Source organism: Pyrus communis, chromosome 14 (assembly GCF_963583255.1).
Source record: "Pyrus communis chromosome 14, drPyrComm1.1, whole genome shotgun sequence".
NCBI classification, from domain to species: domain Eukaryota; kingdom Viridiplantae; phylum Streptophyta; class Magnoliopsida; order Rosales; family Rosaceae; genus Pyrus; species Pyrus communis.
Window position 1 is genome coordinate 17471734 of NC_084816.1, and position 140841 is coordinate 17612574.

General features: G+C 37.0%; 16 protein-coding genes across 18 annotated transcripts in view; 11 read left to right on the forward strand and 5 right to left on the reverse strand.

Moving 5' to 3' along the window:
• Positions 1 to 7615: 7615 nt before the first annotated feature.
• On the reverse strand, positions 7616 to 10384 carry LOC137716066 (uncharacterized). Its single transcript, XM_068455459.1, has 6 exons — positions 9922 to 10384; positions 9066 to 9177; positions 8796 to 8967; positions 8484 to 8674; positions 8196 to 8324; positions 7616 to 7943 (listed from the first exon to the last, which is right to left on the reverse strand). The coding sequence occupies exons 1-5, from the start codon at positions 10335 to 10337 to the stop codon at positions 8202 to 8204; spliced, it is 1014 nt and encodes a 337-aa protein (XP_068311560.1). The 5' UTR covers positions 10338 to 10384; the 3' UTR covers positions 7616 to 7943; positions 8196 to 8201.
• A 10332-nt stretch (positions 10385 to 20716) lies between these two features.
• On the forward strand, positions 20717 to 26901 carry LOC137715399 (fimbrin-1-like). Of its 2 annotated transcripts, none has more exons than XM_068454719.1 (15): positions 20717 to 20921; positions 21462 to 21628; positions 21752 to 21922; positions 22384 to 22622; positions 22717 to 22888; positions 22973 to 23011; positions 23144 to 23212; positions 23331 to 23447; positions 23892 to 24100; positions 24426 to 24581; positions 24798 to 24997; positions 25414 to 25571; positions 25673 to 25769; positions 25882 to 25973; positions 26275 to 26901. In XM_068454719.1, exons 2-15 carry the CDS (start codon positions 21542 to 21544, stop codon positions 26557 to 26559), a joined length of 2091 nt encoding a protein of 696 aa, XP_068310820.1. In that variant the 5' UTR covers positions 20717 to 20921; positions 21462 to 21541; the 3' UTR covers positions 26560 to 26901. The 2 variants fall into 2 exon arrangements, with proteins under 2 accessions (XP_068310820.1, XP_068310821.1); XM_068454720.1 differs by having other exon boundaries at positions 21477 to 21628.
• A 3169-nt stretch (positions 26902 to 30070) lies between these two features.
• Positions 30071 to 42344, forward strand: LOC137714948 (protein ENHANCED DOWNY MILDEW 2-like). The gene is made up of 19 exons (XM_068454113.1): positions 30071 to 30206; positions 30469 to 30909; positions 30992 to 31088; positions 31538 to 31591; positions 31714 to 31856; positions 31963 to 32059; positions 32183 to 32281; positions 33868 to 34115; positions 34228 to 34350; positions 34437 to 34976; positions 35730 to 35883; positions 35989 to 36090; positions 37719 to 37811; positions 38439 to 38480; positions 39789 to 39899; positions 40513 to 40584; positions 40680 to 40798; positions 40919 to 40982; positions 41069 to 42344. The coding sequence occupies exons 2-19, from the start codon at positions 30500 to 30502 to the stop codon at positions 42176 to 42178; spliced, it is 3678 nt and encodes a 1225-aa protein (XP_068310214.1). The 5' UTR covers positions 30071 to 30206; positions 30469 to 30499; the 3' UTR covers positions 42179 to 42344.
• Positions 42345 to 43032: 688 nt separating this feature from the next.
• On the forward strand, positions 43033 to 44145 carry LOC137714187 (long-chain-alcohol O-fatty-acyltransferase-like). The gene has a single exon (XM_068453465.1). It carries the CDS (start codon positions 43054 to 43056, stop codon positions 44104 to 44106), a length of 1053 nt encoding a protein of 350 aa, XP_068309566.1. The 5' UTR covers positions 43033 to 43053; the 3' UTR covers positions 44107 to 44145.
• A 2181-nt stretch (positions 44146 to 46326) lies between these two features.
• LOC137716500 (probable long-chain-alcohol O-fatty-acyltransferase 5) lies at positions 46327 to 47948 on the forward strand. Its single transcript, XM_068455958.1, has one exon. It carries the CDS (start codon positions 46665 to 46667, stop codon positions 47769 to 47771), a length of 1107 nt encoding a protein of 368 aa, XP_068312059.1. The 5' UTR covers positions 46327 to 46664; the 3' UTR covers positions 47772 to 47948.
• A 4969-nt stretch (positions 47949 to 52917) lies between these two features.
• On the reverse strand, positions 52918 to 53907 carry LOC137714878 (dormancy-associated protein 2-like). The gene is made up of 2 exons (XM_068454035.1): positions 53748 to 53907; positions 52918 to 53434 (listed from the first exon to the last, which is right to left on the reverse strand). The coding sequence occupies exons 1-2, from the start codon at positions 53854 to 53856 to the stop codon at positions 53085 to 53087; spliced, it is 459 nt and encodes a 152-aa protein (XP_068310136.1). The 5' UTR covers positions 53857 to 53907; the 3' UTR covers positions 52918 to 53084.
• Positions 53908 to 74127: 20220 nt separating this feature from the next.
• Positions 74128 to 76459, forward strand: LOC137715913 (V-type proton ATPase subunit e1). Its single transcript, XM_068455274.1, has 4 exons — positions 74128 to 74228; positions 74362 to 74508; positions 75296 to 75343; positions 76115 to 76459. Exons 2-4 carry the CDS (start codon positions 74411 to 74413, stop codon positions 76179 to 76181), a joined length of 213 nt encoding a protein of 70 aa, XP_068311375.1. The 5' UTR covers positions 74128 to 74228; positions 74362 to 74410; the 3' UTR covers positions 76182 to 76459.
• A 773-nt stretch (positions 76460 to 77232) lies between these two features.
• LOC137715822 (cell division protein FtsZ homolog 1, chloroplastic-like) lies at positions 77233 to 80378 on the forward strand. Its single transcript, XM_068455168.1, has 6 exons — positions 77233 to 77585; positions 77932 to 78031; positions 78245 to 78474; positions 79028 to 79195; positions 79452 to 79685; positions 80028 to 80378. Exons 1-6 carry the CDS (start codon positions 77325 to 77327, stop codon positions 80295 to 80297), a joined length of 1263 nt encoding a protein of 420 aa, XP_068311269.1. The 5' UTR covers positions 77233 to 77324; the 3' UTR covers positions 80298 to 80378.
• A 1638-nt stretch (positions 80379 to 82016) lies between these two features.
• LOC137716064 (transcription initiation factor TFIID subunit 6-like) lies at positions 82017 to 89385 on the reverse strand. Its single transcript, XM_068455457.1, has 13 exons — positions 89249 to 89385; positions 88829 to 89031; positions 88279 to 88365; positions 86683 to 86784; positions 86487 to 86595; positions 86088 to 86191; positions 85873 to 86007; positions 85693 to 85788; positions 85410 to 85534; positions 84743 to 84875; positions 84414 to 84539; positions 84217 to 84328; positions 82017 to 82869 (listed from the first exon to the last, which is right to left on the reverse strand). The coding sequence occupies exons 2-13, from the start codon at positions 88952 to 88954 to the stop codon at positions 82529 to 82531; spliced, it is 1596 nt and encodes a 531-aa protein (XP_068311558.1). The 5' UTR covers positions 88955 to 89031; positions 89249 to 89385; the 3' UTR covers positions 82017 to 82528.
• Positions 89386 to 90973: 1588 nt separating this feature from the next.
• LOC137715219 (syntaxin-52-like) lies at positions 90974 to 94837 on the reverse strand. 2 transcript variants are annotated; one of them, XM_068454466.1, is made up of 6 exons: positions 94604 to 94837; positions 93063 to 93281; positions 92547 to 92749; positions 92345 to 92445; positions 92180 to 92224; positions 90974 to 91289 (listed from the first exon to the last, which is right to left on the reverse strand). In XM_068454466.1, the coding sequence occupies exons 2-6, from the start codon at positions 93275 to 93277 to the stop codon at positions 91158 to 91160; spliced, it is 696 nt and encodes a 231-aa protein (XP_068310567.1). In that variant the 5' UTR covers positions 93278 to 93281; positions 94604 to 94837; the 3' UTR covers positions 90974 to 91157. The 2 variants fall into 2 exon arrangements, with proteins under 2 accessions (XP_068310567.1, XP_068310566.1); XM_068454465.1 differs by lacking the exon at positions 94604 to 94837 and adding an exon at positions 94434 to 94580.
• Positions 94838 to 95917: 1080 nt separating this feature from the next.
• LOC137715099 (NADH dehydrogenase [ubiquinone] 1 alpha subcomplex subunit 2) lies at positions 95918 to 98764 on the reverse strand. Its single transcript, XM_068454323.1, has 3 exons — positions 98619 to 98764; positions 98415 to 98521; positions 95918 to 96236 (listed from the first exon to the last, which is right to left on the reverse strand). The coding sequence occupies exons 1-3, from the start codon at positions 98702 to 98704 to the stop codon at positions 96133 to 96135; spliced, it is 297 nt and encodes a 98-aa protein (XP_068310424.1). The 5' UTR covers positions 98705 to 98764; the 3' UTR covers positions 95918 to 96132.
• A 183-nt stretch (positions 98765 to 98947) lies between these two features.
• On the forward strand, positions 98948 to 103403 carry LOC137715100 (serine/threonine-protein phosphatase PP-X isozyme 2-like). The gene is made up of 8 exons (XM_068454324.1): positions 98948 to 99284; positions 99821 to 99973; positions 100935 to 100997; positions 101076 to 101161; positions 101905 to 101980; positions 102078 to 102346; positions 102434 to 102512; positions 102933 to 103403. The coding sequence occupies exons 1-8, from the start codon at positions 99144 to 99146 to the stop codon at positions 102981 to 102983; spliced, it is 918 nt and encodes a 305-aa protein (XP_068310425.1). The 5' UTR covers positions 98948 to 99143; the 3' UTR covers positions 102984 to 103403.
• Positions 103404 to 104449: 1046 nt separating this feature from the next.
• On the forward strand, positions 104450 to 108530 carry LOC137715861 (putative BPI/LBP family protein At1g04970). Its single transcript, XM_068455212.1, has 6 exons — positions 104450 to 105249; positions 105978 to 106117; positions 106303 to 106654; positions 106901 to 107149; positions 107242 to 107367; positions 108084 to 108530. The coding sequence occupies exons 1-6, from the start codon at positions 104839 to 104841 to the stop codon at positions 108252 to 108254; spliced, it is 1449 nt and encodes a 482-aa protein (XP_068311313.1). The 5' UTR covers positions 104450 to 104838; the 3' UTR covers positions 108255 to 108530.
• Positions 108531 to 108654: 124 nt separating this feature from the next.
• LOC137715862 (F-box/kelch-repeat protein At3g06240-like) lies at positions 108655 to 112350 on the forward strand. Its single transcript, XM_068455213.1, has 2 exons — positions 108655 to 110068; positions 112324 to 112350. The coding sequence occupies exons 1-2, from the start codon at positions 108878 to 108880 to the stop codon at positions 112348 to 112350; spliced, it is 1218 nt and encodes a 405-aa protein (XP_068311314.1). The 5' UTR covers positions 108655 to 108877.
• An 18092-nt stretch (positions 112351 to 130442) lies between these two features.
• On the forward strand, positions 130443 to 132818 carry LOC137716609 (receptor-like protein 2). The gene has a single exon (XM_068456056.1). The coding sequence runs from the start codon at positions 130448 to 130450 to the stop codon at positions 132575 to 132577; it is 2130 nt and encodes a 709-aa protein (XP_068312157.1). The 5' UTR covers positions 130443 to 130447; the 3' UTR covers positions 132578 to 132818.
• Positions 132819 to 138071: 5253 nt separating this feature from the next.
• LOC137715498 (uncharacterized) overlaps positions 138072 to 140841 on the forward strand; it is a 6069-nt gene continuing 3299 nt past the window's right edge. The window contains exons 1-3 of the mRNA XM_068454843.1: positions 138072 to 138813; positions 139740 to 140133; positions 140261 to 140841. The exon at positions 140261 to 140841 is cut by the window's right edge and continues 1287 nt beyond it. Of these exons, the coding sequence (XP_068310944.1) occupies positions 138385 to 138813; positions 139740 to 140133; positions 140261 to 140841 (1404 nt within the window). The 5' untranslated portion in view covers positions 138072 to 138384. The remainder of the gene's footprint in view (positions 138814 to 139739; positions 140134 to 140260) is intronic.

Here is a 140841-nt window from a genome sequence, read left to right on the forward strand (position 1 = left end):
TAATTTCAACGATCTAACCGTCAAATTGTTTATATATGCTTTGAAATCGCATATGTCAAAAATCGCAAAAAACAAACATTCAAAGATCAAGTAACGGGACAAAACTTTTCAACGGTTATAAACGAAAAATTATGATTTAACGGTTATTTTAACTTCGATTTTGATGATTTTTTACAACTACACTCCTTGACCCTATATGAATACAATGAATGAATTCGATCTTCAATTTAAAATATTTATACTAGTGGATACCACAAAATCTTATGTTATACTTAATGAAAGAATAAATAAACTCTAAGTGTTAGTGAATCTATCGTTTTGATAGGATACGCATCCTACGAAACTAATTTCAACGACCCAACCGTCAAACTTGTTTATATATGCTTCGAGATTGCATACGCCAAAAATTGCAAAAAACAAACATTCAGAGATCAAGTAACAAGACAAAACTTTTCGACGGTTATAAACGAAAAATCACAATTTAACGGTTAATTTAACTTTGATTTTGTTGATTTTTTACAGCTACACTCCTTGATCCGAATACAATGAACTAATTTGATCATCAATTTAAAATATTTACAGAAGTGGATACCACAAAATCTTATGTCATGATGATTAATGAAATTTGAGGATTTTGTAAAAGGAATAACATGCAAGCTTTGAGTTCCATTGGTAAGGTTTAAACTTTTGAGAAAGGCTTCACAACCTTGAAAACAAAAACTCTTTCATTTTGCATATCCTTGCACATTTGACATTTTGTAATAGAGTAGTAATGTATGGATGTTTGTTTATTAGGCTCTTATTTTCGAGTGTAGATGTAGTACTTAAACGACAAATGTGTTTTAATGTTTTGAAGTAATATTTATGTGGCAATGTGTGGTATGTGCAAATTTAAAAAAAAAAAAAAATTCTTAACAGGTCATAATGGGTCGTCTGTTAAGGATCCATTAAGATAATGGGTGAGACACGACAAGACCTATTAAGATAACAGGTAGACACGACCCGTTTGCCAGGCCTAGTTGCGTGCCACCTCATAAACTCATTCTTAAGAAAGATGCAAGAGAGGAAGAAGAAAACACGAGGGATAACATATAAAGACCATCAATCTGTCGCTTACAACCGACACCAGGATTCAAAATATTAAAAAATAAAATCTATGTCGCTCAGAACCGACGCAAGCTTTAAAATATTTAAAAAAATAATTAGTGTCGGATAGAAACAACACCAGTACTTTATGTCGCTTAAAAACGACATTATTTTTTTTAAAGCGACACCATTATTTAAAAATTATTAAAATGTATGTCGGTTATAAGCGACATTAAATGTTTACACCGGTTAAAAGCAACATAGACAGTTTATGACGCTTACAAGCGACAGTAAACCCAACGTCATGTTCAGTAGTTGTCGCAAATGTTTTGTCCGCCACTATATTATATTAAAGCGACATCACCCAATGACACAATAAGTCCATTTTGTAGAAGTGGGCGTGCTAGGCTAGCTCGAGGGTGTCGTTAGGCTACTCTGTTATGTCGCCTAGGTTAGGTGTGAAGGTGCAATAGGAAGCCGTGAAGCCATCGTTGGGTCATCCTGTTGCGTTATGAAGACATGGTAGGGAGTCGTGGAGTTGGGGCCACGTTACACGCAGCAGGAGATGCTCAACTGCTGGTATTGGTCTACTTTAGAGTTGAATTATAGAGCAAGGCTCGGCTGGGGTCGTGTGACACGTAGCAAGAAGTGGTGTTCAATTGCTGGTACATGTTACTCCTATGTAGAATATTTTGGGGCGACTAGGACAAAACTTACTTCCGAGTGTATCCTATTAGTGTTCGTCTGCCCTTGGCACGCCTTTTGGGCTGAGTTGTTGCGTTCGCCAGAAAACTTTGCATCTGCCAGTGTCTACACCTTTATCGTCGCGCGTTTGGATTGGGCAGAATAGTACATCATGAGGATGACTACGTGCGTCTGAAGGTAAAACTTGAGCCTCCGGGTTGCAACAACTATCGCCAAAGTTAGCTTTTGAATTTCTGGTAGCATCAAGGAGGGCTTTTGAACTATGGAATACAGGTAGTCGGGCCCCCAACTCGTCTAATATGATGGTAGAGCTTATTGCTGCTTCAGATATCGTCAAACATACGAATAGGTTTTCTGCTACTTCTGGTTTGGATAATAAGGAGGTGATGTAAGGTTATTTTTCAAGTCCTTGCACCTTGATCGGCGAGCCTTGTCCCAAAGTGCATGTTTCTCTGTCAAAGCAAAAGAGTCTGCCAGAGTTAGATGATTAATTTTCCGAACAGCAGGTGGTCTGCTGGAAGTCCTTTTTGGAAGGCTTCTTTGCTTGTTTGATCTTGCTCGTGAAGGGTGACCTTCTTATGTTAGTCATGTTCGGTCGTAGTGCCTCGTTGGTGACCTCGTTGCGTTGGAAATCGCGCAATCGCTTAGTCAAGAATCTTTATACTTCTTCCTAAATTTGCCTTTGTTGGGGGTAGCGGAGCTCACGGCTACCCCAGTCGTGACTTGCTGGTCTAGGTTGTTTTTCTATGTATTCGACTCGTTTATGCCGCGACTGTTGTGCATGTGGTACATTCTTCGCAGACGAGCGAATCTCTCGTAGGTTACCGATTGAACTTGAGCCGAATTGAGTGACTGCTTCTCTTCATCCGTCATGTTGCCTGCTCCAATATGAGGTGGAAGATGCCTCTTGCGGGCTTCGCCTGGAAGGTTGGTCATGTTGAATATCAGAGTGTGACCCCAATCGTGAATGTATGCTCGTCCGTAGGCCTAGTCGAGAGTGCACATTCCTCCGTGTGCTAAGATGAGAGTATACGCTATCTCAAGGGCCCAATCGAGAGTGTACACTACCCGAAGGCTCGATTCATGGCTGGTCGAGTGGCTAAATCGAGAGTGTACACTACCCGAAGGCTCGATTCATGGCTGGTCGAGTGGCTATTTGCTGGAACATTGCTGGAGAGGTTCTTCATCTGCCATTGTCCTACTTCAGGACACCTCGTCTGGGGCACGTTGCATCTCGGTGCACTGCAAGAGCTGGTTCACCAAGGTCGTTTGCTGTGTGAAGGCGCTCATTAACTCTATGACTTGTCAAGACAAGTGTTGTTCTCAATTTAGGTTGGAAGAGCTTCGAAGAAATGTATCTCCTTGAGCAGTAGAAGTGTGGTAGACTCTGAGAGCGAGATTTGAGTTGGGAAATGTCAAATCCGTAGAAAAATGTGGTGAAAATGATCCTAGTTCGATCGTCGGTCAGAAAATTTAGAGCCAGGACCGTTAAACTAATCTTGGACCGATTTGGGTTGCTTGGAAGGCCACATGAATAGGCTGGGCCGTGAGAGTAGGATGCTTTGTGTGTGGCGCACGTGGGTGCGAGGCTAGAGCTTGGCTTGGCAACGCATTGGGTTTGCGTCGGGTTTGAGTGGCTCGAGCCGTCTCGCCTTGGGCTTAGGCCCTTGTGGGCTACGGCAAGCTTGGATGACACGACTTGGACTATGGTGGTGGCGCCATGGACCTTGCCATGGGTGGGTACCATGGTGGCCACCGCGGTGGTTGCCATGGTGGAGCCTTATGGTGGTAGTGTCGCTCTACTTATTGTCATTTTTAGCCTCGTGGATCGACGTGGTCCCATCTCTTGAACATTGGAATTTCATTCCTTAACGTTTCCAAATTTCTTGTCATTGAACTTTTCTTTTACGTTTTACCAAAGAATTTTTGCAAATAAAACAATTCTAAAAATAAGAACATATGAAAAATCTACAAATGGACAAGAAAATAGAAAACCATGGATGCGAGAATTTTCTACGAGTGTGGGACTCAACTCTCAATGAAAGTACTAATTTGTGGATGCAAATTTCTTCCTCCTTGCTCTTGGACAAAATTGCACCTACAAAACAAATAACACCTTAGGTCAAGGCCAAGAGCCTCACACACCCATGATGAATTGGGGCGCCGGGGGGGGACTTTGGCCGAAGAACCTCTGATGTCAAAGTTAGAATATTGAGGGAAAAGTGTTTGAAGAATTTAGAGAGTTTAGCAAGAGAATTGGAATTGAGTTTTGGAGAGAATGAGAAGGCTTATATAGGGCTGTGGCCAGCCACCTTGGGAGGAGATGGACCAGCCACTTGGATGGTTTTATGGGTTAGGTTCTTGATTTGTGGTTAATTAGCTAATTAATGGAATAATTATTTAATTAATTAGCTAATTATTATAATAAAAGAGGAAGGATTTGGGAGTTACCTTGTGGAGAAGATATGATGAGGATAGATGAAATAGGTTGTAAATAAATACCTATTTGGACACTTTTGACTTGATTGAGTGATGATTGTCCATTACTCGCACGTATAAATTCTGGTGTGCTTCAAAGATAATTTTATCCTTTTATTACCCAAAAAAAAGGGACAAAATTATATTGGGGATATTTAATTTGCATTTGGAAGATTGGTAAGTTCGGTGCCCGCCTAATCATTTCCATTGTCTAAAGTGTTTCTTTTTTCCCTTATTTTTTTCAAACAGGGATGCGTAACTGGAACAATAATCTGGCTTGTGAGCAAAGGAAAGAGTTCTCACATCCTGCGATTTAATGAAGAGTTGTTCTTTATATATCTTCTCCCACCTATAATATTCAATGCTGGGTAATTCAGCTTCCGTATCGATTATAATAATCCTGTTTTAATTAATTTGCTTGCCGGATTCGTAGAAACTCAGGAGACGAATTCACTTACCTAGTTAATTTTACAACCAACGCAGATTTCAGGTCAAGAAGAAACTAATGAATTTTGAATGTCTATATTTTGTATTATATGAAACCAAGTACAAGGAAAGCTCATATAAATGAGCGGAAGAAAGGAAAAGAAACAGAAGCCGAAAACAAGGAAAAGCAAAGCAGAAAGAAAGGAAAAGCAAAACAGAAAACATGGAAAAGTAAAGCAGAAAACATGAAAAAGCACTTCCTTGATTTATGTTTTACCTACAACTAAAGGTGAGGACAATCAACAATTGTCACCACTATGACAACTATGACAGTCAATGTACCATACATACACCCATGCTTGCCGACTAGGATTTAGACTAACCCTAGAACTTCCCTAGAACTTCTTCCAATAGAAACAGGTTTTCAACAACTTCTTAACCATCATGATGTGTTTTCATTTCAGTATTCATCATAACAGTTGGTAACACTTTAATCAGTTGTTCTTTACGTATTTTATACTAGTTTTATTTCGATTCCTTATTTCTTTTCCATCGTTTGATTTTGCATTGTGCTAGCTGTTACAGAATTCTGTAGAACTGAAAATGTCTGCATGTTACTTTTTTGGCTTAGGCACCTGGTGGCTGTTCCCGAAGTTGGGATTTGGTGGCCTGAATGTACGAGCCTATCTCGGTTAGAACCGAGAACCTTTTCGACGAAACCATTAGCTATTTGTATCAAACGAACTGCCACTTTTATGCTATGTAACAGTATAATCGTGTTGATAACTTTTGGTTTGCATCAATCTTTTGTTTTGAAACAGCTGTGGGAACAATTTTTTCGTCAACTGATACAGTGTGTACGCTGCAGGTTTGTCGTGTTTTAAGTTTTCTTTTTCATTTAATTTGCGCAAGCCGCTCCTGTATTTGGATTTTCTGAGATATTATATCCACTTTATGTAGATTCTTCATCAAGATGTAACTCCTTTGCTGTACAGCCTAGTCTTTGGGGAAGGAGCAGTGAATGATGCAACATCAGTTGTTCTGTTCAATGCAGTTCAAAGGATTGACGTTAGTAAGCTTAAGGGCGCGACTGGACTTCGTGTCATTGGAGATTTCCTATACTTATTCTTTGCAAGCACTGCTCTCGGAATTGCAGTAAGTTTATCGTTGGACATCGCTTAAGTATTATTCAGAATACTAAGCTCACTTATCTGCGATCTCAAATTGGTTTCGTCTTTTATTTTCAGTTTGGACTTGTGGCAGCATATGCCCTTACTTATGTGGAGAAATGTAGCATGTAAATGACAAGGTAGCTGGAAATGTAAATGACAGAGGAAAGTAAATGACTGATATTGTAGATTGATTGTGAACTAAATGACTAGAAATGAGTTGTACATAAACTACAAAGGAGATCGATACCACCGAGTGAGTAGCATAGCTAATAACCTAGACAAAAGATAGTTTTTCTAAGGAATCTATTTCTAAAAAAGACTGAATCTGGGCTGATTATAACTTTTGGATGCAAATTTAGCTTGAGAGCAGAGTTTGTATGTTTGTTTGTTTGATTGGTTGAGTGTCTATAATCCTTGTGCCTCTGCTTCTTTATATAGAGATCTAAGAGAGCCTTTTGCTCAGAACATTGAGTTTGCTCGAAAGACTTTTCTCTTATAGCTTGCATGTGAAATGATATTAAGAGCAACTTGTATTTCCACCACTTGTTTTCACCACATGTCTCCACTATTTGCAATAAACTAATAATTAAAAGAAGCAAGTTGGCTTCTTTCATAAGATGTCCAAATGTCCGTGTGCCTTCCAATCCACTTGAAAGCATACAATTGTTTTGATTAAAGAAAGCTCTTGGTACATCTCCACCACCGAAACAAAAGGGAGAAGCAATATTGTAACGTTAAATTATCCCACTTGCAGTCAAATATCTTTCCAAGTTAGCTTTCTTGCACAATGATCCTTCAAATACCATATTTAGCCCAAATAGCCCAAATGAGTAAAATTGGGTACATTTTAGATGCAAACAGATAGGATGAGATATCAGCGTCAATTTCATTCAAGAACCAGGTTAGTATATATGCTAGTAATCTTTTTATTCATCTATTAGGAAAGGATTTAAACTTGATATTGATGCATATGGTTGTATCTGTCATTGTGCGACACTTGGACTGCTTTTCACTTGTGAAGTTCACATATTCTGGTGTCACATTGGATCCCGTCAATGCTACGATGATTACTAACACCGTAAAATGTGAATTCGAGGGGTTCGATTTTACTTTCATTACGGGGAGGGATTCGATGTTACTTTTGTTACAGGGCGGAATGAATCATCGAGGCTGCGGAATAAATTCATGGACTGTGTTCATATTATTATGTGTATATTGAGGTAATAACCAAACAGGGATAACACAGGGTGATGTTGCAGAGGCAGGGTGAGTTGGCTTGGCGGACAACACTGCAACATTTCTTGGTTGGTGGTTTTGGTGATTTGGCGGTCACGGCCGGGTGGCACTCCTTCAGTTGGTTGGATTAATGTTGCATATGGAGACTGCCGTGGCTCCACCAACAAGTGCGATCAACAAAATCGCAGGTAGCCACGATGCTACGCCGTTTGTCCTTTCCATTGTATCTCTTCCTATCACTCGAAAGGAGCACATTTTGTTCTTGTATTTGGGAGTAGATTTATAGTGGAGATATGAGGATCGTGTATAATTTTGTGTCAAATTCTGGGTTTGTCATGTGAACAAGTTCGTAGGAACCAAGTCACGGGACGCCCAACCATTAATAAAGAATTGAAACTTTCAATTAATATTTTAAACGAACGATAAGATATTACACTAAATTTATCCAAGATAGATACGAAGAGAAAATTCAACTAAATAAATGGGTAAAACAGTAAAGGTAAACTCCGATATCGACTAAATAAATACATTCATTAACTGAAATGAGTTAAAGAACATGTGCTTACATTTGGTTCTGTTTTTTATAGTGTCTGCTATTTTACAGGCGTTAGAAACTCCAGAAGCTGCTCACTCTAAACCTAACAGGCCTAGTCAGACAAACCATGGCGCCATCGGCAAAATAAGACCTGCCATGAACCTTTGTACATTTTCATACCATCACTCTACCTACAAACATGACCTCAAGTAAAAATATGCTACATAACTGTTCGAATTACAAGGAAATACATCAATTTCTCATGAAGGTTTAGCGCACAAAGTTATTGCGCCTGTGCTCTGCAACTGCAATAAATGACCAACATTCCATCAAAACTTATGGACTGAGATTTAATACCTAACTAAAAGAAAAGAAGAATGGAAGCAATGATGTAGATGAACGGTCAAAATGAATCTAACGAGAACTACAACGGTTAGTACAATTAAGAGATAAAGAAGGAACATTACAACTAAACAGCAGAGTGATAAATTTAATATCCACGAACCTACTTGTAAACAAGAAAACAAAAACGGATTATGAAAACGAAGCCTACAAACCTATTATCATCTCCTGAATATGTGATGACGTTCCAAAATATCTGGTATTTCCAATGCATTGATGGTTTCACAACCAAAGATTTCTTGAAGCCTTGCATCACAATGTATAGCCATTTGATTTTGAGGATCCTGGAGATGTATTTAAACGTTAGTATAATTGGTTTCTGAAGTTCGATTTACATTTGTGCTAGAAAACTTCAATTTAACAGTCGCTGAATCAAAATAAATTTATAATTTTCTATTTATTTCTTTATTTATTTTGAGAATGTGGAGTCGGATTCAACCTACCTCCAGATGGTGGGCCTTTATGTACTCCCAGATACGCATTAAAACCTCTGATTGGATCATCTCCCTTACACCAGCACCAAAAAAATTTGCAAGTGCTTCAGATATTATCAGGGAAGGACTCGGTTCTGTACTTTTCGTTGCAGACTCCATGGCATTCTTAGGCACCTTGGGCTTCTTGGGAACTGCTGGTTCTGAGAGCACCAAAACATCTCCTTAGGCATGTATTATATTTTATACCCATACCACAAAACACACAGGAATATCGTGGCCCCATACACCCAGATAGAGGGAACTGTTACACCAAATACATACTTGATGGTTCGAGTGTAATAATATGTTTAGCAAGCAACTTGTTCATCTTAAACATGTCAGTACAGTCTGTCTCAAAAACCACTCGCAGCTCATCATTGCAAATAATTTTCCTCTTGTTACCGGGATCTTGGAGATTGTTCTTCCTTATGTAAGCCCACAGTTGTTTAACAATCTGAACTCAACATTAAATATAAAACAAAATAAAATAAAAACCCTCCCGGCAGATAATAAATCAACTTTTACGAATAGCACAAATGGATGAGCACGAACCTCAGTCCTTGGGAGAGTTGGGTGGCCAACAATGGCCTGAAGCTCAGGCGAAACACCACAAAGTTTGTTTAGACCTCCCGGGCCACCTTTTCTCTTAGCTTTAGGTTTAGCACTGCTTATAAATGATAAACGCACATAAATATAAGCCCAAACATCAAACTACCATTACGCACCCAACTTACTAGAACAACTACATCATGTAAGCAGTTTTCCCTATTAATTGCTTGCAAACCAAGAATTAAATAAATAAAACTTGATGCATGACATTCCAAATAGCTTCTGCAAACAAATACACCTTACATATACCCTGCCAACACCGATACAATTGGAAACAGCATTCTACAGTAAGCCTATATACCCCGAATGCTAAGGGATAGCGCGCGAGAGAGCAGTGGAACTTCTTTTTCTCTTCGCACTTCTCAAATTTTAGTTTCTCGATTTCCCATTCCCCAAATAACATAAAGCTAGGGAAATTCTCTAACTTCTACAAAGCATACTATCCATTTTCTTGCCATTGGTCAAATTTCATTCCCCAAATAACGGAAAATTTTGACTTCTGCAAAGCATACTATCCATTTTCTCGCTGTTGCTCAAATTTTATTGAAAGCCAAACAACGGCTCAAAAATATGAAGGAAAGTTGGCAAACTAAATGTGAATACCAATTTCCTTAAACCCTAATTTCCCCGAACACACAAATTGGCCAGGGGAATACCAATTTCGCGGTAAGCAAGCTGAGACATAGTAGAATTAACCAAACACAATACAACATGACAAGCCCTATTGCATTATTCCCATCCCTCAATTTTCTCGGAAACCAAACAGAAATTATTCAAAAACAAAAGAAAGGAAACGAACCTGTCCTTGGGCGTGTTAGAGCCTGAAACGGGCGCAGGAGCGTTGGTGCCGGGCTCTGGCTTCAGGAGTGGAGGCGGGGGCTGGGAGGAGAAGGTCTGGAAGGCGGAGGGGGCGGGGTGGTGGTAATTAGGGGGTTGGTGGAGGGCAAAATGGTCTTTGGCGTGCTGAGGCTGAGGAATTTGTTGGGGTTGGGGCTGGCGTTGAGGTTGGGGAGTGGGTGGGTGGGATCGGAAGAGGTAGTGGATCTGGGCCCGAATGAAGTCGGTCTTGTGGGAGAGGTCGAGGCCGAGCCTGGACTCGAGCTGCCGGACGACGTCGTTTAGGGTGGTGAAGGTCGGGGTGGTGGTGTTTGGGTTGGAAGTGGAGTCGTGGATTAGGGCTTGTAACTCTTGCGATATCTCTTGTTCTGTCACCATTCTGATTCTCTCTCCTCTCTCTCTCTCTCTCCTCTCTCTTTCTCTCTCTGCCGAGTGCTGTTGAGAGCTTATCTCTTTCTCTCTCTTGGGTTTTGGATTTCAAATGACCGAACTGCCCTCCTAGTGGTCAGGCAGTGACCTGTTTCAAATTCTACAATGCTGATGTGGTGTATCTCATCCATTCACAGTTCGCCATGTGTTTTTTCAAGTAAAAAAACTAGGAGAAGAGATCCTCTCCGAATCTCTCCCACCAAATTCTAGGGATCCGTAGATCCGGGCTGTTGAAATTTGATCTAACGGCTACAAACAAGATGCTCCTCTAAAAGTTATAATAATTGTAGCTGTTGAATCAAATTTTAAGGGTTCGGATCTATGAATCCCTAGGACTTGGTAGGAGAGATTCGGAGGGGATCTCTTCCCAAAAAGTAGTGTTGTTTTCACAACACTGCCTTATCTTCCTATCCATTTTTTAATGAAAGCTTTAATTACAAGTTTGTTTATTTGTAAAATGACCATTAAGACCTTAAAAGATATATAATAATACAAGCTTTTAAGGAGGGGATTCCCATTTTAGCCAACAAATAGGGATGATGCAGGCTGTCACCCAATTCCATTTAATGAGATCATGCTGATGATTGGCGGCAGCCACTCCCTACCTCCTTCCTAGCATCTCTCTCCCTTTTTAACCCTCAACCAACACATCCACGTCTGTTATTCCCTTCCCTTCCCTCTCTTCTGCGTCCCCCCTTACCCTTTCTTAGTTCTATTGGGCCTCATCTCCTTCCTCTGTAGTTTTTTCCCACCATTTTGTGAGCAGCTCGTCCATGGCTTTGTGCCTCTCCCATATCCGAGCCTTGCCCATTTCAAGGTCCTTTCATAATTTAGAGCTAGATATGTGGTCAAGAATGGTTTCATGGTTGTTGTGGTTGGTTTCACTTCCATCAGCTTGTTTCCATGGTAGTGATGTTTTCTCAATTGATTTGGTGGTTGCGCATTCTTACATGCTCAGATCCGGCGAACCTGCCATCTTGGGTGTTCAAATATGTTGGCATCGTTGGATCCGTATGAGTTAACTTCACCCTTGTGCAACCTGATCTACTTACGGATGCAGCAGAGCTCACTAGTGCAGTGAAATTGTGGTCTTGGTCCGTGTCCTGCTCACTAAAATGAGCTGATAAGTGGTCCCTTTATCAAAGTAGTGTTTAATTTTGTTGCCTAGCCCTATCAATGTTGTGGTCGCGTGTTTGCTGTAGTTGGATGTTGTCTTCGATTTAAGTGATGAGTTTGTGGTATCGTCTTTCAATGATGACTTTTGTGGTCTCGCCTATTGCGATGACTTTATGTGGCCTTGCATTTGTACGATGACCTATATGGTCACCAATATAGGTATGTTGCGTCTATTGGGTTTTTGTGACAGATTTGTATTGATGACATTTTGTAGGGTAGGCTAATACTTGTGGTAGTTGTAAAAGGGGTTTACTATTGTTTGTTTGATCGTGCAAATTTACTTCAGCTCAATTCTTGATCATTAGAGTTTTTGTACTCGATTGGCAACCTCTGTAATGTTTGTGAAGATCAATGAAATACCACTCTATTGTTTCTTATAAAAAACAAAAAAAGGCCAACTCTGGAATGGTTGAGTTTAGAGCAACTTCTACATTCATAATGAAGAGCCTGCATGATACCCACTGTTAATGCAATTAAAAAAAAATTTGCAAATGAAATATAATTTTGTAAGGCTGTGAGTTTGTGGAGACTTGCCAAGCAGATCCAGATCCAACAATAAGCACTCTTGTATCAGTCATAAACAATTCTCCTGATGTTCCCCCTTTCCCCTTTCCCATTTCCCATAAACATTAAGCACTCTTGTATTAGTCAACCAGCCTTGTTTTCCATATCATCATGGTGAGGTAAATATTAAAAAAAAAACATAAGAAACCTGCATGAATAATTCGATAACATGTTTCTGTGCCCATCATATACTTTTGAATTGACTGCCATGAAAATGAAGTAGTGCCACCTAAAAGAAAGGTGATTCGTGCCATGGGTTAGGCGCAAATATGCAAGTTCACAAATGGGCCCTATAATATTCAAGTGTCAAACCTTAATGAAATTATACTCAAACAATGGAATTTCATTAATTGGATGTCAAATATGGAATCAGGGCATCAAAATTTAGCTTAGGGTGGTTAAGGGGTGCCTCGACCCACGCGTCGCCGCACACGGCAGCCGGCCGTCCCGACTCACCTGAAAATTCAACTAAGTCCAAAAATTATAAAATTTTACATAATTGTATATCTCAATGAGTAAAGCAAGTTTCATACATGTGACTAAGTCCAATTTGGCAAGGAAATGTCCCAATTTCACTCAAGCTCATTGAAAACCCTAGAAATTGGTAGCTTCAATCCGCCACCTCCGGTGCTCCGCCGCCCCTATAATTGTTTGGGCTTTGTTCCAGACCCCATGAGGAGTAGTTTGATGGCAGTGGTCGGCTGTACTACCTTCAAAAAATGGAGGAATTTAGCCGTATACCCCACGAACCCGCGGGTGAGTTTATCACGAAATCAAACCAATTTAACTCAGTTTTTTTATGAAATTGGAAGAGGAAGGGGTGTTGGGTCAATTCCAAGTGGTGTGTGGCTTCTAATCACTGGAGAAATCGCCTGAAAAGACGTCGAAAACCATGGCTTTCGCCGGGTCGGGCCTTAGGTTAAGGGATGACCCAGTTTGGCTAGGTTGTTACCCCCCCTTAGGGTTCCTTCCCTCTCATTTCTCTCCTTTATCCTCCTTGTCATTGGTCCTTCCTTCTTCTCTTTCTCCTCGATTGGCCAGCCTCTCCTCTTCTTCCTTCTTCCCTTTTCTTTTTTTCCTTCCCGTTCATCTCCTTTTCTTTTTATTTTTTTTATTTTTATTTTTTCTAATTGGTCCCTTCCCAATTTAATGGGAACTCAAAAATATTAAATTTTTATTTTTTTTAAGAACTTCTAACGTCCTTAACTTTTCGTTTCTCGTTCCAATGGACGAACAGTTTTTGCCTACGCGCTCGCATGATCGTCCTCTATCTAAATATATCAAGAATATGATAAAATACGTCATCATATAATTACATTGAGCCAACTAGGGCATTTTCATCTTTTCACTTATCGAACAAATATCCGCTGTAAATATAAATACGTCGTAACCAATGAACGGGATTTCACATTTCCCCACTGAAATATTCTTAACCATTTAGTGATTCATTTCCCTACTTTGCCCACGTATTCATAAATATGAATATCAATTTCATATACTTAAATTTTTTTTTCTTCAAGATATTACATTGGCGCTTCTGGGTTAAGTTTCCTCCCTTAGATAAGCCTCTGTTCGGTGGACCTTGAGCCTGTGGTGGGGCTTGCCACCCTTTGCCATGGCCACAATGGGATCTCTATCGATTGTGGTTGCTAGAAGTTGTCGTGTGCGCTTCAGACGCAGCGTTCGAGCCAGTAGATTGAGCTCGATGATTCTTCATCAAAAGCTGGTTCTGCTTTTCAGCGAAAAATAGAATAGATATCAAATCCGAAAATTTGGTGAACTATTGTGCCCTATATTGTAGTTGCTGGACAATATTAATGGCATTGAAGGTCGAATAGGTCTTCTCCAAGAGATCATGTTCGGTTAAGTCCTTGTTATAGAACATAAGCAGTGACCAGATTCTACAAACTTCATAATTGTATTCATTCATAGACTTAAAGTCTTGGAAGCGTAAGTGTTACCAATCGTGTCTTGCTTCAGGCAAGAAGATGTTTTTCTGGTGATCGAAGCGAGCCGCCAGGGCGAGCCAAAGGGTACGGGGATCCTCCTCTGCGAAGTACTCGGTATGCAGTGCATCATGGATGTGTCTTTGAATGAAGATCATAGTAGTAGCTTTCTGAGCTTCGTCGACGGGTGCATCATTGGGTGGTTCCTCGATGGTAGTTGTAAGACTTTTTGCAATAAGGTGGAGCTTCACGTCTTGAACCCACTTCAGGTAGTTTCTTCCGGAGACTTCCAAGGCAGTGAAATCGAGCTTGTTTAAGTTTGACATGTCCCTATACAGAGGGTACAACAAAACGTGGTTAGTTATATGGAAAGCCATAGACATATATCGTAGAACATTCAGGTTCTATAGACATGTATTGGTTTAATTTATGCATGAAAGCTACAGGTTTCATGTGGTAAGTTTTGAATGAAAACTTCGGGTTTCAAGGGCACTAAATTTGAAACTATAGGTTCGATTTATTTATGAACATGTAGTTCATATATAAAGGTACATGCAAGAACACAAAATACAATATACAATGAAGTGTAGTGGACTTGTGGATTGCTTCAGGAACCCAAGTGTGAGTGCTTTGGGACTATGAAAGATAGTTAATGGTTCAAAGAGACGAAATAATTTATTGAATCATTAATGCCAAAAAGTGAGCTTCCGGCCAATAATTTTGGATTAATTGTCAAATTAGTGAACTGCTGGTTATTTTAATTAATTCAATAGATTGAGACCATTCGAGATCAATCGTAAAAGCAAAAATAATTATAACATGCGGGTTAAAATTATTTAAAATGCCAAAAAATAGCATTGGATTCGAAAAACCATAGCCCAAACACGGTGGGCATGGGTGCCGTGAGTAGGGCAAGGCCCTATAGGGTTTAATGGGCTTAGGTGGCTGTTAGGAGCAGCCCAAATCATGGCTGTGGGTCATGGACCGATTTGGGTAAGACCAACCGTAAAGGCTGGCATTTCATGGGTTGGGTCAGACGCACAGGGCAAGCCCAAAGGCGTGCGGGTATGCAAAGAAACCTCAGCCACAGCTGGGTTTCAAGTGTGGGCCGCAGGGACAAGCCCAACCTCATGGGCTAGCTGATGGTATTGCGGGCCGTGGCTGAGGCTAAGTCCAGCAGCAAAGCTACTAGCGTGGGCCGAGACTAAGAACCAGTCCAACAAGCCAAGAAGGCTGCTGCAGACGGACGGGGGCTTCATGACCGTGTCAGGGATAGGCCTAGCATGCTTCTAGCATACGAGTTGGGTCGGGTTTAGACTGGGGTTGCAGACCCTTATGGTAGCCAACCCATGGCAATGCCTTGTTGAGTTTCGATAGAAGCAGCAAGCCTAGAAGGCTGTGCGCAAGGTCCAAGGCGTCAGAGACGCCATCCCAAGGTCTGTCGCCACACAACTAGGCTTCAGGCTGCCACGATGGTGCTATGGCAATGTCGCAAAATCCCAGATTTTGGTTTTTTTTTTTTTTTTTTCAAATTTTAGAGTTAAAAACCCTAATTGCTTCTAAATTAATTTTGATTCTTTGACTCACAATTTCACATAGCATATATGCGTAATGCATGAACAATTATATATATTGACAAAATATATGAACATATATACAATATATATAATTAGAAGGAAAATATAAATATAAGGGGTTCATACATCATGGATAATGTTTTCATGCTTCAAGGTTTTTTCATATATCTTAATTTATTTTAGAAGAACCTAATTGGCATAAAACAATTGAAAACCTTTGAATTTGTAGAAGATAGCCTCCTCCTACGATCCTTCAGTTTCGTAGATTCTGACAAGAGTAGATTCTGACAAGAGTGTGCTGATAACATGTTGTAAGCCTATTTGACTGAACTGTATAAAGGACAAAGAGGAAGAGGGGCCGGCGGCAACAAGAGAGAAGAGAGAGATTTAATTTTGAGGTGTGTGTTGTATCACCCCCTTATGCCTTTATTTAAAGTAGTATGATAGGTAAAATCCTTACCTTTTATGATTACATCTCTTAATAGGTAATCAACTCCTAATAGGAATAAACTAGATACTCATATACATATACTTGGATTTACACAATCACATTCCTAATCCAATAAGATTGCAACAGTTATTAATTTTTTATTTTGTCAAACATAAACTTTATTAGAATAGATATTAGATTAGTTACTGACGAAATTTAAACTCATTCTTCTCCTTACTCTTTTATCTTTTTGGTATCATCATGTTTCATTTCAATCTAAGGAGTGAATTAACTCCAAGATTGCATTTAAAAAGAAAAACTGGGATGCCGTGGTGGCTTGCACATATGCAGGAATATGGGAATGATGCAGTGGTCGGTCGTGGGCGGTGGCTACTACTTAATTAAGGGGATGAATGAATGTCAGTGTAACCTGACCCACAAAAAAAAAAAAAAAAAAAACTTTTATTTTTAGAAGGAAAATAAAATTAAACAAAAATGTCTCTAGGGCATTCAGTACAACAAGTTATCAAACTGCGAGGCTTTTATTTTTGCACAACTAACAACAGAATTAAGCCAAATATAATATGAATAGGGAATTGTTATTAGCATTCTAAAAATCTCATTATACATTCCAAACGTTCTATATTAGGAAAGAAAAATAAATTTGTGAGGAGTGTAGAATGAAAATTTTAAAATGCCAATAACATTTTCCTATGAATACTAAGAGTGCCCTAAAGTTGTTAAACTGTCAACGACATAATTCGTTTCTCGAAAGACATGGAAGCAACTGATGGACTCAAAATTTTTATTGAGTATTATTTGTTTTTTTTTTTTTTCATGAGGGAGCAGAATCGCTACTGTTATTGAGTTTGAGAGATTGATTAATCAATATCATCTCTCATAGTTAAAATATTTCTCTTTAACTCACTGCATCTCATAATTAAACTCTCCTCCTTCGTCTTTACTATGAATTAATGTACAATTTCATATGCGTTATTGATCAACTTTAGTTTGTCTATTTTTAAATTAAACTGTTATCATAACGTGAAAAAATTGCTTTAGCAAATAAGTTTAAGGTGTATATATCTATTAATTAAAGAAATCCTCTTTGTCAACTAAAAGAGGGTGAAAAGACAATTTAGTATTCTATCACACAAAAAAATGATGGGCAATAATGTAATTTCATAGGTCTAAATTTTACTGTTTTTTATTGAAGTCTCACCTACAAGTGTTGTTAAAATATCTCTAATATTTAAAATAAAAAAATAAATAAAAAAAACCAAAAACAAAAACCTCTCACTCCCCTCACATTCTCTCTCTCTCTCTCTCTCTCTCTCTCTCTCTCTCTCTCTCTCTCTCTCTCACACATTTTCTAAAAAAAATATGTTCATACACACAAAGTACGTAGGCAAATGCTATTATTATATGAAGAGAACAACATGCATGAAATGTGCTTATAAATTAATGAAAAATGACAAATAAATATTTAGTGAATAGTATTAGGGAAAGGTAAAAATGTAGTTTTTCGTTAAAAATGAACAGTACCGGAAGTGTTTCGTTAAAACTCCCTAAATTAAAAGGGTGGACTCCATTTGCTACACCCGAAAATAAACAACCAAATTAGGTGAAATCAATTTTTTCTTTAGTTTGTTGGCTCACTTGATACTTGTTTACTGATTTAAATGTCCGCCCATATTTATCACACGAAACGAGAAATAAGAGAAAAACGTACATATTGTATTGTAGGTAAGTTCTCTCTTGTACAATTGGTGACCACAAAATAAAAAAGTTTGAAAAAGTACACTGTCTAAAGAGATTTTAAAAAGAATGTAATATTCATACACCCGTTTTTAGTTCTTACACATCTTTTATTAATTTTTGTCATTTGATATTCTTTAATTTATTCGTTCCGACAATTGAAAATTAAAAAAATACGTCATAAGTAAGAGAAAAAAAAAAGTGTGTATAACACATCCTTACCAACCAATCTCTTGAAGGGAAGAAAAGTTGTGGAGACCATGAACTTCCTATAAGAGTTTACTATTTTAATCACCAAAGGATCACTTTTCCTGGTCCATATTTTATGTTATATTTTCTCATTGGATTATAACTTACTTCAAAGGAGGAGCTGGGACACACCAAATATCTGTACAAAGTTGACATGCAAACATGGGGCCTTCAGTGAACCATTTTTATACTTATCAATCAATTCATGAAAAAGGGCAGGTAATACATTAATTTACAATTATACTATATAAAGCTTCAATTATTTACCACCTAGATCTACGTTTGGTCTACTTTTGATGTATCTATCTGCCTTGCCCAACCCTCTACCCATTAATTCTTTGTCACCAAGTAAGAATAACAATCAAGATTCATATCATGATTACTAATTCCTGGCACTGGTGAATCATAAAATAACGGTCGTGAGGAGGTTGAAATGTCTCTGTAAGTTTTCTCAGCCATCGAAATAATAGATTGTCATAGTGAAGTCACCAACTAGTTTTCTTTAGAATCATGATAACCAATACCATTGTGTTTTACCTGATTAATTACGGAAATTATTATTAGCACTTTAAATAAAATCATTGTTCACTCTTGGATTGTCACATCCCGGCTCGGGCCCTCACCACATCCTGGGCTAAACTCCACCATAACACGATATTGTCCGCTTTGGGCCCCGACCACGCTCTCACGGTTTTTGTTTCTGGGAACTCACACGAGAACTTCCCAGTGGGTCACCCATCATGAGAGTGCTCTCGCGCTTTACTCGTTTAACTTCGGAGTTCTTATGGAACTCGAAGCCAGTGAGCGCTCAAAAAGTCTCGTGTTAGGTAGAGATGAAAATATACATATAAGGCTTACAAGATTCACTCCCCTGGGCGATGTGGAATCTTACAATCCACCCCCCTTAGGGGCCTGACGTCCTTGTGGGCTTAACTCCATCGTAGCACGATATTGTCCGCTTTGAGCCCGACCACGCCCTCACGGTTTTTGTTTTTAGGAATTCACATGAGAACTTCCCAGTGGGTCACCCATCATGGGAGTGCTCTCGCGCGCTACTCGCTTAACTTTGGAATTCCCATGGAACCCGAAACTAGTGAGCTCCCAAAAAGCCTCATACTAGGTAGAGATGAGAATATACATATATGGCTTACAAGATTTACTCCATTGGACGATGTGGTATCTCACATGAATACACAAATACAAAGAGAAAAATACACAAAAAAATATTTCATACTAAAAATAAAAACTCTCTTCATTAGTACTTCGATCACCCAAAATTAATTTTTTGGTAACTCTAGAATTGTTTTCTTTTGAGACAAAATAGTCTCATAGATTAATTATTTTCTAGAAGCATATTCAGCTGACAAATTTTGCATGTTGTTATTGATAATTCTAGATCTCGCTTTGTATTTTCAATATGAATATTTAATTATAATTTTAATACGTAAACATAAAATCCTTAGCACCAAACTTTCAAGTCTTTTTTTTTCAAGAAAAAAAGGACAATTGGTGGCAAGCTACATTTATCCACCTCTTTCGGGTCCAGAGAGACCATGAAGAATTTCACATTGCCCGTAGCTACAGTCAAGCAGATCACCAGCTCGGAACATTAAACCTAAAACCTCCCACATTTTCTTATTTATTAAAAAGTCATAGTTCGCGCTCTTACCGCTAGACCACTTAACATGGTTCCGAACTCCCAAGTCTCAACACAAAGTTATAGTCATACCAATTACCAAAAGAAGTGCCAATTCAACTACCCATACAAAGCCCTTGATTCAATAGTTGCGCCAATTAATACAATAATAAATAAATGTCCTAACATTTCCCTCTCAATTTAAGTCCTTAATGTGAAACTTTTGTCACTACCAAAATTCTCTTATTCCGACGTTAACTCACAGAGTCACAGGTTTTGTTTGGATGCGTAGCCGTTGGCATATAAATCGACCTGTTATGAGTCTTATGACTGCTCAACATAATTTTTTCTACCTGACCTACAGTGAGTGCCAAAAAACACAAATATATGTTAACTTAAAACGTCATACATTAACGTCTAAATAAGAGATAAGTCATGCGTTCCGTGTATATTTTTCTAATCTATATCAATCCAACAACATGCCTAGAAAGATAGATTTGTAGTCAGAGGAAAGTTGAAATGTTTCTGTAAGTCTTTCCGACCCTCAAAAGAGATGAATAACCGTAACTTACCACCGATTGTCCTCTTTTAAAAAAAAAAAAAAGAAAAAAAAAAACAATAACAACAATAACAACAACAACATGCCTAGGATCCCTGCCCCAACCTGATCTTCAAAAGTAGCATGCTTTGGTTTTGAAGGACACATGTGTGTTATGTGTCACCAAAATTCTTTGATAAGAAAAAAAACAGAAAAGGATAAAAATGAAAAATAAATAAATAAAAATACAGAAATTAGAGAGAGTCCAAAAAATCTCCAAAAGTGGTTTAAGAAGAAACCAAACACGTGTACGCCCACGCGCTGCGTTGTAAAACAGAACGAGCGAGTCCACCAAACCAAAACGTACACGCGCGCGTACGCAAATCGCTGCGTGATTCGGGTCTCTCGGAGACAGTAAACTCTCGGCTGTCTTGGTATAGACTCTCAGCGGGTCCGTCCTTATTACCAGACACCTCTCTCTCTCTCTCGCACTTTGCTCCCCCACGAAGGAAAATCGATCCTGTCTCTCTCTCAAACTCATCTCTCTGTTTTCTGCATTATACGTGTTGGATGGTTCTCGGGCACCGATGTTCTGAGGGGAACTAAGTAATTGATCCATTTGGGCATTGGTTTAAGTGCATGTTCTTGATTTTCTGGAGGTATGGAATTCTGGGTTGCCGTAGATTTCACGTTTTCTTTATTGGGTTTTGATTCGTTTGCAAACTTTGTTCTTGAAAAAGCACTTTTAAGAACAGAAGCACTTCTGCGTTTGATATTTACTGATACTTGGACTTCTGGGTTTTGATCACTTCTGCGTTTTGTTTATTGGGTTTGATTCAAAATCCTGATCTTTCTTTGTTTTTGTTCATGATTAGCATGTCAGAGGATGAACAGACTCAGAATTGTACTCCACTGGATGTTTTAACATGTTGATGTTGTTTGTTTTACTGTTTTATTAGATTTGGTGCTTCAATGCAGAAAATATATTTCTGATTCGGATTTAGATTTCCGATTTGGCATTTTCATCGTTATTCCGTTGGTTCAGTAATTAAGTTTATGCCTTAATTTGGCATATTCATCATGATGGATTTGACAGAGTAGGATAGGTTGGTGATTTTATGGAGCACAATTTAGGCTGCCTTGCTTTGTGTTTCTGATTCTGGAGACTAATGAATTGTTGCTTGATATATTCATACTAGATTTTTCTCCAGCAGTGAAATCTGAGGAAGATTTCAAAAACTGAGAAATCGTTTTCTTCTCCACTTGGTGATTGGTGGAGATGTCAAGTTATGTGGGTGTTCACATTATGGATCAATCGCTTCAAAGCCAGTTCACGCAGGTTGAGCTTCGCAGTCTAGAATCCAAAGTATGTATAATTTGTTCCCTAGCCAGTTGATGTTTAAAGTGTAGGAGATCTGAATTTTGGTATCGTTTGGGATTTTTGGATGTTATGTGATGGTTTTTCTTTAATATGTGGCTTTCTTTTCAGTTTAATTCAGTGAAGAATCAGAATGGTAAAGTTTTGGCTGGAGATTTGCCACCTTTAATGATGAAATTAAAGGCATTTAGAGAAATGTATTCTGAGGAGGAGATCAGAGGTATCTTAAGCGGGTTGGAGTCTGACTTCAGCGAGGAGATTGATTTTGAATCCTTCCTTAAGGTGATTCATATTGTTTCTTTGTTTTCTTCTCCCCCCCCCCCCCCCTCTCTCTCTCTCTCTCTCTCTCTCACACACACACACACACACACACACACACGCACATTCACACACTCACTCCCCCATGCATGTTACTGAGTTAATCGTAGTGCTGAACAAAGTAGGTATAAGCATAACGATTGGAGGTCAAAACTTCAAATTGCAGAAACAGCTTGCTAGATGCAGGGGCAGGGCTGCATATGTGTGTTTCCCTCTCTAGATTCGAATAAGTGTGGCAGTGTGTTGTATCATAGTACTATACCACCCTTTTTAATCGAAAGAAGTCCCAGATCAGAAGAAATGTTTTTTTATGTTTTCATTCTGCTTATTGTGTAGTTAGGTGTGTAAGCCGTTGCATGTAATTTGCTACATTTACAAGGGAATTTATAGGATTTCACATATTAATTTTTGCACAAATTGCACAGGCATTCTTAATTTTGCAAGGGCAAACAACAGCAAAATCGGGTGGTTCAAAGAACTCTTCATCATTCTTGAAGGCCACTACAACCACCCTCCTTCACACAATCAGTGAATCAGAGAGAGCATCTTATGTGGCTCACATAAACAGCTATCTTGGGGATGACCCATTTCTAAAGCAGTTTCTCCCATTAGACCCAGCTACAAATGACCTATTCCACCTTGCAAAAGATGGAGTTCTCCTCTGGTATTTAAGCAGGGTTCAGTTTATTAATGTCTATGCAGTTATGTCAGTTAAAGCTGTTTTTTAATTCTTTATTCATGTTATTGATCAAATGCAGCAAGCTTATAAATGTTGCTGTGCCTGGGACAATAGATGAACGAGCAATTAACACCAAAAGGGTTCTCAACCCATGGGAGAGGAATGAGAACCATACTCTTTGCCTCAACTCTGCCAAGGCCATTGGCTGCACAGTGGTTAACATTGGCACACAGGACCTGGTTGAAGGAAGAGTACGTTTAAAATTTTGGTTCTGAAACTAGTTTGGTGTGTATTTTTGGGATACTAAATTTTTGTTTTGGTTATTTTATTTGCAGCCTCATCTGGTATTGGGGTTGATTTCGCAAATTATAAAGGTAGGTAGCTAAAGTTTATTTTTGACACTAAATCTAGCATAACCACAGAGAAATTAAGCAAGTTGGAGTACTGATTCATATGGTTGACTCTTCCCACTTTTTCCTTGCATGAAACCAATATGGAAACTTCAGATCCAACTGTTGGCAGATCTCAATCTTAAGAAGACACCTCAGCTTGTAGAATTGGTGGATGATAGCAAGGTTATCCAGTTTGGAATTTTTTCACGTAGTCTTATCTTCGAAAATTTTATAGTTAATAAATTCTTGGAAAAGAAGAATTTGTTAAGGACTTTCTTTTTCTTGTATTATTATGTCACAGGATGTTGAAGAGCTTTTGAGTTTACCCCCTGAGAAGGTCTTGTTGAAATGGATGAATTTTCACCTCCAGAAAGCAGGCTACAAGAAACCTGTTTCAAACTTTTCTTCTGACGTGAAGGTATTTTATCATTCCTCTTGTATATCTAGGAGCATCTAGCACAGTAGCAGTGCCATAATTATTCCTCTTGTGTTTTTTTTCTCTCTCTTTTTGCGGGTAGATGGTAAGGAATTTAGAATTCTTAATACAATCCGGTTATTTCTCCAACGCAAACTAACTTGAAAAGAAATGTTCTGATTGATTTATAGAACAGGTAATATAACGCAGAATATATTTGTCCTGGTATAGAAGAGAGTGTGAAGGACTAGTATTGTTAATGAGATTCTTTCCAGTTTAAATATTTGCAAGTGATATCCTCTTTCCTCACTTATCTCCTTCGTAATTCATTCAATCAGAACTTGCAGTTCACTGCTTACTACCACTGTATCATTATTGGTTTCTCACAATTTGAATTGACCTTTAAACCATCTGATTTTTTTTCCATGATTTGTAATCCAAGCACAGGATGGAGAAGCTTATGCTTACCTACTTAATGTTCTTGCTCCAGAACACTGCAATCCGGCTACATTGGATGCCAAACCCAATGAAAGGGCAAAGTTGGTTCTCGATCATGCTGAGAGAATGAACTGCAAAAGATACTTGACTCCAAAAGACATTCTCGAGGGTTCTTCAAACTTAAATCTGGCATTTGTGGCACAAATATTCCATGAAAGGTTGGAAATGAACTATCACTATCTTTTATAGTCAGAAAGTGACTTTGTATTATTTTCGTTTTGTTTTACGAAAGACATTATATGGGATGGAACTAATTAGGTAGAGAATTTTGAGGATAAGCATAGGCATACAATCTTTCATATGATATGTTGTCAAAAGAATTTGATGGAATCATGTCCTTCTAGTGGCCTAGATTTTGGTCTTGTCCCCTCCCTATCCCCTCCCTACCCTCCCTGCTCCGTGTCTCTGTGTCTTTGGGTGTGTGTGCGTGTGTGTACTTGATAATTTTGGTAATTCGTTTGAATATACTGTGTCTCTGTGCAGGAATGGCCTCTCTACAGACAGCAAGAAGATTTCTTTTGCAGAGATGATGACAGACGATGTGCAAACATCAAGAGAAGAGAGATGCTTCCGGCTGTGGATCAACAGTCTAGGCATTGGTAGTTATGTTAATAATGTGTTTGAGGATGTGAGAAATGGGTAAGAAAGAGTTATTAACTTGAAAAGTTTTCTATATTTCAAAAAGTTGTTGATTATGAGTCAAACATGCGAGAAGAGTTGCATGTCGCCAAAATTTATTTAGTTTATTTGACGGTTGACAGAGATAGTTACATTGCTTTTTCCTGATTAATTTATGATTTTCTCTTTCACAAGCCTCTTATATGTGGGATTTACTTTTATAACTCTTGTATGCAGATGGATACTATTAGAAGTACTCGATAAGGTTTCACCAGGTTCAGTTAACTGGAAGCAAGCATCAAAGCCTCCAATTAAAATGCCGTTTAGAAAAGTGGAGAATTGCAATCAAGTTGTAAGGATTGGAAAGCAACTGAAATTCTCGCTGGTGAATGTAGCTGGAAATGATATTGTGCAGGGAAACAAGAAACTCATACTTGGTAATTTTCACTCATCAATATGCACTTGTGTGCACCTTCCTAGTCCCTTTGCTTTTGAGCTTAGCAGCAACTGTATAAATACTACATCGAGTTTTATTCGTTACTGGCTCTAGTTATCTTCTTATTGATTTCACTGACTACCTCAGTTTTATTTGAGTTCTGCAATGGAGTTGCATGATGTAGTTTATTAATAAAGTACATGAATCTGTTTTCAGAGGGAGACAATCTGACTTTACGTTAAGCTTCTTCATTTTCTATTCTCAAGAATAAAATGCTGTCTAGTTGTTTGCTACTTGCAGTTAATAAATAAATAAATAAATAAAATTTCTCCTTTTCTTGAATTGGATTATTCGTCATCTCATTGTTTATTGAGAATTTGTTGTTAGATACTAGAGTTTGTTTTCCTTTTTTTTCAGCATTCCTATGGCAGTTGATGAGGTTTAATATGCTTCAACTTTTGAAAAATCTAAGATCTCACTCCCAAGGAAAGGAGATGACGGACACTGATATTTTAAAGTGGGCTAACAACAAAGTCAGAAGCACAGGCAGAACTTCTCAAATGGAGAGTTTTAAGGTTCAAACAGACTACACCTGTTTTCATTTTTAAGTTTAAGCGCAGTCATAATTCTAGAGATGTTTATATGTTGTATCCTGAAACCTGGGATTTTTTTCCAGGATAAGAGCCTGTCAAACGGGATTTTCTTTCTCGAGCTTCTCAGTGCTGTGGAGCCTAGAGTTGTCAATTGGAACCTTGTTACTAAGGGTGAAAGTGGTAAGCTTCTTTGCAACATCGTTTTCAGCTGAGCAAGAAATGGCCTTTGACCAATTGGCCAAGTTTGAGTAAAGTACTAATGAGAAAAGTGCTTTTTTGGTTGCCATGATAGCTGATGAAAAGAAGTTGAATGCTACATACATAGTCAGTGTTGCACGGAAGCTTGGCTGTTCCATATTCTTGTTGCCTGAGGACATCATGGAGGTAACGAATGACTCCAACTGCAATGTTTCTTTTGTTGATTTACCTCATTTAATACTTAGAGACTAAAGTAGTGACACCTTCTCATCATTTTGATGGCGTGCATGGTTTATGAGAATGATATTGTCACACCATTTTAATCGAGTGCGGTTTGTGGCCGAATATTTTTGAAGTTTTGCGTTTTAGAGAAAAAAATACCGACGTGCCCTTGAAATTTATAGACAAGCACAACTTTTGGGTTTCATTTAACTTCATAAACTGCAGTTTCAACTAACACCAAGTCATTATTGCGATGTTATTGCAGGTGAATCAGAAGATGCTTTTGACACTAACAGCCAGCATTATGTTTTGGAGTCTGCAACAACCAGTTGATGACACAGAAAGATTGCCATCCCCTGTTGACGTGTCACCGGCAACATCTATTAGCGGAGAGGATGAAAGCTGTTCTTCCCTTGGCGGTGAAATTTCAAACTTGAGCATCGACGACACTGCCTCAGACACTACACAGGTTGAGAATGATGGCAGCAACACTCCTCTGGGAGGCGGGATCGGGGTGGAAGGGGAAGGAGGGTGCATAGCTGTTAAGTAGGTCGAAGGAAAAGCGTAAATAGACTTAGAGAGCTCCATAAAAATATGTTTGGTTGTAAACAGAGTTAGAGTCACAGGTTGAAAGAAAATAAAAAAAAAGGACGACATTGTAAATTACTTCCACTATGTAGATAGTAACTTTCGTTTTTACAGTAATTACGTCATTCCAGAGACGATGTAATTCACAAGATATTTTTTTTGATTGGTGGGTGAGGTAAAAAATGGAAAGAAAATAAAAGAGAGTGAAGTGCAAGAGGTGAAATGAAATCTATAAGAAAAGAGCATATGTTGGAGAACTTTTTTGTTACTAATCTGGAAGAATGACAGTTGAATTTTGTTCTAAGTTTGGCTCTTTCGTATCGATAAAGTGCTTATATCAAACCCGTTTGCGTTAATGAGAACTTTAACCTCATTTGAGGGCGCTAACGACATGTTTACTTATCAAGAATGAGGAATCGAGGTAGTAGGAAACTTAGTTGATCAAGTTTTCATTCTTAGTTCCTTAGTCCCATAGTTGATCAAATTCCTGATTTGGAGGGCATGAGATTACTGATTTAAGGTGGCATGCACATTATGTTTATAACTTTTTTTTAATAAAAAATGGTCCATAAAATTGACACATCTTAGATGTTGAAGACCAATCAATGTCGTTTTTAAAATTTGCAATATACATCTTACTTAGATTTTATTTACTTTAAACAATAAAGTTGAATGTGGTCACTTAGTACTACGGTCTAGTGCTATTCACCTTTATTTATAAGCCTAAAACATCCTACAAATCGTTGTAGGTTCAATTGTCTAAAGTTTTCAGGTAGCTTTCAAAACAACAACCATTTGCTACCTCTGTTTTGCTACTTTTAGTGCAAAGTTTGACTGTTCTTGTATGACGTCAAGCGTTCTCCGAATGATCTGGCGGATCACACACCTTTAATAAAGGATTCTATTAAACGGAACGGTGCCTTAGCGAGGTGCAAGGTATGTTTAGCATCTTCCATTATCATTTTTAGTTGTAACATGTAATTAGTCATTGTTTTAGCATTTCATATCATTACCTATCTTTTAGATAACTTAGGATATGTTATGAACTTTATTTATTTTACTGACAAATGAATGCTTGCTTGGTCATAGTAGTTATTGCCTAAATCATATTTGGGATGAAATTAAAAAATTTCCTAGTTTACTTTAGACTCCACCATCCAGCTAGTTGCCAACAACGTAGACCACCACAATAAAGATTAGCCTAATTTTTGTTGCTTAAAATAATTTGATTCAACTGGTTTTATCTTTGTTTTATTTTCACCTCGGATTTTATTCTCATTTTCTGATCCATTGGCTATTCTATTGAACCATATGTAACTTTTCAAAGCCGATATCACACCTTAAGCCTTCTGCAAGAAATATGTTGATGCATAAAATCGGGTCGATCTTGGACCAACGTAAATCCGATCGTGAATCACACAAACGCACAAGAACACAAAGATATATCGTGGTTCACCCCAAGATGGGGCTACGTCTGCACTAGTGTCGATTCAGTTTCACTATGTAATTGAGGGTTACAATGTACATGGAGATAGAGGCTAGGGTTTGCTCTCTTTGCTATTCTTTGCCCCCCTTAAAGTGAGGGTGAAAGATCTACGGCTGGGCAAACGGGTACAAAACCCGCGGGTATTGTTGATTCGGAGCGGGTTCGAGGAGCGGCGGGACGGTTCCATAAGTTTAGAACCCGAGTCCCCGAACCGACCCGTTCTATGCTTTACTCATTCAGTAACCTTCTCTTTCTCTGAATCTTAATCTTAGAGTCTGGGTTTGGCAGCGGTGTAACCAGTCAAGCTCATCCTTTTTCCCCATCCTTCTTGTTCATCCCAACTCGATGTCTCTATCTCCCGACTCCCGCTGTCGAAAATGGCATCGACGATGACACGAGGATCCAAATTGGGGATGCTCTAAGGCACTTAAGGGATATCAAAGATCGAAGGTGGACGATGATGATGCAATGACGATAGTTACAAGGAATGCAACTAAATCAAATTTAGACTTATAAGTAATTGAAATACTCTCTAGATTTGACAAATCATTTTATAATGGAACTTCAAATCCTTGGAGTCAAACTAAAATTTTAGGTTTTAAACTTACCTCAACTTGCTCCAACCCTTGGGCCAAATATAAGTTTTAACCCCAAACTCATTTGTTGGGGTAAATTTAACCCATAACTTTACCTTGGTTAGTGGGTTGGCCCACCATATATGTATATATATTTTTAAAATTTAAAATTTATATATTTATTGAATTCAACGGCTAAGATCCAGTATGATCAAATCTAATGGTAAATAAAAAGATTTAACGGTCCAAATTTAAATCCAACGGTTAAAATAATTAAAGAAAAGAATTCTTTCATGTGTTTCGTATTCTTTTATAGTGTTCCACGAGTTTCATAGTGTCGGTTTAGTGATTTTTTAATATTTATCGAAAATTTAAATATTTTTAGGTCAAAATGTTCATAAAATTAAATTTGGATTGCCTACATAATTTTTTTTTTAATAAGTTACTAATCCTAAATTCATTCTTTAATAATTTTGAATTAAGAATTTAACTTAAAAGGGTTGGAGTAGAAAACATATTTCTGGGTTAAAAATTTTAGGTTTTAAGGGTTAAACTTGGAGATGGTCTAAGAATTTAAAAAGATTGCAAAAAAAAAAAAGAAGAGAGCTACTAGATTCACACCATTGTCTTATTTTCTCACCCACGTTGTAATCCCACCCACATTAAAAAGTCAAAAATTTAAAATGCTATTTCGCCACCCACTATTATTCCCAAAATAACCTTTAATACATACATACTTATGAAATTATAAAATTGTCTCTTAAAAAAATATAACAAATAATATGTAAATGAAAACTAGTAAGATCTGCAAATTTAAATGGAAATGACAAAGGTATCCAAATTCAAAGAATTTGACATTGACAAATTCAAAAATACAATACACAAATTATTCTTCTACCTTTTCAATGGAAACATAATCTTCTACCTCTTCCGTAAAAGCATCATCTTCCATTTGTTCAATAAAAAAGTCATCTTCTAAGTCCATTGATATTTTTTTACTTTATATGAATGAAATGAGATAAAAATATGAGTTGGGGTTTAAGGTAGACAAATCGTCTCCTATGCCTAACTTTTTTTTTTTTTTTTTTTGTGTTAAATTAAGCAAAACAAGATAATTAATGTTCTTATTAGTCTTTTTGCAAATGGACAAATTTGTACTTAAAAATTCATTAAAAGGTGAGTGGAAAGATAAAATATTAAGATGAAAATAACATCACTAAAAAAGAAAATGATAATACAAATAAGTGGCAAAAATAACATTTTTAAAAGTACATATTTATTTTCATATATGCGTCATGAGTCGTGCGTTTAAAGACTACGTGCGTCATGAGTCGTGCGTTTAAAAGACTACGTGCGTCATCAGCCTCATCCCTCATCCTTTCTAAACGACATGTCGTTGCGCTAGACTGAGACCGGAGTAAACTGATTCGTTCATGATTTCCCATTCACAATTTTCCTCATCGCAAGCAAATTGGGGAAGCTGATTGAGGATTTGAGAGCGTTTGAGGAGGAAGTTAGGGTTTTCTTTCTTTCTGTCAATCCGATCAGGTTCACAATTCTTCAGTTCCCAGTTTCTTTTTTTCTAATTTTGCTTTTTAGGTTTCAAATTAAAAGCAATATTATCAAATCCGTTAATCCAATTTCGACTTTGGTTTCAAGAATTCCAGATAATTCTCCTAGCCCTAGAACCCAAATCCCAATTTGATTCTGTACCTTTTATCTCCCTCTACTGTATGTTGATTTTTGCACTGTGATTTGTCTCTGTTAGTGCTCTGCATTTTTAAAGTTCATTGTTTGATTACATGTTTAGGTGTAAATTGTAGTGTGAGTTGAATAGGGGCATGGAATCCTCAGACGATGAGGCAGAGGCGGTGCCACAATCCGTTTCGAATTACCATTTTGTAGATGACAAGGACGAACCCATCTCATTTCATGTTTTGCCAATTCAGTGGAGTGAGGGTGAGAGGCAAGATGGGAGGAAACTGGACATATTTGTGCGTGGCACTGCCGATAATGGGCTTCAGAAACTGTATAAGCATGTTATCGCATGGCGGTTTGATCTTTCCAATGTCGATCCTGAGATAGCGGTGCTCTCTAAGGAAAATAACTGGCTCAAGCTTCAGAAGCCGAGGAAGAGTTTCGAGGAAGTAATAAGGTCAATCTTGCTAACAGTGCAGTGCCTTCACTATGTGAGGAGAAATCCTGAGACATCCGGCAAATCTCTGTGGGATCACTTATCTAAAGTTTTCAGGTATCTTTCGATCTTTTAAACATCTCTTCTGTTTTCGCTCATTTTCTTACACCGAGGTTTGGCGGTTTCCCTCATTTTGCAGCTCGTATGAGGTCAGGCCTTCTCAGAATGACCTGGTGAATTATATTCCTCTAATTAGTGAAGCTGTTAAACGGGATGACGCATTAGCAAAGTGCAAGGTTCTGTTTAGCTTCTTTTCTTATCAATGTAACTGTATAATTTTTTATTCAGTTGTGCTATCTCAGTGGTTATGGTTGATATTCTTCAATATAGGTTTTCAATCTGAAATTTGGAGCAGGCAAACCACTACTGTTTCATCCTCCCCCTTTCTTGTTTTAAATGCAAAATTGAAACTTGTATTTGTGAAGCTTTGTGTGAACATGTTGAGCTGGACTACCTGCTTATTCATTAACTGAATGTGTGAACCTTAGACGGCGAAGCAAACTTTCTGCTATTTGAATTTTATTAAGATTCAAGCTTTCTCTGTACTTGCTCTTCTTTCACTTAATTTTGGCTTCATTGTGTTTTCACTTTATATTATTTCCTGTTCTTATTCTTCTGTACGAACTACAAACTGTCTTTATGTTTATGCATTGTTAATTAAAATTACAAACTGTGTTTTGAACAGTTTTTGGTCAACTTTCTTGAAGAGAAGCCCACCAAGAGGAAACTGCATGATGAGGTAATTTTCTAGCGTTTACTTGTTTTTGTCTTTCATTAGCACACTTTTATCTTTTAATTCTTTAAAGTTTCTTTTAGTTTCATGATATAGTGTTTGAGCCAGTGAACTCATTGGATTTTCAGGACATTCAAGCTACAACAAAACCTGGATTTATAGTTGATGACATGGAAGAAGATATGATTGATGCTGAAGACGAGTCCAGTGACGATGATAACCTGTTTGATTCTGTTTGTGCGTTTTGTGATAATGGTGGCGATCTTTTGTGGTATGCTTTGTTGGCTTTCTTATGACAATAGTCACGATATCGGCATATTTTAAATAACTTCATTTCCTAGAAGTTACTGCATAAATATATATTTTTTGATCTGTAGTTGTGAAGGGAGATGCCTAAGGTCATTTCACGCAACTGTAGAGGATGGTGAGGATTCTATGTGTGAAACCCTTGGCTTTACCCAGGATGAAGTAGACGTATGCTCTTCTTACTCACTTTTGTTGTGAATCCCCTTTTTTTTATTTTTTTATTTCCATTTGATTGTTTCTTTTTGTTACTGATATTATGATTATTTTTATTCTCTGTTTTGATCTTGGCAGGCGATTCAGAACTTCTTCTGCAAGAACTGTCAGTATAAACAGCATCAGTGCTATGCTTGTGGGAAGCTAGGCTCCTCTGATAAATCTTCAGGGGCTGAGGTATGAAATTTTTCTTCATAGCTGTGGACATGCTAGCTTGATTAGTTTAAGTATATAAATTCAGAACCAGGGACGTTTTAGTTTTTCTACACTGTTAGTAGCAAAGCAATACTGGTCTACAGTTTTCTTATTTTGTTTGTTCCTTTCATTTTGGGGAAGGGTGCTGCGGTTTTTTTTTCCTTTCCTTTGTATGTGTGGTACCATGATATATTGTTCTGCATTTAGCTGTTTGGGTTCATTTTCTAGTGTTAGGTATACTCGCTCAAAATATTCCGCTACACTCTGTTGATCTTTTTCTTTGGTCATACTTCCTTTTATGTCTTTTTGTTGTGCTTTTTATGATGCTATCTTAGGTTAGGACATTCATCTTGTGCTTGTAGTTCTTCATCTTTTGAGCATCATTTCTTGTTGGAATTTGTTTTAATTTTTTATATTATGCTTTCTTCCTTCTTGATTTTCATTCTACTCAGTGTAATCTTGCTACTAGGGTACCCTTTTGTTTTCCCAGCATTTTCCATCTTGCGCAGCGTTAATTAAGTGAATCTCCCTGGTGCTGATACCAATTTTTGTATGGTCGTTTTAGCAAGAGTTCTTTACCCATTTATTTTCCTGGTTAAATTTTTTTGTTCTTTGAAGCTTGGTTGTTGTTTTTGTAGTAAGAAATGTGTTTTAGTAATAGGAAAGTTGAGACACATAGAATGATAATTATCCTTACATCATCTGGATGAATAAAAATATGAATAATTATCCTTGTAGTTCTTCATCATAGAGAGAGTGGTACCACTTTAAACTCTTGGGAAGTGGAAACCTAAAGAGAAGCTAAAACATGTACTTTTATCTGAAGTACAGTTTCTTTGAAATACTTGGCTCTCCGCATCCGTGGTATGCTTATAATCACAATGCACATATGTACTATTTGGGCTCTTTTACTTTGACCAAACCTCATGAGTCAATTTCCAACAATGCAAAGCGATCAGGTGCAAACTCAACGCAAATTAATCATTTCAAATACCACCTTTGCATTCAAGAACCCACTGGTTAAACAGGGTTTAGTAAAGCAATTTGTTTTTTTGTGGGTCTGGCATTGTAACATTTCGTTGTTTATTTTATCTGGGAGGATTAGTCATATGTTAAATAAGCTTAATTGAGAGATACCTGTGTAGTGCCCACCCCGCATTATATTTCAATGATCCAAACTGTCTAAATTTTATGTCCTCAAAAAAACATCGTTGCAATGAAACACCCAAATTGGAAGTAGCTTAACCACTCATTTAAATGTCGTCATTTTATTGTTTTCTTGGAGCAGTCTTTGTCTTTTGTTTCAAGTATGATCTATGAAAGAAAAATACTCTGAATCATTAAGATATAATCCGGAGTGGGGGATTCGAGGTGTCCCTCTGATAAGATTATGCGAGTGATCCCTCAATAGAAGGGACTCATATACATACAGATATATATATCATCATTATCATCAGAGTATTATTCTGCCTTTCCTGCTTTTTGTATTGTCAGCATCGGTCATTGTCGTCATCAGAGTATTATTCTTATGTTTGGTATACGTAAATCATTTTTATCATTTCTGTTAGGTCTTCCCCTGTGTTTCTGCAACCTGTGGTCAATTTTACCATCCACGTTGCATTGCAAAACTCATTTATAAAGACAATGGAGTCTCTGCTGAAGAACTGGAGAAAAAAATTGCTATGAGTGAATCTTTTACATGTCCGATTCATAAATGCTGCATTTGTAAACAAGGAGAGAACAAGAAGAATCCTCAGTTGCGGTTTGCTGTGTGTCGGCGTTGTCCCAAATCCTACCACAAGAAATGCTTGCCGGAGTAATCTTCTTAATTGTTCTATTTTGTTTTTATTTTTAATATGCTTTTAGGAGACCATGCTTTGGTCTATTATCTGTGTATAGCTGGTTTATGCTTGAATTGCTTGTACCAGGGATATTGTATTTGAGAAAACAGAGAAAACAGAGGAAGATGAGGAGGAAGACGAAGAGGATGAAGGTACAACACCAAGGGCTTGGGAAGGACTATTACCAAACCGTGTACTAATATATTGCACGTAAGTATTATTTTTGTGAGCTGCTTTGTTAATTATTTTGTTTGTTTTAATTTTTCTGAATGCTTTTTTCTTTTTCCTTGGATTAGAAAACATGAGATAATTAAAGACATTGGAACGCCAATAAGGGACCATGTAACATTCCCTGATGTTGGAGAAAAGAGGACCAGTTTTGTTCGAAAGAAGACTGATTTTGTAGGGAAAAAGAAAAAACGGACATTAGAATCCCTTCAAGATAGAGAAAAATCTGTGAAAAATAAGAGAAGCCTTTCCGCTGAAGAATTCTGTAGGGGCCAAACTGCTCCTACGATATCTAAAGAGAAGCTGAAGTCATCTTCTGCTGCAAAAGTGGGTGGTAACAGAATTAGTAAAAAACTACCTTCTGGGTTAGATACATCAAGAAAGGTGAAAGCGAATAGTGCTTTGAAAAAGGAAGCTAAGATTTCTGTGGCTGAGGAACAAAAGACCTCATTGGGTGATCAGCTATATGCCTATATGAATAGGTCTAATCAAGTGAAGTCAGGTAAGCAGGGCAAACCTGATGGGGAGTGTGGTTTGGCAATAGGTAATCCTGCCTCAAAAACGTTGATCAGTGCACCACCATCTTTAGATGCAGCTACAGAGAGGAGGTAACTTCATTTAAATTATTTACCAATTCTGTTTTGTTTATACATTGTAACTTGTTACAGCAATTTTTTATAGCATTACATCTTTCATTTAATATGAGGGTGAGCCTTGGCACAAGGGAAAGGTTGCTCCTTTGTGACTGAAAGGTCAAGGGTTCGAGTCGTGGAAACAGCCTCTAGTACGGCTGCGTACGATAGATGTTCCACCCCATCCCCTGCGCGACCCCTGCAAAGCGGGGAGCCTTGTTGGCTCGAGCTCGCCCTTTTACCTCTTTCATTCAATATATAAGGGAGAATGCCTTGAAGTTGACAATTCAAAATACCAAAACTACCCCTATTCAACTTTCTAAAAGACTATTAAATATAATGGGGGTAATGTAGTAAATAACTAACAAGAATTTAAAAAGCCAAAGTAAGTTAAAATATTATGCATAAAAACCCATCTTGGTTGGGCTAGTGGTTACCCCAACATTAGTACCATCATCTCCATCTCATTAGTTTTTCTTCTAGTTTTTATAAAAATAACAAAAACCGTCAATTGGCTTATGCCAATATGTGTGACCGTGTTCTAAGGGGATAGTATATTTGAGAGTGTGTGTATTACTCCCTCTTTCTCCTCTCTATCCTCTCTACACATGCATGCACACACACACACACACGCATATTTGTTTGGATAGTTTACAAGGATTTACCACAGTTGCAGTCAATCTTAATTTAAAGTTTGTGTAGTTCTTTGATTTATTTCTTGCAATTCAGATTACTGGCTTTAATGAAAGATGCCGCATCTTCAATAACTCTGGAAGATGTTATAAGAAAGCGGCAGCGCACAGTTCCATCAACTCATCATTCCTCGTCCAAAAATGCTGTGGATAGGAACATTACACTGGGAAAGGTAGAAGGCTCAGTTGAGGTACATCCATGGGAAAATCTTAACTGTTATTTTGCACTGCACCAAGTGTGAACTTTTGATGATTTCTCTTATCATGCACTTGGTAATGTATCCACTGTATTTTAGGCTGTTCGAACAGCGTTACGGAAACTAGAGGAAGGATGCAGTACTGAAGATTCTGAGGCTGTTTGTGCTCCTGAGGTGGTTCACCAGATTTACAAGTGGAAGGTGGTTTCCTATTCCAGTCTCACTATCCTACAACTTATGATTAGGCAAAGATTATTCATCTTCATATTGTATTAAGTAATAGGTTTCCTGCTTTAATGATTGTTGTCTGTGTGCCTTGTATACTACACTTACACATCTCAGCTATTTGCCTTTTCTTTTAATTCGGATGGTTTGTGGCTCGGGTATAGGGTTGTAACCTAGCCAAGTTAAACTGAGTCTTGTAGTGCTCAAACGTAATTTGCTACGTTTTAGCTAAGCTTGACTAACTGGGCTCTAAGTAAGGTGTCGGATGTTGGTTCCAGGCACGGGGTTGGCTTGCATGAGTTTAAGCTGAACTTGAATTTGGCTCATATGCGGGACATGAGCTTAAAGTGTGACTTGACTTAATGACCCTAGGAAAATATAGATACATAAGTGAATAAAGAAATAAAGAATCATATAACAAATATAAATTTTAAATAGAGAAATTAAGGATACGGACCTCACACCTGTAGCACAAATACATGAGGCAACCTCAACTCAAAGAGAGTTGTCTTGTGATGAAATCTGAGTTAGACACTATCTTTTACTAGCTTGGCTTGTATTTTCTAGCAAGCTTTAGTATTTTATTTAAGTGGCTAGTTTCTTTACAAGCCAAGCTCAAACGAGCCAAGAACATTTAAGAACTTGAGCTGTATAGAGCTGACTGAACCTTACAAGGTTGGCGTAAGCTGTTATTCTTCATGCACATTATTCTAGGGTAGGCAAAGTGTTATAATTCTGACTCGGGTAGAGAAATCATGGCTTTTTTGATGAATAACTAGAAATATACAAGATTATAATAGTTTGGCAGAAATTTTGTCTACGTCAATTGTGATTTCTCTGGGTAGAGCAATCATGGCTTTTTTGAATTAATAATAGAGAAAAAATTACTCTTGTAAACCCTAGAACCAATCCCTCTATCTCTCTCGGCTGTCTCTCTGTTCTCTTGTGTTTTTGCCCCTTGCCGCACCCAGGCACCCTATAGGACTCCTACTCTAGTTGGGATAGGAAGAATACTTGCATTCCTACTCTGTTTCTGCTTCCAGAATTCCCAATCTAATTTTACAAGAAAGTTATTCTCTCCTAATCCTTGGAGTACAAGAATCTGTGTACCTTTAGCATTCCTAATACAATCCTACACAAAATAGGACTCTGACAAATGACAAACCAAATTCTAACAAAAAGTTGGTTTACTTTCAGTCCACACTTTGATAAGGAAGCCTATTTGGTCATTTGGTAATTGGTACATGACAAATGAATTCTATACATTGTAGCTAAGTTTGTGACATTTTACATTTTTAAATGTTAAGGAAACATCAAGTCTGTCCTTGTGTTCACTTGAAATGTAAAATGTGTAACGGTGAGCTTTTTGTAGCATCCCTTGTGCTCACACTCTATACTAAGTGCTATATTTGTAGCATCTCTCTCTCTCTCTCTCTCTCTCTCTCTCTCATCTTAATTTTTCTTTGTTACCTGTTTTCTCTTTCTCTTTGTGGTTGAGTTTGTTATGTGATTTTATATTCACGTAATATGTGTACTAAAGGTTCATCAGAAAACGGTTGTGTTGTACAGTTTCCCATTAGTTTGTTGATTTATTTTTGATGCAGAACAAGCTGAGAGTATATCTTGCACCTTTTTTGCACGGAATGCGCTACACGTCCTTTGGTCGTCATTTTACAAAGGTGGACAAATTAGAAGAGGTAATTTGGTTGTGTTCAGTTATTTCTATTTCAAAGTTGTAAAGCACTCTTGCTAACTTATTATTGCGTCCACTTTCTTCTCAGCTTGGGTTTTAATGAATTATTAAAACAGTGGAAACTTGCGTTTATGAACATGTCCACCCCACTCATGTTTGGTATGGTCGCTTATGCTTAAGATAATCTTGACATTGAAAAACTTGTGGTTTTGTTTTGGTTTCTCCAGTTTTAAAGATAATTAGATCCACATTGACATTTGGATTTCTTTCTTGAGTTTGTTTTCTGTTTAGAAGAAAGGTAAATTTTATCAGTAGACAAAGTCAAGAAGTTGCAAAATAATCTCCACTATTGGACAATAGGTCCACCAGTTAGACAAAAGAACAAGAATATCACCCACCAAAAAATTCAGTGCTGTGGATTTTGGTTTACTCATGCTTTCACAAATCATTTTGCGAATTAAACTCTGTTTGTATATACTATATGGTTGTTCATTTTTGCTTTACTCGTTCACATAGCTTTACCTTTTATCTCGTCTGCACACATTCACTTCATTAATCTTGAGCCGTTGAGCGTGTATTATGAGCTTCATGAATCCTTGAAGAATTCTAAAAGCTTGATTTTAATGTACAGATTGCTGATAGGCTGCATTGGTACGTAAAAGATGGAGATACGGTAAGGATCTATATGCTTATATCTGTGAGAATAATTTTAATACATAGTATATATGAGTGCATAGTATATCTTTTAACATGAAATATCTTTTGGATGTTTCTTTGAGTTATGCCCTTGATGATACTCTCGTTTGTCTTCGTGATATTTAATGATCTGAATTGAATCAATTAATTAAGCGCATCTGAATTGAATTCAAATGTTATTTGGTACTATATGCGTAATTGTTTATTTGCATGACTGGCTTTTTTTTCCTGGGTGTCTATTTTTTTCCTTAGAAGCTTCATAGCACCTGAATGCTTTATTTGACTGTTCACCTAGAGGTCAACTCAACTACAGATCATTATACTATATTCAGCATCTAAGTTTGTGATGACATGGATTATGATGATGATTGAAACTGTTGCAGGCTTGCAGCTTATTTTTATCAACAGAGTTTTTTCAGAAACTACTTCTAGGACCTGACATCTTTATGATAGCAGAAGCATGGAAATTTATTTTTGAAGAAGAAAAATTTAAGGAGATTAATGGTTTACTCCCCACTTTCTTTTCTTAGGTGATCTAGGACAATATTGCTTTGCTTCGAAATTGATGACAAGCCCTTTGTACAGTAATCACGATAAGGAACTATATAACAACGAAATTACTTAATTTAGGAAACTAAAGAACAGTGCTGCACTTCTTTTTTTTTTTTTTTTTTTTTTTTTTTTGGAAAAGGAGGATCTAGTGTACTTCAGAGGACTATTCCTTGGCTGGGCTGGAGATATTTCTATTCAGCCTTTTGCGTTTCTGTTAGTTAAAAGTTTCCACTTTGGCTGTTTTAGATGTATTTTATTTAGTGGGGCTACGCGGTCCAAGGTATTTTGTGCTGATTCTAGAATCAATAAAATTGTTTTTTTTCGTAGAAGAAATATTGAACCGTACTTTTTTTTTTTTTTTCCCCTGCAAGACTGCAACAGAAACATCTATTGCTGAAGAATTTATCACGATGATCTTTATGAACTTTTGTTTGACTTTACACAGTTGAACTTGTACTAAATATATTCACCACAGAAGTCATAAGCTAGTTGTTTGTTGGATGACTGTGTTCTTGTTCTCAAGTGCATATTATATGGTTAAGAAAGAGAATTGAGGTTGTTGTGATTCCTTATTAAAGGGGATATTAATGTTGGATCATAAGCTTAGGTTGTTAGGCAGGATTGGCCTTGGTTTCTTTATTATTACATATTTGTTTTTTCCAATGTTCCTTACCTCGCCTTCAAAATAATGTTGATTGGTTAGTACCTGATTACTTATGGTTCCAATGAACAGATAGTGGACTTCTGTTGTGGTGCCAATGATTTCAGCATCGTAATGAAGAAAAAGCTTGAAGAGACGGGGAAGAACTGCTTTTATAAAAACTATGACTTAATTCAACCGAAGGTAATAGTCATTCATATAAGTCCTTAATGTTGGTCAATCCCCACAAGTAATATTATCAATGACATGTGCATACATGGTTGCATTGTTCACCACATACCTTGTCAGTTAAGGGTCAATATATTTTATAATATATTTTTTGTAGTCGAGGGACTCATTATCCTTTTGTTAGAGGCTTTGATTCTGTGCAGCGGGGTCTATTGGGGATCGATTGAAGCTTATGAATAGTTCTGTTTTTCTATGTTCAACTGTAAGATTGTGATTAGTGAAAATTAAGAGTTTTGAAAAGGCTTGCTGTCTATGGGATAAATGCAAGTGCCAAACATATTTGTGCTTCCACTGTTAATGCCTACTGTATTTCAGACTTAGCTTTTATGAGGTTTGTAATTACTGCGGAATGCAATTCAAATCACCTGCACTGGGAGTTATATTGCTCATTCTTGCTTTTTTCATCCGCATTTTAAGTAAAAAAGATATTGTGATTAATTTTGTCTCTTGTATCGTGTCTATTTGTCATTCCCTATGCTGGGTTAAAGGCTGTTGTGCGTGCATTTTTACAGGCTTAAAACTTAAAAACTAGGAAACTGATTGTTTTATGTGGATTTTCATTTGGCAGAACGATTTCTGTTTTGAGAAGAGAGATTGGATGAAAGTACAACCAAAGGAGTTACCAAAAGGGTCACAATTGGTAGGAACTTGGTGCTTGTTTGTATTTGATCAAGACATTTGAATTTCTGAACCTTTATGTTAATTTCACTCTCCGCAACTTTGCTTCTTGAGCAGATCATGGGGTTGAACCCTCCTTTCGGAGTTAAAGCAGCTCTGGCAAACAAGTTTATCGACAAGGCTCTTGAGTTCGATCCAAAGCTCCTTATTCTTATTGTTCCACCAGAAACTCAAAGGTAGCTGCTAGCTGTTGTTCATCTCTCTCTCAAACACACAGAGGCATACATCAATGTGGCCATGCCTTTGAACTGGAATTCCATTTGTATATAGTTCCTTACATTTGTGTCTTTCATCAGGTTAAATGAAAAGAAATCGCCATATGATCTAATTTGGGAGGATAACCAGTTTCTGTCTGGAAAGGTATGTGTTTGTCCAAGAGGCTGTATCTTAATTATCTGAATAGAAATTTTACATTGGGAGTTAATTGGTGACTGGTCTCCTTTCAGTCTTTTTATCTCCCGGGATCTGTTGATGTGAATGACAAACAAATGGATCAATGGAATGTAACGCCGCCACCACTCTATCTCTGGAGTCGTCCTGATTGGTCTGCTGACATCAAGGCTATAGCTCAAGAGCATGGTCACATGTCTGCATCACAAGGGTATATGAAAGAGCATTCTGACTCTCTAAATCACGGTCGGTCAATAGGTAATAATGATCAGTATGGTGAAGCACCTATGCTGATTGATGATGATGGCATAAAAACCGATAGTCCCAAAGATGTTGAAGGTGGGGCTGTTGTGACTGAGGAACACAGAGAAAGCTCCTGTGAGAACAGTGGTGACATAGGTGGCAACGAGAGTCCTGGGGATGGTAACAACATTGATGAGACATGCAGGGAAATTCTGCCACGCATTGAGCCTGCTGAAAAAGGAGATCAGCACTCTGAGCCTAGCAATTCTGGTTCAAGCGTGAAGTACGGAACTACTTATGGTGGGACAAAGGTTAACATAGCTGATGACAGAGGTAGAAGAAGCTTATCCAGGAGCAGTGATGAGCCTTACTTGAGTCTGACTCATAGATGGTCCGCTGGTCCCAGTTCTGGTTATAGGGCTACAAACTTGGAGGAACCGTTTGTGGGGCACATGAGAGACAGATCGGATACCCTTGGATATAGACCATGCTTGAATGAGGTGGAAGATCCATTTAGGAGGGAGTCTGACGTACGTTCTCAGATTCGGCTTTATGGTCAGCAAGATTTTGGTCCTTTAAGAAGTAATTATCTAGTGGGTCAGGATTCTGTAAGTGCACAGATTGGATCGTATTCATCTCCTTACAGCCATAGTCATCTTGGTCTGACAGCCGAGTCATCTTACAGAATGAACACGTCCGCCATGCAGCGGTATGCACCTCGGTTGGATGAACTGAACCACACGAGGATGGGTGGCTTAGGATCTGAACCTGCTTTAGGATACGAACCGCACATGTTCAGCAGCAACGGCACTTTTGATCCCAGGGCACCCCGGCCTGGTCAACATGGTGGTTCCATCGGTTTTGCTCCCGGTCCTCACCAAAGCTATTCGAACCAAAATTCAGCAGGTTGGTTGAATGAGTAAAAGCATGTACCATTTGATCAGTGTGTTTTCCCTTTTGTGCTTAAGAGTAATAAATGTTGGTGTATATTATATACACGTGTTTTCGCAACTTTGTACTTCATGCCACTTCATTAGTTTTTTGTTCCTTGAACGGAAACGTATGATATTTTACTAGTTTGTTCTTCCATCCTATTTTCTTTCTTGTTTTGGCTGAATGAGTGAGTTTGCCTTGTTACCGAAGATATATTTGCATAACGTGATGTATCACGTGATACATGAGACGCTCACATGAGTTATATATCTCTAGTTACAATCAAGATTCTCCGCTGTTAGAGCATCTCCAACCAAAACCTTATTCTCTAATCTAATGTTGTTAAAGCAAAAGTAGTAATGCCAGGAGCTCTCAGGAGCCTTTGTTACTTTCTAATTTTAGGATTAGGAGCTCCTATAAGCGGGATCAGCGTGTGATTGGAGATGAATTTTCTTTTAATCCTCTTATTTAAGGTGTCCATTTGGATTAGACTTGTCCTATCTAGCTAATCCGGTCCAACAAGCATGGCTTAGAGACAACCCAAACAAAAGGATCCGCTTCTCTTCCCTTCCACTTTTCGTACACTTTCAGCCCTTCCTATTTTGTGCGGTTACGATTAAGTCATGTTAACATTTTATATTGATTTTTTATAAAGATAATAAGACAAAAAATCATAGTAACATAAAATGTTGACGTGGTTTAACCGTGACCGCACAAATAGAAGGAGATAAAAGTGGGAGGGCAGAGAAGCCAGTTCCCAAAAAAGAGCCAAGGAAAGAGGGGAGTAGAATTCTAGAAAGAAAAAGAGACCAGACCAGGGGAAGCTAGAGAGAGAGAATAGAATTTTAAAAAGGAGACTAGAGAAATGGAGAGTGAAACCAACAACTTCATCAAGGTATGGATCTTAACCAACATTTCTCTGTGTTATTGTTTCTACATATCATCTAGAATCCCAAAGGGCATCCTCAGGCTTATCTCTCTCCTCCCCATCTTCTATCTCTTCATCATCCTCCCCTTCAACCTCCACTCCTTCCACCTCGGTGGTCCCACCACCTTCTTCCTGGTTTGGTTTGGCATATTCAAGCTCCTCCTCTTCTCCTTTGACCTTGGTCCTCTCTGTGCACCCCCACCAACTCTCTTCCAGTTCATCTCCACGGCTATCCTCCCCATCAAAATCATACAAAACCCCACAAACTCTGAGAACCCAAATTACCCAGTTGGTAAAACTGTTGCAAACATGCCTAAAATGTCGGTTTTGTTTGCTGTAAAAGCCTTGCTTTTGGCTTTGGTCGTTAGGTCATACGACTACAGGCAACATTTACACCCCTATGTCATATTGGCCTTGTACTTCTGCCACATGTACTTGGGGCTAGAAATTGTAATGCCCCTGTGTGCGACCCCGGCTCGAGCTCTTTTCAAGTTTGAACTCGAGCCGCAGTCCAACAAGCCTTACCTTTCCACTTCCCTTCAAGACTTTTGGGGCCGTAGATGGAACCTCATGGTCACAAATATTCTACGGCCTACCACGTATGATCCAGTGCTCCGTATTTCGAAGCGTGTGGTCGGGCTTCGGTGGGCCCGATTTCTCGCTCTGATGTCTGCTTTTGCAGTCTCAGGTCTAATGCATGAGGTGATTTATTATTATCTCACACGTGTATCTCCTACATGGGAAGTGACGTGGTTCTTTGTGCTACATGGGTTGTGCGTGGCAATCGAGGTGGAGGTGAAGAAGGCGGTGGCCGAGAGATGGCGGTTTCACCCGTTGGTTTCGGGGCCGTTGACGTTGGGGTTCTTGGCTGTGACAGCCAATTGGCTGTTCTTCCCTCAGCTGCTGAGAAATGGCGTGGATGTCAAGGCTATAGATGAGTATCCAGTTATGGTAGATTTTGTCAAGGCACACATGCCCTTACTGTCATGAAAAAGACCTATTGCTCCAATTTGTGTGTTTTCTTATGAAACCTATTGCTCCAAGGCACGCATACACTTTTTTTTTTTTTTAATTGTTGTGTATGAGATTTAAATTCAGAAGCTTATTTAGAAAAATAATATTCTAGTGTCACTACAAGAAATGACAACGTAAATATTTTGGCATATACAACAACCGTTTCATATTTTGGTCCAAGCTCCTATTGGCAGACAAATTTTTTTATGTCTTTTTCGTTGTGAACCTTGTGATTAATTACAACCATGTCAATATGATGTTCGAACTAACGGCCCTTTGAAATTACAATTAGGGCGTAATTAGATGGAAATACCCATATGATCTTTCTTTTTTTTTGAACAAAAGTGTTAGCGAGTTAAATATGATTGTCGTTAATAAGAGATTGATATTTGGTTGTAATGTCATTGTTCTGTCCCAACGTTTATTGGGTTTCGGCTCATGCATAGTTCCTAAGTCTTACTGTAAATGGTAAATCAGAGTTTTTATGTTCCCTAAGTCTTATTCTTCATGGTCATACAAAAGATCTTCATAAAAATTGGACTGCCCACTTAGAGCCGTCATTGTTGGGATTCAAGAAGTACGAATTCACTATGTTTCGGGTTCAAATTCTTCCTAATCTTAGGACTTTGGCTCCCCAGTCTGATACAACTGCCACAGAAGGCTTGAACTACAAAATGGTCCTTAAAAAAGAACTCTTGTGCTAGTGATATAAATTCCTACTAATTTAACGGATGGAATGGAGTCACATTACTCTTGGGAGCTTATTCAGGGTGTTATTTGCGCAACTTCTTTTCAAAGTAAATGACATTACAAAATCTGTGAATGTTTTAGGATGGGTACTAGTTTAACTTAGAGGGGTGAATAGGTTTCAACTTAAAAATCCAATTCAAATTCAAATTCAATTTAATTTTCGCATGCACATCACATACCAAAATATCCTAAAAGATAAATAAAACGTGCACATGATATAGGATTTAGCGAGGCAAAATTCACCACTGAGAAAATTCTCGGGCTCCCAAGCCAGGATAACACTAAGAGAAATGAGCACATAAAGACTTACAAAACTCATCAACTAGACACACATGATAGTAGGCAGTTTTGTTTCCGCGCTTTGGTACTCGATCTTTTTTCAGCCTATGAGTGGAAGGGGTACGACACTAACGCGACAGTTAGTTACTTTCTCCTCAAGCTTTGCAAGATAGTAACACGATCACGAAGAATATATGGAGTGAAATGATTTTGACAATTAACCAACTGGACACATTTTCATAATTCATTTCGATTAAAGCCAAACAAAAATCACATGAAAATATGAATTTTCTCTTAGAACTGTTGGGGCTGAAATATTGGACTTGGGCCGAAGGTGGGTAATTGGTGTTAAGGTTTAATTCTTGGCACATAGATAATCCTTCGGGCTAGATGATATCAAGATATCCAGCCCATAATGGGCTTCAGCCGAGTGCTACTGGATGTCCACCCGATTAATCTATTTTTCTCATTAATTTTTTTTTTTGGAGAACATTTTTCTCATTAATTTGTCACTTATATATTCTTCTAGTTCGGTTACGCATCTCAAGATTCCGTGTTGGCGAGTTGCAATATGCTAACATTGTATTCCTTGCACTAATGAAAGTAATCAAGATTTAAAATCTAGCACTCACAATTGACCGTGCAAAGCAAATAGTATTCCACAAAGGTGGCTTCGAAGTTTGATTAATATTCGGTATTGAACCGAATGACTTTTCTTTAACGCTTATTTTCAGCTACCCCTCTTATTCTTCATAAAATCTCGATTTACTTCATACATTTTATTTTGTCTCACTTCACTTCATACACTGTTCTTTTGTGTTTCCCTTTACCAATTTCGCCAATTGAGTTAAGAAAATCATTAGTTTCGCTAATGTGTAATGGACCCTTTGGTCATTTCAACAATAAATATAGGAATAGGTTAAAAAGTTATAATTATATTTTGCGAAAATTAAACAATTTAGAGTTGTTAATATGAGAAAATTTAAGTATTTTGGTGGGGTTTTTGGCTTTTTGATTTTCAAGCTAGAGTGATTTTGAAGTTTCAAGTGTCCCAAATCGGAAATTAAAAGTGAAAAGACCAAGCCCTTAACATTTTTCTCAACTCAGTTAACGGAATGGAACAAAATGAGATATAAAAAATGAGTGGGGTGAAATAGAATATAATTGAGGATGAGAAGTAAAGTGATATTTTGTGAAGAGTACAAGGGCACATAACTAAAAATAAAAGTAGGGAGCCTCTTTTTAATCAAACGTTGCAACCCCACAGTAAACACGTGGTGCCTTGAAAATTTGCATGTTCTTGGGGGTAATGAGGGCGCATTGTTAGGTTGGTACATATTTCACCTCCTTACAAACAGTTATAAAAGAAGGATAAAAGTGAGAAGGTCGTGATCATGATATTATTAATATTTTTGAAAGCAATCTGGGACACAAAATTTGCATGCTCATGATAAGGTAAGCCGATAGATCATAGGTTGAGGAGCAGGTGATGGCAACGAACTTTGATGAAACAAATTAAAAAAGTATCAATCAATCAACCGATCATGGGATCAATGGAGGAAGAAATCAAGAGCTTAATCAAGGTATGCCTTTCCATCTTTGCCTCTCTTTGCTACACCTATTTCATAGCTTCTAAAATCCCCAAAGGCAAACTCAGGCTCCTCTCTCTCCTCCCTATTTTCTACCTCTTCACCACCCTCCCTCTCTCTCTCTCCACCGCCCTCCCCGCCGGAGTGTTTGCCATGTTCATTACCTGGGTTGGTAGCTTCAAGCTCCTCCTCTTCTCCTTTGGTCATGGCCCACTTTCATCTGACCCACCCCTAAACTCCCTCCTCCTCTTCATCTTCACTGCTTGCCTCCCAATCAAAACATCTCAAAAGTTATTTCCAAATTTGGAAAGAACCCCTAAGTTGCCTCTGAATTTGCCAACCAAAATCTTGCTTTTCGGCATATTGGTTGCCCTAACTGACTACAAAAAACATTTGCACCCCAGAATTCTATTAGGTCAGTATTGTTGCATGTTGTATCTTTTTGTGGACGTGTTAGTAGGCGTAGCCAACGCAACGATGCGAGCGGTTCTCGGAATCGAGCTCGAATCGCCGTCCAACGAGCCTTACCTTTCAACTTCGCTACAAGATTTTTGGGGTAGGAGGTGGAACCTTATGATAACAAATACGTTGCGCCAGACTGTGCACAAACCCGTGCGGTCAGCGGCCGAGACCTTCTTGGGGACTGCATGGGCCCCACTGCCGGCCGTGTTAGCCACGTTTTTGGTATCGGGTTTGATGCACGAGCTCATATACTTCTACATGACGCGTGCGACTCCCACCTGGGAGGTTACGTGGTTCTTTGTTCTTCATGGGGTGTGTTTGGTCGTCGAGTTCGGCGTGAAGAAGGCGTTGGGTGGAAGGTGGCGGCTGCATTGGGTTGTGTCAACAGCGTTGACCATCGTTTTCGTGGTGGCCACCGCGACTTGGTTGTTCTTTCCACCGTTGGTCAGGAACGGCGTGGATACAAGAGCTATTGAGGAGTGCAAGGAATTGGTAGAATTTGTAAAGCAAAAGTTGAAATGGGACCAATTTTCATGGCCGATCATTTCTTTAGGACATTAAACTGTTAGCATGGGAATCCAAAATTTTTTTCTTTAGTTTGCACTTTTGTCGTAAAAGGACTCCTCTTAAATTTGTGTACAATGGAAGGGTTTCAAACAATGGAAGTGAATCAAATTATTTGGAGCTAGTTTGATATTATTGTGTTTTAAAAAAAATTGTTTTTGTTATGTTGTGTGAATAAATAGCTGTAAAATAAAGTTGTTGAGTGTTTAGTAAAAATTTTCTTGTAAAAATGCTTTTAACATAAAAAAAAAAAAACAAAGTACTTGAGTATTTGGCAAATTTTTATATAAATTGTTGTAAATATGCTAAATAACTAAAAATGATATGATATTTAATGTAATATAATAATTATCAAAGAGAATAATGTAGGGTCAAAAATTGTAGTTTATAAAATATATGAGGGTATACTTGTCATTTGAAGCTTTCATTAAATAGGCACTAATCATTATGTTTTGAAAAAAGAAACATTTTGTTTAGAAGCTTAGTAGACCATTCTTCTACTTTTCTATGTTTTTTTACTGTTATTAAGAGTAGTTTAAAATAGTAATATCATTCTTACCGTATTATCTTATTCTCCTACCCACCTTAACTTAAAAAATGAATGGGGATGATGAGTAATTATCGAGCACCTACCTTGTGTGTTTAGTCATATCATATGTACGGATTCGTAATGGGTAGGGGGGTGTTGGTGGAGAAGCATTGACGGTTGAATGAATTTTGAGGATGTGTTTTTTCCCAGAAGCTTTAATGCAAGGAGTTGAATTCTCTCTTTTTTATTTATTTATTTTTTTCTTCCTCTTCTATTTAATCGGCCATCATTAAATCATATAAATATCTTATATTAATTTTGAAAACAGAGACAAAAGCAAAATGTAAAACCAATTTTGCCTGCTTGCTTTGTAGATCATACTCGCGGACTTGTACTCGACGACAAAATTGAATTGAAAGGAAAATACAGGTGGGAGATTGTGGCTTTTTTTCCTTCTCCACCCACCACTACCAGACAACCGTTTACCCATCCGACCGATTGTAAATTCACCCTTATGCAAAATGACTCTAAATATCTAAAAGGTCAATCAACCAGAGTTCACCGCATAAACATTAGTCATTGTTGACCAACAAAAAATATTACTGATTTTCTTTATAAAAATAAAAAGTGAATATAATGAAAAACAAAGAACAATCAAAATCTCATCGGATCCCCATTTGTCAAGTCCACACCCGCTGCACATTCTGCGGCACGGCGGCACTGATCCCGACTCCGTCAATCTATCTCCTCTCTCTCTCTCTCTCTTCCTCACGAGGTGTTGCCATGTCCGCCTGACTAGTTCACGACTGTTATTTGGTAAGGATGGTTCAGAACCGTGGTAGTTCCACAATGGTCGAGAACTTGGGCGGTGGTGTTTGTGTGGCCAAGAATTGGGTGGTGTTGTTGGTGTGTTTTGGGGTTTTAAGGTGTTGTACGACTGTGAGGGGTTTGAGTTTAGGGTTTGTTATTGCTGTTATATTTTTTAGTTAAAAGGCAAACTATTTTTTTTTTTGCTAGAAAGGGAAAGAACTATATTAAAGAGAAAAGTCCCTAGGGAAACCTGTTTGAGTATAATCAAATGGGTAGGCTAGACGAGCAGCCAATGAAATAGTTTTATCCCAAACATGGAAGCCATTAACTAAGAAACAAACACTTGTGATAGCATCTGCTAGAAAATTGGCTTATCTGAAGACATACTTCCAACAAATATCCCCAAAGAAGCCCGCCAGCCGTAAAAAATCAACAAGAATGGTCCTCAATCTTCAGAGAGCATGATAGGCACCATGAATAGCCTCAATAACCAACTTAGAGTCGCCTTCAACAATGATGCGCTTAAAACCTCTTAAGTTTGCCATCTAGAGACCATCACGAAGCGCCAAACGTTCTGCCACATTAATGGTATTCTATCCAACACTACGCGCCCCAGCAATGATAGAGGAACCATTCTCATTTCTAATCACAAAACCAAAAGCAGCTTGTTGGTTAATCACTGAGCCGTCAAAGTTGAGCTTGACATAACTAGTTTCCGAGGGATACCATCGAATGGAGACAGGTTTCACCTTTTGGTCACCAGAAGGCCGATTATGCATCAACAGATTAGTTGTAAGATAATCTCTACCTATACTTAACGCTGAATTCACGATTCTAGTGTAACTTGGATTTTTATTTTTAAAAATGACAAGGTTCCTTTCTTTCCAAATTTGCCAACAAATAAGGAGTGCCATATTCAACTCTCTTAGATTGTCAATGTTTTTGCTGTCCATGGAGATTAACCAATCATTGAAATTATGGGTTTGATTTATATTTAATGAGTCAAATATAGTGGGGCTGCTCCATGCCTGTCTAGCAAAATCACAGTTAACAAAAAGATGGCTAATGCTTTCATCATTTGAGTTACAAGGAGGACAAATAGTAGGCATATTATTAATATATCTTGTCAAACGGTCTCTGGTTTGGAGTTTCCCCAAAATGAGAAGCCAACTAAAGTTTTTTACTTTGTGAGGCAAGCTAAGATTCTACATTAGTTTTAAGAAGCTTGCTAGAATTTACATTGTTATTGATAGAGTTTTGTATCCAAGTTGCAGACTTGACAGAGAATTTACCATCATCATTTGGTCCCCATTAGCATAAGTCATTTTGAGAGGCTAATGGCAAAGGAATACTACAAATTTTGTTACCAACATCAACATCAACCACAGAAGATAACAATTGTCTATTCCATTGACCATTAGCAATAAATTGGCTCACTTTTAGGTCATGAGCAACATTAGTTAGTCGGGTGCTAGATAAGAGATTGGTGAGAGGGAAAGGAAAAACCAATTATGGGTCCAGAAAAGAATATTTTCTCCATTTCCGACTAGCCATCTCAATCCCATCCTATCAACTTCCCTAGCCTTGAGGATACCCTTCCACACACATGAATAATTTTGTCTAATTTTATTATTAAAACAATCTACATTTTTCAATTACTTATTTTTAACAATTTGGACCCACCAATTTTGATCTTCGGTCAAGACTTTCCACCTAATTTAGCCAAGCAAATTTTGTCCCACGTAACAGGATTTAGTTTGGAGTATTTTCCCCACAAAAATTTCCTACTCTCTCTATCTATAGCCTTGGTAATCTTTTCAGGGCATTTAAAGTAGGCCATAGTAAGATTTGGAACACCCAAAAGGTTTGCTTTAATGATAATAAACTTCCCCACCTTAGACAAAGTATTAGCCTTCCAACCGGATAATTTGTTATGGATCTTAATAATGGGCTCTTTAGCATTAACAAGTCTTTCCCTAAGTATCTGCCCATATGCTGGATTTTGAGGATATTGACAATATCATTCCTAGTATGATTTAGAGTGTTATTGGAGAAGTAAAGTAACGACTTATAGAAGTTTATTTTTTGTCCAGAGGTATAGGAAAAGTCATTAAACACTTTAGCAATATTCCTAGTTGCAGTATTAGTAGTTTTAGCAAAGATCAGGCAGTCATCCGCAAACATCAAATTTGTAACTCTAAACCCTTTAGGAGTAGTTAGCAGACCAACATTGTTTCTAGGAGACCCACCAATTTTGTTTGTCTTATTAGGGGTTTCATACATAAAATAAGTATGTGGGGAAAAAGGGGGTCCCCCTTGTCTAATGCTCCTCAATGGATGAAAATAGCCATGAGCTTTACCATTAACAAACACAGAAAAGGAAGTGGACGTAGTACATTCCATAATGAGGTTAATCCAATGAGTGTTGAATCCGAATCTTATTAAAACAGATTTAATATAATCCCAGTGAATAAAATCATAAGCTTTTTCAAGATCTAATTTGATAGCCATAGCACCATACTTACCTTTTTTGCGCTTAAATGATGAGAAGATTTCATGAGTAATCAGAATATTATCCACAATGAATCTTCCAAGAGCAAAGGCACCTTGATTCTTAGAAATGCAATGTTAGCAAAAGAAAAAAAAAATTAATGAATTAAAATATACGAAAGGGTAACTTAGGAATATAGGTGGGTGGAGAGATAGTATTGTTATGTTTTCAAATTTAATCGGAGGTGGGGAAATAGGGTGGGTGGGAAGATAAGAATGGCGAGTGGGCCTAGTAGCTCCCTTTAGTATTTCGTATGTCCAAGATTTCTTTTAATGTTTCAGTTTTTTTTTTTTTTTAAGTTGTTTTTAAAAGCTCCACAATCTCAAACTAGGCCTTGGTCTAGTATAGTCTTGACTTCAGTATTTCGTATGTCTAAGATTTCTTCTGTTTTGGTTTTTTCTTTTTGACAATGTCCAAGATTTCTTATAAGGTAGAAAACTAGTTGATACTAGAAGCACCATACACATTTTCTACATGTGTGAGAAGTTAACTAAGTAGTTACCGTGAAAAAGAGAAAAACTAGCTAGTAGAAGGATAAAGATGATTCTCTTAAACTTACCATGCCATAATACCATTTGTTTAAGGAGTAACTGTTTAATTTAAAAAAAAAAAAAAAAAAAAAAAAAAAAGCTACTATCTTTAGTTGATAAAGATGATTCTCTTAATTAAAATATTTAGAACGCGACTTGAGTGATAAATATTTACTGTCTCAATTTTTATACCAACCCATGTGTCACATGACATGCGCAATAACTACTCATTGAGCTGAAATCACTACTATATTGTAGAACTCAAGTTGGTTTGGGGAAAAAAAATGAGAATTGGGCCACAGGATGTTTGCAAATTTGTCTCCACCCATAAAGCATCAATTCATTTAGCTTGCAAATACGTACTTGATTTTTTCCCCTCCCTTTTTCCGGTTGAAGTTTTTCATTGTCGCCATTTGCAAAGGATAGATACAGGTTCCAAACTGCAGTCCGATGGTACTACACAACACACAAGCTGGGGTCCGAACCTTAATTCGAAATAACACGAATATAACAAATCAAATCGCATATTGCAGTATATAACAATTACTCTATTCTAAATTTGGAGAGGGGTGGTACGCTTGGCTATAAGTGCAATTGAGGGGAGAATTTAGTTTTAGTTACGAAATTACCATTTTTTAATGTAGATATGAGCTATGGTGTGGATTTGTGGGTTTGGGGCTACATGAGATATGGTGTGAATTTGTGGGTTTGGTATGTCGCGTTCATTGACTAGAGTAATGCTTTTACAAGTTTTTCGACCCGCCGCAGCACGGCATGATACTTGTGAGATCCAAAGCGCACAGTTCATGGACTACTGCTTTTATTGACTAGCAAATCTTTATTGCAACGCATACTGCTTCAGTACCACAGGCAAATGAAGGGTCATATATCTAATTCTGTAATTCAGCCTCTGCACCGCCAGCTACTAGTTTTCCGTGATGGCCGTGCCAATGCCCGGGCTCCCAATGTCCGTGGCCATGCCCGTGCTGCTTCCAATGTCTGTGGTCATGCTCTCCATGTCCATAGCCTCCATATCTGTAGCCTCCGTGTCCATAGCCTCCGTGTCCATAGCCTCCATGTCCATAGCCGTGCTCATGCTTTCCATGTTTGTGCTCGTAACCATGGCCATGTTCCCAATTTCCATAACCATGCGCATGCCCTCCATGTCCGTGCCCGTATCCATGTTTATGCTCGTATCCGTGATAATGGTCACCATAGGTAGCCTTTTCAACGCTCTCCTCTTGAAAAAGAAAACAATTAAGTTGGATATCAAAAACTGAAAATTAAGCCTTGTAAGTGCAGTAGCGGTAACTACCGATGCATGCAAAGTGACTAACCATCCGGATGTTCCCAAGTTACTCGTTTTCCCAACAAAAAATGTTTAAGTTCGAGAAGAAAACAGGTGGGAAACTAAAGTCAAAATTCGTAGCATGCATGTTAAAACCTGCGATGATCTGTGGATGATGAATAAAATGTGCCTAGCAAAATTTACAAATGCGTAATCGAATAAAAGAAACAATAATTAATTTTAATTGAGAAAGCGAGAAACTCACGGGTTTGAGTAGGAGCAGTCTCAGTCAGCTCCCGAGCGGAAACCTCAGAGAAGATAAGGAGAACAGCAAAGACAAGACCTAGTAGAAGAAAAGTTTTTGAGGACGCCATGTTTGCTTATAATTAACAAAACGAGGTGATGGGATAGAATTATGAAGGTAAGAGATGATCGCAGAGTGAAGTGAATATCATGTGGTTTGGCTTTCTCTATTTATAGACCTTCAAAGTTCAGAGAAGGAGAGGGTAGATCTTTGGACACCCACATTTTTTCACAGTAGAGTGGTAAACGAAAACTATTTTTACCTAACACATATCAAATTCCCTCGAGTAGTTTGAACTCTTTCAAAGCATGCTTTGTTTGGTTTGATGATATGTTGATACCACTATGTATTAACTAAGAAATGAGCCATCTAACTTGATGAAATTAGGGTTCCACCATAAAACCAATTGGCAATATGGGAAATAGCCCAAGACCATATAAGCACATAACAAACCTTGTCCCTCATCGCTGTGGGACAACTCTCAACACGCCCCCACGTGTGGCCGATTTTCAACCCTACACGTGGGCAACACAACATGGTGACGTGGAGCGCGTGTGGCCATTTGGCTTCACACGAGGACAACCTGCTCTGATTCCATGATGAAATTAGGGTTCCACCATAAAACCAATTGGCAATATGGGAAGTAGCCCAAGACCATATAAGTACATAGCAAACTTTGTCCCTCACCGATGTGGGACAACTCTCAACACGCCTCCGCACATGTGGCGGATTTTCAAGCCTACACGTGGACAACAATTAGGTGACGTGGAGCGTGTGTGGCCATTTGGCTTCACACGAGGACAACCTGCTCTGATACCATGATGAAATTGAGGTTCAACCATAAAACTAATTGGCAATATGGGGAGTAATCCAAGACCATATAAGCACATAACAAACCTTGTCCCTCACCGATATGGGACAACTCTCAACATAACCTAGCTAGTAGGTCATAAAAATTTGTTTCTACGCAATATGTGGCAATGTGGTCATAGTTGTAGATGGCTTTTGCTAATTATGTGAAAAATGTAATTAAGCACCATTAACTAAACCAAACAGAAATTGGTTTTCAGTTGTGATTCCTTAGAATAATAAATTGATATTGTAAATGATCAACAACTAAGTCAAAATAAGTAGTTTGTCATGATTAATAGTATAAGATGGCATTTCAAGGGATATATCTACATTTGCAGACGGAATACTTTAGTTCATATCTGAATCCATTTACAATTGGACTACCAGATCCTGCCCGTATTCGGCTTGTTAGATTTGACTTGATCCATATGAAATAAGCATCAGATTTGGATCAAATCTAACTTAAGACCAAATTTTTTTTAAAACATCATCATCAACAACATTCTTCTTCATTCTTAATTTCGTGGTGTATACTAATTTATGGTGGAATACTTATAACAATGCTCAAACTTCAAGTCAAGATTCTTCATTTCAAATTCTTCCTTCAAGTGCAAGTAGTTTTACAAGGCTATTTTAGAGTCCAATTGAGATTCATATCAATGATACGGAATACAACCCTAGCAACACTTGAATATGACTTCTTAAAGAGTGTAGGAAGTTGAGGACAAAATGGTCAATTGATTATATTCTGGAAGGCTCCAAATTTATGGAGCAAATAATTGTTGTGCCACATGTGTGGTTGAGTTGGAAAAGAAATGAGAGATAAGGAGGGTGCGGACCAATCAAAAGAAGGAGGTAAGGAGATGACCAATGGGAGATGAGAGAAAGGAGAGAAAGGAGGAGAGTGAGGCCCAATAGGAAAAGAAGAGAAAGAGAGAGTGACCAACCAAAGAGGGAAGAAATGAGGGAAAGGAGGGAAGAAAGAAGGAGAGGAACCCGGCCCTGACCTGTGACCCGTTTCAAACCCGGTACCTTACGTGAGATTCCGCCATTTCCTCCGGCCATTTTTCGACAAATTTCACCAGGCCACCACCTGGAAACTTCTCACCGGCTATTCTTCTTTAATTTTCCACTCCAATTCGATGGGATTTGGCCCCGTTTCATGGTGTACAGCGACGGCAACCCCGTGAGTCCTGAGGCGGCGATCCGCCAATTCTGGATGCAATCTCTTTGATCTCCACCACCATTAGACTCTTCTTGAGGCCTGGAACAAAGCCCCAACAATTGTAGGGGCGGTGGAACACCGTAGGTAAATTGAAGCCACCCATTTCTAGGGTTTGCGACGAGTTCGAGTGAAATTGGGGATTTTCCTGGCCAAATTGGACTTGGCCAAAGGTATAAAACTTGCTCTACTCATTGAGATCTTCATTTCTGTGAAATTTGGTAATTTTTGGAAATAGTTGATTTTTTAGGCGAGTCCGGGTGGCCGGCCGCCAAGTGCGGCGGCGCGTGGGCTGAGACCCCACCAGACCATCCTAGGCTAATTTGATGCCCTGATTCCATAGTTGACATCTATTTAGTGAAATCCTAATGTTTTAATATAGTTTCGCAGAGGACCGCCGAGTTGGCTGCCACTTGGTTATTATATGAATGAACAATCCGACCGTTGGATTGGTACCAAAATTTAATACGTGATAGTACGTAATATTTGTAGATATTAGGAACTTATGAATCGGGAATCCAACATACGGATCTTCCTAAATTGAATTTCTAAAGTTTGTAAAATCCAATGTTGACCGCCACTTAAATTTGTGATTGGCGGAGATCCAACCGTTGGATCATAAAGAAGTTTTAGTATGTTGTTCTAGAAGTATAGTGTGGACTTTGGGATGTTACAGATCGGAAATCCATGGGCAGTTGTTCCAGATTAACTTGTGTAGGGTTGTGGACCTCACCTTTGATAGAGACTTGACTTTTGGACAATATGCTACGAATTGATCTTAAATATTAAACTCAGTAGTACTAGAGACTAGGTAGGGCTTAGTGGGCCTATATTGATTAGTGAGTTATCCCAGATAATATTTACATCGGTTGACTATTAGGGTTAACCGTTAAAATTTGATAGATGACCCTTCTTAGCGCATTTCGACGCGCTGATTCCGAATCCGCCTTCCGTTTTCTAAAATTTGACCATTTTAGAATAGTTCCTTTATTAGCCATACTTTGTATGAAAACGCGTAATTTCATTAGCACATTATTTTACCTAAATGGCTTCGTTTCTAGGCGAAATGCATCGCAAGGAATCTCGATGCTACGAGGCGGGTTCGACTCGATGACATGATCTGTGAGTGGGTCTTTTCTTTATATATATATATATACATTGGTTAGTTTCCATATATACAAGCATTAATAAATTCTTTATGCAATTACCATGAAATAATCCTACGGGATGCACATGTAAGCTCACTATAAGGAGATGCCGTGATTATATTTATGGTCATGAATAGTATGATATTGATTAGAATTGGTGAATGGTTGTGGCATGACTATATTGATGTTATCGGTTCATCGTTTGTTGCACTGGTGTTGGTACTCGCCCGGGCCATGGCCAGTCTTTCATGTGTATGTGTACATTGCACTGTATGCTCACTTTGGATACATTGTAGGTGCCAGTCCTGTCATACAGGTTGCCATGGGCAACTCCGACTCGTATGTGCTTCACATAGCGCCAGTCTTCACGTGATTGTATTACTACAATGTATATTATTCTTACACCCAGTCTTGTTCATGTCAGAATACCCTTACATCAACTCGTGTGTCAGCATGTGTCGATGAGCACCCGATATGATATGTTGCTTATGTGAGATTTTGTGATTATGGATGTCATGCCCTTATTTACGAGATATTGTGCCATAATGAATTCTTGAGATTTTGCAGGTTACGGTTAGTATTTTCTTACTATACGTAGTTTGTATATTTTGGAAACTATAATGGTTTTATAACGAGGGGTTATTATGTTTTTGAAAAGGATTTTTTACAAAGATTTGTTTCTAGGTCCACTCACCCTTGTTTTTCGCCCCTCCAGGTTTTATTGCTGAGCTTACATGTCGATGAGGATTCTTGGCAAATCTTGTTGTAGACAATTACCTTCGATGGTATAATTCTCACCCTATCTTACTGTACTGTACTTATGCTCTGACATCACATTTGAAATAGGTTCATTCCCGCTCACCACACACTCTATTACTTAGGCACTTTTAGGTTTAAGTTTATACACATTTTCCACGTCACTACACTTTATGGCTTTGTCACCTTCCAGGTGTTGGCCAGCACGGCCCGGTTCGAAGTCCAAGTGGACATTCCAGGTCGGGGTGTGTCAAAATTTATTGTCTAAAATAATTGTTTGAAAAATAAAATTTATGTAGACTATCCTAATATAAATAAATTTTTTTTTTAAATTGTTATAGTAGTTGGGCTAATTGATTGTGGCTGACATTGGCGTCAACCTGGGGCTCGCGCATTGTCAGCCTTGGCGCATTTCGTGCGTCTCGCACTTTGCTTGGCTGCGGCTCGCCTATTTCATGGGCGCGTCGATGCGCAAGAGTGAGTCGAGGGCTTTACTTTGGTCGGTTTCTTGGGTTAAATTTGCCCAAAAATCAATTTTAGCCTAAAGTTGATTTTTGGCCAAAGAGTTGGAGCAAGTTTCTTTTTTTGGGGGAAGGGAAGGTGACATTTTAGGTTCTAACGCAAGTGTTGGAGTAAGTCTTAGAGTTAGAGAGGAAAAGTGGTGAGAAAGGGTATCAAAATAGATTAGAAGTTTTTTTTTTTTTTTTTTTTTTTTTTTTTTTTGGGTTTTTTTTTTGTTTGTTTTTTTTTTGGGGTTGGGGGGGGGGGGGGGGGGTGTGGGAACATTTTAGGTTCTAACCCAATGGTTGGAGTGAGTCTTAGAGAGGAAAAGTGGCGAGAAAGGGTAGCAAAATAGGTTAGAATTTTAGGTTAACAGTTTGGTCCATACATCTCCCATGATGGTAGAATTTTGGGTTCCTTAAGTATTGAGAATGGTTTCTAAATAAGTAAAGGTTTGTACGTCATTGATTAAGAATCTCTACCCATGCATTTTATAAAGTTGTTGCCTCCATAATATTTGTTTGCATAAAAACAAAAGAACTAATAGTTTCGAATACATCCACTAGAATTTGAAAATTAGTATGGACCTTTCAACAATACAATCACCACCTCATTCATAGCGTGTATTTGTATAGCTCAACAGCTAACTTCTTATTTTACCATAGCTAGAGCTTCCAAACCCCTTGTCAACAGTGCACAAAATAATTCTTTAACCAAATAATGATCGGATGAACTAGTTAATGGTATCGAAGTGGTACTTCACTTCCTAATGTTAGAAGATGTCCCAAATTTAAATCACAAGCGCAATAATCGAAAAAAATATTGTCACCAAAATGATGAGTATCCAAAGAAACTCCTTAATAGTAGACTTGAAATGCTTGACATTTTTAACTTTGCAAATATTTATTGAGAAAATTAAAGCACATCGCAAACACATACCAAAATGATCGATTAAGAGAACACATACTAAGGTGATCGATTAAGCGAATACAAGATAAAGCTTAAAGGCTGCCTATATATGATTGAGAGTTTATAAACTACTCAACCAATACAACTTTATTGCATATTATACGACTCTTACAACACACATAGACGCTAAGAGGTTGGCTAATTCTTTGTTTGAGTCTCTGCAACTCCCAGTTTTCCATCATGGCCGTGGCCATGACCTCCGTGACCGTGGTGATGTCCATGCCCTCCACGACCGTGGTCATGTCCATGCCCTCCGTGACCGTGGTCATGTCCATGCTCATGGCCTTTAGCCTGTTCTACGCTGTCCTCTAGGGGTGAAAAAAGAGAGTAGAACTTTACAAATAGAGAAGAAATAAAATGTTGAAATATATATACATCACTTAACAATTATATGAAGGTCTAAAATCAAGATATGCATGCACGTACAAAAGCCACAAGCTGTACATACAAAATGAATAATTAACAGCATGTTTTTACATCGATTCAGAAGTTCTTAGAAGCAATATATGTTTCGTTCTCCAACCAATTAAGATATATATTGTTCAAGTTGCTTGGAAGACAATTTTGTTTGGCATGCACTTGAGGACATGATGTTTTTACTCCTTCGCTCTACTTACTAATTAAACAAGTTTTAGTTGAAAAATGGAGAATAAACTCACGAGCTGAGATTTCAGAGGAGAGAAGGAGAACAGCAAAGACTAGGCCCAGAAGAAGAAAAGTCCTTGAGGATGCCATAATTTTCCGAACAATATTAATACAAAGGAAGCACAGTAATGGTTTCTGAAGGTTGTATGTAAGAGAGGATTGCTGTGTAGTATAATGTGGTTTGGCTCTCCCTATTTATAGACCTTTGTAAGAGAGTGGGAAGTGGGGGAGGTGGTCCGAAAGAGATTGAGAGAAGTTTTTTTATTAACTTTTTCCTAATCAGAAGATAAGTATGATTGATGGCTAAAGAGCTAAAACATTGTATAATTATCATTTTGGACTTTAACAAGCAACTTTGAAAATTTTTAATACCGTTATATGAAAATGAGAATTTGGGTATATATGGGGACGGATGCTAGGAAACCGAAATTTTTTAATACGGTTATATGAAAATGAGAATTTGGGTATGTATTGGGACCAATGCGAGGAAACCGTAATTGTCCCCAGCTCACTTTATATTTTTTAAGGAAAAATAATGAAAAGTGTTTGAAAACTTTGAGTTTTAACGATAAGGAAAAAATAAAGGGTAAAATGTATAGTACTAGATTTGACTTTTTAGTGTAAAAATGTGGTTTTTGGTTAAAATGAACAATACCGCAGATTTTTCGTTAAAACTCCTTGTTTTTTAATACTATATGCCTGTTTTCGGTTGTCATAGTTTTGTATTTGAATGTTTTATGGTTTGATTCGTGATTTGGTAGTTATTTTTTTTTTTCATGATTATAGCCTTTTATGCTGCTTGCATTATGTGATCAAAACGTTTTTTTCCATTAATTATGAATTATTGGTGAAATCGTTAAGCCATACTCAATGTATTTATAATTAGGCATTGGATTAATATTCGCTGTAGTGAAAAAATTCGGATACAAACCTTCGTGGTGAATTGCTTTAGGATTCAAACTCAAACTTAACATTTATGTCAACTCTCTGTTAACATCTGTGTAGAAAACCAAACTAAGGTGTGAAAGTATTTCTGGAAGCGTTGATTTCCTTTGCTTCATTCCTCTGTAAAAATAGTTACATGAGATTGATTTACAAGAATCCTATGGGGATGTTAATTTCCCATTTAGCTGATGCATGAGATGACGATTATTAACATCAAAAGCCAGAATACAAAAGTCTAATGACTCTAATCTATGTTGGACTCCCGCTCCCACCGGGTCCTACCTGCTTCTCTGCATCCATCCTCTCTCTCTCATTGTCTATCCAGACTTCTCTCTCTCTCTCTCGAGCTTTTTAGCTTCCCTTCGTTGGTCATGGTATTGTTGCTGAACAAATATCCAAACTTTGAAAACTGGTTTCAATTCCGAATCACTCCTCACCAACATTCAAACCAATCTCATTGTTACCCAGCTTCTGTTGATCAATTCCGATTCTCCGTTATCAATCAGATTGAAGAATTGTTTTAAAAATTTTCAGCTAAGATCTTGAGTTTTGGCGTTCCCAATATCGCCTCTAGTTTTCTATTAATTTAACAAACAAGCAATTCAATTAAAGTTTCCACATAAAAAATGATAACTAAGATTTTCAATGTTACTTGAACTGGCTCATGCTGGTTTAAAAAAATCTAGTCGTTCTGATGGACAAAAGAGCTTTGAATGAAATCGAAGCATGAGTAAAGAATTCATAGCCTTGGATGAATGAGATTGATTTTTTTTTTTAATCCGTTTTGGTTATGAAGGTTGAATGAGTTAATAGAGAGTTGATGAAAATGTTAATTTTAGGTTTGAATCATAACGGACTTTACCACGAGGGTTTAAATAAGATTTTTTTCACCACGAGGGCTATCTTCTAACTACCCTATCACCATGGGAACCATTAATCCGATTTAGCCTTATAATTATGAGGGCACAACCGATGGTTAATTTCGTGATTATAATATGAATAATATTGACAATTATGTGAATGAATATGAGTCCACGACATATTTGTCTCCAATATGAAATCTGAAGTTAAATTTTAAAAAGGCTTGTTCTTAAGTCTCTCGTTTGTGAATCTAGAGTATTCATATTTATAAAGGAGCTTAGATGAAAAGGGCTCACATAACAAAATTTTAATCAATTACACTCAAACAATTTTTAAATTACAAGGACAAAAACAAGGGAGCAATCATAATTATATTGAATTTGGGCGCAATTATGGTATCATAATTAAGTTGAAGTTTGATTCATAAATTATCGAAAATTGTTTCCTCATAAATTACCTGCAATTGTATCTTCATAAATTACCAGCAACTGTTTCTTCATCAATTACCAGCATTTTCTCAATCCTAAACAATTTCTATTATATGCTTTAAAAAATATTATAAAACAAGTCTCATAAAAATGTATGTAAAAAATGTGTCTTTAGATCCTAACCTTTTAAAGAGTTCTACTTTTTTTCTACTGCCCCACGTAGAAGCTACTTTCTAATTAAAAAAAAAACTAAAACTATTGACGGTAAGTGAAGAAGTAGTTGAATGAACCAAATTTCAACTTATAATCACGACTTTCAATGAAGCCAAATTCAATATAATCTTTTTCGTATAATCCTGACTTTCAATGAAACAAATTCAATATAAAAAGAAAGTTCGTTATGTGTTTTTGAATAAAAAAAATTGTGAGACATATTTTATTAGTTTTCTATATTTTCTTTGTTATTAAAATGGAACAGGCTACTGTTTGCGGAGAAATTATAGAGTATGAAGACCGGATTACGTGTTTCTTAGGGCCCACATGCATAAAACAACTTATAGCCACCCTGTTAATTTGAGTAGTGTTAGACATATCTTTTATTTGTATCATTATTTATCCTATCTTTAATATTACTATAAAAATAGTACACATAGACAGTAAAATAGTACTTTTGCCTAACTTATTAGGTGGACCATCTCCCAAATAGAATATGAGGTTTGAATTCTCTTTGTGAGGATTTCAGAATTCTTTAATTTACATATGTTTATCATATATCAGCTAGTTTTCGTCAAGTACTGTTTATATTTAATTTTAAATAAAAAAATTTATAATAATTTCTGACTATACGATATACAATGAACGGATGTGATTAGAAAAATTTCAAAATCCTACCAAAAAAAATCCGGAGAGAATTCTCCTTAGCCCAAATAACCTCTCCTGCATGTGGGCCAAGCGCCACAAACCTTTTTCCACCACACAAAATCTACAAAGTCCCATCGCACTCTAGGCAACCCCATCAGTTTTTAGCTTCGTAGCAAACTGTACCGTGATTAAATGGAATTCAATTTCAATTTTCGTTTCACTAAATATTTTTAAAGATGATGTTTCAAATACGTGTTAACTGCACAGAGGGTTAAAGATAAAAAAAAGTGATATTTGATATACATGTTTATTTGCAAAGAGTTATATATAATGATTAGGTATGCACAAATGCAAGTGGCCCAAAGGGTTACCTATCATAGTAGACACTATTGGAGACTAAGTAAACTTTCAAGACATACTTACCTCGTTGTTCTCTCCTTTTATTGAGGTTTCAAGAACGACTGGGTTTGCAGATTATCATCATAGCTTACACGACACGATAAGTATGTGCGTCTCTCTTCCTTCTACGTTCTTCATCCTCTTGCTCTTCCATTTCGAACAACTCATCTTCTTGCTCCTGGAAATCGAACAATTCATTCTCTTGCTCAATTAATTTTTTATGTTGCTCTTTGATTTCTAACAATCCCCTTGAAGAATACATTGTAAGAACTCTAGATTTATACAATATGAAGAAAGATTCAGAGAGATTTTGATTTTGGTGTGTGAGTTTAGATTGGATGTAGGGTTTATATGGAGAAAAAAAAGAGGTTGTAGATAATGTCATGTGGCACGCTATGATTGGTTAAAAATCTTATCGAAATCTATCCACAAAGATTATGAACAAATAGCGACACGTAGTGCGACAAAATTGATTAAAATTTTATTGGAAATCTAAATTCTTACAGGATCACAACAAGTATCGCTGCGAGATTGGTTAAAAATCTAATTTAAAATATATTCACAAAAAATTATAATTTCAGATAATGACAAGTGCCGGATCCCAAATTAAACATAGATCCCTTTATCTTTTGTCATTAAAAAAATAATTTTTATACCAATTGTCTAAAAAATTCATTTAGAGGTAAAAATGCACTCGCACAATTACTATTCACTAAGATAGTAATTACCTATCAAAATACGGACAGTAATTACTTGAGTGGGGGTGCAAATGCTTTTACCAATAAACTGTTGGTTATTTTAATTATTTTAATTATATTTTATTTTAAAGATTCAAAAATTATTATTATTTTATTTTATTTATTTTTAATATTTAAGAGTTGTGTTTTATTTGAAGAGTCATAATCCTTTTCTAAAGAGAATTGTTATTGGCACTCCAAAATTCTCATTCTACACTCCAAATTTTCTATATTTAGAAAGAAAAATACACTTGTGAGGAGTGTAGAATGAGAATTTTGGAGTGCCAATAACACTTCTCTTTCTAAAAGGGTATGAGAAGTTCTTTAAATAAGAAACCTCAGACAGAAAACATAATATGCAAAAACTTTTATGTCTCCCTCAGTTCTCACATCTTTGTTAGTTTACATTCATACTTTATAATTCTTGGGCAATTGATCACTACTTGGTAATCTCGTCTGCCGTTAGCGTGCATATCGGATCAGACATCCTATGAGGTTTTGGGTTGTATCTTGGAGTTGTAGGCACCACCATAACCTGCATGTAGGGAGACGTCTACGGCTTTAGGGCAGCGACATCGCGCCTCCCTTTGGTTCACAGACCAAATATTCTTATTCCCTTTTCCTAATTTAATTTTCATAAATTTGATAATGATTATACATTTTATTTGTTATATTTATCATATAAATATTTGGTATATCTCTGCAATATATTTCACAATCTAAAGCCGTAAAGGTGTGGTAATATAATTGCAAATTTTACAATCTGTTTCTACAGTACCTTGGAAGCCCTAAGAATTGTAGTTTTTCCTGTGTTGAAAGTGGAATTTTAGGGTTCTTTCGTTCATTGCATTTTTTCACTCTCTGCATTTTTTTTTTATTCGGGTCCTGTCGTTGCTTTTTGACTCTGTACATTTTTTTTTTTTTTTTTTAATTCGAGTCCTGTCATTGAATACCTTGCCCTTCGTCCATTGCTTTTTTGACTCTTTGCATTTTCTTTATTTTATTCAGTACCAAAACATTTTTAGTATTGCTTATCTGTCAATTATTGTCTGGGGTTGATTATCTTGGTAAACTACAATTAATAATTAAATATTACCTGTATACAGCACACTGATACTTGTAAACTGCAATTATCTAATATTACTCGTAAACTGCAATTAATTATTAAATATTACTTGTAAACTGCAATTATTTAATATTGCTTGTCTGTCAAGCGATTTGCCGCAATTGCATCAGTGCGTGATTATTACAGTTTGTGTGTGATTATTCAGTACCAACAATTGCATACTGATATATATAATATTAAACTGTTGATGCTTCTTTCTGTGCAAATTCAAAGTGCGGGGGGGGTATCGGTGTGGTTTTTCACAACAAAGCAGGTGGCTATACTGGAGGTTTCGCTTGCAAAACTCCCAACATGACCAACCCCTACACTACTAAGATCCTAGCTGCTCGTGAAGGATTGCATTCGGCTATTCAAAGACAATGGCAGCACGTTGTTCTAGAGTGTGATGCATTACAAGTGGTTCGAGCTATTGGCAGCCCTAGTTGTGGGCTTTCTGCCACTGGTTTACTGATTGAGGATGTTAAAACTAGCCTACGAAGCTTCATCTATGTGAGAGTGATCAGTCACTTATGTAAATCCGCCAAATTATTGGCACATAGAATGGCCACGTTGGCCTTAATTTCTACTGTTTCTAGTTGTTAGTTTAAGGTGCCTTCAACTCCTATTCAGGATGCTCTCCTTCAAGATTGTATGCTTGCTTAATATTATGAATAAAATCGCTACCGTCTCTTCTTCAAAAAAAAAAAAAAAAAAAAAAAAAACATGTACAAAGTATAAATCTAACATAACTGTACAAATAACATCTATAAAAAACCAAGTTAAAGTGGACAAATCCTGCACAAGCAACTACAAAAATCTAGCATAACTCAAATCCGAACCCATATAACCCAAATGGTAATGCTATGGAGACAAATTTTATAAATCAAATTATGTGGATGTTAATGATTGGATTATTACTTAAGTGTTAATTAACGTGCTTTATTTATTTATTTATTGGTGAGACTTGATTTGGTTTGCAAATTTAATTTAAACATTTGGTTTCCCTAGCATTGAAAACAACCAAAACTCTAGATCATAATTATCACGGATGTTTTGCACTTGAATCTAAAATCTCACTTACAAGTGAAGAGGAATACCACTAAACCGTAGTATTAAGTGGCATGCTGATGTCAAGTTAAACAAAGTATTTCATACTCTTTATTCTTCTTCAAATGGAGAACCCTATGCTATTTACAAACCCAGTTTTACCTTCTACACATCTTTCTCAATTTCTAGCCTTTGAATCGAATAAATTGAAGAGAATCAAATGATAGAAATTAACAGTGTATGTGGAAGGTAAACAAAGGATGTATGGGTAGCACAACCATTTATAATAATACAAATGAGCAATACTATGAAATAAATCAAAACAAATCCTAATCTATTATAAACTTTGTATTTAAGTGTGATTGTGTAAATCTTAGATTAGATTTTATTCTAGTTATTCTTCCCTATTAGGACTTGTATTCCTTGGAGGAGAATGATTATTCCCTCCCTTATTACTATAAATAAAGGCACTGCGTAGAGGGAATAACACATCCTATACACAACCCTACAAACACATATCTCTCCACTGTGACGACCTATCCCTAATTTTCTATGTAATTTTCTCCCCAAGTGTGTAAATTGACGTTTATGCCTTTTTGACAAAAGTGGAAACTGATGTGGACGTACTTATTCGGATTTTAATTTATTTTTCTCACTATTGTAATTAATTAGTACTCATTGTTACGATCGCGTGAGCTCAAGTTAAACCAGAAACGGTTTTGTAACGAAAAAGTTACGTTTAGTTAAATTGTGTTAACAACGGGTAGATTTTGTACACGTGCGTGTTAATTATTCAGTGTTTGAAAACCACTATTTTTTACAAGGCATGTTAGATTTCACATGATTTCCGTTGTACAAGACCCTATCATTTTTCTTTTTAAAAATCTGACCCGTGCCTTACTTTTTTTCACCAATCAATTTCTCTCCTCACTTTTCTCAACCAATCAAACATAACTCCCTTTCTCTTCTCTTTGCCCAATCAAAAAGATGTCTCTCTTTCTTTCTCATCTTCTCATTCTCTCTCCCTCGCCGGTGACTCTTTTCCCTCTGCAACACACACACACACCAATATCAAACCTCATAGATCGGCCTTTAAAACACTACCATCGTGTTCCTCTCATCCCCACAAACACATCCGTACCAATCAATCACGAAGTGGACGAGTTTTGAATGTCCAACTCAGAACAACTCAGAAGCTCCGACTTGGTGAGTTTCCCCCCGATGTTTTTTCAGCCGTGTTACAAGGTTTTGGACGTTTTGGAAGCATCCTCACAACTCCCGGAAGTCCTTAGTTTAAAGTTAAAGCTTAGTCAACGTCGAAACAAGCGGATTCAAGGATTTGAAATTTGGTCTGAGAGCTTCGAGCTAATTTCAATCCATTTCCGTCAACTTTTTGGACTTTTGAAAGGTACAATCTTGTTCTACTCTTCAAGAGCTTCATTTCCATATAAGGTGCGTCGAAAATGGTTGAGAAATGAGCAAGATATGAAGCTTTGAAATTTTTTCCAGAAACCGACATATTTTTCCAGAATCCGACAAACCAGACGGTAGCGCTGGCGGTAACTGACGACGGCCAACGACGGAGGATCACCGGAGAATAAGGAGAATATTTCGTCAAAGTTGACGGAATATTCTTACGTCGTTAGATTCCATTATTATTTAACAGAATATTCCGTCAAGTCCGACGAAATATTCCCTGGTTCAGTCAGCTCTAACTTGCACATGGGCGCGCGTGTGGCCATGGCTAAGTGGCACGTGAGGGGGCGTCTGGCCTCCGACCGGCGTGTGCTTGATGTGTACGGGTCCGTGACTTCATGGAGAATGTTTTTGTCTATTTAAACCCTCCGTTTGAGCAAACTATGGGGGGTTTTCCTAGCTTTTTCGTATATGTCCTTATTAATTAATTATTATTAGTTGTTTCACATATAGGGGAGAATTACCCCGAGTAGGTACGAGCGAGGCTAGGAGGCTACGATCGACGTATCAGTGAATGGGAATTTATTTTCATGTGTGTGTGTGTGTGTATATATATATAAACTTTATAGTTTCTACATATGCTATTGGATTGATTTATGCCTATCATGCCATGTTTTATTTAATTTTAGAAATGTTAATTCGTGGTTGAGATTTATATATTGTCATGGCATGTTCATATGCATTTTACTTGCTCATCATACATTGTTACACCCGGTGTTAGTGCTCGCCCAGGGCTAGGGCCAGTTTTTCAAGTGTATGTTTACATACGCACCGCATGCTCGCCTTGGATCCAAGTAGGTGCCAGTCCTGTCGTACAGGTTGCAATAGGCAACTTCGACTCATATGTGACCGAAAATAGTGTCAGTCTTCACGTGATTGTATCACTAAAGCGTATATTATGATTACACTCAGTCTTGTTCATGTCAGAAATCCTCTGCATGAACTCGTGTGTCAGCATAGATTGATGAGCACCTGATTTTATTATACAAGTGTTGAGATATTATGATTTGGCATACTTCTGGATTTACTGTTGATTTGCATTTGATTTCATACTTATACGTAGTATGATTTTCTGGAAACTATACATGTTTTACGGCGAGATGTTAGTATGTTCAGAAAATAAATGTGTTTTATAAATCTTTGTTTTTGCCCACTCACCCTTCTATTTTTCGCCCCTACAAGTCTTAGTTAGCTAATTTATTTTGCGGTGTACGAGGAATATCCTGCGGTTCTAACATATCCATAAATAATGTAGGGATTTTTCTCGGTTGTGTATTAAGTACTTAACTAGTTTCGACTGCACTACTTATGTCATCTATGCTCTGAACATTTGTGATTTATAGGTTCTTCCCACTATTGCGCACTCGCTACTTTAGAATAATTAATTGTTAGTTTTGATTTAAATTTACCCTTATTTTGAATGCTTCACATCTCTATTTGGTTACGTCACCTTAGGGTGACGGCCAACATGCCTTGACTATGGTCTGGGTGTGTCATCCACTCTTTCGTTGCCGTGCCCTTTATCTTCCTTGTCAGTTAAATATAGGCCACAACACGTTATCATCACGCTCCTACTGCTGCACTTAGGGATCTGATGTGGAAGTTTTCTACATCAAACCATTTCATCAATATCATCACACAATCAGGTTCTTTCAAAACAACGGTTTTGATTTCGATATTTTTGTAGCATGATAGTATGAACATTCACCATAATGCATGACCCAACTTTACGTTTTTTTCGAATTTTAGATTCTACATAAATTATGTATGCATTATATCCATAATTGTTGAATTATGTGAATTGATATTGCCATGAATTGCATCTTATATATGTCCATGCATTAAATTATTTGATTAAATATGCATTGAATTAATTGAATTTGAAAAAAATTAAAAATTTATTTTGGGTTCTTCGAACCTAAACCCATCACAGCTGAAGCCCGAAGCTCCAAGCCCTTGGAACCCAGTCCAAAAACCCTAATGCCCTTCAAGACGTCACACTCATGGCCTGCAGCCATGCCCAACCACCACGGCTGCCATCCTCGATAACCTGTAGTCTTCGTCGACCTTGTTTTTGGCCTAGATTCATATGAATCTCCCTGGATTTCGAAAACCTATATTCGAATCCTAGGATTTTTCCTAGTTTTTGGACGTCGAGATCTTCTCTGTCACACCATCTAGGTTACATGTCAAAATCATAACTTGTTCTGAGTTATTTTGACTAGAACACGACCACCTGAAGTAGCGGTGCCGACCTTCTTCCTCGGTGACCACACCTAACGAAGATGGGGTGTTCTTTGGCTAAAACCTGAGCCTAGTTGGGCCTTGGTTTCTACTTGGCCTGAGAATTTCTTTTCTCTTTTCTCTTTTGGGCTCACATGTATCGGCCCCAGCATGACACCAGCCCGAGGGTTACGAAGCCCCCTGCTCGTGTCGCACCAGATCCTAGTTTGTCGCTGGTGTATCTGTGTCTGTGTCGCACCAGATTCTAGCTCGAAGTTGGAACATTGGTGCACTACACCGTGAAACACCAAAGCACACCTCCAAGTGGGCTTACAGCCCTAACCTGCTCCTTGCAGCACCTGATCAATGCCCGTATAGGCCCCTTTTTTTTTTGGGCCTATTCCTGCAACCCATTTGCTGCTAATGAGCTCATAGCCCAATTCTTTTGGGGCTTGATCAACCCGTGCATACTTTAGCCCAATTTTGGGCCTGGATCTCACGGTATTAACTTGCTCAGTCTACCCGTGGGCTTTGGCCCATCATTTTGGGCCTCAAGTCTAAATGCCTATTTTTTTAGGCCTTATGGGTTTTATAATTTTTCACCAACACTTTAATTTAGCCCCGAAGTCCAAATAATTAATGCAATTATAATTCTTGACCTGAAGATCTATTTGCATATTTTCTATATATATATATATATATATATATATATATATATATATATATATATATATATATATATATTTGTGTTTGTTTGTAGGAACATATGAACCTGAAGTTCATAATTATTTCGAAACCTGAAGTTTCAAGAAACATGCCTTATTTGAAAACCTGAAGTTTTCCTTAGAAACATCACCTATGAAAACCCAAAGTTTTTTTCATGTAAATTTAAACCAATACATGTCTATTAGAACCTATATGTTCTACTCCTATGTGAATGGATTGATTTTTTTTTTTCTCCATTACACTAACCATTTCTTGTCCATTTATTTTGTGATAGGAAGATGTCGAATTTGAACAAACTCGACTTCACCATTTTGGAGGTATTTAAAAGAAACTACCTCAAGTGGGTCTAAGATGTAAAGCTTGACCTCACCGCAAAGAATTTGCGTCCACCCATTCAAGATAAGACAGACAACTCTGTTGGTGAAGCTAATAAAGTCACTGCTATGATTTTCATCCGAAGACACATTCATGATGCATTGCAAACTGAGTACCTTGTTGAGGAAGATCCACGAGCACTTTGGGTCACTTTGGTTGATCGCGTTATTCACCAAAATGACATCTTCTTGCCTAAAGAAAGACATGACTAGCAGCATCTGCGCTTTTAAGACTTTAAGTCTGTGAATGAATATAATTCTGAAGTTAATCCAATCACTTCTCAAGTTCTGCAACGAGAACTTGACTGAAGATGATCTCTTGGAGAATACTTATTCGACCTTCTTTGCTACCAATATTGCTCTGCAGCAACAATATAGGTCTCAGAAGTTCACTAAGTTTTCGAATTTGATCTCTGTTTTACTTCTCGCTGAAAAGCAGAATCAGCTGTTGATGAAGAATCATCAAGCTTAACTTACTAGGGCGATTGCTATGCCTGAAGTACACTACAACACAAACCAACTCCCAAAACGCCAGCATAGGCGTGGTAGGGGCGGCCAGAAGCCACCCTGTTAGGGTCAACAGAGCCAAGGCCCATTTGAGGGAGGAAATTGAGCCCAAAAGCACCCTAAACTCGCTCCCAAGGCCCCAAACTTCAAGAATAAGGGCAAAACACTTGAAACCATGAATGCAGACATGTGCTACTATTGTGGTTCATAAACTATTTTCTAGTTGAAATCTAGAATAATGGGGCCGAATTCCACTCTCTCCACTCTTAGCCTACTGTGCCCTCTTTCTCTCTCTTGTCAGTTAAATATAAGCCACAACATAATCTCAATATGCAATAAATCCTAAACTTAACAGGTAAGAAATCTTGTAATAAAAACTAATTTCCAACATTTCAAACTACTACAAATTCATTGCGACAAAATCTCACAACTTGTTTAATTGAAGGATGGCATAGCGGAATGCATCATGCCAGTTGCTCTGCATTTAAAAGTTATTCACAAGTATTAAAAATCCAAATATTAACTTAAAAGGGTTGTTTGGAAACTGAAATTTTGTCTGGTAGTATTTTTTAATTTTCAATTTAAAAAATAAAAATAAAAACTCAACTGAAAACACGAGTTTTTAGGTTTCATTTTTACACTGAAAACTTAAAATAGTAACTAAACAAGATTTCAATTTTGAAAAAAGAAAGCTGAAAACCAAAAACTAAAAACGGAAACGAAATGGTTAATAAATGACCCTTAAGTAATTCAAGCCAATCCATTTGCATCATGGAAATTTTAGTTCATCAGAACATGGTGTGAAACTTAATTTCGAGCAATAGCAGATCATCCATGTCCTCTTTATTGTTTTGTGTTAGCATCTGCTGCTATGTTGCTCTAAATTGGTCGCCATCCTTTCGTCAAATAAGCTCGTTAATCAACACTTAAGTAATAATCCAATCGTCAACTTTTATATCATTTAGTTTACAATTTTGTTTACAAATTAAATCTTCAAATAAAGGACTTGGGACGATTTGACATAAAAACAAAAAGGGTAAAGTACAAAAAACTACCTAACTATTGGTGTCACGACACTTTCATACCTCATCTTTCTAAAATGACAATGTCATACCTCATCTTATGAATTTGTATCAATGTCATACCTCCGTCAGTTTTTCTGTTAAGTACTAACGTGGCTAGATGCGGGGACCACTCACTAATCCATATGGATTAAAATATAATTAAATATATATTTTAATAATTAAAATTAAAAAAATTTATATTAAATCTTTCTCTCCTCTCTCTCCCCTATCTTTCTCGCCTCTCTCTCTTCTCTCCATCCCCAAAACCCCTTCCCACCTGACCCCCCCTGACCCCTTCCCACCCGTCCCCCCCAACCTTCCTCCACCACCCTCTCTCTCTCTTGCCTTTCTCTTCTCTCTTTCTTACACCCACCTACAGCCTTCAAACTTTTCCCATCCGTCGCCCCCCCAACCTTCCTCCCCCTTACCCTTTCTTCCCCTCGTTCCCCGTCGTCCCCAAACTCAAAACCAGAACAACCCAACATAGATCCCACCCCGCTCCAAACTTAAAACTAGAACCACCCAACCTAGATCCCACCCTGCTCCCGTCTTTCCCGAATGGTTTGGACCACACCCAGATCCGACAATCTGTCAACCCAGTGTACAACGTCCCGTCGTTCGACATTGCCAACGCATTCACGGTGTCCTTATGCGCCTTAACAGACTCGACGCAGCGGAGATATGAGTCCGGCCAAATCTTTAGGCTCGACGCAACGAAGATCCAGAGGCATCTCTCGTGGCTCGATGTGGCGTAGAAGAGGTTATGGTTGACGGCAAGGTAAGTGATTGAGAGGGAGAGGCGGTGGAGCGGGAGAGTGGCGAAACAGAGGTGGGAGAATGAGAGGTCAAAGCGCTCTAGATGAGAGAGTTTTTGGAAGGAGAGGTTGCGCAGAGAAGATAGGAGCGGGGGGAAGAAAGAGTGAGGGGGAAGAAGGTTGGGGGGGATGCGTGGGAAAGGTGGGAAGGTTTTGGGGATGCAGGTGGGTGTCCAGAAAGAGAGAAGAGAGGCGAGAGAAAGAGGAGAGAGAGGCGAGAGAAAGAGGAGAGAGAGGAGAGAGAGGGTGGATCCACAATTTTATATATAAATTTTTATTTTTTATTTTTTATTTTTTAATTATTAAAAAAATATATTTAATTATATTTTAATCCAGTTGGATTAGTGAGTGGCCCCAATATCTAGCCACATCAACACTTAACAGAAAAATTAACAGAAAAACTGACAGATGTATGACATTGGCACAAATTCGTAAGATAAGATATGACATTGTCATTTTAAAAAGACGAGATATGAAAATGTCGTGATACCAATAATTGAGGTAATTTTTTGTACTTTACCCAAACACAAACAAAAAACTTGGGAGCATGGCCATATCGGAGGGTTCACAAAGCCCATTTAAAAATGGACTACTTTTTAGCCCGAGTTATATTTGGGCTCAAACCTCCGAGTTCTTTTTTCTTTTTTTTTGGGTCTCAAGGTCCGTGTTCGTTTTCCTCCAAATGATAGCGTTCCCAATTCATCAAAATCGACTTTAAGATCCCAATATTTTCTATCCGTTGATTTATTTTTCCACATTTTCTCGGCAACCAAACAGCCCCGTAGGTTTCCATTTTCTTTTTTCAAGCTGAATCATTGGCCTTTATTTTTTTCCTGTTTATCTAAATTAACCTTTACAATTATTAAACCCTAAATCACGTTCGAATTCCTTGTTGTTTCAATCTTGTATTGCAGAAATTGAACTTTTGTGGTTGTGGGGATCAAGATCGAAGAGAAATCCAACATGGGGTTCTTAGTTACGACCCTAATTTTCATTGTGATTGGGATTATTGCGTCCTTATGTACCAGAATTTGCTGCAACAGAGGACCCTCTGCTAATTTGTAAGTTTCCTCATCATCCAATTTCACCTTTTTGCTCTCTATATCCCTTAAAATGTTGGGTCTTTTTTTTTCTTTGTTTACCAAAATGTATCTAGCCACTGAATTTATTAGGTATATGATCACACAGATCCTAAGGAATGTTTTGTATTTGGTATTTGGGAGCTAAGCAATTTTTACTCATGTAAATTTGCTTACAAGTACTATTCTACAAGTTAATTGGTTATGTCACTGCTCATTCATTTTGACATCTGATGTTGGAGAGCTATGCACATCTCGTAATGCAAAGATCCAAGCTTTTCGATGCTGGCGAACTTGTATGAAAACTGGTTAAATTTGTTTAGTTGGTTTTTTGCTAATTTTTGAGTATCATTGGGTAGTCTAGTCTCAATGGTTTATATGTGTTTACTAAGACTTTCAGTCATGGAAGTAACCGGTTCGTGTGTAAATGTGACGCAGAAACTGTATTCCACCTGGGATCATCTTTAGAGTTAAGCTACTGACGTGTGGGCCTTCACGACCCCTGGCCTCGGATTGTTAGTTCTTTGTTATCCAATGTTGTTTAAAATGATAGCATTTATAAGGATAAGGAGTCTTTACTATTTCTTTGCGAAAAGAATTGCTTAATATTTGTCTTTCACAGTTTAATTGAGTCTTTATGTTTTGCCTGCTTACGAATATGATGCCGTCATTTAAAATAAAGAGTGGTTTGAGAAAATTCCTTGCGGTTTCTGTTGATATAAAATCATGCTTGTTTGTGCAAAATACTGAATGCTATATTCTTACGCAGGTTCCATCTAACATTGGTTATTACAGCAACGATCTGTTGTTGGATGATGTAAGTTCTTCTGTAACATATTATCGTATATATATATTTCTTCATCATCAGTAGCAAGGTTTTTGATAATTCAGTAGTTAGTGAGACGTAAGATTTTTGGTCCAGACTCTAGATCCAGAACAACCAGTTATGCTCGACGAGAGAGTTATTTCCATTTGGTCGTCAACATAAATTCTGCACTAAGTCGTCTGGATTGGGGGGAAAATGAGAATATTGTTGTGTAGCTCATTGATTGGATGCCTCAGACAGAAAATCCTCCTTAGAGGGGCTTTAGAACTTAGCCTGTATGTTCATTCACTCATTGCAACAGCCAATCCACCCACACTAGTGACAACGTGTCCCATCATGGTAGTGTACTTGTGCTGCCTATCATCTTTCCAATTGAAATGAACAAAAAAACCCCTCCTTTATTCCTTGGTTAGGTTGGCTGCAAAATGGTGACGGTAATGTGGTGCAGTGATAGCGTAGGAAGAGTTTGTGATCGACTCATTGTGCATGATAAGTTAATGCCTATTTGAGTCAACCTTCTTGTACTCCTGCCTTGCTATAAAGATATAAAGACTAGATGAATTGGTGCCCATTGAGTTTACGTTTTCTAAACTTTGATATGATTTCTGTGTGTAATTCTCATGGGATGAAGTTTCCTCGATGATATCAATCAAATTTTCCTTTTGGCTTACTGTGTAGCTCGAGAGATTGCATTCGGTTATTTAATTTTCTACCCTTTCACTCAACCTGACATCATATATTTGTAATCTTTGGCATTGTTAGGTGGGCAATTGTATATCTTGCACAAATGAAACCACTCATAGTCCCTATTCTAAATGAAGGAGAGTGAAGTTGCTGTTCGAAAAGCATATATCGCCTCATTTGGTTACTTCGCACTTGGATGATGGATTGTCTCCAGAGAACATCAAGTTTTAGTCGAATTGATTGTTTTTAGTCTCTTCTGGTGTTGGATTTGTATGTAAATGTTGGAGTGTAAACGTCGAATTCGTTTGGCATTGTTGCTCTACATTACGTCATGTTAAATGTTATATGTACCCTCATTCATTTTTCAATGTCAAGATATTCAAAAACGGATAAATGCGAAGTAAATGGAACAAGTTTGAGCAAGTTTTTTTAATGTGGTTTAAATTCGTTTTGGTTGTTTTATTAGCATTTCAAATATTGTTGAATACACCTCGTATATTTAAAACACCCCACATTTATTTTTTAAACTAAAAAATATGTTAATACACCTCTCTTACTAATCAAAACTACCCGCACACCCCACACCAAAATCTACCTCAAGTCTTCATCTTATCCAAAAAATAAATTTAAACCCAGGTACGCAAACAGTGCGCATGGTTCTACTGCTTCAAGGTTTTTGTCAATTTAGGGGAATTAGGCTTTAGATGTGAATTTGATTTTAAACTCAGAAATGGCTACTTTGCTAGCTTTTCTGAAATAAAAAATCATGAAAGGGCTAGTTCATTGTGCTATTGCTGTGTCCATGCAGATTCTCTGTTCTGCAAAATTGCACCACAAACCATCCTAAAAAAATAAACGGCAAACATGCTTGAAAAATTTTTAGCAAAAGAAAAAAAATAATACTACACTATCTCAAAGAAGATATGAATATTTCAGAGTACTTTATCTCTTATGTTGCAGAATCCTTAACATTATATATATATATAAAAGCCATAATCACAAGACATTGTGAGTGCAAGTGCATATAAAATTATATATAATTTACGGGAGGTTAGGATCGTTTTAAATGATTTGAGGCGTAGTAAGAAAATAATTGTTTTTCTTTACTTTTTAAGATTTAAATAGCCATTTTATATAAGTTATCTAACAATAAATATACTTGTTCAACAAATAGTGGGATATTAATAAAAAAAACCTTTCTAATTTTGTAAAACCCTAAAAACCCCAACCTCCATTTGTGTAAATCTGTGAGACGGTGAGACACTGAGAAGCAAACGGAAAAACGACGATGGCTGCATGGACAAGCCCGAACGACCTAATCTCGACGACGTCGTCCTCAATTGCCGCAGCATTTCACCACCACAAGGCACTGCCTTCCCTCGGAACATGCATTCCTCTGAGCGGCAAGAGAAGTAGCCCACGGAAGCGTTCCCGTTTTGGGGTCGTCAGCTGTTCCTTTGTGCCCACGGAATCGGCCAAGATTAAGGTCGTTGGGGTCGGCGGAGGTGGCAACAATGCCGTTAATCGCATGATTGGCAGCGGTTTACATGTGGGTTCTCTCTCTCTCTCTCTCTTTCTCTCTCTCTGTCTCTGAGACTGTAATTGGGTTTTTTATTTGAATCCCAGTTGTAAATCTGCATAAATATGTTCATTAACATGTATATTTATTCTTGGGTCTTTTTTGCAATGTGTTATAATTGTGTTTACTTTACAAAGCCAATTGTGATTTTAGTTGCCAATTGTGATTTTACTGAGTAGACCAACTTTAGTAAGCCGGTGAAAATTGGCGATTTACACTTACAAAAGGAATTTTTCTGAATGTATTACTAGCAATGCTTTGACAATTACTTGCAATTAATTGGTTACTGAAAGTGTGCTACTTCTGTTGACATTAGGGTGTTGATTTCTACGCCATAAACACGGATGCTCAGGCACTCTTGCAGTCTGCTGCTGAGTACCCGCTTCAAATTGGGGAGCTTTTGACTCGTGGACTAGGTCAGGCACCCTCTTTTCGATCTGGGAAAATCTCCGTAGTTTTGTGGTCTGTGTACATCTATATCGGTGCATGATGTATGTATTTATATACTGTAGTGTAGTATCACATTTAGTATTTACACCTATAAATGTTGGGGTTAATGGTATCACTGATGAGGACTTGTTATATTCTCTATGAGGCCTATGATTTTAATGGATTTGACAGAGATGCAGGTACTGGTGGGAATCCGCTTTTGGGGGAGCAAGCGGCTGAGGAATCAAAAGAAGCTATTTCAAATGCTCTAAAGGGCTCAGATCTTGTCTTTGTAACAGCTGGGATGGGTGGAGGAACAGGGTCTGGTGCTGCCCCTATTGTTGCACAGATATCCAAAGAGGCAGGTTATTTGACTGTTGGTGTGGTTACCTACCCCTTCAGCTTTGAAGGGCGTAAAAGATCTTTGCAGGCAGGTGTCAATTTGGTCCTCATTTATATCTTGAATTTTTGTAGCTGCATAAATGGATCTCTGTCAATAATTGTTTTGTGCACTTTTCCTGAATTAATATAAAAACAAATGCTTCCTTCCCAAGTATGCTTAAGACAATTGAATGATACCATGAGCTTATTAGTTACTACTTACCGTTCACATCTTGTTAGTTAACTGTTATGTGGTTTGGAATGTTGTCTTCTGTATTACTGCTTTATGAGACTGCATTTTACATTGGCTGCAGTCATTTATTTAGGACATAGCATATGAAAAAAATCGAAAGATCATCATAACATTTTGACCAATTTAAAATTAACCGAAATTGAAGTGACCCTAGTACTTCTGTTGCTGGTGGTGAGCCCTAGGTCCAACAAAATAATTTCCAAGTTCCCCAGCTTTGAACCATAATTGAAAATTTATTAGTCTACATAATCAAAAGTAAAACTAGAATTTATTCGGTTATCATTGAGTTTTCTTCTGAGCAGTATGTGGACTGGGAGTAATCTTACATGCATTCATTGGCTTCTTCCAGGCATTCGAGGCCATTGAAAAGTTGCAGAAAAATGTTGACACTCTAATAGTGATACCGAACGATCGCCTCCTTGATATTGCTGATGAGCAGACACCCCTTCAAGATGCTTTCCTTCTTGCTGATGATGTTTTACGTCAGGGAGTGCAAGGAATTTCTGACATAATTACAGTAAGTACTATCTTGAGATGCTGAAATAAGAGTTCAAATATTGAGAACTATTTTGATTTATAGCCTTGCACTATTGTAAATTAGGTTATCATTGGTGAAGTACATGATAATTTGCGAATACAGAAAGACCAAGATGCTGAAACTAATCCGTTTCTCAGAATAATCTGATTCTCTTTCTACTGAATCAAATTATAGTACTGCAATATTTTTTCTGATAATCTCAGGCAAATTAAAGTGCTGTTTCCTTTATATGTAGATACCCGGACTGGTAAATGTGGATTTTGCAGATGTAAAGGCAGTCATGAAAAACTCAGGAACTGCAATGCTCGGAGTAGGTGTTTCCTCGAGCAAAAACCGTGCAGAAGAAGCAGCTGAACAGGCGACTTTGGCTCCTCTGATTGGATCTTCAATTCAATCAGCTACTGGCGTTGTGTATAATATCACAGGTGGAAAGGACATAACCCTGCAGGAAGTCAACAGAGTGTCTCAGGTAACATTACGGGGTTTTATGCTTTAATCTTGAACGAAGAAAGGGACCCTGAAAATTTTCTGCTTCCATATTAATCTAATGAGAGCATCGACTATATTGAAAAGTGGTCTCTTCAGTTGTATGGAACGAGGGAAAAAGTAACCTTAGTGAACTTGAACCAGCTCCTCAGGATTTAATTCATCCATTCACCATAGTGGGAATCAATTCTCCTACCTCTACATTTTCATTTTCGAAGATGAGGGGGAAGTCGTAAATTATTGCTTGTGGTTGGTGCTGGTAGCCCTTTTTTCTTTGCTCCTTTCCTTGGCCTAATGAAGTCTGCAAACTATTGTAAATTTTCAGGTCGTGACGAGTTTGGCAGATCCTTCTGCTAACATAATATTTGGGGCTGTTGTGGATGATCGCTACAACGGAGAGCTTCATGTGACTATTATTGCAACAGGCTTTTCGCAGTCATTTCAGAAGACGCTACTAACAGACCCCAAGGCAGCAAAGCTGCTTGACAAGGTTGCAGGGGGTCAAGAAAGCAGAGGGATTCCCCTTCCCCTAAAGTCCTCAACCTCGCCCTCCACCATTTCATCAAAACCGTCTCCGAGAAAGCTTTTCTTTTAGTTCAGGTTGTATTTTTCTGAGTCTCTTGTGCATTTTTCCATGTAATGATACTGAAGCTCCAATCTATGAGATTTCATGTCACTATTTTCAGTCAAATCCTTTTATCTATTTCACCTCCCACCTTTTACTTTCACTGCGTTTTGTAACAAAATTTCAAGAAACACGAACTCGAGATGGCTATATCAGTGGTCTCTCAAATATACGTAAACACATCACACGTTTCAATCGTTTTTTTCTCATGAAAATGTGAAGAAAAGTTATCGGGGATATTTTATATTTGTAAACAAAAATAAAAAGATTGAAGCTTGAGTTTTGATCCCAATGTGGATTTCTGTGCAGATGCATACCACCGGTTTTTGTATTTTATTTATTTATTTAATACAAGCGATATCCAGGAAGGGAGATTTGAACTCACGTTTCAGGTGCAAAGGTAAGCGGCTCAAAATCATTGATTTTGAGCCACAAATCTTGTGTGGATTATCAAACCATCCAGAAAACAGAACTGATTTTGAGCCACAAATCTTGTGTGGATTATCAAACCATCCAGAAAACAGAACATTTTTGCGTAAAAAGCCAGCCAGAGTGTTGATATAAACCATATTAAAGCCACCATTGAAGAGCATATCAGCTAAATTCATGTCTACAAAAATAATTTTGCGAATCTTGTGTCGGAGGATTGTGATTCTCTATAGATATAACTCTTGACGAACGAATGACATAAGACTGGAAAGAAAGAACAAAAAAAACAAACTTAAGATTGGAAAATTGCTTGCATATGTAAACTTGCCGTTTTATTGATATACAAAAGATTACAAAGGAAAATACTTACAACAAGTGTTTACAAAAGATGGAAATGATGCTAAGAAACTTGGGATGTTTGCTCTGTATGCTTCTTCACATGCAGGTTGAGGTGTTGTGGTGGTATCAAATGAAGGAGAGAAGGCTTACTTGTATACACAAAATTAAATTGGCCTGCTAAGCTACAAATTACTTTTCAAAAAGTATACAATTATTTACAACTATTTCTGAAAGTAACTATCGATGTCATTGTTTTTTAATTTCGCTGTTTTTGAAGCTTTCTGCCAACAGTGAAATTTCTTTATTCTGGTGCATTCTGCTTTGTTATGGACCACACTCGCTGCATGTTAACTTTTGTTTGTCTTCTTGGACCACTTTCTTTAGTGCGGGGAAGATTTTAACTTTATGTTTTTGTCTGGTGATTTGATGGTCCTGATGGGTATTTTGAGTATCGTATAAAACTTTCATGTTGTGATGATTAAAAGTGTATAATTTTGGGTGTTTTGATTAGTTTTCCCTAATTGGAAGGTTGGTGTAAAATCCACTCTCTAGGTCTAATTGGAAATTGGAATTCAGGGACAAACACATAACTGCATCTCCAATTCCATATAAAGTCATAAACGAACAAGCAACAACAAGGATAACGTTCCAAGCCAAACCAAACATACTTGTATGGGAGCAACGCAAACTTTGGCTTCACCAAATTGTCAAAAAGTATTGAAAACATGACGATGACTCTCGACAGCAGCGTTAGAAATCGTACAGAAATGACTCGCACGGACATATTCCTCTGACCCTCACTTCATTTGTTAAACGTTTCTGTTGAGAGCAAAGCAACACGAAGTTTTAAGTAAAACTTGGCTTACGCGTTATGATTACGTTGGATGAGTGATTTTGGTTAGGGGAAGTAATTTTCGCACACCTCTATTTATGTATGACCCTCGATTCTTCTTTGCTTGCTTTGGTTAGTAGATAATACACGAATTCAAAGTATATGAAGGTGTTTTCAGCAAAAGGCGTTTTCAATAACCACCATTAAATTATTAAGTAGAATTCCAGGAAATAAGGGGGGAAGGGAGCAAGACAGAAGGAACGTTAAAAACACCACCATCCAAGAGCACATAACCTTCATGCTAAAAACAGCAGTTCTATGCTACTTTTTTGTATTTTCCTTTTATGATTGTGATTCTCTGTGGACACATCTCTACCGTCAATCACGCGCTTCTCGGGTCAGCATCACTTCAAACGAACGGTGCCAAAGTTTCAAGCAAGTTCTGCAAGTATAATCTGTCTATTACTTAAGGGCCTGAGATTACCCGAAAAACTTCTGTATGCATACAAATGGATAACCTACAGGACTCTTAACTACAACACAAGAATCAGAGTTAAAAAAAATGATTCACACATTCTTAATACCAATGACAATAAATTAATCACAAGAAGAAAGACAACTCTGGTTTGGGTGTAAAGGAGAACACGCTTTCCCCAAAATATTCGAACAACGATGCCATTAGATGTCCTGCGTCTGTCTCCTCTTTCCACGCCTGAGCAAGAACTGTTGACCCCTTTACCATTTTCCCACTGACCTCCCTTCCTAACATGTGTTCCTTTGGTAACTGGTGGGACATCGATACAGATGTGGAGAATCCACCTGCAGCTCCTTGCATGTCAACTTGCATGGAGTTCATTGGCATTGCTCCCACCGCACCATCAGTAGCTAGTTTTTTGAGTGGTGGTTGTTGCATCATGTTGTCTGTGCTTGCTTTGCGTTTATCTAGATTGAACAGGAGGTTAAGCACAAGGATGATATGGGAAAAAGTACATATTCAACTTAATTGAGGTAAACAAACTTGTCACCATCTTCAAACCATGTTCTCTCGAGGCTAAAGCTACCATGTGAAGGGAAGAAACATGTGTTTTGCATAAATTTTTACAGCTCTAAGCAGATTGGTCTTACAAAGAAAATATTTTTGGTTAGCTGTATTATAGTTGCATACGTTTGACCCATGCAAACGCATATCCCGAGGCCAGTATGCATGTGCACGGAGGGAGAAACTTAAAGAGGCAATTAAGAAGAATCAAGTATTGAACCAGATTTACAGTATAATTTCACCCTTACCATGTTCCTTGAAAGATTGAAACAACAAACACTATACAGGACAACATTTCTAACACCCAAAACCATTCAATAGGCCAGTATAATTCATACCATTCTGAAGTTTCCATTATCACTTTATTTCCTGTCAGTTCTACAACCACACACCGAATTTAGTGACAAACAGAAGCAAACACTGACAATGACCATCTAAAACTAATGCTATATCAAAAATCCATCACTTGCAACTTACATTACAGAAGCATGGACAACAATGATTCTGTCAGAATTATATTAAAAGCCAATATCTGATCTCCACAGTTATAGGCCATGCATCGTTTTTCAACAAACTTGGCACAAAACACATCTATTCCAATTCTGCTTGGTATGAGATATCAGCCTCATTAAGTGGGTGGATTTACATACAGTATATCATAGCACATACATGCATCACCTTGTCTCACACTCAACCATCTTCCAAAGGGAGACAATTACTAGCTACTCTATGGCTCATTATACTATCTTTAGTATCTTTTAATACAGCCACAAATTCCACTGTAGTTGGATTATCATCATGATTATTTAGTGGTTATCACGAATACTATGTTTGTCCATATATTTATCAAAGTTAGATTACTACCTGATTTCTCATTTAGCTGTTGTTTTGTAAAGACAATCCTCAAATAGGAATACTGTGTTTGTCCATATGCTTATCACATTTAGATGACTACCTGATTCCTTATTTAGCTGTTATTTTGTAAAGACAATCCTCAAGTAGGTACCTAAGAAGTGAACAGTTTGGATAATAGGATTGCATTGAGTTGGGCCACATGCAATCCTTTCTCTTATGAAAGAAGTTACATCCCTTTCTTAAGTTTTCCAACATAATGTATATACATGTGTGTATGATTCACATTACCCTGAATACTGAACGCAAATCACACCACTCGCACAGAGCAATATGAATGGATCAATGTATGTTCAGGGAACATACCATAGCAATTAAAGAAGTTAAGGAAAGCGTACTTGTCATTGTTGTTGCAACCTTTCCATTCCTTTTCCAAACGGCATGAGCTGGAGGAGACAACAGACTATGGAACAGCTTGAGCCGATCATGCATACATTGGCCAGCAGCATTCTGGAAGTGGCATACCATGTCAAAGTCAATTTGATAGCAAACCCATGCACATAACAACAAAATTCAGATTGAAATATGAACTAACCAGTAAAGCTCCATAGACACGCCAAGCTTCTTGCCTCTTTAACTCATTCTTTTGCTTCTCAAGTATCATTTCTGGCTCAAGAAGTTGCATATACGAATCAAGATTTGGAAGTATGAGTAGACGAACCTGTCCAACATTAAGAAGCATCTCAATTTTCTCAAAGCCAACACAAAAGATGTTTCTAGTAGGAAAAGTAGAAAAACCAAGGCCATGAAGGCAGCCACAATTAAAACTAAATGCAACTGTGCTTAGAAAATATTTCCAACACGCAAGAGACTGCAGCCTTATTAGAAAATTCATGTAACATAAAAGTATGCACTAGAGCATACCACAGTGGGACCAAGAGCTGCTAGCCCTTGAATTGCACCATAATGCTGAGATAATGCTTTTGTTGGATCCAAGAAAGCATGAAGCAGAGTCCTTGTCAAACGTGGTTGAAGATTGTGATAAACATGCCCAAATCTGCAAAAACACACTGCTAATAAAATATAGAAATATCTTGACATAAGGCTAGAATTTTAAATAATCCAGTATCCCATTATTTTTAAACAGTCTGTATGTTGCCAATTTATTCAAAAAGGGTAATTGGTCACAATGTCAGACTAAGTTTTACTAAAATTATAAATCTGGCAGACTGAGTCACCTATGTTAGTTGGAACATGGTTCTTGATTTATGTAAAAGGAGCCCTGACTATAATATACACTTGCAGTGTACTTAGATCACACAACCATTCAATAATGCCATATACACGTTCCAGCCTTTGGCTTAGTATGCGTAAATATAATTGTACGTTACAAGAATGACCTTCACACAATATAAACAAGATTTTCCAATGACCAATGCATGAGACATGATGAACCAAATCAAATTTAACAATCAACTTTTTCTTCTTTTTGGTACGCATATATTGCACAACATTGCTATACTTGTTGCATGTATCTATGCCTTAAACAAAGAAATAGGTTTAACAAAAAATAAATAAAAAAAGTCTTCACCTTTTGCAAATTGAAGACACCAGGTTTGCTGTAAAGTTTCTAAGTTCCCAGTGATTGTCAGTGTATCTATTCCCTAATCTTTTTGCAACAAGGCAGGTAATAACAGATGGCATCAATTGTTGTAGCTGGAACAAATTACAAAATTAGATACACAAAACCTAACTTGAAATGGAACTTTTAAATAGCTGATGGAGAAACTATAAATTCTTCTGAAATATCAGATTGAAGATTATATAGCTACAAAATCTATGTACTTCAACAGTTGATAGAATGCACTGCTTACATAAGGTTCAATATGTATATGAGGATTTTGAAGAAGGCTCCGGACAAGACGCATCAAAGCAAATAGCAGAGGGAAATTATTCAAATTCCGTGTAACCTGAGACAATTGCAGGAAAAAGTCACTTACAATGCATAACAAAAAGCAATCAGTCCCAATTTAAGATATCACCAGAATCACTACCTCATCAGCAACAAAGCATGTGAAGTATGGAACCAACGCATGGAGTCCGGAATCTGTTGCCAAGCTCACTAATGCTTCTTTGAAGAGGGTGGAACTAGACCTGCGAGTAAGCTCTGTAATCTTCTCAAAGTAAAGCTGCAGAGGCAACCACAGGGAAATTGGCATTAGATATTATTTTACGTGAAGTGCACAAAGAACTTGGAAAAAGAAAATACCTGAAGTTCCCTTGACAATACATGCTTAACAGGCAATTTAATCTCTACAGGAAGTCCATCTTCCTTGTATTCAGATTTTTTGACATCAGAGTACGCTGCAAGTGCTACAAAGCAAAGCATTATGGCAATCCAAATTAGTATTGATGGTAAAGTTAACTTTCAAATAAAATTGGTCATACTTCGGAAAACAGAACAATGATTAAGCAAATTATTAGAAATGAAATATACATCATTAATCAGAGCAGAACGTGATTAAATAAGGGGTTTACATAGTGGATATGCAAATTATAATTCAAAATATGATGCCTGCCTCGGCATGGTAGACTAGGAGAAAAACCTTGGTAAAGACTAGATACCTAAATTAGCCAAGAAAATCTTGTATATAAGTTCAGCAGCTACCTTCAACAGAAGCATTTTCTGGAATTGCAGGTTGAACACCTTCAATTGCCAGCCAGTGAGCAGTAATTGATACATCAAGTGGTGCCCTTGGTAAAGGTGCTTCAATGACCTTTAATATCACGCAAAATATAAGAAGAAAGTAATTGATATATTTCGCATAGAAAACCTATATTTCAAGTCATCAACAAGCACTTACATCTTTAAATTCCACATCCTTGTCATCAATGTAGAACAAATCCTTATGTCCAGCAGCTCTCTTGAATCTCAAAGGATCTCCAGAGGCAAACCCATATATTGGCTATTGCATGTAGAAGACATACAAATTTTTATCTTTGTTTATTGAGAAGGTGAACATGAGTTAAACAAATAAAATCAGAAACTAAAAGCAATGGACAACCTTTTCAAACTTAAGGGCCGTTTGATAACCATTCCGCTTTCAGTTCTTGGTTTTCACTTTTTTGAAAACTTAAAACTGAAATCTTGTTTGGTAACTATTTTCTGTTTTTTAAAAAAAAATGGAAACTAAAAACCATACACTGAAAACTCAAGAAAGTAGTTATCAGTTTTTTTTTTTTTTTTTTTTTTTTTTTTTTTTGTGAAAACAAAAATTGAAAACTGACTACCTAAAAAGAGTTCAGTTTTCAAAAAAGTGAAAACAAAAGGTGAAAATGAGATGGTTATCAAACTGCCCCTTAGAAATTCCTATTTTTCAGCACAGTATCCACACACATGGGACAAACATGATACACTTTAAGACGCTCAAAGACACACAAACCCCTAACAAACCAAAAAAGGAGGAGGAAGAGGAGGGGTTTTTTTTTTTTTTTTTTTTGGTGTGGGTGGGGAGGGAATGTTGGCTTAGACATGTGGAGCACCATTCTATCCATCAGTTAATAGATCCTACCACACTATATCAGACTGCATAACATATCCGCTCCCTCAAAATTTATTATAATTTCATTTTCTGCGAAAATGATCCCACATCTCTTTCTATATACATATAAGAACAGTGCGTACCGAGGTGTGAAGTGGGAGAGAAGGTATTTCATAATTGGATTAAGGTTTTGAATAACTCATGCAGCACGTCCTTGAACAATACTCAAGGCTTTGGGCTGAGTAGTCACAAAGAGAAACAAATGGGACCTATCACAGGAATGTCACAAAATCCCCCGTTCTTGGGAACCAAATAGAAATGGGACCTATCGGGTCTATCTTGTAGAGGTGCTCACATTGCATTCTCATATCAAGGCTAGGAAGCAAATAAAATGGTTTAGGGGCTTTCCTGCACAGCGTAGATAGAAGGCGAAGAAGGCCCCTTTCCAGGAGATTGTCACAAGATTTCATTCCTATTAGAGTATTGAATACTTTTATCCTTCTAAGAATCTTTTCCCATCTCCTTTATCTTACGAGTCCAGGAAGCATTTTTCTGTTTAGGGTTCAGACTTAATTCCATTTTTCTGTTCAATAGAGTTCAGACTTAATTCCATAAAAGATCCCCAAGGTCTTACCATAAAGATTATAAGTTCTAACGTGTATACTACAATGTATTAATCATACAACAAAAAGATGCTCCAAGCATTTAACTAAACGTTAACAGAGTTCCAAAAAGACAAAAAAAAAGAAAAAAAAAAAAAAAAAAAAAAAGCAAGCAAACTAACAGAAAGAAAACTGAGACAATTTATAAAGCATTTAGAATGAAAGGAAGCAATCTTTACTCTCCAAGATAAAGAAAACCACAAAATTAAAACACCTCCTCAAAGGTACTCATATCTGAAAATAAATTACGGCTTACGTCCACGTTTCTTAATTTAAGTGCACTATCCACATCATCTGTAGTCAGAATAGTCCGTCTCGAATGCCGCATGCATTTAATTGCCTCCTGCAATTATAAAATGACAAGCATTTATTTCCTCACTGGCATAAATGGAACGCATAGACCACATAATGAACTCAAACCTATTATTTGCTTAACTGAACGATAATCTACCTTAAAGAAGAAAACAAGAAGTTGCTTCTCGGCTTGAACTTTTCCCTTGACTCTTATTTACAGATTAAATTTTTCCCTTAACTCTTATTTACCGATAAGAAAACCAAACATTTAAGGGGATATTTTGTAAAATAATATTTTTGAGTTACAATTGGCAATGAAGGATAAGAATTTACACTTCAACACTCTCGGATATGTCCAATTCATACATCCAAATGCAACAAGTAAATTAAAGTTAGTTCTTTCATTTTTGTGAAAACCAAATGTTGAACCAATCTACAACCACACAAATGCCAAATTATACTGAATAAAATTGAGCACAAAGCTACTGTAACAGCATTAACAAAGCAAATACCTGCATGATCTCTCGGACCCGGTACTCAACATCCGGGGTAAGAGCAAGAGCGACATCGGGGGACAAATTGGAAATGCCAATGCTCTGTGCTACAACTTCTATCGCTTCTTTCGGCACATTACTCATCTTTATTTGATTTGACAATTTTTTTTCGCTTAATTCTTACATAAACCCTCTTGCATCAATGGCCAACGCCACTGGTTCTGTAAAGCAATTACCAAATTAACAAGAAAAACCCTAATTCGCAAAGGAATTGGCCAATTGGGTATGAAATTTTGTAGCAAATTTTGCAGGGAAACGAGATTAAGCAGAAAGAAAGTCCCAAAATTTGCATATGAAGAGCAATATAGGTATATACATATATTATACATGCAATTTAACCTGTGCAGAGAAAGAGTGTTTTGAGAAGAAGAAATTTACCTGAAAATCGCACGGAATCGGACTTTAGGTTTGACTGTAATGGTGGACGACGAGTACCGGTGATGAAGTCAGAGAGCCATGGCTGTCAGTTCAAAAGGAAAGAAAGAGGTTGCTTACTGGGCTTTGTGCCATGTACCTACAAATCAGCATGGCCCAAACTGCAAATGTTTGGCCTACGAGGCCTATAATTTGCCTTCATTGTAAGGCTATCTCCAATTGAAAAGGTTAGATATAACTTTATCTAGAATTATAATTCTGTAAAAATTTATTTTTAAATAAACAGGGTCAGACCATATTCATATATCATCTCCAACCAAAAGTGCTAAACATAGCATCCCCGATAATTTATTAGTTTTAACTTAATATTTTAAATTTATTGGTTAATTTAATTAAACTACCGTTAGAGACTTTCAAATCTTGTCATTGAGTTTGAATCAATTATTGAGCTGAGAAGCTGGGTCCAATAAAAGGGGCTAAGAAAAGGGCTGCATTTGGTTTGCCTAATAGCCCTTTGCCCAAATAATAACTTTGTGGGCTTTATATAATTATACTCTAGTCATCAATTGGAGATGAGTTTTTTTGACAAATCAGAGTATTTTTTGGCTTTTAGACCCTTAGCCCTCTCCATTGGAGATGGCCTAAGGTATTGGAATTTGAGACATTTTTTCAAGATTGGAAAAATATGTATCCTTGAACTAAATGAAAGGGATAAATGTCACTAATAGTACAGTTCAAGTACATTCTCCACTTGTGAGAGTTAGGACGGCGAATTCGACTCCAGTAACCGAGGGAAAAATGCCATACCCACTTGGTCAATTCCTTAGCCACTTCTTGCCTCTCATGAACAAAAGCCAGTAGCTTGTAACTCAAGCCCTTGAGAGCATTGATCATTGCTCATGCGGTCATGTTTTCGATTCATTCATCTTCCAACGTTAACGTTAAATCACCAGATATGAATCGTTGTATAAAAAACAAACAAATATGTGATGAAAGTGTATAGAATTGTGTGGAGTTCATTCCCATTACCGTTTGATGTGAAATTTTTTCCAGGGGTTAGTGTTCGACCTTTTTTTGAGTACATCAACATTTTTACATTAAGGGAACAGGAGTTCAACTAAGCCACGCAATAAGCAGTCTAATTTGGTATCAAATTCGTCATCCATGAGATTCGAACCTAAGACCTCTCACTTCTAAACGAAGAGAAATACCACCAGACCGTAGTACTGAATGTTCAACTTTGATCCAAATTATTGAAGATAAAAATGAAGACCAACTCCCTTTCTTTCCCATAAAATTGTTGTCGAGTTCCGGCCTCTAATTAAATAATTAGGACTCGTTGAGTGGACTGAATGAAATTGGGTCTTAGAATTGGTAAAAACTTGTATGACAAGACTTGTAATACATGTATAAGGACAAGTTAAATAACCCACTTTATTGTGGATTCATAACCCCATCATGTTCTGTCATGTCCATCTCACGTTTTGGCACAACAAACAACATATTGAGCTCAAGTCTATTTTAATTGATCACAATCTATTTCATCCAACCCACCAAACGGAGCCTAAAAGAAGAACATCCAATGACAAAGGAATTTTATAAAACTGCTGCTCTTACGAATGACTGATTGTTTTGAGTTGATGTCAAAGTCTTTCAAAACATGCTTCCAAATTCATTCATGCATATTAACCGATAGGAACGATGTATCAAACAATGAAAAACAGAAAATATTCAAAGATGGTACTAATACGTGCCAATAAATAAAATTTACAATTATTTCAACAACACACAAATTCACAAACCCAAAAAACCAAGAAAGCCGAATACATCATTAAAACGAAGACAGCAATCCACATCGAACACACACAAACTGGAAATCATGAGACTCGGTATAGACTTATAGTTGGCATGATTACAAGTATTTGATCAGCAAAAAAATCACAGCAATCAGAACTACTATCCCGACGACAGATAAAAGCATGCACATGCAAGAGCAACCACCCTTTGTCCGCTTGTTCAAAACTGCCAAGTTCTTCTGCACCCGCTGTTTTGGCAATAACGGTTAGACAATATTATGTGATTAATATTTGTTCACGTTAAACTAGCGCAGTTCTTAAGGAAAGAAGGCAAAGAAATTAAAACAATCAACTTCAGCGACAGTCCTTGGCACGATATAATACCCCCACAGAGACTATAACACGCTCTAAAAGCTTCATCACCAAACCTCAAATCAAATCTGGAATCTAATTCATATGATTCTAGTTCGTCTGCAAGCCTTTTTTTCACTGTAAGACACCACCCAAAGTCTTTGAATAGGATATTTTTTGAGAAGTTGCCTACCAAACACGGTTCTTTGAATTTAAAAAGTTAAATCAAAACTTGAATTTTTTTTTTTTTTAAAGTCAAATTTTGTAGTCCTATTCTTAAGTAGGATACCAAATGGGGCCTAAGCTATTCCTCACGATCCGAGCCAAAACCCTCAGTTTGGAGTTACATATGTAAAAACATGAACCACTGGCTGTCCAAAAGATGAAAAAAGAATAAAGAATTTTATCACTTAAATCCCATCACTTTCCTTCAGTCTCTCTAGCAATTCCTAACATCTTTAAAGTAACATAATTTTCTTCACTTGACAGCATCTAATATTTCCTCCTATTGTGCTTACTTTTAGTAATAATTTTTTCCTAAGAAATACCAAGCAAAGAATTAACTACAGCCCACACTAATCAAAATGCATTTTATGAACGACAAGATGCTCTAAAAAAATTTCCACCAGGGACACATCTTTGCTTGTCAAGGTACACAATAGTCTTTTTTTCACTGTTGATTTTCTTTGTCTCCGGGAATTAAAACAGGTGGGAAGAAAAGACGTGTGCAACAGTCATTTGCTAAACAAGGGTCCACAATAATTTAAAATACGAGTTAGATGATTACCCGTAGCCGAGAGTCCGTAACTTCCACATGATCATCCAAGTCATCCTGCACAATGGGCCAGAAAGAATAAGTAATACTGAGAGTACAAATACATTTTAGATAAATAAGTAATTACTATTTAGATGGAAGATTCAAAAGCACAAGTACTAGAACGCAAGGACATACAATAAGTCTAGTGTGTAGGTCAAGTTCTTCATTGACTGCCAATGCAATATGTTTTGTGCTTATTACAGTCTCCTCCAATTTCTCAAGCCCCTCATCTTGCTCTGCTTCATAGGAACATCATGTAAAGATCAATATTGTGAAAATCAAACCTTGTGCAAATATTACAGAACAACAAATAGTTAGATCCGGATAAGGAGCTTGCCTTTCATAATTTGTCTTTGCAAACCAACAAGGCCGTAGTTGTCTAGTCCAACTGTTCTTCCCATGGCATCAGTTTTATTTATTTCTGACCCCAGCAAGCTATCTCGGTTGGAAGAGTTGGACGTCAATGTTGAAGCCATCTGCTTCACTTTCGATCTTAAATTTCCTATCATATCCTTTCGACGATTCATCTCCTTCTCTGATCTGAGTTTCAAAAATGGCAGCATAAAAAATGTCATACAATGATAGTCAGAAGTATCTTTAACATTATGATGGACTATCTTACAATAAATATGTTTGATTTTGATCAAAAGTTTCATGAGCTTTTATCACAAAAGGTGATCACATGAAATACATACTCAAAGAACTCATAACTAGGGAATAAACCCCATCACATGCTACATTGACCAATAGAAACCGGAAATGAAAGAAGAGCATACAACATTGTTCAATTCCTATATTTGTTCCAATAGCAGTTTGGTGTATGCATTAAAACAAGTCAACTATGATGACTTACATGTGCTGTTTTCCAGGGAGTTTTGACAGAAGGGACTGTAAGCTATCAAGTCTAGTCCCCAATATTGTAATCTTCCGCCGTATAGCAGAGACATGACGCTGGGTGTCAGGACCTGCAGGCAATGTACTCAGTTCGGATATCATACCACTGATATCATCAGCAAGTTTTGTTGCTTCGTTATATTCCTTTATCCATGAGTCCGAAGAAGATGCCATTGTACTGAAATAAAAAGGGCAAATTATCTCATCAATAACGTACTCAGGGATTGCTTTTGTACAAATGAACTCAATATCTTTAAATATATTTGGGCCTTGCATAGGCTTATAAAAATCAGATGACAAGCAAAATACAAGGTTAACCGTGGGCAGGAGATTATATCTAGAATAGCACCGCATAAGGATATTTCATCTTTCTGGTTAGCACAATTTTAGTTTTCCCCAAGAACTTTACCAACCCACCATATCTTTGACCTTAAGCTGAAAAGACAGAGGATTTATTTGGTACGAGTAACACAGCATGAGCAGTACTTGTTTGGTTGATAAGCACTTAAGAAACAAATATAAATTCGCATCAAAATCAACAGTTCCCTCTCCTCTATGTAATCCTGCAGCTAATTTCCAATTAATTTAAACCTATCAATACCAAAGCATTGTCACCTAGCTATAAATTCAGCCCAAACTACTAAATGCTTTTTGGCAAAATAAAAGTGCCGTGTTGACCGAGTGCAAACCAAGAAACTTCTCAGAAATGCATATCCAGCTGAACACAGTTACACCACCATCTTTTGGAGCATAAACTTCCACATATAAGATCTCTATATATTTAGTCCAATCTTACTGACTCTAAAAACTACTATATCCACGACGAACCCAAAACATTAACATACATCAGGAACATTGCCTACTTCCAAAATGGTAACAATTACACTTTCTACCAGAATTTGATCAAAAATCTACAGCACCATATAAAGGACCTCTAGCTTAGAAAAATTGATGGAAACCAGCTAACAAGTACATTGCATCAACTCATCACAAAAATCCTGCTTGTCTCGTTTACTGTGGGCCATAACTAAGCTCTTAATTTGCCTAATTCTAAGTAAGTTGAGTGGACTACGTGAACATTCTTCCACCAATTCTTCTAATCGATAGCGCTCAAGTCTCAACCGAGAGCAACAAAAGTAATAAGAAAATTCTCAAAGCAAAAAGATGCAAATCGAGTGCTTTGAAGCAACAAATCCACAATTCAAGCTGGGTAAAACAAGTTGAACCAATTCAAGTAAATATTCAATCAAAGCAACTGATGCCCAGATAAAATCGATGCAAATTCAAAACTTGAAACAAATTAAGAACTAATTAAACAACATGCACAAACCTAAACGATCCCACGTAACCCATAATTCGCCAAAAAAAATGCTGATCGACCCAAAATTGTAATCGAAATTGTCAAAAAGAAACGAAGAAATTTTTGATCTCGACCATAAATATACGGGGGGAAACAAGATTGAAATAGATATGATCCCAATGTAGAGGGTGATGAATTACCTGATTTAGGGATTGCGACTGTGGGCCGTGGAGAATGGGGCGATCGGAACAAGGTCGTATCGGGATAGTGACGAGAATGGAGACGAGGGAGACAGTTTAACTTTAACGGGAGGAGACGACGTCGTACGGCACAACCAACCAACACCACAGGGGAGAAGGAGAGGGCAGAGACTTTGTCCCCGACGTCGACGTGGTGGACACCGCACCCAGAATTATTACAAGTCTTTAGGTTGCTGTGTGTCCTACACGGTGTCTTTATTGTCGTGGTACCAAAGTCTTATCCTTCCTTTACGTTGCCAATCGTATTCAATACGTTAATTTAACAAATTTACCGTTTAACAGAAAAAAAATAAAAAATAAAAAATTTCCACTTAATTACACCTTCAATTAATAAGACTTAAATAATTATTAGTTATTTAGTAAAATGATAAATAAAATTTTGTATTTTTTATAATTTGAAAATGTATTTGGCCCTTTAGCTCGAGATAATTTTATGGGAATGAAAACTTAGAAAACGTAGCTGGTATCAAAGAACACGATTAATCAATTTGTGTTTGGTTGTAATATTTTTGTAATAGTCCCTTTCCGTTGATGATTCCTCAAATAAGCTAGATGGACCCAATCTATAGTAAATTTTGATGGTCCAATCGTTGAACGTTCATCTCTTAATTCAAAGATTATTTTCGAAAAAAAAAGCATCAAGACTGAAAATCATGTAACCACTTAATTAGAGAGTAGTCATTTTAGTTACACAAAATTATGTTCGTCTATTTTTTTCATTAAATTAAGACAAGTCGTCTTAAATGATATTCGATTTTGATAAACTTTTTTAGGATGATATATATAAATAAGGGATGAAAATTCGATTGTCGGATTGGTGTCCCTCAATGGAGAGGACCGATGGTGCTGTTGTGGTGACGATGGTGGTTCCAATTGCGGTGGTTGAGGGTGGTGACGACGATAGTGATTGGGGGATGGTGGCGATAGTGGGCTGACATCATGCCCGTGATGTCAACAGTTAAAAAAGGATCAATGAATGGCGGTGTAAGAGTAATGATGGTAAGGGTGGTTGCATTTATAATCCATGTTTTTATTTTCACAATTTTCAATTTGGTTAGGTAAGTGATTTTCACGCTCGCGTACTCCCCCATCATAGTGTTCTCCATTCTTGGCCCTTTGGTTCGAATAAAAATCAAATGACATGAATTAATAAACGTGTGTCGAAAGTGTGAAGAGGTGTGTGAAACATTTTCTTTTGCAACTCACAATGTCGGGTTTGTTTGCATCTTGATAACTAGGCCAACAAAGGGCAAACTCGAAAAGGAAGCGCAGAATTCAAATTCCAGAAGATTTGTTCTTAATGGAAGATGGAAAATACATGAATTATTCAAACTACAACACACGCATTACTGCGGAAGCAACCCAAAGAATCATCTTACACAAGAAACGCCTGATCTATATAAAGGGCAGGCGTCAGAGGAATGAATTTCCCGTGAATGCAAATTTATTTCATTTCACACTGTCGATTATCAGGCTTTCAGAGACTCCCCCACTTTAACAAGGTCCTCTAGTGCCTTTGAAATCTGTGGCTCTGTTAAACCTTCCAATCGAACGCCCCTCTCAACACCCATGTCTGTTAAATAATCAAACGTTTAGTTTGCGGAGCAATATGGTGCAAAATTCCAGTTAACAGAACACGACTAAAGAACCAAAAAAGGAACGTACATAGGTTGAATAAAAGTACATTAAGAATGAGCAATATAACGAGAAGGACTTAGATGGAACAGGTTCACCGCCATGTGGCGTCTCAATCCAATAACACATTGCGATGTGGAGAAAAACTTGCACATGATATTGCATTATTGGACGAGGGAAGCCAAATGGCGGTGAACCCATTCCATCTAAGTCCTCCCATATCAGACCATGACACAGCGTGGCAGAAAGTGCGTCATTAAGTACAGGCACCTTATTGTGAAGGGAGAGTGTTGTTTATCATTCGTCAAGTAGTCATATCCAAACCCACTTTGCTGTTAATCCTCACCCAATATGACGACTAGATAGGTAAAGCTGTTATCCAATAGGGTGAAAGCAGGCAGACTCGAGTCCCTACACCTTTAAGGTTGCTTATTGCAAAATTTCTCTATACTTGATATACAATTCTAACATGACCTATTCAAATTAGTCCATGCACGTCCATAACATGTGCGTTATTGGTAAAATAGAAAGCATAGCCAAGCCTTGGGATTTCTAAAGGATTCCGTACAGAAGAAATGAAATAAGAGGAAATTAATAAAAGTTTTAGCTCCAACTTTTAAAAAATCCTATGAACCAACTGGTGGAAGCTAGCTAGAACCATTATTGTTCGGCCACCTGAAAAAGACATGTTCTATTGCTAGCAATCATGCTCTTCTAAGTGACGGAACCTAAATTCTTCTTCTTTTGACCTCTCGTGGCATCTTCAACTTAAACAAAATACATAAATTTGGTGACACATGTCATAACAGTAACTGAAACTCAGCACATCAGAGTAACAGGGGCGACATCTATCTTTTTCATACATCTAATATTGTTTGACTAAACCTAACATCCTGAAACTTTAGTTCAGGAATTAACTTATTTTCAAAAGTTATCAATAATCAAATAACTAGAATTTTCTAAGGCTTTAAATACACATTTTTGTTCATACATATGATGGAGGTGAAGAAAACAAGCACTTGACCGGTAAATATTCAAACTTTTTATTCAATCACTTGTAATTAGTTCATAGGACAAAGGAAAAATAAAAACTCATTTTCCACACTGAACCAAAGAAAAAACATGGTAAATAGTTTTAACCAATAAATTATAAAATGTTCAATGCACTTGCCCAAGATACTGCTGCACCCCTTTTTCCGTTACTTAGCAGTTTTCACATGCATCTTGAAGTGAAACATAGTTCTAGTTATAATAAAAGGGTATTATTGCAAGTCTAGACTACAAACATATTGAAGTGTTCCGACAATTAGAAATCTCAAGTTCCTCTAGTTGATCAGCTCCCACTAAACCTAAAACAATTTTTTTTTTTTTTGAAATTATCAGCCAACGATGGTTGGTTGAGTTAGTAAGGATTGTTCTTTGCATTATACCAAGGCCTAGTTCCGGCCCTGCTGCCGGCAATCCCTCTTGGTGGGCTATCTGTAAAAACCAAAAAAGAGGCTAAAAGTCTAAGACCCCTCTGTAAGTTCTCAAAGAGCCTCAAAGAGGCTTGTGGTATGCCCTGAGGGGATGGAGTAGCCTCCCCTCCTCCTAAACTTTTTTTCACCCAAAAAAAACCTATCATCCCCTCTCAAACATTTTCTCCTTATCCAATATATATTTTCTCCTTACTAACTCAGATCTATTTTCTCTCTTCCCACTATTCTCTTATTTCCCCTTCTCTATATTTGCTTAAAAACTAAAAAATGTTATAAAAAAAGGCCCTAAAATGAGCAGACTCCATCATTTAAAAGATGCATATACTTGTGTGCGTAAGTGCGTGCTTATTAGAAACCATCTTATGAATCATTAAAAAGACTGGAATCCAAGTAGCAACCAAACAGACGGCAGTCATATGTTGGATTCCATAATTATTCATAAATCACAAGGCAATGCAGTGAGAGCTAATATCTACCTTAACCCAATGATGATACACAATTCTTTTTTTTTTTTTTGTTGAAAACGACACACAATATTTACTTGAATTTAAGCATTTCGAATTCTAAAAATCACTGAAAAATATAAAAATAAAAATAAAAATCAATATAAAAAAAAAGGAAGGGTGGGATGGGAATACCATATCTAGCCCACAACTGAGGTTCAATCCCTCTGCATTCACGAATTAAGATGGGCAATTTGGGGTTTGCACTCTTCAGATCCTTGTAATTCTTCTCCACAAATGTTCTGCAAATTCAAACAAAGATTTACCATTTCTGTAAAAAATAAATAATGAATAATAAATAATTTAAAATAATAAAAAAGAAAAAGCGATTGAATGGACCTGGTCGATGCGCTTGAAGGGGACGATTGGCAGAGCAAAACCCTAATCTCCTTCAAGTTCTGAGATAGCTTCCCTCTCCATGCCATTTTCTCTCTCTACCCCTCTCTCTCTAACTCGCAAGCTTGAGGATGAATAAGTTCTGCCAAGGTCTGTTAATCGCTTTGTGACTCTCGGGTCCAACGACTTGTCGTGCGATTTTACGACATGTCGTTTCATCTGTTTGAAAGATTGAAATTTAGATGGGGGCATTTAGCAAAAGATAAAGTTGGAAGTGGGCAAAACTCAAATAAAAGAAATCTGCAGAGCTGAGAGTGAGAGGAGCCCGCAGAAAAAAAAGGGAGTGAGAGTGAGAGACAAGGTTGTGGAGGACGGGAGAGAGAGAGAGAGAGAGAGAGATTCACAAATTCACTATCTCACTGTTAGAGAGAGGATTGGTGGTGCCGGCGGCTGTCTGGGCGGCGTGGGGCTGAGGAAGGGGAGAAAAGGTGGTAGGGTAGAAAGAGAAAGTAGAGAGAGGGGGTAGAGATGTCAGACCTAGACCGGCAAATAGAGCAGCTAAAGAAGTGCGAGCCTCTCAAAGAGTCGGAGGTGAAGGCTCTCTGCCTCAAAGCCATGGAAATCCTCGTCGAAGAGAGCAACGTTCAGAGAGTCGATGCTCCTGTCACTGTACTCTCTCTCTCTCTCTCTCTCTCTCTTTATATATATATATATATATATGTATGTATGTATGTAATTGCGAGCTCAGTGGATTTTTCGGGTAGTCATCGAAGTAGTACTATGATAATTATCTGGGGGTTTATTGATTTGTTTGGGATGGATTTGATTTGGCAATGTTTTTCGATGTTTAATTCGAGACAAGTGGGTTTGTCTTTGATTTTTCAATTTTTATGTAATTGCAACCCGACTTTATGAAGAAAAAACCGTAAAATAGTGTTGGATTCTAGGATATAGCTAAGGGTTTTAGAATGATATTTCAATTGGGTTTTCCTATTTTTACTTGGATAATCAAATGGTTGAAAGAAATGCGTGTCGGGTTTAGAATTTGGAGCGATATATAGTATTAACAGTAGTTACCATTTACTTTGTTGACGAGCGGCCTATATTTTCGCTACAATTTGTGCTTATTACGAAGTATTTAAATCCTGAATGTTGCGGGCTTCATGCTGATTAATTATTATTGTTCTCTATGCTTTGATGAATAGATATGCGGCGACATCCATGGGCAATTCTATGACATGAAAGAGCTTTTCAAAGTAGGAGGTGATTGCCCGAAGACTAACTACTTGTTTCTTGGAGATTTTGTTGACAGAGGATTCTATTCCGTTGAGACATTTCTACTCCTACTTGCCCTTAAGGTGACATGCTTATATTCTTCTCTACTTTTCCTGATTTCTTTGGCATTTGAAGATACTCGACTTGCTATTTATATCATTAAAGGCGATTGATGTTTTTATGTACATTTGAAGTGTTAGTCATATTCTTCAAAAGTTTCTAGTACATTGTTGTTTATATTGCTTCAAAAGATAACCCTATTTTAAAATTTTAGGATCTGTTTGATTTCAGTAGATTGGTGTTTGTGTATAGTACACCAAACTCCATGTCATGGATCTCCTGCACTGGAAACCACACAGTGATGCAGTAGTGCAAGAATCGGAAAATAAAATGATGGAATAAAAGTAGCTAAATAAGTGAAACTGTCGATGTGAAGGTTACTTTACAAGGATTCTTGATTTGGGTCAAGTTTTTAAGAGTATTGGTTTTGGTCTTAAGAGCACGCAATGTCTTTAAGTTGCTAATGAAAAGTTTAAAATTTGTTTAGTACTTGATATTTAGTATTATGTTTTCCATTTTCCTGCCACTATTGTTTCTTATAGATGATAGAACTTCTTCCAAATGATACAACTGCATTAAAGACTTATCATAGTTCACTCACAAGTCTTTGGTTGTTGAACTCTCGTAAAGCTTTTTGTAAATTGATTTTGGATTGAAGGGTACATAACACAAATATTGATTCATGATGGTTGAGGAAAGGAAGTGGAACATTACATCTCTCTTTAAAAATAAAAAAAAAATTTCTTTTTACTAGAACTGTAAGCTAGTACAGATAAGGTTACTGCTACGAATTTCCTACCTGAATTAGTAGAAGAATAGCTAATGGATAGGGATACATTTTGATAGAGATGCTAGATAGCCTAGGTTTTGACAATATCTACAGATTGTGCATCTATTCTTACTGTTCATCTAATTGTTTCATGGTTTATTCATTACTTTATTTCATTCTTTTTTTACTATTTTAACACAAAATAATTATTTCAGGTTAGATATCCTGATCGGATAACTCTTATTAGAGGAAACCACGAGAGCCGTCAGATCACACAGGTTAAGTCTCTTCTACTGGTGCCTACTGTTTAGTGCTTACCCATTCAGAATATTTACTGAGTTATCCTTTCTAGACAGGTGTATGGATTCTACGATGAATGTCTACGAAAGTATGGATCCGTCAATGTTTGGAGATATTGCACGGATATATTCGATTATCTGAGGTTTGCCCTTTTCTATCACATAAGTTTTCTGTTGAAGGATAGGACTGATTATTTTTTTCGTATTGGAAATCTAGTTTCATAGTGGGTTATGACAGTTTATTTTCTTTTGAAGGAGATCATAGGATATTATGATCTGTTAATTAAACCCTGTATTAGTTATCAAATTACCATTCCTTTCTTTTGGAAAGGATCCCCTAGGCCTTAGTTGAGGTAGCAGGTGGTGGGGCAGGATTGTGATAGATCTTGGGATTCAAATGTATGTATAGAAAAGGAGAAAAAGTTATTAAAATTCATTCTAAATTTCATCCAAATTGGATGTTGAGATCATTATAACCGGATGTTGCCATTATTTGTTGCTTGAAACAGTTACTGTCGTTACACTATTTTAACAAAATTCCCATATCGAAAACTTGTTAGAATTTTCTTAATTTAATGCGTTAATTTTCTCAAATTCTTTCCAGCTGTTAGATTCCCATATTTCTCATTGTCTTTTCTTTTTAGCACTTTGCCCACCGTTCCACATTCAACTCAGTAGGTGTCCTGTTTTATAAGTTTATCTATGCATCCTTTGTTTAGAAGCAAGTACTAAATCGTCAAAGTAAACTCTTTGTTTACCCTGTTACACGCCATTAGTCAGTTTAATTTAGTCTTCATTTAAACTGCTTCCAATAGAGACCGAGACTCGGGCATATTATATTGTTTCTCCTTTACAGATTTTGAATTTTTATGGTGGTTTAATGTAGTCTGTCCGCTCTCATCGAAAATAAGATTTTCAGTGTACATGGTGGTCTCTCTCCTGCCATTACAACCTTGGATCAGGTTCGAGAATCCTTTTTGAGTTTGAGTTGTTACTATGTTTTCTTTAGTTTTTAGTCCCTCCTTTGTATGCTAACCGACCAACATGTTCTGTTGGCAGATACGAACAATTGATAGGAAGCAAGAAGTACCTCATGATGGTGGCATGTGTGACCTACTTTGGTCAGATCCTGAAGATATCGTGGATGGTTGGGGTTTGAGTCCGCGTGGTGCTGGTTACCTCTTTGGTGGCAGTGTTGTTACCCCATTTAACCATGCAAACAACATTGACTATATATGCCGTGCCCATCAGTTGGTAATGGAAGGGTATAAATGGATGTTCAATAACCAGATCGTAACTGTCTGGTCAGCACCAAATTACTGTTACAGGTAAGTTAGGGATCTGCAACCAACCTTTCCCCCTTTTTTCCGGAGTTTGAAGGTTTATACTGAGTTTTCAACGATGGTCTGTTGCAGATGTGGTAATGTAGCTGCAATTCTTGAGCTGGATGAAAATCTTAATAAGCAGTTTCGTGTCTTTGATGCTGCTCCACAGGTGTGTACAAAAATTTGATTTTTCTTGAAAAATAGGAAACTTTCTTTATTTTGAGCAGCACCGTGAAACTTTGTTTGTGTTGTCCACTTGTAATTGGTGTTATGTGGGATCATGCAGCCAGTGAAAAAAAAAAAAAAAAAGATGCACTGGTTGTTTGAAGGATTCTACTCAACATGATTGTGAATAAAATCTGGAAAAAGTTGAAATGCAGTCTCTGAATTGGATTATATTGAAATAATTAGTATGATTTGTTACTACATTTGCAATTTGTAAATGTACAAAAGAATGACACTCAATTCAGTGGCATGGACCGTGAGTGTATCCACTGTCTTTGTTTTTCTTTTTTTTTTTTTTTATTTATTTTTTCCTGTTGTCCCACTTCCCTTATATTTTACGCTAAAAGATGGTGATAAAATGCAGGAGTCAAGAGGCGCGCCTGCCAAGAAACCTGCACCAGACTACTTTCTCTGAGGTTGGTTAAGACTGCCTGTCATTATCCAGGAGCCTAATACGTGAACAGCCTATACAGACAAGGTGGATGGAGGATCTCTCACATGATACACAGAATTTAGGGTGAGCGTTTGTGTTTGAGTCCTCCAACGACTGGAGAAAGCTGTACTTTTCTGTTCGTCGCTGGTTTGGATTGTGGGGTTTGCTTTTCTTGTATGCCTGCTGCTTCTACCATTTCTCATTTAGTACATGTCAGAGTAGTGTGCATTGGCTAGCCTGTTATATGAATTATAGTTTCGTTTTCCTTGTGATTGTCGGAACGGTCTCCGAAACGGACACTATTGCTTCCTTTGGAACCTGAATAGAAGGATTTGATTGAATTAGGGACAAATGGTAAACAATTATTTTTGTCCTTGTGGGCAATAAAGCTCTTTACGATTATCTGGTTGTTCTTTTAACTTGAGAATGATGTTTTAAGCTACACCAATTTCAACTGTTACGATGGCGATAAGCATCTTAAATCACCCGCTATTGCTACGGAGAGTGCATATTGATAAAAAGATGCGAAATGAAGTTGTAGCGATGGATAGATAAGGTGAACTCATACGGTTTTGTTCTTGAGCGGAGCATGGACACGAGATAGATGATTAGGTGTATGGTGAACATATGCATAGTTATGGTGAGAGCAAGAATGCGCCCATTTTTATTCTACCCATGACCTGCAATAATCGCATTCCAAGTAGTCAAAACCCCCCTAACGAACACATCTCTACTTACCATCTTATCGAACACGCGACAAGCTCCAAAAATGGTTGTAGTCGAAGCCCCTTCCGAGTAGTCCACTTTGTCGGATTTTTGACACAAACATAGTATACCCCTCTTTAAGAGAATCAAGAGCCAGAATTATGAAGAAGTTTACAGGAAAAATGGAAAAAAGTGTGCAGATAACTTCGGTTTTGAAGTGGATGCGGACTGGGATCTGTTAATGTAGTTACCAAATTAGTGATCAGAACAATTTATTTGCAGTGGGTTTAACGTTATTGTGGTGGCCCGTCCAATAAATGGTGATATGTTATTAGCACTGTTTTTAACGATTGAAAACTAAGGAAGTGCACTTAGACCCGTTTAGATATCTGTCTAGCCTACTTAAGCATCCGCCTAGGTCTCGATTTTCATTTAGACAAAAAATTTATAATTTTTGTTTTGCATTTTATTTTGTCAATAAAATGCAAGAGACTTGTTAAATACTTAGATGAATACTCATTATATGTTTATTCCCTAAGTTTTCAATATATTATAATACTTTATAATTTACATGTCATTTTATTTTGCAAGTAATGTATTACAATACAATTATATACTTATAGTTAAGTATAAATAAGCACTTAAGCACTTATTTATACCATATATAATCAATTACTTAACCTAATTTATCTCAGCTCTGTTTAACCGTCCAGGCTCTAGATCCTAACCAGGCACCTGAGTAGCTCCTAGGTTTTTATTGTGCAACTCCTCCTCCGGAAGTCCAGCCACAAGTGCAAACTACCCTTCACATAATGAAGAAAACTCCAAAACGTCAACCAACTAACTTGTTCCACCCAAACACTACAATTCCCACCTGTTGCTCTTTCATTCTCTCCACTGATTCATCACCATTGACGATCCATCAAAATTCAAATTTTCCTCAATAACCCAAAATTCCATTTTCCCCATCCACTCCTTGAGCAAGTTGATTTTTGTATTACCCATTGCCCTCTGCTGAAATCTAACCTGTTTTTTCAACTATGTTTATGGGTTTCTTCTGAAAATTTCTTGCCTTTCACTCCAAATTTTCCGTGGCGCATGCTGCGGTAGCTTAATTTAGCCATTATCTGAGATGGGTTCCTTCCCAAAGTCAATGAAATCTGCAATTTTCTTCATAATTTCATCACTTTTTCTGGTTTCTGCAACTACCCAAGAAGAAGGATTCATATCTGTGGTCGTATCCAGAAAGGGTCTTGATTTCACCAAGGACTTGCTGATAGAACAGGCTGTTTCCTCCATAATCCCCCTTCAGCTGCCCGAAATCGAAAAGTCTATCAAAATCCCACTTGTTGGCAAAGTTGATATTGTTCTGTCGAATATCTTAATTTACAATGTGGAAATTGGCTCTTCATACGTGGAGACCGGTGACTCTGGTATTGCTTTAATTGCTTCAGGAGCCACTGCAAATTTGAGCATGGATTGGAAGTATACTTATAGCACTTGGTTATTTGATATTTCAGATAGTGGGCATGCCTCCATTCAGGTACACTGACCAACTCAGAAATGCTATCTTACTTTTCTCTTGCTTTAATTGCATTGAATTATGAACCAAGGCATATGAGGATTATGGTAGATTGTACTTCTGTGATAATTGGTTGTCATAAATTTGTAGTTTCAATTCTACTTGAGATTGAATTTATGCACCTCCCCTTGGCGTCTCGCCTTGGGTAGCCACCCACTGCATTTTCATTGCCTCTTGAGGACAGTGAGAAGTGACCAGCTTGGAGTTGAATGTGCAGTCTTGTTTACTGTTATCATTAATATCTGGCTTAAATGGGTTTAAGTCTATGGAGTATGTTTCCAAGTCAAACCGAAAAACTTCCAAATAAGGAGGAAGTCTCCGGTTGGTTACTTTTGTGCAGGCCCTAAAGTATATCTAATTGTCATTAGGAGAAGCTCAACAGAACTATTAAGTAGAAACTGATATTATCGCACAATTTTACAAGATGTAACAGTGAACTGTTAGAAATTAATGGTATGGAAAATGGTTCCGTGGTCAGTTGCTGTAATAAATTGTAGTGTATTATGCATTATGTGCATTCCAAGATCACTGAGTGAAGAGAGATTTTCGTTGAGGTCAAAATTTTGATAGGAACAAGGTAGAGGAGTGGAACCAATTAAACTAAGAACATGTTCATAGAAATCTTATTCTGAAGCCTCTCTCCCCTCCATTTGTTTGATTCTTATAAAGTGCTGTTGCTTCTGAAAAAGGTTGAAGGTATGGAAGTGGGTGTTACCTTAGCTTTGAAGGACCAAGAAGGAACTCTTAAGCTGTCTGTTTTGGAATGCGGTTGCTATGTGAAGGATATCGCCATTAAGTTAGATGGTGGAGCATCTTGGCTTTACCAAGGGTATGCAATCCTCTTAATTAACTTTGTTTTGATAAAGAGTTATGTGCCTCTTTTGTTTCGGTTAAAGGTCATTTCAGCCTCTGAACCTGTATTAATTAAGACTACATAAGGTCCACCCATAAGGTTTATGATCTTTTCTCCGATACCAATGTATTGTAGTTGATCCTCTTACCTTTGGTTTTCAGATTAGTGGATGCCTTTAAAGGCCAAATAATTTCTGCAGTTGAAGATAATATTTCCAATAAAGTCAGAGAAGGAATAGTGAAGCTTGACAGTTTACTACAATCGCTTCCAAAACAAATTGCACTGGATGATATTGCAGCTTTGAATGTTACATTTGTGGGCAATCCTGTGTTGAGTAATCCTTCCGTTGAATTTCAGATAAATGGTCTTTTCACGGCTCTTGATGATAATTCTGCTTCCAGTTTATACAATAAAGGTTCACTAGATCCTGTTCCCTGCAATGCTCCAGCTAAGATGGTTGAGATATCATTACATGAAAATGTCTTTAGCTCAGTGTCCTTAGTTTTCTACAACGTAAGATTTTGCTTTTCCGCTCCATTCTTAACAATGATCTTTTTTTCTTTCTTCACTTTATACTTCCTCCTCCACTAAGGTTGTCTTAAGTTATTTACTTCTCACACCATATCTTACTTGAGCATTCAAAAACTGACCTCTGCCTTGCCTGATTTGCACCCTTTTGTTGTTATACATCTATATTACAGAGACCAAGTTGCATAGTTAAATTAACATAATATTTTTGTTTCCCCTTGTCTTGGTCAGGCCAATTATATGCAACGGACAATCAACAAGATACCAGATCAGTCCCTTCTGAACACTGCTCAGTGGAAACACATTGTTCCTCAACTGTACAAGCAATACCCAGATAAAGATATGGAACTTAATATTTCTGTATCTTCTCCACCAATAATAAGAGTTGCGAACAATGGCATTGATTTCACTGTTTACTCTGATGTGACAATTGGTGTCGTGGATGATGATGAAGTAATATCAGTTGCTTGCATATCATTGGTATGCTTCATCGGAATATGTGTCCTCATTAGTTTTATGCACAATTATTCCCACGTCTGTTATGATTTTCCAAATGCCTTTTGGTGGTGCAGGAGATTCATGCTTCATGTTCTCCAAAGATCTCGATGAACAAACTAGCTGGCATTGTTAAATTGAATGATATTACAGCTTCCTTGAAGTGGAGTGAAATTGGTAACCTACACATGCGTCTTGTTCAGGTAATTTCCTTTATGAACTGATTTTAATCATTGTTTTAAGCTTCTAATGTATTTCAAAGAGCACATGATCTGGTTGTAGCCTTGTAGGCGAACAGAATCAGCATCACGTAGAATTGTAAAAGTGCTTTGGTAATAGCGTTCAGTAAGCCGATCATATTTGGAATATAAACATTTTCTCTTACATCAAGTAGGACAGACAGTACAGGGTCCTAGTGAATTTTGGACCTCTTGGTCTTAATTGCTCATTAATGAGCCCAATTGTGAGTACTCATGAACCCGTATCAAATTGTAAGCCAAAAAAATTAGTGATACCCTCTGCAGAATGTTTACCTTTTATTTTTGGGAGTTTTAACGAAAAGCCTGCGGAACTGTTCATTTTAACGAAAAATCACATTTTTACACTAAAAAATCAAACCTGGTACTATTCGCTTTACCCTTTATTTTGTCCTTCTCATTAAAACTCAAAGTTTTCAAGCCCTTTTCATTAGTTTTCCTTTTATTTTTGGGGTGATACCTTTTTAAGTTGAATGTTAGTACGAAGTCTACGGACTAGAAGAATATTTTAAAATGCATTTTGTCTGATTTGTCTATGACGATGTGGCTTATTAACTCTCATAGGGAAAACTTGACTCATCTTTTCCTGCTACTTTCTCCTTTCACAAATATAAAGTCGTTGCTTCATTGATATTAATATGACCAAGATGTTTAAATTGCAGGCCATATTGTCAACAATCCTCAAAACTGTTGTTGTGCCGTATTTGAATTTATACCTTTGGAAAGGACTACCTTTACCACTTCCTCGTGGCTTTACACTCAAGAATTCTGAGATCCTCTCCACCAATTCAAGACTTGGAATATTCAGCGATGTTGAGTTTGTAGAAGGATAACCGGCATCAGTCAGCAGACCATTAGTTTCAAGCAGATAGTTTGTATACTAGTATGTGTTTGTTTTTCTCTGTAAATCACTGTACACTAGTAGCGCAATGCAAAATCAAAAGTTAAGCGGAGGTTAAATCATTGGTTGTTTTTGATTCTTCACGAGATTAGTTTATTTTCATCTGTTTTGATGTTCAGGATTTCAGGAGGAAGGGCAAGATGTAATGTTAATGACAGTTATGAGGTTGATTGGCTTTAGGATGGCTGGTCAGGATTGCACAGCACAATATTGGAGTCTGACTCCACAATGATAGGAAACTAAACTTTACAAGCCACACTTTCTGCTTGTAGAACTTGACCAATTCCTACCAAATCTCCATAGTTGTCTCCAACAAACCCACATGTTGCAATGCGGCCTTCGTCACGCGAAAACCACTCCTATCTTGTTATACGCTGCGTGAGACAAAGACAACCGGTGTATTAAATCGTTTTTACCAAGTTTTTCTCCGTCGTCGCCCTTTCTACAACAGAACTAATGTTGCATTCAATTCCGTACATATTCAAAAGCTTTCTTAGGGTTTGGAGTATAAGTAGCAACCAAGCATAACCCAGTTTTCTTTTTGTGAAGAGATCGATGAACGTGAGGCACGTGAAGGTGGAGTACCAGCTCACGGAAAGCCCTAATGTCCTTCCATCAGATATCATAATCAACATTCTCTCAAGGCTAGCGGTGAAGTCCTTATGCCGGTTTAAGTGCGTGTCAAAGCCGTGGCGTTCTCTTATCTCCGACCATGATTTTGGTAATGTACACTTCAACAAAGCCCTTGAGTATAACGATGTGATGCACCAAAGACGAAGGCTCGTATTTACTGGTGTTGAAAATCGATCCCTCTACTTTTCGTATCTTGACGAGTTTATCGATCGGGATGTATATCTTAACTATCGCGTCAATAACGTTGGTGATAATGGTTTAGTGACGGCTACTGAGCTCGCCTTTGTTTACAGCATAGAGCGAGATATTTTGGTTTCGTTAATTTGTTACTGCAATGGCTTGTTGTTGTGCCAGTTACATGAAAGCAAGGAGTTACATTTGGTTAACCCCGCAACCAGGGAACTCAAGATACTACCAAGGACACCAAAACCATATCGCTATTCGAGCCTCTGTGGGTTCGGATATGATCACTCCACTGATGAACACAAGGTGGTCTGCGGGCGGATCAACATTAATCACGGAATCGAGTTTTGTGTCTATACATTAGAAACCAATTCGTGGCGGGTGATTCGCGACAACTTCAATTGTTTTGAATGTACTAAAGTACGCGGGATCCATCTGAATGGCGAACTTCATTGGTTGATGCATACAGGTGAATATGAAGCTGAGTCTTCCGTCATTGTATCTCTCGTTTTAGCAAAGGAGGAAGTTCGGGAAATTCAACTGTCTCCGGAATATTCCATCGAGAATAGCCCTCCAATCGAGCTAGGGCTATTCAGAGAATGGTTGTGCATATCACATAATGTCGACGCCGATCATGATCAAACGTACAATGAATTTTGGGTGATGAAGGAACATGGAGTTAAGGAGTCTTGGACCAAAATGAGAGTCTCCATCCCCTATCACAAATTGTCTCATACTGGCTTTTGGACCAAAACTCATGATTTGATGGTAATTGGCGAAAGGTTACTAATGTACAATTTTGATGACGATGAAAACTTCTGGGATCTACCAATTCGTGGAGTTGACAAAGTTGGTAGCATTTTGATCTACTTGGATAGCCTGGTTTCTCTTTCTAGAAATCAATCGAAAAGGAGTTCGAAGAAGACTTCGGTTAGTACATATAATGCTTTTATCACCATTTGTTTTCCTTCATGCATTTTTTTTTATCAACATGGATTAATTTGCTGCATTCTCTTAGTTTGATCCTAAATCAGTACTTAAAACTCACCTCTCACACCTACATGCACTGCTATATATTGTTGACCTTAGAAATTACAAAGCCTACGTGGCGCGCAAGCCGAGTAACTAATAAGCTAACTACGTTCTTCGGTTGAATGCGGGGCGTGCCAACTCGTCAGCCGAGCTCGGCCGAGGAGTAAAATTTGTTGATGTTGTGTTGAGCGCGTTGCTGACTTCTTTATCTTGCGACTGCGGCCGAGGAAGGAACAAACCTTGGCCTTTGGATTCTCGCGCCTGAAGACAAGGCTGCTAGTTCTGCGAAGTTCACAAATCATCGGCGCTGGATTCGGTCACAGTGATTATATTTGTGAGAGTATAAGCACGTCGAATCGACACCAGACTATATGGACACAAGTATTCAAAGGTGATGTATGTCTTGATGGTGAATGTGGTTCGGTCGTCAGAATGCCGAACTCTGAAACTCACTTGTGAGTATCCAATCATAAAATCACTCGGCGTTCAATGTGCCGAATGTCGTAACTCGTAACACCTTACTTCGCTGAGAAGGCTAATAAGATGACCTCTGCCAATAAGGATTCGGAAACCTTTCTCGATCGAGACTTGGATAGGTAACTAGTCGGCCTCGACGCAGTGCTGTTTATCCAAACTGAAGGTGCTCCTCAGTCGGCTGATTCTACAGCAACAGTGCTGTTTATCCAAACTGAAGGTGTTCGTCGGTTGCCTTCACAATGTTGTTTATCCAAACTGAAGATGTGTCGGCAGGAAAAAGAAAAAAAAAATCTCAAGATGTCTGAGAGGTTTTGCGCAGGGCAGTTGTGTGTTGAATTGGAGGTCATTCTTCCATTGCACCAAGTCTTGTATTTATAGGAAAATGTTGTGTGGCGCAGCCAGATAATTTTGTAGAGTTCCACTGCAATCCTAATTTGCAGAGCTGAAGCATATCCTTCAAATTGATCCGTGGGATTTGTTCCTTGACTTTTCAAACTCGTCAGTTAGATAAGCAACAGCCTATCTAGGTTTTTACCATACCACATCAGAAACCTAGCCCACCTAGGCTTCTGATCTCATTAAAAACCTTCAGCAGAAACTCTTACTTCCATCACCATGCAAAAACAAGAAAAGCCTAGCCTACCTAGGTTTCCTAGGTCATCATTACACAACCACCAAAACCTAGCTTTTCTAGGCTTGTCTCATCATCACCCAAAGCCATCATCTTTAATATCATCTTGCAGCATATCCAATCCCAATATAAACTGTACCACTTGCTTCGGGGTATAATTCGTACCCTATTTACCTGGTTGAAGAAGATGCTAAGATAATTCATATTAAAAGATAATTATTATGATAAAAGCCATAATATTATCCTTTAATAATGACAAAAATTATCTCCACTTTTCCATCCGACGATTGAGAGCTATGCTCACTCAACGGCCTTGATTGCACGGGCCGATGGTGAATATTTGGATCCAAACATATATATATAGCTTTGTAAAAATAATTTTCTTGTTGCCATTCAGTACTACGGTCTGGTGGTATTATTCTTCACTTGGAAGTGAGAGGTTTTAGGTTAAAATCTCGTGGATGAAAAATTCGATACCAAATTAGGCTGCCCATTGTATGGCTTAGCCGAACCCCCCCCCCTCTTTAGTGTAAAAATATCAATGTTCAAAAAAAATAAAATAAATAAATAAATAAATCTTGTTCACTAATCACTATTGTTGTTAACAAAAGAAAATTGTTATTTATACCACATCGTTCATTAACCGGTTCTCCAATTGAGGTGAAGCATACATGGGTATGTAGGATCCACTTGTACTGGAGAAGTAATCATCAATGTGATCAAAACATATCACGAGTGCTAATTTTCGTATTGAATATCTTTCTTGCAAAGCTATATACAATTTTTCATGATGTATTTTCCTTCTGCCTATATATAACTCATGGTTGATAATTATCAATATATAGGAGACATCAAATCTTCTTTTAACTTGTTAGACATAGCTTCTGGATTTCAAGCAATAGATACAGGTCATTGATTTCAATGTTTAATCTCAAGAGGATGCCACCCTTATGCATGCATGCATGAATGATCGTATTTTAAACAATTATTGACTGATTTACAGTTTAAGCTAATAGTCTGTATCTGGTTTGTTATTGTCATTTAGGCAACGTGGAAACGGAGAGTGAAATAAAGCCGAGCAAGCTGAAACAAATGAGGTTCAACCATGAGTTGCACTTTCATCGTCTTAGTGTGAATTATTTCAGCATTTTCGATCTATAGCTAAAATCTTGTGGCCACCATATATATATATGGTTCATTTTTTATTCTGTATGCATGAATGTATTTATTAGCCAATTGAAAGAGTAAGGATATTGTTATAATAGAAGACCAGTTTTGGTATTTGAGGTGTGCCATATTTGTTTTATCAAACATGCATGGAGCATCGATTCTAACCTGTCATCTCCTCCAACGAAGAAATATTGAGGCGTGTCACGAAGAAACTACAAGAACCGAATGCATGAATTGCAGTGTTTAGGGCATATATACATGTTTACGTATATTGATACAGGCATGAGCTTTTCCTTATCATCATCCAAAATACAAGAAAGAGAACTAGGAGCAGTCTCCAAAATATTTAAGCCCAGATCGAAAGAACAAGCCATGTTTGCCAAATAATCCACAGCAAAGTTCAGTTCTCTGTTGATGTGCTTGATGTTGCAATCCCACTGTCTAAAAAGAAACCTCCTGTACCCATCAATAAGATTAAAACAATGGATGAAACTTTTCAAGCATTGAAGACACCATAAGAACCGTAGTCATGGAATCAGTGTCGACATCAATAGCATTTCCACTGATGCATTTAGTATAAATTATTTTGGATTTTGGATATTTATTCCTGCTTATGAGGGATTACGGCCTGGTTAGATCAAGTGGTTATGAATTTTTGTTTCTTTCTTGGGGGAGAAGGGAGCTCAAGTCCTTGTTGCTCCAGAACTTGTTGACTTCCTTATATAATTTCATTAAGCTTTACTGGCTTAGTTGATCATGTTCTGTTGGTTGATCATGTTCTGTTGAACCTCGTTTTCTTGGAATTAATTGAAAGTCTGCTTCTTTATGATTTAACAAACCTCGTTTTCTTGGATTGAAATATCTGTCCTTTCCTCTCACTTTCTCAGAACAGAATCGAACACACAAGCTTGGAGAAATTAGACCCTCCCAAGAAATCATATGTAAGGCGGAATCCCATTTACACTATCAAGTCCGCCCATTATGTTTTCTTTTGAAATTAATAGACAGTTTGCTTCATAATGAAAGCTTTTGAGTGCATTTCCAGTGTAGTACAGCCCCTAGGCAATAGGTAACTCAATCCCCTTAAATGAACAATAATCGCCAAGTGCATCTCCACCTCTAAATTGAATAGTCTAGGCAATTCGTATTAAAATATTAGTATTTTTTAAAATTTTTAATAATTTTTAGTAATTTTTTTAATAATTTAAATTGTGACTGACGACAGCCTTGCGTCATATAGGCAGGACACTGGGTCAGGCGATTATTGCTGACTTCTCCATTGAGCTCGCCTTGAGAATATTCTAGTTCTGTTATTTTTCAAGCAATCGTGAGCTTGAATGTCATCTGCAATCCTTTGGGACCGTTAGATAACCAATTCGTTAGATTGATTAGATTCAATGCTCCTATGGTGCTTAAGATTGATTAGATTCAAGATCAAATAAAGGTAAGAGTGAATATTTTTTCAATTTAAGGGAACTAGAAGAGGTCAGATTAGGCATGAAAGAAACCTATCTCATTTTAGTCTTCTACCATTTGTCGCGATTTAAAGTGATTGATTTTCTTAATGAGTAACTCCTCTTCTACCTTCACTTTGAATTGGTTACTACAATTATCATTTACTGCAATGGGCCAAGACTTAATCAAAAGTGTATGGCTTTTGCTCTTTGGATGTGACATGTTTTTATTTTGGATGAAATGTAGGGAAATTAGTCAAAGAAGGTCCTTTTAGTTGTAGGCTTATTTGAATGAACTGTATTTAGGACTAGAGAGGGAGAGAGGCCGGCGGCAAGAGAGAGAGAATAGAGAGATTTAATTGTGAGGTGTGTTGTATCACCCCATTATGCCTTTATTTATAGTAGTAGGATAAGTTAAATCCTTACCCTTTTAGGATTACAACTCTAATAAGATATTAACTACTAAAGAGAATATTAATCACATTCCTATTCTAAATATGACTGCAACACTCCCTTAAGTGTGTACATACTCAAACAAAACATCGCATCAGATCTTTAGTAGTTAAGGTAGAACAGTTGATGAAGTCGGCGGCACAACAGGCGAATGCAAGTCTCAAATTTAAAGAAAGTATACATTGTTAATAAAACTCACAAAGTCTCACTATGGTAAAACCTAAGGCAGGTGAAAACCCATAGATTAAGGAGAAAAGTGAGAAGTATGCATAATATCTAAAACAAACATCAAACAGGACGAAATAAGTGAACTCAACGAAGTATGATCATCCTAAGATGGGTGCCTCATCAAAACCTCATAAAGTAGTAAAAACCCATTGGGAAAAATGCTCCTAATCGTAGGAAAAATAGTACATTAAGATCAAATGAGTATGCTTCAGGATACTCCCCCAGAGTTAGACATAACTTCCAAATAAGAGAACTACAAGCAATTCAACTCAGATAATTTATGTATATCGATTCCTTGGAGAAGCTTATGAAAAGTAGACTTGGGCAATGACTTGGTAAAGAGATTGGCCAGGTTGTCTTGGGAACGAATTTACTTGACTTCAATGTTCTGATGTTGTTGTTGTTGGTGAGAATAAAAGAACTTTGGCACTATGTGTTTAGTGTTATCTTTGTTGATGTATCCCTTCTTTAACTGCTCAATACATGATGCATTGTCTTCAAATATCGTTGTAGGAAGGTCAACGACAGAAGTAAGACCACTAGTGCTTCAAATATGTTCCATGAATACTCTCAACCAAAAGCACTCATGCAATGCTTCATGCAGGGTGAGGATCTTAGCATGGTTCGAAGAAGTTGCAACTAGCGTTTGCTTGGTATACCTCTAAGATATAGTGGTGTCTCCAACGGTAAAGACATAGCTCGTTTGAGAACGTGCCCTATGTAGGTTAAACAGATAACCAGCATTTGCGTAACCAATAAGGTGGGAATCAACCCGAGGATCGAGGGGGGCGGTGGCTCCTTTCGAGGATTCGTGGGTGTAGAACAAACCCAAATTTTTCATACCCTTGATGTAGCAAAAAATGTCTTTAACATCATTCCAGTGTCTGCGTGTGGGCGCATTGATGTATCTAGCTAAAAAAATTAACAGTGAAGGAGATGTCAGGTCTAATGCATTGAGCCAAGTACAATAAAGCCCTAATTGCATTTAAGTATGAACTTTATGCTCCAAAATCTCTTCCTTATCCTTATTGGGATGGAAGGGATCTCGTTTAACATCTAGAGTCCGAACGACCATAATAGTACTCGAAGACTTTGCTTTATCATCATTAAAACGTCACAACACATTTTGGGTGTAGTTCGATTGATGTACTAGAATTTTATCCAAACAATGCTCGATCTCTAGGTCGAGGCAATATTAAGTTTTTCCAAGATCTTTCATCTCAAATTCTGATTTCAAGTGAACAACAATTTTCTTAAGCTCTGCGGGAGTTCCGATGGGGTTCATGTCATTGACATAAATTGCAATGATCATAAATCCGGAATGTAATTTCTTTATGAACACGTATGGGCATAATTCGTTGTTCACATAACCCTGACTTATCAAATATTAACTCAAACGATTATACCACATCCACCCGGATTGTTTCAATCCGTAGAGTGATATTCTCAATCTAATAGAGAAAGTGATTCATGGTCTATAACTATTTGAACCAGCCAATGGAAATCCTTCTGGAACTTTCATGTAGATTTCTATATCTAGATCCCTATAGAAATACAAGGTTACCATGTTCATAAGTTGCATATTCAGTTTTTTGAAAACTACCAAATTGATAAGGTAGCGGAACGTTATGATGTCCATTGCAGGGGAGTACGTTTTCTCGTAGTCAATCCAGAGTGTTGAGAGAAGCCTTGCGCTACTAGGCGTGCTTTGTATCGCACTATTTCATTATTCTCATTACGCTTCCTCACAAAAACCCACTTGTAGCCCACGGGCTTCACATGTGGTGGAGTAGGAGTTATAGGTCCAAACACCTTGCGTTTCACAAGCGAATTAAGTTTGACCTGGATTGCTTGTTTCCAGTTTAACCAATCTGCTATACGTTGGCATTTAGCAACGGAACGTGGTTCAATGTCATCGCTAAGCATAATGTTAGTAGCTACTGTGTACGCAAATGCATCGTCAACAATCATCTCATTATGATTCCAAACCTTATGATTCCAAACCTTATCCAATACTTCGTAGTGGACCAAAATCTCACAATTCTCAGGAGGTCGGGTTGTCTCATCTAAGACATCACCATAATCTAGAATAACCTTATGCGTTGTAACAGATGAGTGAGCGATGGTCGGATTTAGACTAAGGTCACTAGTTTGTGCCGTTTTCCTCTTTCGGGGTTGTGAATCCTTTGAACTAGGGTGTCTGCCATGCTTCAGGGTAGGAGCAGATGATTAGCTAGCTGCCAATGTATCGGGCTGCTTGGAAGGTGCGGCCTCCCCACCTTCGGGGATGGTTCGGCCTTCCTAGGTGGTATTACGACGTACTCAAGGTACATCTATCCTTACAGGTGTGTTTCCAGTAGGTATATGTGATCTTGTCACCTTTGCTAAATTAGTAAAAGTATCCGGTATGCTTTGAGCAATGTTCTGAAGATCTATAATTTGTCACACCTCAGTTTCAGACTGGGTAGTATGGGGATCTAAATGAGACATAGTGGGAGCATACTATGACAATTCACAGCGTTCTCCAGGAACGTTAGTATACTTATCTTCCCATAACGACGGGAAGACTGTCTCATCAAAGTGACAATCCGCAAAACGTAAGGTAAAGAGATCTCCCGTCAAGGGCTCTAAATAGTGAATAATTGATGGCAAATCATAACAGACATAGATTCCCATTTTTCTTTGAGGACTCATTTTGGTATGTAGTGGCGGCGTTATTGGCACATAGACTGTGCACCTAAACACACGTAAATGAGAGACGTCAGGCTCGTATCTAGTAACCAGCTGTAACAGTTAATGAGATTGGGTAGCAATGGGCCTAACCAACATAATTGCGTGCAATATTGCATAGCCCAAGGCAGATACCAGCAGTTTGGTTCGCATAACCAAAGTTTGAGCTATCAATTGAATGTGCTTTATGAAAGCTTCTGCCAGGCCGTTTTGAGTATGAACATAAGGTACAGGATGTTTGACTTCAATCCCAACTGAGATATAATTATCTTCAAAAGTCTGTGACGTAAACTCTCTAGCATTATCCAGTCGAATCAACTTGATCGGATAATCAGGGTGGTGAACCCTAAGCTTAATAATTTGTGCTAAAAGTTTCATAAATGCAGTGTTGTATGTGGACAGTAAGCAGACATATGACCAACGTGTTGATGCATCAACCAACACCATAAAGTATCTAAATAGTCCGCATGTTGGTTGGATAGGTCCACAAATATCCCCTTGAATCCCCTGAAAAAACTTAGGAGGGTTGTGAATAATATTTGTAATTGAGGGTTGAGTATTCAATTTCCCTAAAGAACAAGCTTTGCTTGGTAATAATCCAACATAAGGAGGTAAATGATGCATATGTGATGATTTAAGGATACGGGGCATCATGTCACGTTTGAGATGTCCCATACGGTCATGCTAAAACAGCAAAGTGCTTTGGAACCCGGGCTCAGGGCCAGCCACATGGTGGGTCTCTATGCCGCGAATGGTTGTAATGTATAATCCACTCGGGAAACGTTCTAGCTTATCGTGAATACGCTTCTGGCTATACTCGGAAGAAGTGATACAAAGAAATTCAGAACCATTCTCTTCAGTAGTTTCAATATGATATTGATTATCTTGAATATCTTTAAAACTCAGCAACGTTCTTCCGGAACATGGAGAATATAGGGCCTTTTTAATGGTTAAGACAATACCATTAGACAACATTATACGGGCATTTTCGTATCCTTCAATCAAGTTGGATGAGCTTGAGAGGGTTGTCAAAGGTGCTTTCTTAGGTACAAAGTTAGTAAAATAGTGTTACTCACGTAATATGGTGTGCATAGTAGCACTATCAGCCAGACAACTAACTTCCCCACTAAACATACCTACAAATAAATTGATTGAATTGGTCACATGCATAAATATAATTCCATTCATTCAATTAATCAATTCAAGAAATAATATCCATAAATAATTATCCATAATTCAAAACAAACCAAAACCAAACAAATTATTCCAAATACTTAGAAAAATTGTCCAAAAATTAAACCATAAACCTAAAAAGGGGAAGGGGTTCGTCCACTCCTAGTGGGTTCAACCACTAGGGGTAAAAACACCCCAAAAACATGTCTACAAGAATAAAACTTATTCATCCATAGAAGCTGATGCCTCCTGAAAATCTAATATCTCCATGGATGTAGTAGCATCCTCTGGATGTTCCACATGGAAAAAGTTAGACTCACGATGGGAATGATACTTGGCAATGGCCTCAGGGATAACTCTGTATACACGTGACAAATGATCTTTTGATCCATAGAAGTAGCACATGTCCATTTCAGTGGAAGCTTGAACGATAGCTTTTCCTGTGCTCTTAAATTTTATGGCCTTAGGGGTAAGGGGTTTATGCTTCTGGGTCAAATTTTCTCCCTTGGGTGAGCCTTGGCTTTGTTGACCTTGGGCCCATGGTTGGGCTTGCCGCCCATTACCACGGCCACGATAGCTTTTCCGTCATTTTTGGCTGCTGGAATTGGTCGTATACGCTTCAGGCGAGGCGTTCGAGTCAGTGGGTCGAGCTTGATGATTTTTCATCAAAAGCTAGTTTTGCTTTGTAGCGAGAAGTAAAACAGAGATCAAATTCAAAAATTTGGTGAACTTATGTGCCTTGTATTGTTGCTGCATGACAATATTGGTGGCATGAAAGGTTGAATAGGTATTCTCCAGGAGATCTGCATCTGTTAAGTCCACTTTACAAAACTTAAGTAGTGATCGGATTCTACAAACTTCAGAGTTTTATGAACGTTTCGATCACCAGAAAGACATTTACTTGCCCAAAGCAAGACACAACTGGCAGCATCTACACTTCCAAGACTTTAAAGTAAATGTCTTCATTCGAAGACACATCCAGAGTTGAAGATCATTGCAATAGCTTTCTGAGCTTCATCGACGGGTTTGGTGTCGATAGGTGCCTTAATGGTGGCTCTAATACCTTTTGCAGTAAGATAGAGCTTCACGTCTTGAACTCACTTCAGGTAGTTTCTTCTAGATACTTCCAGAGCGGTAAAATCAAGCTTGTTCAAGTTCGACATGTCCCTAAAACGAAGGGTACAATAAAATGTGGTTATTCATATGGTAATCCATAGACATACATTGTAAAACATTCGGGTTCTGTAAACATGTATTGTTTTAATTTAAGCATGAAAGCTACATGTTTCATGTGGTAAGTTTTGAATGAAAACTTCGGGTTTCAAAGGCACTAAATATGAAACTGTAGGTTCAATTTAGTTTTATGAACAATCAATTCATAAGGGAGAAGTTCCTGCAAGAATGCAATATGCTGATTTAAGTGTAGTGGATTTGAGTTGCTTTGGGAACTCAAGTGTGAGAGCTTCGGGACTACAAAAGGATGTCAATGGTTCAAAGTAGAAAAATAAAATATTGAATCGTTAATGTCCAAATGTGATATTCAGGTAAATATTTTTGGATTAATTATTAGATTAATGGACTATAAGTCACTTTTAATTAATTCAATAAATTGGGACCAAACGGGGTCGATTGTGGAAGCAAAATAATGACAAACGGGTCATATTAGCTTCGGTTGGTAATAAACTAAGTGATAATTAAATTAGAATTAATTAGCGTAAACCAAAGTACCCTAAAAAAAATATTTGGGCTTGATTTATAATGCGGAGATGCCAAAAATTGGCATTAGGTTGAAAAATAATGCGGCCCAGCCAAAAGTAGGCTGGTAACGATGCAAGGACAGGCCTTGCAGCTCAGATGTAGGTTATTGGACCTTGGGGATGGCTGTAAGCCTCTGGGTGAGCCCAGCAGCAAAAACTGTTGGTTTGGGCCAAAACGGGGCGTAGAAGTAGACCCAGTTGAAGGCTGGTTTACGGGTTGGCGTTTGCGAAGCCCAGCCGAAGTTGGGGTCGGGTTTTGGGTCGGGGCAGTGCAAGCCCAACATCACAAACTACTGGCGAGTGGGTCGATGTTGGGGTAAAGCCCAACGAGCAACAGGCTATTACGGGCAGCCCTGGGCATGGGTCAAGAAAGGCCCAGCAGCTCTAGGCTACTGGAATTGGGCTAAAGATGCGCGGGACAAGGCCAAGAAAGCTTCAAGCCTTCTCGATTTGGGTTGGGGGGCTTCAGGCCCGTGATTACCCTATCAGGCCCAGGGCCTAGGTTGTCTGGCATTAGTGGCAAAGCCCAAAAGGCTGTTGTCATGTGGTCTAATGTTTTAAACAATGCCATTCCCATATTTACTCCACGCGGCTAGGCTGCAGGTTAGCTTCGGTGGTCAGCTATGGTGCTTACGACAGTGCGGAGGCGAGCCACATTTAATTCCCAGAAAATTATTATTATTATTATTATTATTATTATTATTATTATTATTATTTTCGACATCTCTAGGGTTTGAAAAACCTTAAGTTGCTTCTAATTTATTTATGTGTTTTGACTCACAAATTCCACATAGTAAAATAATTGCGTAATGCATGAAACGTATATATAAATTGACAAATATATGAAACATATACAATATATATATATATATCGAAGGGAAAATATAAATATAGGGGGTTCATGCATCATAAGGAATGTTTTCATACTTTGTGGACGTGTCAAATATCTTATTTTATTTTAAGCGTACTTGATTGGTAGAAAATGAATAAAAGCCCTTGAATTTTGTAGAAAAAAACATCATTCTACAATCCTTCAGTTCCTTAGCTTCTAGCAAGAGTGTGCTAATAACGTGTTGTAGGCCTATTTGACTAAACTGTATTTAGGACTAGAGAATGAGAGATGCTGGCGGCAAGAGAGAGAGAAGAGAGAAATTTAATTATGAGGTGTGTGTTATATCACCCTGTTGCCTTTATTTATAGTAGAATGATAGCTTAAATCCTTACCCTTTTAGGATTACAACTCTAATAGGATATTAACTACTAAAGGGAATATTCAAAGATATCCCTAGATACACTAAGATTTACACAATCACATTCCTATTCTAAATATGACTGCAACACTTCTCACTTAGCTTTCATTGGTGGAAATTGTGGAAATTTCTTTTTGCCATATGTAGGGCATTTAGAAATTGGGAAAGAGATCGTCTCCGGATCTCTTGCACCAAGGCTACTAGATCAAGTGATCCGTGCCTTTGAATTTTCATCCAACGTCCAACCTGTTTTGATTCCTTAAAAATTATAATAATTTTTTACCGTTTGATGAAATTTCAAAGGCCCAGATCATTTGATCTGGTGGCCTTGGTTAAAGAGATCTGGAGGATCTCTTTCCTAGAAATTGTAGGGATAATGATGCTAACAATAAAGAATGACTCAAAGTCTCTCCAAGTAGTGATCGAGAAAGTATCAACGCTTAATTGCTTACATTATTACAGATATAAACGAATGGTTTTTAATTTTAAGGGATTAGAGGTGGATTAGGCATGAAAGAGACTTGTTCCTTTTAGTCATATAATTTTTGGGAAATTGTAGGTGATGAATTTTCTTAATAAAAAATTCATCTTCAACCTTCACGTTGAATACATTTTTCTTTTCTTTTTTTTTCGTTTTCCTTTAACATGCCTTGATATGATGAGAGTTATACAATCTAACCCATTCCTAAATATCAGATGAGCTTTTAAAGTGCATTTTTTCTCACCACCATTTACATGGTGTATGCTCATCATCGTATTTATCATCGTTAAATGAGTTTAAATTTAAGATTTGTGCTTATAAACTACACGAATCTCAAAATTCAAACTCATTCTCGAAATTCAAACTCATCTAACGGTAATAAATAGGACGGTGAGTATACACCACACTAAAGACGATGAACAAAAATGTTCCCTTATGCAACATCATTTCATTTGTTACGCATTCAAGAATTAATGCAGGGTGATGGAACACATACACGGAATGTTGAAATTTGCGCGCATTCTTGTAGCGACGAATCTTTTGTTTACTAGCATGCTATTACGGTACTTAATAGCTTTAAAAGGACAAGCTCATTCTGTAGCGATGAATCTTTTGTTATCTTGCATGCTGTATATGACACTTAATAGCTTTAAAAGCACAAGCTTGACTCCTCGAGATCGAGGAGCTTTTCTTCAATTCAAAAAATCAATTAAAATTAAAATTGTACAGTAAATTTATTATAGCAAATAGGTAAACGGTTTTTAATATTTTTATCGAAACTGCTCATCTGTTTATACAGTTCGATGATAAAAAATCTCATATGTTATTGATTTTTTTTTTTGTATAGATAATTTTTATAGAATGATTTACAATACCAATGAATAAGCATGAAGATCTGTGAACTATCTGCGTATTGAATTAAGGAGCCAAGTTAATCTCCTAAAATGAACAATAATTGCCTAAGTGCATCTCCACTCTTAAACTAAATTGTCTAGGCAATTTGTATTAAAATAATAGTATTTTATCTTTTTTAAATAATTTAAATTGTGACTGACGTCAACCTTATATCATATAGGCAGGGTGCTGGGCCATGTGATTATTGTTGACTTCTCCATCGAGCTCGCCTTGAGAATATTATAGTTCTGTTATTTTTCTAGCAATCGTGAGCCTGAATGTCATCTGTAATCCTTTGGAAACATTAGATAACCATTTCGTTAGATTGATTAGATTCAATGCTCCTATGGTGCTTAAGATTGATTATATTCAAGATCAAATAAAGGTCAGAGTGGATTTTTTTTTCAATTTAAAGGAAATAGAAGAGGTAGATTAGGCATGAAAGAAACCTATCTCATTTTAATCTTCTACCATTGGTCACGATTTAAAGTGATTAGTTTTCTTAATGAATAAAACTTCTTCTACCTTCACTTTGAATCGGCTACTGCAATTATCATTTACTGCAATGTGCCGAGACTTAATTAAATGTGTATGGCTTTTGCTGTTTGGATGTGACATTTTTTTTATTTTGGATGAAATGTAGGGAAATTAGTCAAAGAAGGTCTTTTTCACTTTGCTTTCGTTAGTAGAAATTGTGGCAGTTACTGCAATTATCATTTACTACAATGTGCCGAGACTTATTTAAATGTGTATGGCTTATACTGTTTGGATGTAACATTTTTTTTATTTTGGATGAAATGTGGGGAAATTAGTCAAAGGAGGTCCTTTTCACTTTGCTTTCATTAGTAGAAATTGTGGTGGTTACTGCAATTATCATTTACACCAATGTGCCGACTTAATTAAATGTGTATGGCTTTTGTTGTTTGGATGTGATATTTTTTTTTATGGAATACTTTAGATGCGATCCTTAGTTATGAATATTTTTTTACTGAAAACTTGTTGGTTTTCAATTTTTTATTGAAGTTCCTGAAATTAATGTGATCATTTATTTCTATGTATGTTACTATATTTTTCAAATTAAAAATTAAAATTTATAGTTGTTTACATTAATAAGATTTTAAATAAAAAACCATAATTTGTGGGATTAAAAATAGGGAATTATTATTAGCACTCCAAAAATCTCATTCTACACTCTAAACTTTTTATATTTGAAAAGAAAAATACACTTGCAAGGATTGTAGAATGAGATTTTTGGAATGATAATAACACTTCCCTAAAAATATTAAAATATAAATATACTATTGTGTGTATATGTGACAACTCGTCCCTAATGTGATTTTACGAAAATACCATTAGAGGCTAGGACGTTTGACTTTCGTTGACTGTTCGAAGTCACAATTAATGTTTCCGAATAAGTCTCGAAGCCACGAATGCATAAGTTAAAGCCGTTTGCGAATCCGGATTTTAACAGTATAGTTACATACATTTGAAGTCATTTGACTAAGCTGTGGATTTTAGATTGATTAAATTTACAATTCCCACCATGTGGGAATTGTAACCAATCATGGTTGAGGACCGGCCCAATCATATTATATTCTTAGGACCAATCAGAAATTAGGGGGAAAAAGGGGTGCCAATCAGGAAGGGTGAGAAAGAACCACCTTTTCCCGTCGACCCATCCATGTGCAGCAACCCGGTTTCGAACCGATGTGAATTCGGGCCAATCTCATCCATTTTTTGGGCGAAACTCAACCATCGATCACCTGCAACATTTCCCCCAACCTTCCCTCTACCATCTCCACCCAAATTCGAAGGCTTTTAGGTCTTATTTCCTGTGGAACCTCACCGGAGCACCAGAGATGCTCGACGGCGATTCCTCCGTTCCGGCGAGTTGCACCACCCACCACCATGCTTAATCAACTTCCCTTGGACCCAGGAATGGAACACCGAGGAAAGAGAATCGAATAACACCCACCTTAAGGTTTTCGACAGGTTTGAGCTAAATTGGGGGTTTTCGCGGTCAAATTGGACTTGTCCATAGGTATGAAACTTGCTCTACTTGTTGAGATATTCATTCCTGTAAAATTTGAGAATTTTTGGAAATAGTTGAATTTTCCGGCAAGTCGGGACGGCTGACTGCCATGTGCGGCGGCGCGTGGCCAATGTGCCAATGCTGCCGTTTTTGAGTTAAATTTGATGATTCTGACGTCAATTTGATAACCGTTGATTATAGTTAGATAGTTTGAACCTAGTATGAATTACTACGTTCTTGACCATTTTATGAATTGAAGATCCGACCTTTGGATCGTCACCAAATTTTAATACATTATAGTACATAATATTTGAGGACCTTGGGAACTTACGAATCAGGAATCCGACGTACGGATCTTCCCAAATTGGATTTGTAAGTTTGTAACATAAAACGTTGCCCGCCACTTGAATTTGCAATTGGTGGAGATCCAATCGTTGGATCGTAATGAAACTTTAGTATGATGTTCTAGAAGTATAATGTGGATATTTGGAAGTTACGGATCAAAAATACGAGGTGTGGATCTTCCAGATGGAGTTACGTAGTGTTATGGACCTTAATGGACCGACGGTTGACTTTTGATCAATGGGTTTCAAATTATTCTAGAACATCCTTGGGGATGTGTATTATGTAAGTTACATATTCTATCAATAAGAATTCTGAGCCATGATTTGATAATTGTTCTAGGCGTCAATTGTTCGTGATGGCTCGATATTCATGCTAGGGAGTTATAGCGCAAACCTCAGGTGAGTGGGTCTTTTTCCTTTTTATAGTGTGTGTGTATATATATACACCTTATGGTTTTCTAGAAATGTTTTAAATTGATTATGCATTGCATGCCATGATTTAAATGTGTTATATTTAAATATTGCGTTGTGATGAGATTTATGGTTATGCTAAATGATCCTATGGAGGCGCATGTAAGTTCAGATGAGTTATTATGTGATTGAAATGGTTGAATTATATGAGCATGCATATATTCATTTAGAGCTTATCATGGCTGTATCTCGGTATTGGTGCTCCAGCCTGGGGCCAGGGCCAACCTTCACATGATTGTTTACCTTCCGCATCGCACACTCACCTTGGATCCAAGTCTGGTGTTAGCCTGTTATACATACCACAATAGGTGGTTCTGACTCGTAGGTGACCCGCGATTTATCATACAACCTTCACGTGGTCGTAGCACTTAAGCGTACATATTTATTCCCAGCTTGTCGTACATGTCACATTAGGTGACTCCGACTCGTGTGCTAGCCTAGATTGATGAGTTATAGATCCAGTCGTACAGGTCACGCAAGGTGACTCCAACTGGCATACTATTTTGGGTTATTATAAAAAATGGTCCTTGAGATTTGCATGATCAATAGAAATGGTCTATGAGATTGAAAATCAATAGAAATGGTCCCTGAGATTGTCCACCATCCATGATTTTGGTCCTTCGGTTAAAAACGATTTTGGGCAATTTTCAAAGCTTTGTAACTCAATCGTTTCTTAACCAAATTCGACTCATAATATATCAAAATGAAGATAGGAAAGTGTAGGATAAGATTATACCTATTTGGAAGCCCAATAGTTGCTAGAGATGGCCGGAAAATAGCCTGAAAGGTGACTGGTCTGTGAGAAAATTGGAAAATTCACCGGAAGCTAGGTAAACTTTAAACGTTCATAACTTCTTCAATACTCAATGAAATCGACTGATTCAAAAACAAAAATAATACTTCTTGATGAGACGAAGAGAATGATACCTTTTTTGAAGGCTAACTCGCAGTGGTTTGGTCGGACAACGACTCGAAAGTGGCTAACCATTTTCGAGTTAACCACTTTCGAGCAGTTTTCTGGCCAAACCAAGCGATTTAGTAGTAAAGAAAGATACCATTCTCTTCGTCTGGTCGAGAAGTATGATTTTCATTTTTGAGTCACTCAATTTCGTTGAGTATTGAAGAAGTTATGAATGTTTAAAGTTTACCCAATTTCCTGCGAGTTTTCCAGTTTTCCTACGGATCAGTCACCTTTCAGGCTATTTTCCGGCAATCATTGGGCTTCCAAATAGGTATAATCTTGTTCTACACTTCCTTATCTTCATTTTGATATATTATGGATCAAATTTGGTTAAGAATTGATTGAGTTACGAAGTTTTGAAAATTGCCCAAAGAGTTTTTAATGGAAGGACCAAAATCATAGATGGTGGACAATCTCAAGGACCATTTCTATTGATTTTCAATCTCAGGGACCATTTCTATTGATCATGCAAATCTGAAGGACCATTTTGTATAATAACCCTACTATTTTATATTAGTTGCACATCTGGTTTACATTGTTTAGTGCTGAAATATTATGACATGGCATATCTCAGTTTTCGCTGGTCTTGTGCATTGGTTTTCATACCTACGTAGTAGTATTTTCTGGAAACTGTACGTGATTTATGGCGAGGGGTTATAACGTTTACAAAAGGTTTTTATTTAAAACTTTATTTTCAGACCCACTCATCCTTATTTTTTGCCCCTCCAGGTTCTAGTAGCAGAGTTTTTGTACCGACAAGGATTATTGGAAAATCTTGGGGTAGATGATTACCATCGATGATATAATTCTCACCCTATTTTACTATATTGTACTTATACTCTGTCATCACGTGTGAAATGGGTTTATACCCGCTCACCATGCACTCTTGTACTTAGACACTTTTAGGTTTAAATTTATTCACATCTTCCACATCAATACACTTTATGGATTTGTCACGTTCCAGGTGTCGGCCAACACAGCTCGATTCGGTGTCATAATGGACATCCTGGATCGGGATGTGTCAGTGTATATATGTATATAAATATGGGTACATTCATCAAAATTACCAAAAAATTATTGTAACAAAACATGGGTACATTCTTCAAAATCACCAAAAAAAAAAAAAAAAATTAGGCTTAATAACATTAGTAAATTTCTTCGTTTAAACTTGACATGGATACATTCTCAAATCAAAGAAAAAAGAATGTACCCATATAAGTTTAAAATGGATTAGAAAAAAATTGACTAGATTTTATATAAAAAAGGGTACATTTTACATATGACAAATTGGTATATTAAAGAATGAATACATTTTAAGATTAAAATTTTGAAAAAATTACATGAATGGGTATACATATATGATTGAAAAATTGAAAACATTTCTTAAAAAAGCTAATGGGTACAAACTTATTCTAACTTTTTTATTTATTTAGAAATATTTTGAATTGAAAATTAGTTAGGAGTTTAATAAAGGTGTGATTATTAAAATTCTAAATCAATTATTAATTTTTATATAAAAAAATTATGTAACTGACATGTAAATTCATTATTACATTAATGCTAGGGACTTGGATCAAAATCTAATAAGGTTTCAGTCAATGAACATTAGTAACTAAGGACCGAATACTAATTTTTTTTTTTTTATTTTTTATTTTGGATGAAATGTAGGGAAATTAGTCAAAGAAGTTCCTTTTCACTTTGCTTTCATTAGTAGAAATTGTGGTGGTTACTGCAATTATCATTTACTGCATTGTGCCAAGACTTAATTAAATGTGTATGGCTTTTGCTGTGTGGATGTGACATTATTTTATTTTGGATGAAATGTAGGGAAATTAGTCAAAGAAGGCCCTTTTCACTTTGCTTTCATTAGTAGAAATTGTGACGGTTACTGCAATGTGCCGAGACTTAATTAAATGTGTATGGCTTTTGCTATTTGGATGTGACACTTTTTTTTTATTTTGGATGAAATGTAGGGAAGTTAGTCAAAGAAGGTCCTTTTCACGTTGCCTTCATTAGTAGAAATTGTGGAAATTTCTCCTTGCCGTATTCGGGAGGTTTAGAAATTGTAGGAATGATGATGCTAACAATAAAGAATAACTCAAAGTCTCTCCAAGTAGTGTTCGAGAAACTATCAACGCTTAATTGCATAAATTATTATAGATATAAATGAATAAACTTTTAGTTGGAAAGAGATCTTTTTCGAATTTCTTCATCCAAAATTCAAAGATCAAATGATTTTGACATTTGAAATTTGATCAAACGGTTAAAAATTATTATAACTTTTAAAAGTTTTTACTGACTTCTCTGTTTTTAACTGTTGGATCAAATTTCAAAGGTCCGGATCACTTGATCCTTGAGCTTTAGAGGGAAAGATCCGAAGAGAATCTCTTTAGGGGATTAGAGGTGGATTAGGCATGAAAGAGACTTGTTTCTTTTAGTCATACAATTTTTAAGGAATTGTAGGTGATGAGTTTTCTTAATAAGAAATTCATCTTATAGCTTCACGTTGATACATTTTTTTTTTTTCTTCTTTCCGTTTTCCTTTAAAATGTCTTGATATGATGTGAGTTATACAATCTAACCCATTGCTAAATATCAGACGAGCCTATAAATACTCTATTGATATTATGCAACATCATTTCATTTGTTATGTATTCAAGAATTAATGCGGGTGATGGCAACGCATACACGGAATGTTGAAATTTGCGCACATTCCTGTAGCGACGAATCTTTTGCACGACACTTAAAAGCTTTAAATGGGCAAGCTCATTCTTGCAACGACGAATCTTTTGTTATCTTGCATACTATATACGGCACTTAATGGCTTTAAAAGGACAAGCTTGACTCCTCAAGATTGAGGAGCTTTTCTTTAATTCAAAAAATCAATTAAAATTATGAAAAATTAATAAAAAGGGTTTGAAAATTTTGAGTTTTAATGAAAAGAATAAAATAAAGAGTAAAGTGAATAGTACCAAGATTGACTTTTTAGTGTAAAAATGTGGTTTTTCGTTAAAGTAAATAGTACCGTGAGCTATTCGTTAAAACTCCCTTAAAACTAAGGTGTACAGTAAATTGATTATAGTAAACGGATAGACGATTTTTAATACTTTTATCGAATTTGCTCATTTGTTTATATAATTCGATGATAAAATATCTCATATGTTATTGATATATATATATATATATATATATATATATATATATATATATATTTTTTTTTTTTTTTTTTTTTTTTTTTTTTTTTTTGTAGAGATGATTTTTACATAATGATTTACAATACCAATGAATAAGCATAAAGATCGGTAAACTGTCTGTGTATTGAATTGAGGAGCCAAGTTAATTTTGTGTTAAAATGGGGTCACCATAATAAATTTTTATTGAAATTGTAGTTTACACGAATCTAACTTAAAGCGTTTCACTTATAAATAATAAGAAATACAAGTGACAAAACAATGTTATGGTTTCTTTTTTTTTTTTGTAACGAGCAACATTTTAGTCTTTAGTTGTGTTTAGTTATTTTAATGTGTGGCCCCATATTATAATAAGTCATGACGGATTAACGTCTTCGCTTTTTAGTTTCTTTCATGCCACGCAAATTTTCTTCAAACATACATTGGGGTTTGAATAATTCAAAGCTAAAAGGAAAAAAAATAATAATCAAAACTACAAAAAAAAAAATATATATATATATCGTCATGCACCTTTGGTTGCTCATATATATACACACACACAATCGCAAACCTGTTACTGTAAGCAGTATCTAAGTTAAAAATGGCTTATGGCTTCCTCCTCCTCTTATTATTCTCTTGCACTATATTGACAGCAAATATTCAAGCATGCAACCAAACTGAACGCATCTCGCTATTAGCCTTCTCCTTCACTCTATCTTCTTCTTCCGTAAATTGGAGTAGTTCTGTTGATTGTTGTCATTGGAACGGCATCACTTGTAATCAAGAGAGTTGGGTCACCCATTTGCTCTTACCCTCCAAAGGGCTCACAGGAGGTATGTTTGTCTCATCACTTGGAAATCTCACACATCTCACCCACTTAAACCTTTCCCACAATTCACTTTATGGTGCACTTGAAACTAAATTCTTCTTGTTCTTGAAGCACCTCGAGATTCTTGATTTGAGCTATAACCTACTTTCTGGAGAGATGCCATTTTCTCTACCACAAATAAATATTCAAACAATAGATTTGTCAAGCAATCACTTCTACGGTGCGATTCCATCTTCTTTCTTCCAACAAGCTTGGAATTTGACTAGTTTCAATGTCAGCAACAACACCTTCTCTGGGCATATCCCATCATCTATTTGTCTCCGATCGCCTCCTTCCATAAGAGTATTGGATTTTTCCTCCAATGAATTTAGTGGCAAGCTTTCTCGTGGGTTTGGTGGGTGTTCCAAATTACAAATTATTCGTGCCGGTCACAATAATTTGTCGGGATCACTCCCAGATGATATCTATAATGCTACCAAACTTGAGGAACTTGCATTACCTCTCAATTCACTAAATGGAGCCATTAGAGAAAGAATCGCCAACCTCACCCACCTCACAATCCTTGACTTCTACTTTAATCATTTGAGTGGTGAGCTACCTCTTAATTTCGGGAAGTTGTCCAAGTTGAAATTCATGAATCTTGATCTCAACAACTTACAAGGCAATTTGCCCCCATCTTTGATGAATTGCACAAACCTCATTGAACTACATTTGGGATTCAATTACTTTGATGGAGATCTCACCACACTTAATTTCTCCAAACTCAGCCACCTTAGTAAACTTGACCTAATAAGGAATAACTTTAGTGGTTTCTTGCCAAGAAGTCTTTACTCATGTTGGTCCCTAAAAGCAATTCGTTTGAGTGATAATCCTTATTTAAAAGGAAAAATACAGCCTGAGATCCTTTCATTGAAATCCTTGTCGTTTCTATCGCTTCGTAGTGTACAATTGACCAATATCACAGGGGCAATGAAGATATTAATGCGTTGCAAAAGTCTTCAGACACTATTCCTTAAAGGTTCATTTGACCACAAGGCAATGCCAACTGATAATGTCATGGTTGATTTTAATGGATTCCAGAAGCTTCGTGTCTTGAGTTTGGCTAATTGTGGGTTCACTGGTCAGATACCTAGATGGTTATTAAACCTAAAGAATCTAGAGATGTTGGATTTGGGTTTTAATCAAATCACAGGGTCAATTCCAAGTTGGTTGGGGACTTTTCCAAAACTCTTTTATGTGGGTCTGTCATGCAACCAAATTTCAGGTGAAGTTCCAAAACAACTTTTTGGATTACCTATGCTAATGATGAATGCATCTCGAGCAGACAATTATGAATTCGAACTTCCCCTCATTGGTGGCCTAATAAAAAATCCAAGTTTTATGGCGCATAGAACGTCTAACTTGCAAGGAATGATAAACCTAGGGGGCAATAACATTAGTGGTAGTATACCTACTGAGATCGGCCAATCAGGGCTTCTTCGTGAGTTGTATCTCAACGACAACCACTTCTCTGGCAACATTCCCGACCAAGTATCTAATCTAAAAAATTTAGAGATTTTGAACCTCTCCATGAATCATTTATCAGGAAAAATTCCCTCATCAATGACGAGCCTTAATTTCTTGAAAGAATTTAATGTCTCGTACAATAATCTCGTAGGACAAATACCGATGGGCACACAGCTTCAGAGCTTCAGCACTTCTGCATTTGAGGGGAACCCTAAACTTTGTGGTGCACCACTTCCAAATGTGTGCAAAGAAATTGGTGCAGATCATAAGAACAAAGTCGACCAAGATGCGGACAATGAAGGCGGCGAGCTTCCTTGGATTTATATCTTTGCAACCCTAGGTTTCATTGTCGGATTTTGGGGAGTTTGCGGTTATTTAGTTCTTAAGAAGACATGAAGTTACGCATATTTTTGGTTCCTTGATAATGTATGAGTGAAGATGGCAGTGTGCCTGGTCAGGATGAAAAGAAGGCTTAGGGACTAGATTCTACTTTTCATTATATATTTTTCTTTTTCAATAAAACTATTTGGATACACAAAATCAACACACTTGGTGATACACTCTCTAATAGAGTGCAATCTTATCATTGTATGTGGACTGAAGCTGTATGAGGGAGTGTGTAAACAAATGTGTTAATAATGTGTATCCAAATAGTATGACTCTTTCAGGTTGTATTTGTTTGTTTTCATCATGATGTAAGGATTGTTCTAATATATAATAGTTCAATGAAACTATTTGGACACATTTATAATATTGAGTCTCACCTAATATTAAAAAGTGTATCAACAAAAGTGTCAGTTTTGGTGTGTCCAAATAACATAAATAATAGTAATATATTCTTTAAGTTTTGTCATATTGTAAGCCAAATATCAAAGTTGATTGGTAGTATTTTTTGTATCATGTGTCGAGAAGAAGCTTATCTTATAATGACGACAATGAATAATGTGAAGCAGTATTTATATGAACTTTGGGATATACAAAATGTTAAGTTAGAATATGATCATACGTGAATCACCATGAACAAATACTTGAAATTTAAAATTCATGTAATGTCTTCATACACTGATTCATGATATTTAAGATCGTATGCATAAGTTGCTAGTTACTTAAGCACAACATATTTATCAAGAAGCGAATATAGTAGTAGATAAACTTGTTTCAACTGGTGATGACAAAAGTTCAGCTTGTATTTGATTTTCTAATTTTCTTGTAACAGTTTCCTTAAACCTTTTCCACAACTGTAGGAAGTTAGGGATCATTCTTTGTAATTTTTAAGAATTTCGGTTCTAGTTCATGATTTAGCATCCAAATTGAAATAAATTGAATACTTCTTCTTTCTTTTCTAGTCTCTCGTTAATAGTATGACATTCGGGAAATATTGTTGGTACCACGTTGATATTTCGTACGAATGTATGTTGTTAGTTTGAGGTTGATATTCCCTATTAATGTATCTAATTTCAATCAAATGTCCTTTAAACTTCCACCAGGCCTTGAAGAAATTTTTCGTATGTTGTAAATACAATCTGGTACATTAAGTGTCATAATAAAAGTGGTTTGAGGTTTTTTTTTTCCAAATATTCAATTACTTGTTATGACGCTTAATGAACCGAATCGTGTTCCCAACACATTGAAAAATCTCTCCTAAGTCTTTGCAAGTGCAACACTAGGCTAAAATTTTGTGAATCCAAAGCCCATCAAGAGGTAGAAGCACACATTTTTCCTATCAAATCAAACACACTTGGCCTTGTACAGTTTGTGCGGGGGGCCATGGCCGCCACCAGTTTCATAGCAGCGTCGATTGTCCAAAAAACAGTTGTGGCTTTTGCTTTCTTTCATCCTCTTCTTCCTTTAACCAACAAGCTCTCCTATCAAGGGACTCTTATCTCTTTTCCTCTCACTCCTCGCATAAGTTCATCAAGTTCTTTTGAGCTTTTAGTTGGATACTAGTCTGCTAATTGATCATTTTGTAATTCGATAAGCCAATATTATACTATATATTTTGGGAATTATTATTGGCATTTTAAAAATCTTATTTTGCACTCCAACCTTTCTATAATTAGAAAGAAAAAATGTACTTGTGAGGAGTGTATAATGAATTTTTGGAGTGTTAATAACATTTCCTTATATTTTAATCTAATCTTAGTATTAATTTGAAAATATGACTTTAACCCCTGAAACTTATTTTTTGTTACATAAAACCCAACATAATTTGTTTACTTGAATAAAACACATTGGCTCCACACAAGAAAATTTATTAATAATGTTTTACTTCACTCATTGTACATTTTTTGAATGCCTAAAATACCCTTAATTACATTTTTGACCGATACAATTAATTGTATACGGAATAAAAGGTGGATTAATGATTCTTGAAAAGACAAATTAAGCATTAATGTGTATGTATACATAGGGCTGATCCTTGACATCGTATTTTTTACACAATTTTTAGACCATTAGATTTATACACTTTTAATAGTTGAGATGTAATTTAATAAGTCCAAATAATTTCTTTTATTTAAAAAAATGGATTGGGAATAAAATTCTAAAAATATTTTAATTAAGATTTTTATATTCTCTCTCATCTCGTTAATTGTTTTTCATTAATTTTCTCCCTCTCTCATTTAACTCTTTCTTCTCCCTTTTCCCTCTTCATCGTTCATCCTATATAATATAATTATCATGCTTACGTATTTCCTTCTCTTCCTTCTCCTTCATCCAATGGCCATGCACTTTTTCAAGTTTTTGGTTTCGTTTTTAAATCTCTTCTCCATTAATTGTTTTTAAATCCCTTCAGACCCGATGCCTTATTCCTTGTTTTTATTTATATTTTTTTATTTTTAATAACACAAACATAATCTCATTCTATAAAAAAGTGTTGCGAGTCCTAGCTAATTACTAGCAACAGATTAGTGCGTCCAGAAACCACCCATTTATTGAAAAAAAAAATAATTTGAAGCGTTTTGCAGCCTACGAGCCTCATGCATCCCATGATTACCGTACCTAATTATTTGGTTGCAAAACCCTAACTCAATGTGAAATATATAGCCATATTAACCCCTTGAGATTTAAAAAAAAATAAAATAAAATTCCGAACATACATCCTGAAAATGTAAATTCAAATAATATGATGCCCAGTTTTAGATTTCTTACCGCACCGACGAAAAATAGACATTGGGAACGAAGTATTCATTCTTTTGTAAATAGATATTCATCTTGATGCTTTGCTATTGAAAATATGGATACAGAAAAAACATAAAAAAAAATAAAAAATAAAGAAGTAGAGAAGAAAATATCAGAGGAGGATGAATGGAGAAGAAAGAGAGTAAAAGATATGCAAAGAACCTAAATATAGGAAACATAAGAAAATAGATTAGGAGAGAATTAATGGAAAACAACTAATTAAAAGGTTTTCAAAATTTTGACCCAACTAATTATCTATACTAAAGGGGAGGGGTGGGCTTAGCCTCACAATTGACTAACAATAGTATGATTAAAACTTGCATTTGATGAGAATCAAACATAAGACTTCTTACTTACAAGTAAAGAGGAATACCACTAGACTGTAGTACTAAGTGGCATTTAAATAAAAGAAATTAATTAGATTACATCTCAACCATTAAGAGTGTATAAATCTAATGGTCTAAGACTTGTGTCAAAATTTGTGTAAAAAATGTGGTGTACGGATCCGTTCCATATATATATATATATATATTGAAAATATGATTTTAGCCCTTGAAACTCAAGTTTTTTTTACATAAAACCCGACATAGTCTTTTTACTTGAATCAAACCCAATGACTAGGCACCACATAAGCAAATTCATTAATTATGTTTGACCTTACACATTTTGCATTTTCCAGATGCCTAAAATACCCCTAATTACAATTCTAATGTATACATATAATTCTATGCAGATTTGAAGGAAATGATTAATGAAAAAAATGTATTAACGTTTAAATTCATTGCATATTAATATATTATAACAAATTGTATGTTAATGCTTCTGGCAAAAAAAAAAGTAAATAAATAAATAAACATTAATGTTATACTTTCCTCCAGATTTTGTAATTATTTTCCAAATTTGCATAAAATTAGACAATTTTAATTTAATCTTATCATTTTCTTACCAAATGGAAACTGAAAGGGAACTATGATGTAATTTACATAAAAACATAGGTAAATTATTTGGACATATGTGTTAATAATAAAATATTCCTAGTATGCAAAATAATTTAACTACAAAATAAAAAATTGTTATTTGATTTAATATTAATTTATCTACATTTGATATAATAAAATATAATTGTACATATATATTACTAAAATGTGCCCAATATATGTAATAATGCATGTAAAATTATTTACGTACAAAATAAAGGTATGTAAGTTTATTAAAAAATAATATATCTACTACTTTTTGTTTATGAATTTTAATTTACCTATTGTTTTTTTTTTTTAGTACAAACATAATGTACCTACAATATATAATTCCTACTAAAACTAATATACATTTGCACATAGTAAAATGTGCCCAGTATATGTAATAATGCTTTTAAAAAAATTTACCTACAAAATATGGGGTTAATTGCTAATCATAATTAGGGTGAGTAATAATATTTATTAATATAATTAATGTTTTGTGGCATAAGTTGTAAATATGTTGTAATAATTGGTTATGTACTTATCTACATGGTAGTCTATTTGAAATTTGGGTTTTATTTGAATGTTTAATATTAGTTGGGTTTTTGTTTGAAAAATAGGAATTTCAAGGGTCTTTCTCTAAAGAACCCGATAACTATTTTTAATATATTGTAAAAGCTTTATAAATAGCCAAACTTTATTTGTTGTATGTGCAAGTGTTCAAAAGTAAAGTCGATTTGCTTGATTGGACTCACACCCCAAAAAAAAAAAAAAAAATGAATAACATGATTATTGTTGTCAAGAGATCTGATGTGTAAGGGGTTTGATGAAGGTGGAAGTGATACCTCAAATAATATTTTCATGTGAGAGACATGGCGAATATAAATTCACATTTGGGAAATCTGATACGAATGATCAAAATTCTGATGCAAATAGTAACAAGAGAAAGGATCTAGGAATATTGGTACTAACAAATGCAGGTCACAAATCTTATTAAAGAGAGTCGACATTGGAGAAGGAGATGAATAGAAATTGGAGGTTGAGTGTGGGTGCATAACCATACTTAAAATTATCTTGAAGAGCATTCTTTTGTAGCTAGAGATCACAAGATATTTTAAGGAGAAGTTCTTTCGTAATTCTTGAAGAGCCAAATTTTACACCCTTTATTTATTTATTTTTTGACAAAAAAAAAAACAAAAAACAAAAAAAAAACAATAAGTGGGACGAGAATGGGTTCCTCTTTTTTTTTTTTCTTTTTTTTTTAAGTGAAGATTAGTTATGGGTCCCATACCACATTGAACTTCAACGATCCGAACTGTCGTTGGACCTCATAGATCATCCTTACAAAATATTATCCAAATCGAAAATATTTGAGATATCTAATTAAATTCAAAAAAATGAACGAACACTTTGTTCTATAAGAAACAATGAAATTTCATTGTCGTAATCAAATAAGCAAATGATTTTGGATTAACTTAAATTTTTACAAAAATAATCTGTAAATTGAGACTTACAGAATAAACGGTTTAGATCTCTTTGGATATAGGGCCAAACGGGTGTAACTCTAGAATAGATGTTTGACAAAAGAAAAACCTCTAAAACAAGATGGGGACAGACCAAAACTCTAACGCGTATCTATTTATATCCAAGGCCCACGGTGCATCCATGTCTAAAAGACGAAATAACCCTCTCTCTCTCTCTACTCCTTCTCTCTCTAAATCTCGCTCTGCTCGTCCACTCACTCACTCACTCGTTCCCCCATTGAATTGAAACCCAAATCTCTCTCTCTAACTCGCTCGCAAACTCACCATATTATCAAATTTTAATCACTCACCCAAAAAAAAACCCTCAAATTTACCCGCCAAAAAAGCTTTATTCTTTCTCGGTTTCTCCCTCACAAAATTTTCGCCCTTTCAAATCCCCCAACCCGCCCAACGGCTAAGCCTCTCCGGCCCTCTGGCCTCTCTAGGGTTTCTCTCTCGCCTTCTGTCTCTCTTTGAACTCCCTTTCCTTTGCTCCTAAAACGGCCTTGTTTAGGGGCTTCGCTCTCCCAGCGCCTTAATTATGGATCCACCCCTGAACGCCGAACCCACTCAGCTGCCCCCGCCGGCGGTCTCAATTGGGGAAAAGAGGCCGATTGAGAATGGAGGAGAAGGAGATTTGGGGACCCAGTTGAACAAGAAGCCCAGATTGGGACCCAATTCGGAGAAGGATCTGAGGAGAGTGGCGGAGATTGTTCTGGCCTTGTCAACCATGGCCAAGATCCGAGGGGGGAAGAAGCCCACGGAGCCGGAGATTGGGCTTATGGGGGAAGCTAGGTCGAAGCTGGTGGAGCTGTGTGAAGGTTTGGCGCCTAAGGATATTGTGGGCAGGGATGCAATTGGCGCTGTGATTGAGGATTTGGGGCTTAATGCTAAGCTTAAGGAACAGAGATTAGGGTTCCGGGGTCCCAAGTTGACGATTTCCGAGAAGTTTTCACAGACGAAGAGGAAGGTAAGGACTCAATTTTTTGATTGGATATGGTTTGATTTTGAGTTTGGAGATTGTTGGGTAGGGTTTTTAGTGTAGATTGTATGATTTGTTGTTTGGTTGGTGGGAAAGTGTTGAATAAAAAAAAGAAGGAAACTTTTAATTCTGAATTATAAATTGTTCGTAATGGACTGATAATAATATAGTTCATATGGTTTGGCGTTTTGATTTTGTATGCGTTTAAGGTATATTTGCATGGTTTTTGAGAAATTAAGGGAGGAAGCATTTTTTGTTATGATTTCTTAATTGGTCACGGTGGAGCTATTTGGCCTAGTTGATGTGAACATGTTGGGCTTGTTGGTTACTTTCATCATGATTATATATGCAGTTAACTGCATAGTGATAGTCTTTGGTTATACTGAAAGGTTTCATTTTTATTCAAACAAGTATCAGAGTTCTGTAAGCGGTGTGCTAATGTTTGGATTAGTATCTAGTTGTGAAGTTTAAAGTCATTCGACCAAGAAGTTGTCTTTGACATTTTATGGCTACTGCGATATTACAGCATATGATTGTTCCGAACTATCAATTTAGGATTTTTTGGACTGTGTAAAACTATTTTTTCTGAACTTGAAATTCTTTTTCTAGATGGAAGAATATGTTGGGCTTGTTGGTTACCTTCATCATGAGTATATATGCACTTAACTGCATAGTGATAGTCCTCGGTTATACTGAAAGGTTTCATTTTTATTAAAAAAAATATCAGAGTTCTGTAAGCGAGTGTGCTAGTGTTTGGAATAGTAGCTAGTTGTGAAGTTTAAAGTCATTCGACCAAGAAGTTATTGACATTGTGGCTGATGCCATATTACATCATATAAGGCTGCCGAACAACCAATTTAGGATTTTTTGGACTCTGTACAATGTTTTTTTCTGAACTTGAAATTCTTTTCTAGATGGAAGAATCCAAGAAATTCTCTGCACAAGCTCAACCTGCTGCACATCCATCTCACCCATTAAAAACAAGCTTAAATGCAGCGGCTGAAACCCATGGGATGCCACATAACGTTCATATGATTCCTACAAGCAAACCAAGTCATGCACCAATTTCCTCGGGAGGTTTCCCCATTTCTCCATCTCTTTTTCATGCGTCTACGGCAACTCCCTCACCTACACAGTATCAGTTTCCCAACAATGATGTTAGAGCATCCATGGTGTCTAGTGGTTTTCCTAGTAGTCATCTAGGAAGAGATTCTTCTTCCCCAACGGTGCCTAAAGCTGAAAGAGCACAGTTCAGATCAGACGGAGGACCAAATGCAAATGCGTCTTCTTATGCATTTCAAGTACAAGGTAATTGATGTCCTTTAACTTTACTTGTACGGAAAGGTATCTTTTTTGGAATTTTTTTACTTCATTACTACTGATTCTATCTCCTCTCTGCCTATATAAGTATTTACACCATATTTTCTATGTGCAGCAAATTCGTTTGCAAATCATCCACATCCACCAGTGAATTCTCCAGCTTGGTCAGTGCAAGCTCAATCTGCTAAAAGTGCACCAGAACACAAGGTGCCAAACTATACACCTGTCAAAGTTGACGGAAGTACTGGTATCAGTATGCAACAGATGACTTCTGTAGCTGCGCGGAATCAGAATACTAAACCATTTGTCTCTCAATCAGCTTCTGGAAATCTACCCGTTGTACATCAGCCTTTGCAACAGATGCACTTTGTTAAAACTCCTTCGCTTTCTAATAATCACAATGAAATTGCCAAAGTTATTCAGAAATTATTACAACCACAGCCTCCTGATCATCCTACATGGATTCCTCCGTCAAGGGATTACATGAGTAAGACTTTGACTTGCCAGAGTTGCCAGCTTACGATCAATGAGGTGGATAATGTTCTTATTTGTGATGCATGTGAGAGAGGATATCACATAATGTGTGCACAGTCATCTAACCAGAGAGGAATTCCTAGAGGTGAGTGGCACTGCATGAGATGCCTGTCACTGAGCAATGGAAAGCCCTTGCCTCCGAAGTATGGACGTGTGATGAGA

Bases quoted from the DNA above. Each gene is read 5' to 3' on its own strand.
- LOC137716066 (XM_068455459.1), bottom strand. From the start codon at position 10,337: ATGGTGACAGAACAAGAGATATCGCAAGAGTTACAAGCCCTAATCCAC. The intron at 9,178-9,921 runs GTTCGTTTCCTT...ATTTATAAGCAG, and splicing joins TCTAACACGCCCAAGGACAG to TGCTAAACCTAAAGCTAAGA. The intron at 8,675-8,795 runs GTATGTATTTGG...TGGTGCTCTCAG, and splicing joins TATTACACTCGAACCATCAA to AACCAGCAGTTCCCAAGAAG.
- LOC137715399 (XM_068454719.1), top strand. From the start codon at position 21,542: ATGTCAAGTTATGTGGGTGTTCACATTATGGATCAATCGCTTCAAAGC. The intron at 23,448-23,891 runs GTATTTTATCAT...ATCCAAGCACAG, and splicing joins ACTTTTCTTCTGACGTGAAG to GATGGAGAAGCTTATGCTTA. The intron at 24,582-24,797 runs GTAAGAAAGAGT...TCTTGTATGCAG, and splicing joins TTTGAGGATGTGAGAAATGG to ATGGATACTATTAGAAGTAC.
- LOC137714948 (XM_068454113.1), top strand. From the start codon at position 30,500: ATGGAATCCTCAGACGATGAGGCAGAGGCGGTGCCACAATCCGTTTCG. The intron at 34,116-34,227 runs GTAATCTTCTTA...TGCTTGTACCAG, and splicing joins CACAAGAAATGCTTGCCGGA to GGATATTGTATTTGAGAAAA. The intron at 40,799-40,918 runs GTAGCTGCTAGC...GTCTTTCATCAG, and splicing joins GTTCCACCAGAAACTCAAAG to GTTAAATGAAAAGAAATCGC.
- LOC137714187 (XM_068453465.1), top strand. From the start codon at position 43,054: ATGGAGAGTGAAACCAACAACTTCATCAAGGTATGGATCTTAACCAAC.
- LOC137716500 (XM_068455958.1), top strand. From the start codon at position 46,665: ATGAAACAAATTAAAAAAGTATCAATCAATCAACCGATCATGGGATCA.
- LOC137714878 (XM_068454035.1), bottom strand. From the start codon at position 53,856: ATGGCGTCCTCAAAAACTTTTCTTCTACTAGGTCTTGTCTTTGCTGTT. The intron at 53,435-53,747 runs GTGAGTTTCTCG...TTCTTTTTCAAG, and splicing joins GACTGCTCCTACTCAAACCC to AGGAGAGCGTTGAAAAGGCT.
- LOC137715913 (XM_068455274.1), top strand. From the start codon at position 74,411: ATGGGGTTCTTAGTTACGACCCTAATTTTCATTGTGATTGGGATTATT. The intron at 74,509-75,295 runs GTAAGTTTCCTC...ATTCTTACGCAG, and splicing joins AGAGGACCCTCTGCTAATTT to GTTCCATCTAACATTGGTTA. The intron at 75,344-76,114 runs GTAAGTTCTTCT...TGGCATTGTTAG, and splicing joins ACGATCTGTTGTTGGATGAT to GTGGGCAATTGTATATCTTG.
- LOC137715822 (XM_068455168.1), top strand. From the start codon at position 77,325: ATGGCTGCATGGACAAGCCCGAACGACCTAATCTCGACGACGTCGTCC. The intron at 78,475-79,027 runs GCAGGTGTCAAT...GGCTTCTTCCAG, and splicing joins GGCGTAAAAGATCTTTGCAG to GCATTCGAGGCCATTGAAAA. The intron at 79,686-80,027 runs GTAACATTACGG...GTAAATTTTCAG, and splicing joins AAGTCAACAGAGTGTCTCAG to GTCGTGACGAGTTTGGCAGA.
- LOC137716064 (XM_068455457.1), bottom strand. From the start codon at position 88,954: ATGAGTAATGTGCCGAAAGAAGCGATAGAAGTTGTAGCACAGAGCATT. The intron at 86,596-86,682 runs GTAAGTGCTTGT...GTGATATTAAAG, and splicing joins AGGATGTGGAATTTAAAGAT to GTCATTGAAGCACCTTTACC. The intron at 84,329-84,413 runs GTTAGTTCATAT...TGCCACTTCCAG, and splicing joins GTGTCTATGGAGCTTTACTG to AATGCTGCTGGCCAATGTAT.
- LOC137715219 (XM_068454465.1), bottom strand. From the start codon at position 94,456: ATGGGTTACGTGGGATCGTTTAG. The intron at 92,750-93,062 runs GTAAGTCATCAT...TTTGAAACTCAG, and splicing joins CTCCCTGGAAAACAGCACAT to ATCAGAGAAGGAGATGAATC. The intron at 92,225-92,344 runs GTATGTCCTTGC...CCCATTGTGCAG, and splicing joins ACCTACACACTAGACTTATT to GATGACTTGGATGATCATGT.
- LOC137715099 (XM_068454323.1), bottom strand. From the start codon at position 98,704: ATGGCATGGAGAGGGAAGCTATCTCAGAACTTGAAGGAGATTAGGGTT. The intron at 98,522-98,618 runs GTCCATTCAATC...TTGAATTTGCAG, and splicing joins CCTTCAAGCGCATCGACCAG to AACATTTGTGGAGAAGAATT. The intron at 96,237-98,414 runs GTATTCCCATCC...ATTATTTAACAG, and splicing joins TCAGTTGTGGGCTAGATATG to ACATGGGTGTTGAGAGGGGC.
- LOC137715100 (XM_068454324.1), top strand. From the start codon at position 99,144: ATGTCAGACCTAGACCGGCAAATAGAGCAGCTAAAGAAGTGCGAGCCT. The intron at 101,162-101,904 runs GTTTGCCCTTTT...GGTTTAATGTAG, and splicing joins GATATATTCGATTATCTGAG to TCTGTCCGCTCTCATCGAAA. The intron at 101,981-102,077 runs GTTCGAGAATCC...TTCTGTTGGCAG, and splicing joins CCATTACAACCTTGGATCAG to ATACGAACAATTGATAGGAA.
- LOC137715861 (XM_068455212.1), top strand. From the start codon at position 104,839: ATGGGTTCCTTCCCAAAGTCAATGAAATCTGCAATTTTCTTCATAATT. The intron at 106,655-106,900 runs GTAAGATTTTGC...TGTCTTGGTCAG, and splicing joins TGTCCTTAGTTTTCTACAAC to GCCAATTATATGCAACGGAC. The intron at 107,368-108,083 runs GTAATTTCCTTT...TTTAAATTGCAG, and splicing joins TACACATGCGTCTTGTTCAG to GCCATATTGTCAACAATCCT.
- LOC137715862 (XM_068455213.1), top strand. From the start codon at position 108,878: ATGAACGTGAGGCACGTGAAGGTGGAGTACCAGCTCACGGAAAGCCCT. The intron at 110,069-112,323 runs GTTAGTACATAT...ATTGTCATTTAG, and splicing joins GGAGTTCGAAGAAGACTTCG to GCAACGTGGAAACGGAGAGT.
- LOC137716609 (XM_068456056.1), top strand. From the start codon at position 130,448: ATGGCTTATGGCTTCCTCCTCCTCTTATTATTCTCTTGCACTATATTG.